The sequence below is a fragment of the Eretmochelys imbricata genome, chromosome 1 (genome assembly GCF_965152235.1).
Source record: "Eretmochelys imbricata isolate rEreImb1 chromosome 1, rEreImb1.hap1, whole genome shotgun sequence".
NCBI classification, from domain to species: Eukaryota; Metazoa; Chordata; order Testudines; family Cheloniidae; genus Eretmochelys; species Eretmochelys imbricata.
Genome location: NC_135572.1, coordinates 206,693,872 through 206,838,050, shown reverse-complemented (window position 1 = coordinate 206,838,050; position 144,179 = coordinate 206,693,872). Strand labels below are relative to the sequence as shown.

The window sequence follows — 144,179 nt, the reverse complement described above, 5'->3', positions numbered from 1 at the left end:
CTATGTAGATTCAGCTTGTAAAATATTGTCGTCAGTTCATTGGTCCCAATAGAGTCATATCTATGATGCACTAGCAGAACAACATGGAAAGTCTGCATAATCATGCAGCTGATGTAGAACAGATGATTTCATAGAAGACTACACCTCTTTTATTTAGTGTAAGCTTGCAGTATTCTGAAAGAAGGGTCATTTGTACATGAAACTGAAGTTTTTTACTTAGACAAGCAAGCATAATGTTTCAACAGGAGAATTGCAAGCATATTTTTAACAGCTTCATTCACATGCAGCCCTTTTCAAAGTACCACAGTTGTCACTTAGGGATAGTCTACTGTACACATTGTGTTAGAACATGTGTTAACAGGGTTAAACCCTCAGTGGAGACAGAGACTCTGATATTAACATCATGTCTGGCTTAACCAGGCCCAGATGACAAGATACTAAGTGCCATGTCCTTGTCTACACTGAGTGATAAGTTGTATTTAACATCATGGTAGTTACCATGTGTTCTAACATGATATAATTTTCCAGTGTCCCCATATGGGACATCCTCAATTTAAAAAAAAAAATCACACTTCTGCCTAGACATTTGCATGTGCTCTATGAGTAATACCTGAGATTCCTGTCATTGAAAGATTAGAGCGAAAACACTGGTCTCTATTTTTTGTTGTTGTTGGGTGGGTTTTTTTGTCTGCTTGTTGTATATGTTGGTTTTTCATATAGCCCCAGGGGAGAGAGAAGCATCATAAGAAATAGGAGAATGTGATTGCAAACCCACAGAAATTGGTCAGGGGGACTCAGAGGCAAGCACACCATCTTCAATCAGTCTTATTTCATTATTTGAAAATTGGCTGGACTCCAAATTGACGGTGCCCCCTTAGACCATGACAATTGATTAGGGCTGCAGCCAATTCTAGATCTTCAGAAATTAAACCAGTATCTCAGAAAAATAAAGTGCCCTATGGTTTCTCTGGTGTGCAGCAGCATCACTTCTGAGATGTTCGGGATTGGTTCAGAACCTTCAGAATACCTCCTTCCACATCTCAGTATTGCATGGGAGCTAGTCAAGGAGGAACTGCAATTACACTTTTAGGGCCAAATTCTGACTGTGGATGTGTGCACAGAGGTTTCATTCATTGACATCAGTGGGAGTTATTCTTGTGCATCCAAGAGCAGCATTTGGCCCTTATCATTTATTCTGGATGGCAGTATAAGGGAGGCTTTTTAAAATGTCATTATTTTGTAATCTTGTCCAAATAAGTGATGGAGGTGTAGACGGCAGTATTATGACTGCTTCCTGCTGCCACTGTCTCTCTGCAGAAGTAGGGTGATATTTGGGAGATCTGGGCTGAAGGCACAGCTCTTCTGTAAACTCCTTACATGATCTTTGGCAAATCACTCAATCTCTCTGCCTCAGATATCCACCAGCAAAATGGAGATGATAATACTAACCTGCCTCCTGGGGTGCTAGAAGGATAGATCCATTAATGCTGTGAGGCTCTCACTTATTATGGCAATGAGATCCTATATAAATACATTGATAGATGGCCTGCGCTACAGTGGATGGGTTGTGTCAGCCCCCCTAGGGCTGTTGGCACCTGTGTACCATTGTGTACTCAATTGTGCTCTGAACAAGTCAAAGTGAACTTTGTCAGTGATATTAGTCAATCCAATGGTTTAGCTCATCACCTCATAGCATGCTCCAAAGAGAATGGTGTGAGTGAGACAAGTAAGGAAAGGAGGAAGAAGGGAAAGACCCAGAAAAAGAGGTAGAAAGGAGAGAGAATGAAGGGGACAGGGATACTGCTGCCATCTGTAACAGAAAAGGAAGGTATTATTTTTTTCCTTCACCAGACTGTAACAGCTAAAAAGAAAGAGAGAATGGAGAGGGGTGAATGAGACCATCTGGCCAAATGGTCACCTCAGCACAGACATGTTTGTTCCTTTCTACATGAAAATAAAGAAATGGACCAATTTTTTTTAGGGCTTTTAAAAAAGTTTTTAAAAAATACTCTTTAAAAAAAAGAAGAGAATATCTGAATGCAAATGCCTGGTCCTAGCTGCATCTGGACAGGGCTGGGCTGGGAGGCTGGGTGTTAAAACATTGGCTTCCCATGCTAAGCTTTCCAACTCCGAAGCCTGACAGCCAAATCTGGATGAGATCACCAGTGACATGAGTTGGGTGGTCTCTACAGATATTAGCACACTGTCTCTATTACACAATTTGGCATAAGTTGCCTCTTTCTGTTCAGGAGGGGCCCAAGGACTAGAAAGGTCAGGAATGAAGTGCATTAACAGAGCCTGGTGAGTGAAGCCTGCATAGTGTCTGCCAACACCGTACCTATGTTCCATATCAGCCTTCTCACTTTCCTGAGAACTACAGTTGATTAACATCACAAATTAATGGCTTTTTTCTTAATCCATTTTTCCTGTACAGTTTCTCCAGTTTTTGATGAGTAGATAAAATTTGAAGCAAAATCTTTTCCTAGTACAATTTCCTATTATTTTAAAGGTGCCATCCTGCTTTCAGTCTTATAGATTCCCTTTGGTTTGCATAGTACAAAACTTGATTTTTTTGCCTAAAAGCAGAAACAACTCAGAGAAATAGATGTGATTTTTCAACTAAAACTTGGAAATTGCCTAACAAATTGTTATGCTGTAGCACATAAAACAATCACTGAAATGAACATCAGGCTTCCTGTAGACTTGATGTGATCATTGTGCAGTGATATTTATGATGTCTTCTGCATGTTCAGCATTCCTGGCCCACATGCAAACTGAGAACTATATGTCTAGATTCCAGGAAAATTAGCTTTCTTGTCTCTTAATTTTTTTCTTGCAATATATTTATCTTCATTGTTGTTCTCTTTTCCCTAGCCTGAGCTCCTTTTAAGGGCCACATTTTACCTTTGGATGAGCTCCCGTTGAACTCAGACGGAGTCCCTACACTAATTCAAGGGCACACAGAATTTGGACAATCATTTTAACCGTGGGTCCAGTGTAGGTTGTGCCAGTGCTTTGGTTTAGCAGAGCATTGTGACGCTGATGTCCTTTCACATCTGGAAAAAGAGAATATTCACCAGGTGTACTGTTGCTGGCAAAGGCATAGGACTATCTATTCTGATTCAATGAGTGTTGCTGTAAGAAGCTATAAAACAACATTTAATTACCAGATACACCGGCACTTATAGGTGCTTCAGTGAAACTAAGGGAATGTCTACATTTGGAGCTGGGGGTGTGATTCCCAGCTGGAGACGACATACTTGTGCTAGCTCTCATTAAGCAAGTATGCTAAAAATAGTGTATCCATAGTAGCACCGGCAGCAGCAAGTGGTGCATGGGCTGGCCACCCTGGGTTCAAACCTGCCTGGATCCCATGGGTACGCACGTGGGCCAACGAGGCTGTGCTGCCGCTGCCCAGGCTACTGCAGCCACACTACTACTTTTAACTCACTAGTTCAATGACAGCTAGTGCAAGTATGTCTAGGTGAGCTGGGAACCACATCCCTAGCTCCAAGTGTAGGCGTAGCCCTAGATGACCAATTAGTCAGCTTGCGGCAGCTAGTGGATTCTTGCAAGTTCCACCTATTCTGATAGTTCCAAGCTGACAACTTTGATCACGGTGTTTGGAAGATTTTTTTTTTTTTATTGCTTCCCATTCAGCATTACAAGCACCCAGAACTCATCCAAAGCATAACAAGTGAGCTTCTGCATGGCTTAGACGGAGGTGAGTTTCTGTGGATGACATTTTAGCACACAAGTAGTTTGAGGAAAAACATAAAGTTACAGGAAGTCTGGCTACTGTGCTAAAATTGAAGAGAGAAAATGTATTGTTATTGTTTTTAGGGCTTGTGATTGTAAAGAGTGAGGGAGGTCAGTGTGAGAACCTCGGAGCTACAGTTGAAATGCCACCACCTGAAAACATATTAGAACTGATACAATTTCTGGGTATGACACGATTTTGGAGCAAATTCAAACATAACCTGCCCTCAGAAGGCCAAACTCTTTATGAACTGTTTAAAACAGCCTCTGGGCCTGACCCCACCTTTTATTGAAGTCACAGCTCTCTACCATATTGACCACAACCTCACTACTGGTATTTTACATGTTTCCAAGTCTGTGGCTATTTCAGAAGACACCAGTAGCTGTGGGGTCAGTAGGGTACAGTTCCTGGTACCTGGCGACAACTGGAAGTTTATCGTAGCATACTGATCCAGACAGCTTTCAGAAACTGAGACTAGGTTCCTCCTAACAGAGAAATAATATCTGGCAAGTTTATGGCATGTAACAGGTTCACAAAATATGTAAAGGTCTTGATAATTTCAGCTAGTGCCAGGCCTCAGAGCACTCGTATCCTTAATAAACAGTAAACCTAGACAAAGGTGCTCCCGAGATGCCAAAGATTGGGTATGCATGTGATGAGATTTAAACCTTTTTCAGAATATACCCGAGGAAATGAGGAGCCATATTGGCCACCCAGATATCTTCGGAGGCTCCGTGTGATATAAGAAGGCACATCGGTAGCCTGCCAGTACTCAGCACAGAAATCAGAACTTTAAATCTGTGGAGGATGCCAAGGCAGGAGAGGTCTGGGACAGGCTCTAAGCAGAAGTGCCACAGTGAGGCAGACATAGCTGTGTTAGGGACAGTGCTGTTTTCTTTATTCTAAGTTCCTTGTTCGGTGTTTAAGGAAATTCTTTCAGGAATTCTTTACTTTGACACCTGACGGATGTTTCACTCCGCTGGAGGGCACATTACAGCCTCTAGTGCGCATTAACATCAGCTCCTTTTTTGCTGCTGGCAGCTGCATCTGATCCCACAGATCAGCTAAAAGCTGATGCAACTTGATTCTTTCCTGAGGGTTTCACCTAATTAATTTATCTGTCTCTATTTCTGTCAATTTAATAAAACAACAGAAGGCAGTGATTTTGGGCTGCATGCAGAAGTGGGTGCCTCTGTCACTCTCCATCCCTTTCCCTTTCCTGACAATTTGCTGGCTCTCCTGTTCTCCTGCTACTGGTTTTTGGTTTGGGGGTTCATTGATTGCAGAGTTGCCTTTTGAGGTTTGATCCAGTTCCACCTCCCCTTGGCTGAGCTCTCTGTGGTGAATCCAGCTGGCATGCTCCCCCAGCTGTCTGCTCGGGATCAAAGGATTATTATCCCTCTGAAGGTGTGTGTCTGGCACCCTCCTTCAAGGCAGCAAACCCAATAGGAGATGCCAGCCTTGGGCCTTGATGCTGTCACCAGCTGTATCTCCCCTCCAGCTGCTGTTCTTTACTCCTTCCCTGCTTGCCCTGGGGTTTCCTGACTCTCCCACCATAGCTCTGCCTCTCTCTACCCCATTCTAGAGACTCTGAGCAAGGAGTCAGCACCATTGAAGGGGAAATCCCCACTAAGGACCGGCACAGAGAAGGGGTCCATCATGTCATGGTGCCCCTTGAGGCAGCCTGGGTGCTGGTACCAGGAAATGGGGGAGAGAGGTGGAATTGCTATGCCTTAATGACATCTAGACCTACCCCATCCCGGGCTTCCTAGCATCTGGCATGAGTTCAGCAGCCTCACCTAGCTGGCCTTGCCTAAAGGGGGCTCAGGAGCTCATTAGTCTGTATCAGGATTCAGCTACTTCACAGGGCTCTGTGCCACCTGCATCCGGGTGAGGTGGCCTTACGTCCTCAGAGAAGCCTGGCACCTCCTGATGGACTATGGCCTTAAATTAAACCTAACTCTGCCATGATGCCTACAAATCACTAGCTTCAGGCCCTGGTTGGACAACGGGGGTGCTGTGACTTTTGCTTTTATGCTCAACTCTATTCATCCTGTTACCTCATCCTCCCAACCCAGCCATACCCGTGTGTGTGTTTTGTCCACTTGTGTGACACCTAGCTCTTGAGCACAGAGGATCTTCTCTGTACAGTGCCCAGCACAATATGTGCCCCCAATTTTTGAGTTTTGGCACTGGCAAAATATAAATAATCATAATGGGTAAGATTGCTTTACTTCTGACTTTCATGAGCTCTGCTGCCTCAAAGGCTCTCTGCCACCTACAACTGGTATCTGCCTCTTGCTTCACCGATGGCAGTTTGGTGGTCTCAGCTCTACCTCTGCTACAAGAAACATCCACCTCGAAACAGATCCTCTCACCACCTTGGTACAGCTCTGTGGGCTGTAGCAGATCTGCACCATCTACAGCAGATCTCAGTAGCCTCAAGCTGCTCTGTGCCGTGAGGATCAGATATAGTGTCTTCTGCAGTAAATCCAGATGCCTCATCTAAATCAGGCTGAGTGTGTTCCATAAAGCTTAGTGTCACATGAGATGCACATTCTGCCCAGTACCTCGTCAGATACTTGGAAAGTTTTTCTTTACTGACTTTACAAGTCATAGCTTAAGACTTCTTCTATGAGTCCAGTTTTCCCTTGTAGGATTTTCAGTACATAGCCTGGATTGAGAGACCCTAACTCTCCTGTCTCTCCTTCTCACATACCATATGTCTTCGGGGTTGTGGGACGTCTGTAGGCTTAGCCATGTTTTGGCTATGATACTTGCTCCTGTGTTGCAGTTGGGTCATTGGTGCACATTCACTCATTGCTTCTTGAAACCTTCCCTAGATGATTCATCCGATGACATCTGACTCATGCTCGCTCTTCTACAGAGAAATCCCTGGAGCCTTTTAGTCTCCAAGGGGGGAAAAGATCCATTAAGGGAGAGAGATCGATTACAACTGGTGCCTTTTAACAAGATATAATCGTGTACCTCTTGTGCTCTGGAAGTGTAATAGAGCCAAAGGAGCCCACGCAAGTATCTTCTCCATAGAGGGCAGGTGTCAAGTATCAGGGCTTGCAGCAGAGCCAGTCTCAGGGCAACCTAACAAAGACAACTGGTCTGTAGGAGGCTGCCTGATTGGCTACACCACCTGATTGGTGGAGAGAGTCAGAAGACCAGCTATAAAGCCCAGCAACAGCAGCATTTTGGCAGCAGCTCAAAGTATTTGCTCATGGCTGTGTTAAGCTCCTGCTGGTTTCCAGCCTTGCTCCAGGCCTGTTCCTGCCTCAGATCGAGCCTAGCCCTTTGCCTTGCCTCAGTCCATGTAAACAGGCTCTGACCTTCGCTCTGATTCCTGACTTCAGTTTTGGCTCTTGGCTCTGGCTCTGGCCTCTGACCCTGGGCTCCTATTGCTGGCTACCAATTGCTGCTCCAGCTAGTAGGCCTGACTCTGGATCCCACCACTAATCTGACCAATCACATCCTGGTCTCTGACATTTTGAGCAGCTCTAAAAATACAAACAATGAGGGCACTAGAACTGATACAGTGAGCATGGATGATACAAAGGCCAATATGTCTTTGACAGAGATAGTGGGAGTCCTACAGACCTTGTGGGCCAAGGTTGCCACCCTGCAGGTGCAAAATGCAGCCCTGCAAGCTCAAACTGTGCCATCTTCAGTTCCGACCTCCACTCCCTGCAAGCCCTCCCCCCCATCCCTCAGCTTCCCTTGCCTGACAAATGGCAATCACGACAAACATCATGGGTTCCTAAATCAGTGTTGGCTCCTATTTCTGCTACCTCTGCAGTTGTACCCACTGACCAAGCTAGAGTGGGACTAATTATGAGCCTGCTTACTGGGGAGACCCTGGCTTGGGCATTTCTGCTCCTGGAAAAATCAAGCCTGCTTCTGGGATTTGAGAACTTCATTCGAGCTATGATCCAAGCCGTGAGCATGTGGCTGAAGCCATGGTTCAGGTGTCGAAGCAAGGACACTGGCCAGTTGCTATATATACAGTGGAGCTGTGACACGTTATAACAGACACTGAGTGGAATGAGGCTCCCCAGCATTCTGGCTGAGCCTAAACAATGATATTAAAGATGAACTGGCACAGGTGGAATCCCCATCCAGCCTGGATGCGTTAGTCGACTTATGCGTTAAGATGGATGACCGTCTGACCGAATGCTACCATGAAAAAAAATTCGTGCTCCCAGCTCCCGCCAGCTGCAGCTCTGATAACAGGGCCTGGGCTGGGTTGGTGTCCTTCCCCTCCCCCAGCAGTGGCCAGTCAGTGTCCAACACATCACCATCTCCCTCTCTGGCTCCGGAACCCTGTGTTGCCCAACACCAGCCTAGAGGCGCAGGTGGACTTGGGTGCCTCACGCAATTTCATTGATCTGCAGTTTGCCTGAGCACACAAGATCCTGACCCAGTTGAAAGGCTCCCCCAAGTGAGTGGAGTCCATAGACAGGTCACTCATTTCATCCGGATTGGTCACCCACCAGACTGCTCCCTTGGAGGTAACACCCAGACTTACCTATAAGTTCCCCGAGCACTGTGGATTTAGCCTCCCACCTACACAGAGTGCACCAGGAGCTCAAGGAACACTTGCATTCTGCCAAAGAAGTCTATAAACACCATGTGGACCAAGTCCATGAGGCTGCCCCCGATCAGGCCATAGGGGACAAAGTGTGGCTTTCTGCCCACACCCTTAGATTGATTCATCAGTCTGCCAAACTAGACTCCAACACTTGGGCCCCTTTAAGATTATAGGATGGTGAACCCAGTTGCCTTCTGGTTACAGCTGCCCGAACTCTTGAAGATCCACCCCATCTTTCACATCTCATTTTCAGAGCCCTACATGGAGAACCCATATCCAAACCACTCCAACCCTCCACCCATAGCTGGGATTTGTGGACAGGAGGAGTACTTGGTCAACCAAATCCTCAACCCTCTGCAACTTAGGGGAAGGCTCCAGTACCTGGTGGACTGGGAAGACTGCAGTTCAGATGATCGGTCTTGGGAATGAGTAGAGAACATCCATGCCCCAGACCTGTTATGAGAGTTCCATCAGAAGTACCCCCAAGAAACCAGGCCCCAAGATTCGCCCTCAGTGAGGGAGGAAGCGGGAGACCTTTAGGAATCGGCCCCTGCGACAGAGCCAGGTTCCAGGCACCCTAACAAGCACAGCTGGACTGTAGCAGGCTGCCTGCTTGACTACACTGCCTGATGGGTGGGAAGAGGCCAGCAGCAGCAGCAGTTCAGCAGCTGCTCAAAGCATTTGCCCATGGTTGTGTTAGCTCCTGGGCCTGATTGTTCCCAGCCTTGCTCCTGCCCTGTTCCTGCTTCAGACCTAGCCTTGCCTTGCTTCACTCCAGGTAAACCAGCTCTGACCCTCAACTCCAATTCCTGACTTCAGCTATGTCCCTTGGCTCTGGCATCTGGCCTCTGACTCTGGTTCTGACCCTTGGCTCCTATTCCTAGCTATTGACTCCTGCTCTAATCACTAGGCCCAACCACTCCCATCCCAATTGTCGGACAGCAGATGATTTTCTCATTTGAATGCATAAGTCATTCCCACCAGACTGTGATCATCTCTGGTACCTAAACTTATTCACAGTGTCTCTCTAGCTCCTGTGCATGAAGGAGCAACTCCAGGGACGCCGCACTAAGCCCAAATAGCAGAAGCCAGGCATTGGAATTCCAGCTCAAAGAAACTAATTGGAAGAGAATTCCTGCTTGACCTGGGGGGTAGAACATCCCTAAACCCACTCCACAGAAGCTAATTCAGACCAAAGTCTGGAAAAGTTTCTAAGGCCCAAATATATCTCTGCAGTGGAGGATCCATGCACCAGAGCATCCTCTGTCCCTCCGTGGCCTGCTACTGCCCCATCACCAAATTCCCTATATACTTTGTCTGGGGACCTGAAGACTTCTACGTAACGTTCACCCCTGCATTATCAGGGGACGTACAACTCCTGAATAGCTTCCCCATATCCAGCTCCACTCCCTCAGACAGTGGACAGTTCCATTGCCAGGGGACCTCTGCAGCTGTGGAAGTGGGAGCTGTCTGTGCATTGATCATTATGATCCTTATCTGTCTGGTTGTTCATCAGAAAAGTCTCTCCTACTGAATAAATTTGGTCATGCCAGAAACCACTGGAAAGTTCCTGGCCCAAATACTATTCAGCATCCTTGGTAATACTCCACAATAATGATACTGAATTTGATAGAGTTGCCCCAGATTTACACAGGTTTAAATGAGAACAGAATTGGCCCATGACTTACAAATGACTAAAGTGACTGTTTTCAAATCAGTCATCTGGAGACCAACAGGCACAAAGGGGAGGTCTTGTGGCTTTCTCACTGGGATGACTCTGTTAACATTGAGCAATTCATCTGAACTCCAGTTACATTGGCAAAACAATAGATAACAGCTCAGGGGGGAGGGCAGGCATTAGCAATTTCTGGTGATTCTCTCATTCCAGTTCCTTCTTTGCTGGCAGCAGATAAAATGTTACCTCCTTGCACTTACTGTAAGAAGAGAAAAACAGCTCCTTAAATCAGCACAGCTGAGACAGAAAGGTAGCATGTGCCTCAGGTATCTACTTCTGCATGAGTGCAACTTTCATTAATTTCATGGTGTATCTGGGAGCAGGATATGACCACATGAATGTAGAAATATGACCTGAAAGACAGAATAATATCAACTATCATGTGATTGAATGGTGAGGCCCTGCAGTATTAAGGGCCCTCAGCCAGTTATAACTCAAGTGAAACTCTGTGAGCACAAAACAGTAATACCCAGCCCTGAAAAAATGAGTGTTGTCTCCATGCATTTGCATGATACATATTCCTTTGTTGCAATGACGTAACTAGCTGTACATTGCTATATGAGATCATTTCTTAGTAAATAAAGTTGGATAATCTATGTAATCCCTCAGCAGAGTAAAAGCAGAACAGAATGGCAATGAGAACCTGAGTTTAGCATAGCCTAAAATCACACCCACTTGTCTGCTTATTGCAGATGTACAAATCTCAGCTCCCTACAAGTGTAGAAGGAAAAAAGCTGTGCTTGAAAACTGCTCTTCTGGCTGAGATGTTTGTTCCAGTACTGAGCAGTACTGATGGCTTCCAATAATAAAACTTTAATTTCATATCAAACCTTTCTTGTTTTTTGGGGGGTTAAATATAACTTTAAAGGAAGGTGATATATTTTTCTCCCTTCCCTTTGCGTTGTCCTTTGAAATATTTAGGAAAAATTACTGTGGTTCTGTCTACTCTGGACTATTCTGAACTGACTTTGTAAGTAGTTAGAGATAGCTCTGGTAAGGTAGGATATCCCACCGTACATTGCCCCAGGCACTGCTCGTTCCACACTATGTGCATGTTCTCTGGACTCTGTCCCTGGCGAAGCACTATGGGAAAGCTGTGCAGGTGTTCCCAATAGGAAGTGGCTACAAACGTGAATAGGCAGCGTAGTCGGGGTGGACGCACAAACCTGGTAACTCCTGGTTATGTTAGGAAAAAGCTACTGTGTGGGTACAAGTTAACCACGTTTGTTGCAACCAGGTCAGCTGTGGGGTGTGTCACAGACTGGCTATCAAACCAGGGTTGTACTTGTAGCGTGGATGGAGTCTTAGACAATCAGGAGCTGCCCTCTCTGCAGCCTTTAGATGTGGTTAAAATGGACTTTCTGGCATTTAGTCACAGGCTATTTTTAGTTTGCCTTTGTTAGACACAGGGTTTGTACCTTCCATATGGATAACATGAAATGTGCAAAACCCAGACTGCACATTTCAATTAACTCAGTGTTTGCACCAGGCAGAATTACAATGTTGCACTTGATTGAAAATTCACGGAATCCTTGACGGGTGTTAGTTCCTGACCTGCAAGTCCTAGTATTTAACGTGAGCCAGGAAAAAGACCTTTTTGGCAAGAAAACTGCTGCTGCTCAGACTGTTAATGCATCTTAATCCTCCACAGAAAATGAAATCACGTTGGACTTCTGCCAAACAATACAATGACTTTTCTCTGACTTCAGGGAGGAGTTCTTCTTAAGCAGCCTTTCTAACATGAAGTAAGATTTAAATAGCTAGGGCTTGATTCCGCTCTCACTTTACATCAGTTTTATACTGGTGTGACTTCAGTGGATTTACTCCAGATTTACAGAGGGAAGGGAGAGCTGAGTCACTGTTATTTAGTGTCTATGTTATGGTTCAGGCCCCACATTCTTTGTTGCTGACCCTGGGCTTTATGTTTGCAGATCAAAAGGACATTTTTCTCCCCTCCTATTTGAGCTTTTTAACTTAATTACTTCTAATCTGCATCACTTGCTGGTCCATTGATAGCGCTGCTTGCAGGAAAAAATGTCTAAGCATCTAATTGCAAGCAGGGGTGCTGGAACAATTTGTATAGTGGGGGGCGCTGAGAGCCATTGATCCAAACTGTAAAGTTTGAGTATGATCAAAGCCACTTCAAGCCCGGGGGTGCGGCAGGACCCCCAGCACCCTAGTTCCAGCACCTATGTGTGCAAGGCAGAAGGCCTGCTGCAGTTGGTAAGGCACTAAAACCAGTCAGAGACATGCGGCTCATCACCATTACTTTGCTTGATTATTAGTAAAGTGAGCCTGATCCAGTCAAACACTCACTTCAGAAAGCACAACAGAAAGTATATGTTGGTCTGTGTTGTGGTTTTTAAGAAACAGCCTGTATTGGAGTGAGGAGAGGGGGAACTTGCCAGTGGTCTTTACAGCCTGGGACTTCCCTAAGGCTTTCTGGAGGACTCAGTGGGTATGTCTACACAGCAATTAGACACCCATGGCTGGTCTGTGCCAGCTGACTCAGGCTCATGGGGGCTCGGGCTAAGGGGCTGTTTAATTGTGGTGTAGACATTCAGGCTTGGGCTGGAGCCCGGTCTCTAGAACCCTGTGAGGTGATAGGGTCCCAGAGCCCAGGCTGCAGCCTAAGCCTGCACATCTACACTGCAATTAAACAGTCCTTTAGCCTGAGCCCCATGAGCCCAAATCAGCTGGCACGGGCCAACCGCAAGTGTCTGAATGCAGTGTAGACATACCTAGTGGGACTGCAAACGCTAAACCCATTTACAGGGTGTAGCTATATGCTCTCTCCAGTTCTACTTCCAATCCACAGACTGGTGCTGAATTTGGAGAGTCCAATGACTGCCACTCAAGGAACACAAAGACTGGGATTGTGGCAGTCCCCTCTGTGGTGTGGGAGGTGTGTGGAAAGCTCCTTGTGCCCTCTCCCCCTTGCCACAATCGGGCACTTGGTGGTTGTTCAGTGGGCTCCTAGTCTGGGGGAGCCAGGTGTATGTTTTATGACCTTCTGGCAAAAATGCCAACTGTTTAGTTCAACCAAAAAGTCAACATTAACGTCACAGGCTGGAAACACCAAGCAGGGGGGAAATCTGTTTAGAGAAGGGATTACCCCTTAGGGAACTAGAGAATCTGCCGGTGGGTGTCAGACTGCCTAATAGCCTATGGGGTTGGACTCCACACGGGGCACTATACGAGGGAGAAAGCATTGATCTTTTAGGGCTATTTTTAGAGCCCTGAGTTTTTCGTAAAAGCAAAATAACACAAGATAAAACAATTCAACAGATAAAACAAAATGCCAATTGCAGGTGGACAGGCCAAACTTCACGACTGGTGTTTCAAGCCCATACACAAAGGTCACAGCGTCACTCAGGTTTGGCCAGGGGTGGGGCAGGTGACAACGAGTGGAATTTCACAGGGCTCTAGCTATTTTCTTCTGGAAGTTTCATTCTCACATGCTGTAGAGGAGAGGAAAGTGATCAGGAACAGTCAGCATGGATTCACCAAGGGCAAGTCATGCCTGACTAACCTAATTGCCTTCTATGATGAGATAACTGGCTCTATGGGTGAGGGAAAAGCAGTGGATGTGTTATTCCTTGACTTTAGCAAAGCTTTTGACACGGTCTCCCACAGTATTCTTGCCAGCAAGTTAAAAAAGTATGAGCTGGATGAATGGACTATAAGGTGGATAGAAAGCTGGCTAGATTGTTGGGTTCAATGGGTAGTGATCAATGGCTCCATGTCTAGTTGGCAGCCGGTATCAAGCAGAGTGCCCTAAGGGTCAATCCTGGGGCTAGTTTTGTTCAATATCTTTATTAATGATCTGGAGGGTGGCGTGGATTACACCCTCAGCAAGTTTGCAGATGACACTAAACTGGCAGGAGTGGTAGATACACTGGAGGGTAGGGATAGGATACAGAGGGACTTAGACAAATTGGAGGATTGGGCCAAAAGAAATCTGATGAGGTTCAACAAGGACAAGTGCAGAGTCCTGCACTTAGGATGGAAGAATCCCATGCACCGCTACAGACTAGGGGCCGAATGGCTAGGCAGCAGTTCTGCAGAAAAGGACCTAGGGGTTACAGTGGACGAGAAGCTGGATATGAGTCAACAGTGTGCCCTTGTTGCCAAGAAGGCTAACGGCATTTTGGGATGTATATGTAGGGGCATTGCCAGCAGATCGAGGGACATGATCATTCCCCTCTATTCGACATTGGTGAGGCCTCATCTGGAGCACTGTGTCCAGTTTTGGGCCCCACACTACAAGAAGGGTGTGGAAAAATTGGGAAAGAGTCCAGCGGAGGGCAGCAAAAATGATTAGGGGTCTGGAACACATGACTTATGAGGAGAGGCTGAGGGAACTGGGATTATTTAGTCTGCAGAAGAGAAGAATGAGGGGGGATTTGATAGCTGCTTTCAACTATCTGAAATGGGGTTCCAAAGAGGATGGATCTAGACTATTCTCAGTGGCAGCAGATGACAGAACAAGGAGTAATGGTCTCAAGTTGCAATGGGGGAGGTCTAGGTTGGATATTAGGAAACACTATTTCACTAGGAGGGTAGTGAAGCACTGGAATGGGTTACCTAGGGAGGTGGTGGAGTCTCCATCCTTAGAGGTTTTTAAGGTCAGGCTTGACAAAGCCCTGGCTGGGATGATGTAGTTGATGATTGGTCCTGCTTTGAGCAGGGGGTTGGACTCGATGGCCTCCTGAGGTCCCTGATATTCTATGCTTCTGTGCGTCTCTTCTCCCCTCCACCAACCAGCCTGAAGGCGTTGAAAAGGACGTGACCTAGAGTTGCCTCATCTGTACAGAGGGAAGGGGAGCTCTCCAAATTCTATACTTGTTGATTGGCTTTGGAGGAAAGGCACAAAAGGTGGGGTTTTCACTCTTTCCCTCAATACTACTTTGTACATTTCTGACCCATCCACTTTCACTGAGGTACTTCAGGTACTATATAGCTGGCATCTACTCATGAGAGAAAGAATGATTCACAAATGATTAGGGCACCTCTCTCCTAGAACTTGGGAAACCAGCATTCACTCCCTGCTCTGTCATTGATTTCCTGAGTGACCTTGGGCAAATTGCTTAGTCTCAGTGTCTCAGCTCCATTTCTTAGTTCTGTGTTACCTGCTCCTCTGCCCAATTTCTGGTCTCTGAGCACATCCCCCCAGGTGTTTGGGCCTCTTGCTTTCACCTCTCATGAAGTGGAATCCCGCCATTCTCCCATTCTCTTTGGCAGGGCCCAGGATTGCAGTACCCAGTGTACTAACCATGGTTATTCAGCAGATCTGACTGAGTTTGGCCACCAGCAACACTCCCCTTCAGCAGCTGTGACCAGTGGTAAACAAAACGACCCCATGCCTTTTTAAAACAAAGTATTGTTTAATCTTAATGGTAGGAACAAAGCATAATGAGAGGTTTTAATATGAAAGGTCTACACGCGTATATGTCTCACTTAAATGCTTAGGCCTTGCTGATTCCAGAGACCCCCACCTCTGGAGTCTGGGATTCAGTCTCCTCTCCTCCCCAACTGTTTCTTCCTCTCTCCCTTCTTAACTTCAGGGGCCATGCTTTTACTCACCACAAATTTCTTTGTTCTAGTTTCCCACCTGGATTCCACCTGTGCCCTTCCAGTCAAAGTCAGACCCAGCAGGATTGCAGGTAAAACTTCAGAACAAAAGACACCTGCACTGTACCTTTAAATACTTTTAAATTGACCTATCTGAAGCTAGGGTCCTGCATAAATGCCATCAGCTCCTGCTGGAATGAACCCCTTGTGATCATATAGCAAACACAGTAATCATCATGCAAACAGACAGAATACATGTACTACCGGCACCCCTCGACTTTACAACATTTGTGTTGTGACAAATGGCACTTACGACATTTGTAAATTGACATCCTGTTTCCACTTTATGATGTTGGTTTCGACTTTATGGTGCTTGATTCAGCATTGTTCCTACGGGAAAATCAAGTTACGATGTTTCGACTTAAGACGCGTTTTTCAGGAACCAATTGTGTCGTAAGTCTGAGGACTGCCTGTATTTGTAAATAAAATTACAGACAGCTAGCATGTAATCTACACACTCCGTCTTTACAGTGGAGATAACAGCACTTCCCTGCCTCCCAGGGGTATTGTGAGGGTAAATTATATTAAAGATTGTGAGGCACTCAGCTACTATGGTAATGGTGACCATATAAATACCTACGGTATCGTTTCTGAGCCATTTCAAACATGTCCTGTGCACTATGCAAACACACTTCATTAGTGTCTCCACTCAGAGCATAATTTTCAGTTCCACTCTTCCAATGGGGACTGAAAGTAGGGACAAGGCTACAGAGACATGCTGCAGCCAAGTGGGCAGACACAGGGGACTGTAGTGGATTCCAGCCAGGAAGAGTGGTCAGCATCATCCAGACTGCTGTGGAGGTCCCGGAAGAGCACTTGGTAGTTGAAGGGTGTGACAAAATTCCTCCTCTGCCTTGATGGGTCCTGCGCTTACTGGCGGATTTGCTTGCCTCAGAGATTCACGGCAGCCCTGAGTTTGGCCACTTTTGCTAGTGGCTCAAACCTGCCGTTCGCTCAGCTAACCTCATCACTGGCCAGCCTGGGAAAAAGGAAGGAGAACAATCCCCGCAGTCTCTGCTGATCCACCATGTGGGTCAGGAAACAACCTAGAGACCTTCCTCTCTGGTGGAACCCACAGTCCAGGTCAACTCCTCCTGTGTCTGATCAGGAGTTGGGAGGTTTGGGGGGAACCTGGGCCTGCCCTCTACTCCGGGTTCCAGCCCAGGGCCCTGTGGACTGCAGCTGTCTAGAGCAGTGCTACTCAAAGTGGTGGTCCATGGACCGGTGCCGGTCCGCGAGCCATTGGCTGCCGGTCCGCGGCAAGTTTCCGGAAAGATAGAAAGAAATAATAGTATAATTTAAAAATCACACTGGAATTCCACCAAGAATAATTATCAGTCAATAAAGTCAACAATATTAAATAATATTATGTTTTCAGAAGCACATATTATAATATTGATAATTATGCCATAGTGCTACAGCATGTTTTGCATGAGATGCGCGAGCGCACACTTATCCCACTCCTTCGCATATAAAGACCCTGACCCACTGGCAGTTACCGTCGAGAAGTTGAATAAAGAGCATCATACGGATCTCTGCACATTTGTCATTTGGGACCCCGTCCGAACCCACCGATCTGAGAATGTAAGTACTAATAATATTATAAAATTTTAATAATGATTTTCTATCCTATTCTGCTGTATCCCTTACGAGGTAGATAGAGATGATTGAGCACCACACACCTATAGCCAAATAGACAGTCCTTGCTTCCTCCATATCCATATATTGTTTCATACATGCTCTCATTGTTCTTACTCACAGCCTTCCCCTCTTCTAGAATCAAATCTATGTGTTTCTGCCAGGAAGTTCTCGAAATTCCTTGCTTTCTCACTTCATATCTTTCAGACAGGTAAATCTTATTTTTGATGTTCATTATCCATTCTTTCCATATGTTCAAACCATCTTAACTTTCCAATTATTATCCTGTTTGCAATTTAATTTTAAAATGTATATCATCTTCTTATCCTAACATTACTTACCCTATTAATCAATGTTCTCCCGCACATATTTCTCAATAAAAGCATTCCCACTGCATTTATTCGGCTTTCATCCTAATATCATAAATTAAGTATATACCCAGGGTAATGGAATTTATCTTCATTATTTTTATGCCTAATTTACAGATGGAGAAGTGAGGCCCAATCAATATATTTATCAAGCAGAGACATCCGGTTGCTGAACACGCAAGTAATTCTGAATCAGATGATGGCAATGTAAATGAATGCGAAGTATTGTCAGCAAAAAGAATTTGTACTAGCTTTACTCAGAAATATTACTCCTCATACATTCAGTTCAGTTTTGTAGCCATGAATGATGGTGGAGTGCCAAAACCGCAGTGCGTTATTTGTGACAATGTGTTGGCTAATGACGCAATGAAGACTTCAAAGCTCAAGAGGCATTTGAATACAAAACATAATTAAATTAGTTCAAAGCCGAAAGAGTTTTTTGAAAGAAAGCATGTTGATTTAAAAGGCTGTCAGAAACAGATCTCTGAAGTGTCACACATAAATACTTGTGCTTTGCGAGCTTCTTATAAAGTAGCGCTTCGCGTTGCTAAGGCTAAAAAGCCATACACAATCGGTGAAACGCTAGTGATAGCCTGTTTCAAAGATGTCTGCATGGAAATGCTGGGTGAGCCGGCAGCAAAGAAAGTGGTTCAGGTGCAACTTTCAGATGACACTATAGCTCAATGAATTCACAATCTGGCTCACTATATGGAAGATCAGCTCATAGGACAGATTAAATTAGCAAAGTACTTTTCTTTGCAGCTTGATGAATGTACAGAGGGACCGGGGGAGGATTCAAACAGACAGCTAGCAATTACTTTCTTTTAAAGGCATGCTTCTTCTTCGAAAAAGGGATGAGGGTCAGAGTCTTAGCAAGCACGAGTGCACATGTCTGCACATAATGCTCTGTTTGTAACTGTGTCATGCCAGAACACTTTTTGAGTTTCATTGCTGCTCGCATTTCCCAAGCTGTCAGGTTTATAAATCCCAATGGCTGGGGTGGGCAAACAGAGCTCCTTGCGGGCAGCTACAGTTGGTTTCCTGGGCCTCTGTCGGGTTGTGGCATGCTGTCCAGGATATCTGTGCTGTCCAGGGTGTGGGGAGGGAGGGAGCGGGGTTGGTTCCACAGCTGCTAAGAGTTTGCATCCTAGTTCAGCATCTTATGAATATTTGCCCAAATTTTCACCTACTCCTGGCTGGTGATGCTTGAAAATTTTTCAAGCAATAAAAATTCTAGATGGTGGGTCAGATTCCAGGGCAGAGTTGACTTATAACAGCCTCTTCTAGTTCACTAGCCCCTTTCATTCACTGATATGCTGTTCAGTCACCAGATACTGAAAAAGTTCCTTTTCATAGAGATGGTATTCCTCAGCTGGCCTGGGACAGGAGTCCCTCCTTCCAGTCTGGCATCTCTAGAAGATTTGTCTTCTGAAGCTTGTCCTGACTGCAATAACATGAAAACCAAACTAGTAACAATTTTTAAAATGTAATTCTTACCGTAATGTGTTTGGGCTGGCAATGTGACTGGCCAGAGCTTCTTAGCAGGCCAGTGAATAAAGAATGAATTAAAAAACCCCAAGATGATAAATATCAACCTATACCCTTACCATGATGCTGAATGTAAAAGGGGGGGTCTTTCTTTCTTCCTTCCTTTTCTTTCCTCAGTGTGCTCTTTCATTGCCTTAGGCCCTTCCACCTCAGATGGACTGAGGAATCCACCCAGGACGTTTGGGGAGTGTGTGCTCCCCATTGTATGAGAAGGAACAAGCTCAGGGACTAAATGCTACAGGACATTGTGGCCAAGGTAGATCAGCCGCAGTACCAGAGAAGGATGGAGGAGTAGAAGGCTCAGAGTGGGACAGCCCTACTGAAGGAGAGAATGGTGGCATGGTTCCTTGACCATGACTGGAGATTGAAGGAGGAGGACAGAAGACACACCTGTTCAAGAGGCTGCTCAGATTCATGCCATCAGGCTGCAGGACCCAATCAATTTCACTCATAATTTTCTTCATCTTTGGGAAATTAGCCCTTTTGGAGCACAAAATATATGCATCAGCGGTTGGGACTATCCTCTGCCTACACTGAATGTAATCAGGTCACGCTAACTGGTTCCTAGCCAACCACCAACTTCCAGTCCAGTGATCAATTCAATTATGTCACTGAAGTCCAGGCTTCGTGTCAAGATATTCTCTGGACATTAAGGCAAGGGCTTTCATTGTGGACTGCCCCATCGTTGAGCGGTCATAGCTCTTAATTCTGCTCATTCTGGAGAACGACAGTTATGCTTCAGTATTTGTAAACAGTAATGGGAGGTAAATGCAAAGCGCGATGTCTAGGTCTGGAAGAGTTGATTCCAGGTGAAGAGTCTTCTGCTGTTTTAAAAGGCAATTTACAATTTTCATTTGTTGTGAAAGAACAAAACTGTTCAAACTCAAGTTGCTTCAAGATCTCAAGGATATTTTGCAACCCAAGTGCAGAATGAATCTCAGAGTGGGGTACCGTGCTGAAATTGGTTAGGAAGCCCAAATCATTTATATAAACAAATATAAGCTTCCAGGTAATTTTGCAGGGACATTTGCAAATGATCACATATGAAATTAAAAGTTTCTACTCTAAACGTTTCTGCCCATCGCAGCTCCACATTTGGTGTATTGGATTCACATGCCTGCTGTTTATGTTTTGGGACTTGATGAGTTTCACTGTAGTAGGTTTGAGATACAATCGGTGTCTTTGACTTTGCAGGTGCTTCCATGTCATCAATCTGATCCCTCAGGTGCAATAAAACCAAAACCAAAAATCAGCCAGTGACTGCAGGAGTTGAACAGCAGAACCAGGCTTTGCTTTTTAAAGTGTGGAACTTATTGACTGAAATTGCTAGAGGATATGATTCCATAGCACTGCATAAATGCAGTTTCAAGACAGTCCATCTTGTCTCACAAGAACTGAGCTTCTGTTTGTGTAGCCCCATATTCAGCAATGTCTTTGCTGATTTTATCCAGAGCTTCTCGTATATTTAAACAATTGTGGCATCGGGCTTTTGTGGATTCAGGGGGCAGGTCCAACAGGTGCTAGACAGAGATTTCAGAAACAAAAGACAATTATTTTCATTTCCTTTAAGCCTCTCTGTAAGGATTGCCCAGCAATGAGGCATGGAGTTGCTGGAGGAAGCTAAAAAAAAGGTACGGCTTGCAGGTAGCACGTTAGTAACTACGGTGTCCAGAGGTTCAGAGAATGTGTAGCACAAGGAACATTAATCGGCCTAATCTGTGTCTGAAACCCGGCATACTTTCTTGACCTGTTGACAGCATTGTCATAGCTTATTTTAGAGTACACAGCACATTCTCCGCAAGACTTTCACCGGAATGACAGTAAATGGGCACAAATTTCAGAAAACATTGGATGCGATTTCTGCTTTTGTTAACAAAATGAACAGCGCATGCCAGCTGATGAACATGAGAAACAGTGGGAATACTGTCAACTGAACAGTAATACTTGGCTGTATTGCTGATAGAACTTTCTTCCCCCTCAGTTGCAAAAACTCATTGCAGATAGTGGAGGAAATATATGATGGTTTTCCATGCGCAGCAATACTGAACTTCTCAACATGATTTGTGAGGAAGTTATCAGATTTGAAAATTAGCTATAAAACTCCCCAAATATTTCCATTATGAACAGATCCATTTTTTCCATCGTCCTCACAACGCAAGAACCTTCTTTCAGCAAGAAATATGATTACCTTCACAATTCACTTTAGCACCTCTCACCAGTACTGTGTCTCGTTTTGAAACTGATTAACTTGATAGCTCAGTATCAATACACTAAAAGAAAAGGAATACTTGTGGCACCTTAGAGACTAACCAATTTATTTGAGCATAAGCTTTCGTGAACTACAGCTTACTTCATCGGATGCATACTGTGGAAAGTGTAGAAGATCTTTTTATACACACAAAGCATGAAAAAATACCTCCTCCCACCCCACTCTCCTGCTGGTAATAGCTTATCTAAAGTGATCACTCTCCTTACAATGTGTATGATAATCAAGGTGGGCCATTTCCAGCACAAATCCAGGGTTTAACAAGAATGTCTGTGGGGGGGAGGGTAGGAAAAAACAAGGGGAAATAGGTTACCTTGCATAATTACTTAGCCACTTCCAGTCTCTATTCAAGCCTAAGTTAATTGTATCCAATTTGCAAATGAATTCCAATTCAGCAGTCTCTCGCTGGAGTCTGGATTTGAAGTTTTTCTGTCGTAATATCGCAACTTTCATGTCTGTAATCGCATGACCAGAGAGATTGAAGTGTTCTCCAACTGGTTTTTGAATGTTATAATTCTTGATATCTGATGGAGAGTGGGTTTATGTGTGTGTGGGGGGGGGGTGAGAAAACCTGGATTTGTGCTGGAAATGGCCCAACTTGATTATCATACACATTGTAAGGAGAGTGATCACTTTAGATAAGCTATTACCAGCAGGAGAGTGGGGTGGGAGGAGGTATTGTTTCATGCTTTGTGTGTATATAAAAAGATCTACACTTTCCACAGTATGCATCCGATGAAGTGAGCTGTAGCTCATGAAAGCTTATGCTCAAATAAATTGGTTAGTATCTGAGGTGCCACAAGTACTCCTTTTCTTTTTGCAAATACAGACTAACACGGCTGTTACTCTGAAACCTATCAATACACTGATTAACTTATCACACATTAACAAAAGTGATCAGTGCTACTCTTATACTTTTTAATTCAAATAGTAATCTCATCACTAAATCCACCACATACGTCGTGTTTGTCTGAAAAAGCTTGCCCCTGAAACAGAACACAGCACCAGTTGAAGTTGAGTACAGCAACCATTCCCAGAAAAGTGACTGTTTCTCTGTCGACTGACTTCTGAGTGAAAATAACTTTGAAAATAACCACGCATGTGTTTGTACTGCCATTCAGATGTTTTGAAATCTGCACTGTGACTTTGGCAAAGGGAAGGGCCCCGATCAATCCTGTACTTTTAGACATTATAATCAATTACCTGCCATTCAGATAGATGTAACAATAAAGATGATAAAGGTGATTGTGAAACAATATCTTATATGATGAGCTTACTAATATCCATCACAGTCTCGGATATCTGTAGCTGGAGGGGCAAGGGGGCTTTCAACTGGTTTTGCTTCAGACCGTACTGGGCCTTCTACAGCAGCACGGGCTGAACGTGGCATTCCCTCAACTGCAGCATCCATGTGAGTTACCACTTGATTTACAAAATTGTTCCGTTTCGGTACTTTGCGAAAGTAACTCGTTATCCCGCAGTTCCTTTTTTAAATTAATTTTCATTTAGAGGAGCTGCTCGTGTATTTCCAACTAGCCTTTTCTTACATAAAATTAATCAATCAACTTAACTATAGTGTGCATGTATTTGTGCGTGTGTGTGTGTGTTCGCTATATGGAGTCACGTACATTAAGATTAAACAAACCATAGCAGCTTCCAAGAGACAAAGCTTAAGGGGCTTGAAAGCTTTGTGACAAAATGAATATAGCAGAAGGTCCTAGGTTATGATTTTTATTAAAATGCAAGTAAACACGATGTGTGCGTATTGGTGATTTGAGTTTGCAGAGGTAAGTTTTGGTTTTGGGTGTGGTTTTTTTTTTTCCTGGTGGGGTCAGGAGCCCCCCTAAGGAAAGGAGCTTTGTGGAAGTGCATATTGGTTAATCTGGGCCTATGGATGGGGAGACTGGAAGTGGCAGGACCCTCACCTGTGATTAACAATCCAAAGGCCTTGGATTTGGTCTCCTCAGTCAGCTGCTTCGTCTTAATCAGAAAGCACAGGACAGAGATATTGGGAATGAGCATGGCCACATTCTGCTCCTCACAGGTGAAGGGCATCTAGAAAGCTGATGCAGGTTCTGGGTGGCTGTGCCAAGAATATTGCCTGTGGAAGGGGAGAGACAAAGTGTGAGTGCTGCTCAGAGCCTACACCAGATGTAAATATCACAGCTCCATTGAAGTCAATGGTATCTAGACAACACCAGTGTTCAAAGGCTCTGAGACTTGTGGTGGCCAGGAATCCCAGGCTGAAGGGGCCTTTTCATGGAAGCAGAGTTATGTGGATACTTCTCCTTCATATAAGGAACATGTGAGCAAGACGTGCTGCTTTGTGGAGACACTCTGTCCCAGCCATTCAAGACTTTGTGAACACACCACCTTCCCAATGAGACACTTGATGTCTTGAGGTGTCAGAACCTTCTTTTGCCCCTTGTGACAGGGTCAGGCCAGATGGCTACAGGAGAGTGTTAGAAGGCAGATATATTAGTCCCAGATTAAGCAGGTCCATTTTCCCTGGGTAAGGTAACGGGGCAGTTCCAGAACAAGAAGGAACTTGCTGGAATAAATTCAGGCAAGCAGGCTAATTAGGACACCTGGAGCCAATTAAGAAGCTGCTAGAATCAATTAGGGCAGGCTGGCTAATCAGGGCACCTGAGTTTAAAAAGGACCTCACTTCAGTTTGTGGCGTGCATGCGAGGAGCTGGGAGCAAGAGGCACTAGGAGCTGAGAGTGAGAAGGCGTACTACTGGAGGACTGAGGAGTACAAGCATTATCAGGCACCAGGAGGAAGATCCTGTGGTGAGGATAAAGAAGGTGTTGGGAGGAGGCCATGGGGAAGTAGCCCAGGGAGTTGTAGCTGTCACACAGCTGTTCCAGGAGGCACTCTAGACCAGTGCTTCTCAAACTATCTAATGTGGTGGACCAGCAATTTTTTTCCAATGTGCCAGGGACCAGTACTATATTTGTGCCATATTATTATCGTATTCGCATAGGCACGTAGCACATCAGATCAGAAAAACTAACATTCTTCATTGTATTAATTGGAATGGGAGTGAGCATACAAAGTGTAGCGCACTCGTGGAGATGTTCCCATTTAAATATATTGAAGACTGACTGAAAGGCTGTGCATCTGTGCAGATAGTATAAAATGACTATTATTCATTTACGATCCAAGAAAATATTATTTGAACATTCGTAGTAATATTAATTTATATCGGAAACAATATAATGAATATAATAAAAGTTGGCAGACATTTTTATTTTATGTTTATTTTGTAAACAAATAATACATTACAATATAAATTAAAAAAATTAAAAAATCAAACCAGCAAAGTCTCCTAACAAAGATATTATTAAAATAATTATATATAAGTAATAAAATCAAAAATTCTAATGAATAAAGCAAAGGTTAAAAAAAATTTAAAAAATAAGATTGAAAGGAATAGGTAACATTAAATTGAAGACATAATAATTTTGAAAATGTGTCATAAACCTTAACCTTTACTAATGTGAAAGGTGAGCCTGCTTCTTCTTTGTCAGCTTATCCAGTCGTGGTTCAAATGAGGACAGTGCCACGCACAATGGAGAATGAATATCCATACTATTCCTGTACTTTGTCTTAATGACACTCATGGTTGAGAAGCCAGTCTCGCAGAAGTATGTTGAAGGAAATGGGAGAAGAGTTTTCAGAGCAATTTCAGTAAGCTCAGGATATTCTGCTTTCACTTTTATCCAAAAGGAAGCAAGTGATGTTGTAGTTTCGAAACTCATCTTCAATCCTTCGTCAGCAGCCAGCTCCAACAATTTATCCTCCATAGTGACAGTTAAGTCATCTTTCAATGGAATAAACGGATTTCGGATCCATCCAGTCCCTTTCTGTGGATCTTCTTCTGCTGGAAAGTAAAATTCAAAACGTTCTGCCAAATTCGTCAGGTGTTCACTGGTGACCTTTCGTAGAGATGTAACATTAACGTCTTCGCCTGCATTGGCGATGATTGGCGCTAATTTGTGAAACATGTCATAACAATCTCTTGACACTCGACTCTTCCATGCTTCTAGCTTTTGTTTTTGTCCGTCGATCTTGTCTATCATTGTAAGACACAAAGCCATCCTCCCCTGCATGGAGGTGTTGAGATCATTAAAGATGGCAAAGATATCTGCCAAATAAGTCAGCTTGGCTATCCAATCCGCATCTCGGAACAATTGTGACCAATTTGGTTTTTTTGTCCTGAAGAAACTCGGCAAGCTCGTTTCAGAGCTCAAATACTCTTGACAGGATTTTTCCCCTCGATAACCAACGTACATCGGCATGCAATAATCAGTTTATAATCAGCTCCCATATCATCACATAATGCAGCGAATAGTCTTGAATTTAAAGCTTTCGCCTTTACACAGTTCACAATTTTTATGACCTCACTGAGCACACTGTTTAGTTCTGTTGACATTTTTTTTGTTGCAAGACTTTCTCGGTGAAGGAAGCAGTGCATTGACTTGCACTCGGCTGCAAGCACCTTAATCTGGGTAACCACTCCAGAATGCCGTCCTGTCATTGCAGCAGCACCATCAGAACATATGCCTACACAAAACTTGAAATCCAACCCACATTTGTTAACGATGTAGACGCTCACAGTCTTGAACACCTCAGAACTAGTTGTTTTTGTTGGTAGTGAAGCAGAAAACAAAAACTCTTCCTTCAAATCACCCTCATGTTCAAAGCGCACATACACCATCAGAATTGCCGTAATCTTGGACCCCAAGTGGCATGGGGCCGGGAAGTGGCTTGGCTTCAGCCCTTAACAGAAGCGAAATACAGCCTCCTGCATGTAATTTCTTTCCAAACAATAATTGCATTGGTCAGAGCCCAGCAAATCCTCCCATTAATGCTGCGATTCCAAAAACTACATATAGCAGATGCCACTTATCAGGATCTGGATCCTGCTGCCTGCTGCATTGCCACATCCTCACCAGCCCCATCCTTAAACAGGTCTTCTGAATGTGGGTCCCCAGCCAATCTGCCCACATGGCCTGAGGTCCACTCCTGAACCTCCAGCCCCTTTGCCACTGGGTTCTCCTCCGGTGGTGTCCCAGTCCTCTCTGCCTCTGCTCTGAAAAAACATACTGTCCCAGCTCAGGAGATGGTCACTCCTGACTGTGGGCTCTATGCTGGGGGCAGTCGCCAGCACCTGGTTGAATTCCTCATAGTAGGGCAGGTAGCTGGGAAGTTCCCAGACTTATCATTCCCATTCTTTGCCCTGGGGTAGGTGGAACTGAGGTGTTTAATCCTCTCTCTGCACCACCCAACAGTTTTGTTGATCTCCAACACTGCAGCTCTTGGAGATTGTCATGGAAATGCAGGTTTCTGCTGATTCTGCTAAATGTCATGGGCCTTGCACACTTCACCCCACAGATTGCCCAGAACCTTGTTTCCATCCTCTGGCCAACTAGCAGCACATTGGCTGATGTGCATCTTTCCTCTGCTTCAACCAGTTAGACATAGCTATGCTGAAAGTTGAGCAGACCACAAGCAAAAAAGGGTTAAATGCCAAGTAGCTGTATTTGAACCAGGAGGTTGCTTCCAGTGCATGGGAGGCAAGTGGGAAGTTGGAAGGGATAGAACACACAGGCCCTGGGAATTGTGGGAGAGCATTGCAGGACTATCCAGACACAAGCCCAGCTACATGTGCTTTAGCTAAATCTTCACTGCAAGTGGGAAAGCAGAGACATTCGCAACAGCAGGACATGAGTCTATACCGATGTTACTGAAATAACAGGTGAAGAAAATAAGGTATATATCCTTGCTCTTAGTTCGCCCCCTTAATTCAGCATCTATCATCTGTAGGTAAATTTCCCAGCTCTCCCACCCTAAACAGACCCACCTCAGACCTTCAGATCCCTGCTTTAAGCAATGATCCTATCACAGCAGTAAGATCAAAACAGGAAACATTTATTAACAACAGTACTTATATTACAACATCATACATGGTACACTCTATGATATAGTCTATGCTCAGATTAACTTCACAAGGCCTGAAGTCTGGACCCAGATTACCTCACCAGGGGTCGCAACACTTAACAATAATAAAGGATTTCTTCCACCTTATTTCTGCACAGGATACCAGGAACAGCATCCAGACAATAGGAATCAGGACTGGAACTGAATCCTCAGGAATCAGGAACAACTGACAGCAGCCAGCGAAGATCTTCTGGAACAGGTAAGTCTTCTTCTGTGTCTTGATCCAACGAGCGGCAATGGTGCACAGGCACTGGCTGGCACTATGACAGACAACACAGAGCAACATGTGCTGAATCCGTATATGCACTTTCTATTACCAGGCAGATTACACACTCAGGTCACATGATGTTTCCCCCTCTTGGGTTGCCTGGCAGACTACAACTGTCACTGAGCATTTTTCAAAAGCTTTTAGCCAATTAAACATTAGCACCAAAAAGGGCGCCAACCATGGCAACAACAAGAAAGCCCAAGATGGAGGATGAACTGACTGCAGCCTAAACAAAATGGCTAAACCAGGCTACAGATCCCCTCCTTGGTGGCCAAGAGGTTACAAGTTCTTGAGCCACCACATCATTTTAAACACTAGTTGTTAGGATGTACTGGGCATTAACCTATAATTGGTTTTCTTAACACTTTTAATTTGCCTTATTACACAGAACACTAGTAAAATTGTGATACAATTATCACAAATTGAATGAGTGGAACCACTACAACTGGGTGTAACAAGATATTCCAAACCTTGGATTTGTGCACAGACCAATCAAACAACACTTCCCACCAATGACTAAAGGCGGATTCCTTAGATACCAGTTTAAGAATCTTTTCAATTTGTTTAGTGGAGTGATGGATTGTTAACATCACTTCTAAACCATCCTTTTTCAACTGTTCAGGATGCTTCTTGAGGTCAGGATGGTGCATTATTTGGTTGAGCAAGGAAATATTAATACTTAAATGAATTGGCTTTACAGAGTCATACAAAGCCTAATGTACATTTATAGTCTGCACAGATATGTCAGCTAAAATCTCCATCACACCCCTTTATTGCAACTACAGAACATAAACACAAATTTACATGGAGATCACGTGATACCTTGTAGAAATGGTATACCAAGAATTCAGTACACCAACTGCGCAAGCAAACACATTTGGTATCTGCAAAAACAATGACAGAATGGTTTACATTACTGGGTTTTAAACTGTAATGGCATTTACTTTCAGAAGGGTTCAAACACAGATGCGACATTTCAATGACTCCAGAACCACGTGTATAGCTTATCCCATTCTCCTCAACACAAGAATTTAGGTTGACATTACTATATATGCCATCTTTTTTGTGTACCCATTTATTCAAGTCTGGGGGATTAAAACAGACTGATTCACATTTAGCCCCAATGGAATTAAGGGATAGACCCACTCGTCCTGTGCCTTCACTATGGTTAACACAAAGGCAGTAATGGTGGGTTGATAATTGAAAATGAAAAATTTACCAGCCTCCACCAATCCTGATGTCTTTGCTCAAAGGGAGCAGTGGAATTTTCCCAGAGAGCTTTTCTTATCTCTACAGGAAGGACTCCATTTAAACGTTCTCTAATAACGTTTTTTAGCTACTCCTAGGACGCAGTACTGTGCCTGGATACATGAAAGGGCCCTGGACACATTTGACTGCAACACATTAAGAGCATGAATGATATGAAGGTGGTCTACCCTTTCGTTGCACCTGTAACCAGCCACGTAATACATTTGCTATCTTGTATTCCATAATGCGAAGCTGATTGAAAGAGGTAATTAAGGGATGCAATGAGGCTACATCTTGACTTATCGCCCCAATTTTACTTGCTAGAACTTGCTCTTTATCTATGGTGTTTAGGGTGCTCGATCCTGTGCCCATCCGTCCTAGAATGATAGCTACTGAATTCCTCTTCTGATATTTGGGCTGCACTGGAAGTACACTATCTAGCCAAGCATACTACCCAACATGTAATGTGAAGACATAAGGTGCACATTTGGGCTGCACTCATGACAAATCTAACTGCAGAGGCATAATAACCTTTTTCAAGGCATACATGGGATTTACCATTAACAACTTTTTCACATCCCTTTTTACCATTACAGGCCCAATAACACTTTTCTGTGGTTCAGGAACCACTACAATTTCTTTGATCACTGTAGTCCCATATGGACTGGTAACTGTCCAGTTACCAGTGTCATTAACATTAACAGTGATTTTAACATTTCCAGTACACTTTACATGAAATGTTACATTTCTTCTGTCACAAAACTGGTTTAACCCTTGATATTTATCTAAACAAGTTTCATTATGCATTACACATTGCAACTCACTTTCATAGCTCTTAGTGGGGGTGACCAAATTAATTTCAATAGATTCCAAGTAATACTGCAGGCCCATTACTACACTGATATTTCTGGCTTCTACCCGAATCCATTGACCAACCTGGAGCTCAACGTATCAACATTTGGAGGAGTTTGCAGTCATTGCCACATTAGTACAATTATTCATAAAATTGTCATTGAGGAAACAAATACATTTAACATCAGATTTTTGGATAAAGGGGAATACCTCTCCATTACCCTCAACATGGTTACATTTTGTTCCCCTGCCTTCTCTGTAAACGAAAGGTTTCAGAGTAACAGCCGTGTTAGTCTGTATTCGCAAAAAGAAAAGGAGTACTTGTGGCACCTTAGAGACTAACCAATTTATTTGAGCATGAGCTTTCGTGAGCTACAGCTCACTTCATCGGATGCATACCGTGGAAACTGCAGCAGACTTTATATACACACAGAGAATATGAAACAATACCTCCTCCCACCCCACTGTCCTGCTGGTAATAGCTTATCTAAAGTGATCATCAGGTTGGGCCATTTCCAGCACAAATCCAGTTTTCTCACCCTCCACCCCCCCACACAAATTCACTCTCCTGCTGGTGATAGCCCATCCAAAGTGACAACTCTCTACACAATGTAGAGATTTGTGTAAATTGTGTAGAGAGTTGTCACTTTGGATGGGCTATCACCAGCAGGAGAGTGAATTTGTGTGGGGGGGTGGAGGGTGAGAAAACCTGGATTTGTGCTGGAAATGGCCCAACTTGATGATCACTTTAGATAAGCTATTACCAGCAGGACAGTGGGGTGGGAGGAGGTATTGTTTCATATTCTCTGTGTGTATATAAAGTCTGCTGCAGTTTCCACGGTATGCATCCGATGAAGTGAGCTGTAGCTCACGAAAGCTCATGCTCAAATAAATTGGTTAGTCTCTAAGGTGCCACAAGTACTCCTTTTCTTTTTGTAAAGGAAAGGACACTTTCCCCAGTGGCTTTTTCCTCCCACACTGTATAACAGGCTGTGAATTGTTCATACGAGTACACCCATACCTTTCTTTTAAACCGGAGAGGCATCCAGTCTGATACATAACTTTCATTAGCCATACAAGTGAGATGGTCTCCATTTCTAACAACTACAGAGTCTGACATATATAACAATACCCAAGAACATATCCAGGTATGCATTCTGTAGTCATTCCTAAAAGAAAAAGGAAAGAAAAGAACAAATACCATACTGTTCACTACACTTAAGTTACAAAGCCTTTCCAGGTCTTTAACTGGCTCAAATGGAACCATTTCAGCACTCTTTTTCTTTCCTTTAATTTCCACTTTATACACAGTGGGACTTGCTTTATTAGTTATAACTACAGGTCCCAACCACTATGGGCTCAAAACATGGTTCTTCTCTGAAAAGAACCTGTACAACACCTTGTCACCTATATTCAATTCTTTAGGACTTAGGACATTTCCTAATATTTGGTCCATATGCTTTACATTACTTTTAAAATTGATTACCACTTGCGTTTGGATAGTGATCTTTGTTTGGTACCCCCCACCCCATCCCCTTCTAAAATACTAATCAGATAAAATTAATAACCACACGCCCCCTGGGCATGCTTTTGAGACATGTGACTCCTTTGAGGAAAAAGAGTATAAGAATCAAGCAAAGTAAATTACTGTTAGAGAGAGTTGGGGGATTCCTTAATTGATGCTTGAAGAAGCTACTAGACAGAATAGCCAAAACTCTGCTCCGTGGGCTCGAGTAGGACTGTGACCAGGGGGGTTTCCAGGCAGCCATGGCCTTGCCTCGAGGGAATCCAAGACAGACCAGAGTGTCTGCAACACTGAGGTAGAATAACTTCCTGAGATTGAGGTGGGCGCCTGTATCTGTGGAGGATTGGGGAGCTGGGAGGGCTGGGAGCAGCAAAGGGAAGGGGCCGGAGAACCTGTTAAACACAATTCTCTGACACAATATAGTTTTTCTATAGTTTTTCTGCCTCTCCATCATAATAACTTGGGGGTATTCATGCATCAAACAACACCGACTCAGCAGGAATAGTAACTTCCTTAATAAACATCACTATAGGTGGAGCTGACAACCCCTACATTGAAGTTGCTGGGCACTCCCTATTATAATCCCATTTTCAATTCCTTCTAACTGCCAAACTTGATGTGGCTGTCCCTCAATCTGTCCTGTTGAAGCTGTTCCACTTTGTGTAAATAGAGTTACTGGAGCAGGGGAGACTGGACTGAGGGCACCCAGCTGGGAGTTGGGAAACATTGGGTATATCTACGCTGCAGCTGGGATCATGCCTTCCAGCCCAGGTAGACAGACTCATGTTAGCTCACTAAACATAGCGGTATGGATGTTGTGGCACAGGCAGAGGTTCAAACTAGTCCCCTGAGCTCAGACCTAGGGGGTCAAGTGGATCTGAACTCAGGTGCACAAGTCCATTCACCCAGGCTGGGAGGCATGCTCCGAGCTGCAGTGTAGACATACCCAATGTCTCCCAGCTCCGAGGTGGGTGCCCTAAACACCAGGCTATAGGTTCATTCTCTTACTCTGTGCCCCAGTGACTATTTAAATAGTTATAAAAAGTGGGACAGCTTCAAAAGGAGAGTTTGCGGGAGTTCCACACCAGAATATCCCATAGTTCAGTGGCAAAAGCACTCTCCTGAGAGGTGGGAGAACCCTGTTCACATCCTCTCTCCCCATCAGGCAAAGAGAGGAATTTAATGTAGGTCTTCTACATCCTTGGTGAGCATGCTAACCACTGGGCTAATTGTTATAAAGGAAACACCTCCCCCAGCTGGATTTTGAATGGGACCCAATCTGATAGGCTTGCTCAGAGCACAGCCACCAGATAGTGTCTTGCAGACAAGATAGGTTTTCCTCCACCTATCTTCCCCTGGTTTGCAGCTCGCACAATGAGATAGGCTTGCAGACGCCTAGAGTGAGGCAGCAGTGCGCATGCCCAAGGGCAGAAACGTAGGTACCCAGGGAACCTGTACTGGAAAAACTTAGGCACCCAGTGAGTTTAGATGCCTACAGGTTAGGCAGCAGCCAAACTGAGTTTTCGTGGATTACAGTGGTGCCTAAAACTGGGTTTAGGCACCTGAGTCCCTATGTGGATCTGTGACACCAGCTCTTAGAAACAACCTGTCAAATCTTTATGCTTAGGAATGATGTCCGAAAAGGGGGTAATTTCTGTGGATATAACCCACTGTTTTATGTACTGTGTATCTCCCACTAGTAGCTGGTCCACAGAGGATAACAGTCTACTGCTGTAGCCAGGTAATGGGATTAGCCCCTCAGAGGAAGTGTTAGAAATCTGTGTTGTAGTGAGGAAGGTCCTGTTCAAACCTGCTGATGAGTTATGTGGTGGGTTGTTACAGTTGCATGAGATAATTTGCATATTTTAATAACCTAGGAAAAGAGACAAAAACCAGTATTAACAGAACATTAAGTCTGCAAAAGACTAGCATTCAGAAGTTAGGTAATGCCAGAATGAATGTTGCCTGTGCAATTAATCCCATTTTTCCAACTGAAATGCTGACTCATAGTAACCAATCGCAAAGCAAGATTTTGTGAGAAATCACCTGAAATCACAAGGGATATTCAACTAATAAATTATGTTCCCTTTGTATTTTTGATTAATTGATGTATTTCCTGTGTCTTTCTTTCATAGATATCTTGCTACATTTACTGTTTTTCTGTAGCTTCCATAGTGCAAATTCATTCTAATGATTGTCTCCCTTCTCGTTTACATGTCTAATGATCAAGTTCAGCAGTTAAGGTCCTAGTGGTCAGATATACCAGTGATGTTTTCGTAGCATGATGAGGTGCACAGACCCAAGTCTGGGCTAGCAGGGAAACAGTTAACACATCTTTCTAGGGAAAGACCACAGCTGTCTTTCATTGCTCCAGGGACAGTCAGGAGGGGACAGAGACAAAAGGGATCAGATGTTAAATGGAAAGCATGTGGGTGGATGGAGTGAGAGTGGGTAGGTCTCTTTGTGAGGCTATCAGGAGGGACTGAAGCCTGAGCTGAAAGCCACACTGAGAGTCTGACGGCGGGCAGCAGCCTGCAGACTTGGACGGTTTACTTCTGAAATCTGGGCTGAAGTGAAACTCAATGTGCTGGGCCCTTTACGAACCCCTGTATTTTGATGAGCTGGCGTTAAAACCAATTCTCTTTGGACTGTGGATTACTGACAGAATGTATTGACTGTTGCGCGCTCCTCCCATATGATCCTTTTTTGGTGGCGTATGAACACAACTCAGTTGACGGTGATAGTTTCAAACTCCTCTATTTTTACAGGGGAGTTGGCAACCTAGTCGGTCACTGCCTAACACATTCTTTTATTTAAAAATTCTTATGACTTTTTTTGTTGTTTAAAAAAACAACCCCCAAACCTCTGAGACTTCCTGATTTGCAACAAGACTGAAATTTGACGGGGGGGTACCTTTTTGCTGGTCTCATAAAAATCTGTTCAGATTGGGCTGAACTACACAATGTCAAAAATCTCTACTTCCCATCTCTGCCTTGCAGAGTACAGGTTTCAGAGTAACAGCCGTGTTAGTCTATATTTGCAAAAAGAAAAGGAGTACTTGTGGCACCTTAGAGACTAATCAATTTATTTGAGCATAAGCTTTCGTGAGCTACAGCTCACTTCATCGGAGGCATACTGTGGAAAATACAGAAGACTTTTTTATACACACAAACCATGAAAAAATGGGTGGTTATCACTAAAAAAGGTTTTCTCTCCCCCCACCCCACTCTCCTGCTGGTAATAGCTTATGTAAAGTGATCACTCTCCTTACAATGTGTATGATAATCAAGGTGGGCCATTTCCAGCACAAATCCAGGTTTTCGCCCCCCCCCCCCCACAAACCCACTCTCCTGTTGGTAATAGCTTATCTAAAGTGATCACTCTCCTTACAATGTGTATGATAATCAAGGTGGGCCATTTCCAGCACAAATCCAGGGTTTAACAAGAACGTCTGAGGAAGGGGAGCGGGGGGGGGGAGGAAAAAACAAGGGGAAATGGGTTACCTTGCATAATGACTTAGCCACTCCCAGTCTCTATTCAAGCCTAAGTTAATTGTATCCAATTTGCAAATGAATTCCAATTCAGCAGTCTCTCGCTGGAGTCTGGATTTGAAGTTTTTCTGTTGTAATATCGCAACTTTCATGTCTGTAATCGCATGACCAGAGAGATTGAAGTGTTCTCCGACTGGTTTATGAATGTTATAATTCTTGACATCTGATTTGTGTCCATTTATTCTTTTACGTAGAGACTGTCCAGTTTGACCAATGTACATGGCAGAGGGGCATTGCTGGCACATGATGGCATATATCACATTGGTAGATGTGCAGGTGAACGAGCCTCTGATAGTGTGGCTGATGTTATTAGGCCCTGTGATGGTGTCCCTGAATAGATATGTGGGCACAGTTGGCAACGGGCTTTGTTGCAAGGATAGGTTCCTGGGTTAGTGGTTCTATTGTGTGATATGTGGTTGCTGGTGAGTATTCACTTCAGGTTGGAGGGCTGTCTGTAAGCAAGGACTGGCCTGTCTCCCAAGATTTGTGAGAGTGATGGGTCATCCTTCAGGATAGGTTGTAGATCCTTGATAATGCGTTGGAGGGGTTTTAGTTGGGGGCTGAAGGTGACAGCTAGTGGCGTTCTATTATTTTCTTTGTTAGGCCTGTCCTGTAGTAGGTGACTTCTGGGACCTCTTCTGGCTCTATCAATCTGTTTCTTCACTTCTGCAGGTGGGTATTGTAGTTGTAAGAATGCTTGATAGAGATCTTGTAGGTGTTTGTCTCTGTCTGAGGGGTTAGAGCAAATGCAGTTGTATTGCAGAGCTTGGCTGTAGACAATGGATCATGTGGCGTGGTCAGGGTGAAAGCTGGAGGCATGTAGGTAGGAATAGCGGTCAGTAAGTTTCCGGTATAGGGTGGTGTTTATGTGACCATCGCTTATTAGCACCGTAGTGTTCAGGAAGTGGATCTCTTGTGTGGACTGGACCAGGCTGAGGTTGATGGTGGGATGGAAATTGTTGAAATCATGGTGGAATTCCTCAAGGGCTTCTTTTCCATGGGTCCAGATGATGAAGATGTAAACACCACCCTATACCGAAAACCTACTGACCACTATTCCTACCTACATGCCTCCAGCTTTCACCCTGACCACACCACACGATCCATGTCTTGGCAGCATGCCACTACATCTTTACACTTCAATAGTATTATGCATGTACTGCCCTTGTGGCTCGCTCTAGCACTTCCCATGGAGCTTAACTCCAAATGGAACACAGTAAGACTTGCTGATGTGCTACATGGTGGGCTCTTTGCCCAGGGCCAGCTCTTGGTTTTTTGCCACCCCAAGCTCTGAGAACGCAACTGCCCAAGCAACAAAAAAGAAAAAAAAAAAAGGATGGCTGGAATGCCACCCCTGGGCTTGTGCCACCCCAAGCACATGCTTGCTTTGCTGGTGCCTAGAGCTGGTCCTGTCTTTGCCCATCTACCCCATTCCCCTCAAATATATATTCAGAACAATTTTTTTGGACAACTGGAACATGCACAGCACTGGGAACCAGGAGGCCAGGACATCTTGACTATCTCTATTGACTAATGTTTCATATCTTCCTAGACTTCTCCTTAAGCCCAGCTATCTCTGTATTGAGCCCTGTAACTTGTGCTTGACTAAAGCATCGTCCAGAAAGGCATTCAGTCTTGATCTGAAGACAGCAAGGGATGGAGAATTCACCACTGGCTGACTACCCCATTGTGTAAGATCACCAGCTTGTTGCGAGTGGACCCAACTGCTGGGTCCCACATGCGTCCAGGCCAAGGGTGTCCATGTAGAGTCTAGTCACTGTTTCTAGCTCTGGGACTCTAGGTGTTCTCAGGCTCAGATTTCTTGTCTGACACCCTTCCTTGGGACATGAGTTGCTGTTGTCCAGCCACCCTACATGCCAAAACTAGTGTCTCAGACCTCCCAAGTCCCCCATGCTTACTCATGATCCCCTAGAGTTCCACCTAGGCTGTTGGCACCTGGGCTTCTAGTTTAAGCCCTTTGAGGACAATGTGGCAGGAAAGCAGAGAACACAGGCTTTGCAAACAAGTTTCTTAAACACATTGACTTTGCTCTCAGGGTATGTCTACAGTGCGGGTCTGACCAGGGCCGGATTTACACCTTATGCACAGCATCTTCAGTGCCACCTCTGCCTACAGCTGACCTTCAATGTTTTCTGTAAAAAAATGAAATGAAAAGAAATATAAACACAGCCTCCCCGGGAAGGCACAAGACCCTTCACTGCGCATGGCACTCCCACCCAGAGGTGAGGCGCAGCCCACCCGCCATAGATGAGGTGCAAAGTGGGGACTGTACCTCTCCCCACACGAGCTGTCCCCGGGTGTCTTCCATTCCTCCTGCAGCCTGGCGTGGCAGCCGCGCTCTGGCTCTGCCCAAGCAAGTTAATGGGGTACCAGCCATGCTCCTCCCTCTTCCTTCCCAGCATGGGGCAGAGGCAGGGAGATGGCAGAGATTGGGAAGGGGCAGGGATGCTCCAAGTACCTTCAGCTGCCACCCCACCTAGCTGCGGCTTACAACGCCCCCAGGCAGGCTGATTCAGATGCTCACCCTGCTCCAGCCCCACATGCTGGGTGGCCACCAACTTGTGCCAGGAGCCCAGCCACCTGCAAGCTAGCTGTACGTTTTAACTTTTAACCCACATTTAATTTTTAGGCACCCCAAGGCACATACCTACTGTGCCTAATTGGAAATCCAGCCCTAGGTCTGACAAGTTTAGGCTCCAGTCTCCACCCCTTAGCCCCCATGCTCTTCCATCCATACTTACAGTCCTCAAACACATGTCTGTATGTCCTTAGAACATGTGCTTCCTGGCTCATCCATGGGATAGGTGTAGCCTGGTTTAGCAATTTTGTTTAGGCTGCAGTCAGTTCATCCTCCATCTTGGGCTTCCTTCTTGTTACCATGGTTGGCGCCCTTTTTGTTGGTGAAAAGCTTTTGAAAATGCTCAGTGAGAGTTGTAGTCTGCCAGGCAACCCAAGAGGGGGAACATCATGTGACCTGAGTGTGTAATCTGCCTGATAACAGAAAGTGCATATAAGGTCTCAGCACTTTGCTCTGTGCTGTCCGTCATAGTGACAGGCAGTGCCTGTGCACCATCGACACTCATCAGATCAAGACACAGACGAAGACTTACCTGTTCCAGAAGATCTTTGGTCCTGTTGGCAACTTCTTGGTTGGTGGCTCCTGTCCGTGGTTCCTGTGTTCCTAATTCCTGAGGGTTTGGTTCCAGTCCTGGTTCCTGTTGTATGGCTATTGTTCCTGGTATCCCGCGCAGAAATAAGTTGGAAGAAATCCTTGTTATTGTTAAGGTTTGTGGCCCTTGGTGGGGTAATTTGGGTCCAGACTTCAGGCCTTGTGAAGTTAACCTGAGCATGGAATATAGCATAGAGTGTACTGTGTATGAAGTTGTAATATAAGTACCGTTGTTAATAAATGTTTCCTGTTTTGATCTTACTGCTGTGACAGGATTATTGCTTAAAGCAGGGATCTGAGGCACAGTTGCCAACTTTCACAAACGTGGTAAATAAGCACCCCGACTTTCACAATAAACCAAAAATCAAGCTAATCCCATTTCAAAACAAGCCAATCCCTAAGAACCCCAAAACTCTATATGAATATATCCCCCTTGCGTGCAGTCTGGGACTATGGTGGGCCCCGTGTGCACCCCTGACTCTCTCCCCACCTTGCTCCTGCTTGCTGGGAGCCGATCAAAAAAAAAAAAAAAGCCAGCAAGCTACAAACCAAACAAGCAACAAGCAAAAACTAGCCAACAAGCAACTCTCAAGCCAATTAAGGCAAAAGCAAGCCCAATTTCTGCATTTTTTTCATGGGTTTGGCATATCTGATCTGATGGTCTGAGGTGGGAAATTTACCTAGAGATGATAGATGTTGAATTAAGGAGATGAACTAAGAGCAAGGATATTTAAGTTATCTTGCTCACCTGTTATTTTGTTAACAGTTTTGGCACCACAAAGGGACCCTTAAAGGTAAATCCCTTAAAAAGGAATCCCCTAAAAGTAAAGCTTCTAGAGACAAGATCCTAATAGTACTGTAGTACTGTTTATTGTCTATTTGCTCAGAAAGTTAACTAGGTCCACAGACCCTGTGAGTGGGAGTCGCTGGCGTGGCCAGTGATATTCTATCTGGGATCCAAAAGCGTGCAGTGTGAGTGCTGCAGTGTTTTAGCAGATAGCGTGTTTTAGCGGTAGCCATGTTAGTCTGTATCAGCAAAAACAATGAGGAGTTCTTGTGGCACCTTAGAGACTAACAAATTTATTTGGGCATAAGCTTTCGTGGGCTAAAACCCACCTTACCAGATGCACTGAGTGAAAAACACAGCAAGCAGAATATATATTCTAGCACATGAAAAGATGGGAGCTGCCTTCCCTGTTTGCCAAGCAGGAACTGTGTGAGGCTAGCACAGGGCCTGTTTGTGTATGTTTGTGAAAGAGAGGCTCGGTAAGAGGAATGTATAGTTCTTAATGTCTAACACAGGAATTATGTGCTTAATGTAACCCTTTACTGCTTGTGTAACTCCTTCTCAAATACACTGCTGTGTATGCAAGATAATTACTGTGGACCTTTTTCACTAGAGATGAAAGCATCTCCTGTCGACATAGTACCAGTGTGGACAGTGTGAAACTTGCGTCGCTCAGGGGAGGGAGAGGTTCACACTCCTGAGCATCGTAAGTTAGTGTAGACCTGCCCTCAGCGTCCAGTGCATTAGCAAACGTAATAAATATTCTACATGTGAGAACATGTCCCCTTTCACCCCTCCCACTCCCCTATGGTCTGACATCAATTACAGGTAAGGAATCCTGTAGGGTGGGTCAATTACATAGTAAGGATTAGAACTAGAAACAGTTTGAAAATAAAAAGAATGATCTAATTTTTCTTCTTTCTTCCTTCCGTCACAAAAAAAGGACTTTTATGTGAACGAGAAAAGCAAACAGAGAACATACAGCTGTGTGTATTGACTTAGTGGAAGTTATCAGTGTCCTGTGAATTAGGGAACAATCCTCCGTTTTGCCATTTTAAAAGAAAGCTGGCAACTTTTTTTATTGAGAAACTCGAGTGTCCTCGTGATTTGGAATATGAGCTGTAAAATTGGCAGTGAGATGGCTTTTATATCAGGGATGTGTTATTTGCCAAGTTTTAAGCCTGTATCTTATAACTTGGATATTAGAAAAAACTGTTTCACTAGAAGGGTGGTGAAGCACTGGAAAGGGTTACTTAGGAAGGTGGTGGAATCTCCTTCCTTAGAGGTTTTTAAGGCCCAGTTTGACAAAGCCCTGGCTGGGATGATGTAGTTGGGGTTGGTCCTGCTTTGAGCAGGGGGTTGGACGAGATGACCTCCTGAGGTCTCTTCCAACCGTTATCTTCTATGATTGTGGAAAAATTGGAAAGCGTCCAGTAGAGGGCAACAAAAATGATTTGGGGACTGGAACACATGAGTTAGGAGGAGAGGCTGAGGGAACTGGGATTGTTTAGTCTGCAGAAGAGAAGAATGAGGGGGGATTTGATAGCTGCTTTCAACTACTTGAAAGAGGGTTCCAAAGAGGATGGATCTAGACTGTTCTCAGTGGTAGCAGATGACAGAACAAGGAGCAATGGTCTCAAGTTGCAGTGCGGGAGGTTTAGATTGGATATTAGGACAAACTTTTTCAATAGGAGGGTGGTGAAGTACTGGAATGCGTTACCTAGGGAGGTGGTGGAATCTCCTTCCTTTGGGGTTTTTAAGGTCAGGCTTGACAAAACCCTGTCTGGGATGATTTAGTTGGGGATTGGTCCTGCTTTGAGCAGGGGCTTGGACTAGATGACCTCCTCGGGTCCTTTCCAACCCTGATATTCTATGAGTCTATGAATCTATCTCAGTTCACACTTGCTCAGTAGAGACTTCAGAGATTTTAGCTGCTGAACTCTAAGAAGATTTTATCTTCACTGAGCATGTTCCAACCCCTCATGGCTCCTACGTGTACCTGGATTGCTCATGCGCCATCCCCACAGAGTGTGTTCAAGTCACAGGCAACTGGGGCAAAGCAGGATTTTCCCTATAATGGCTGTGTGCAAGCTGCTCCTGGTCACAGTGAGGTTGGGCACTGGCTCTGAGAGCAAGTAGCCTGGCTCTCCTCTGCTCTTAATAACCCCCATGTTTGCTCCCAGGCAGCATGGAGGAGGAAGCTGTCTGATTTGAAGGGGACAAGAGCCAGACCTGGGGAGGGGGGAATGGAAAGAAGTAGATCTGGGCACAGAGTTAGGTGATGCTGGGACTGGAGGTGGGTAAAAAAAACACTGTGACTGGAAAAGTGGTGAGGGGAGAGACTAGGCAAGGAGACTGGGACTGGGAACCAGTGGGTTGGGGAATGGGGTGGTGGGTGGAAAAATACATCCAACAAGGAGCTGTAATGCAGAAGAACTGTTGCTGGCTGGACAAAGAGCCAGAGAAGGTGGGGGGGGGACGACTGAGATTGGATGAGGAGCCCATGGAAGGAGATTTGAACTAGGAGCCAATAAAGGGGGAGGAGGGGGGGAAACACGAGTAAGGAGGGGATGAGGGTCCGGGGGAAGGGAGAGTTAACTCAGACAAGTAGCCCGGAGTGGGGGTACTGGGACTGGCTGGGCAGAAAGAATAGGGACAAGGAGTCGAGGATGGGAAGAACTGGGACTGGTTGGGTTTGGAGACTAGGATTGGAGAGGGAGACTGGGACTTGGACAGGGAGCCTGGAGGGGCAGCCTAGGACTGGCTGAGCAAGGGGACTAAGATGAGACGCCTGAGGAGTAGAAACTGGACCTAGACAGAGAAGGCTAATGGGACGGGATGAGGAGCCAGCAGTGGGGAGGAGACAAGACTGGGACAGGGATAATTTGGAGGGGACAGGGCAGAAAAGGTCAAGTTTGTGAGGAAGAGGCAAAACATCTGTGGTCACCAAAGCACAATCCTCTCCCAAGCCTGGAATGGAAATCAAGATTCCTGAGTCTCATCATTCCTCTGCTGCCAGCAGATATTTGTGAAACCCACTGGCAGACAGTGTCTCATCTTGTGCTGTTCCACACAGAGGATGACAACCTACTATTGCTATCCCTTCCTTAGTTAGCTCAAGTGGCAGAGGTCTGTGTGGTGGAGCTAAAGGTTCCAACCCTCCTGATGACATATGTGGAAAATTACTCCAGGAGAAAATTACAATACTGTGTTGAAAGAACATTGTTGAAAGAACATTGTTGAAAGAACAAAGTCAAGCACTCAAAAGCTATGAAATGCCAGAATTAAGGTTGCCTGTGCAACTTCTATTCAGCCCCCTTGTGCCTATGTATTATGATACACGATCACATACTACGTTTTCCACAGGCACTCCAGATCAGATATTACTATTCCAGCTTTCCTTTCCCTTTCTTTGTCTTCTTCATGGGCTGATATTTGCCTTCTTTTAATCTACACACTCATCTTCCACGCTGTCGGGGGATTGTGTTTCCATATCGTGGACTAAATCACAAACTGTTACCAAGCCAACCTGTAACGCTTGTGATCACAGTGTGTGCCCTCTGCTTTCTTGTTAGTTGCTTAGTCCAGTGTTTGAGATTTATGAAAGCTTGAGAAAAGTGAAAGCAAATGTGACCCCCTTCCCTCCCACACAACCCCACCATGTGTGTTAAAGGCCTGCCCATCATAATGTATGCACTTTCCATGCTCCCCAGCAGGCTCTTCTTGCCCCCCTATTTTGAGAAATGCTGGTGCGTAGCTCTTCCTGATATGACACTTCCTCTTCTTCTTGACATGCTGTGATAAGCAGTGAAATAGTTAACATTTCCACTTCAAGCATCATTACTGGCACCCACTGAAATGAATGAGGCAGGTTCCACCTCCGCTGTTGTTTCAGACTCTGCAAATTCAGGCAGAGGTCTCCACATCAGTTATACTCCCTTAACATTCTGATTTTTCCATCTTTACTCACATGAGTAGTCCTGAATGAGTTCAATGGGGATTAACGGGACCACTCATGTAGATACTACCCAACATGAATGAGGGGGGCAGGATCAGGGCCTTGGTTTGTTTTTATATGGCCTAGTGGTTAAAATCAATTTTTAAAAAAGAAAATTGCAAAGAATAAAGCAGCACTTTGGGTAGATCATGTCTAATCTGCAACACACAGGCACTCATCTGTTAACTATGCTCTTGGTTCACTCAATATCACATGCCTGCTTGTGGACAGATAAAGCCATTTTCATCTTTCACTTCCCTCGACTTTTATTGTCGTTACCCATCTAGAACAGTCTTTGATATATTCCACTATATATGAATTGTTAGTTTATGTGCCTTAAGTCTGGCATGGTATTACTCAAACATCACGGTTTCTTCTTTTGTTTGTCCTCTGCTCTTGCTTTTTCTTTGTCACGATCTAAACTCTCTCCCTGGGCTTCCTATATCACTGTTTAAACTTGTTTGAACTGACACCTGATCCATTGCCTCCTTAGTGGAGTATCTCATCCATTCAAAAAAGACTTCAATCAATTGGCATTCTTAACAGCGAGGGAAAGGTCACTGTTACTTCGCGAAAACCACCTGATCTTCACTCTGACTTTGAACAATGCAGCTAAAATGTGTTTAATTTTATTTACTGTTGCAATGTCTTATTTGCAGGGGATGGATGAACCAGATATATCCCTGGAGAGGAAAGCAAATGAGCCAGGCGAAGCACTATAACATTATTCTTTAGATAAACAGTCACTTTTTCCTGTGTCTTCAACATACCAGTGCATGAAAAAGGACTGGGACCTGTAACCCTGTTTTCTTCATACCATGCTCATTGCATGAGGAAAACAATCAATGAGGACTTATGTGTTTGGGTGTGGTGGGCTACATCTTAATCCGCTATTAACGAGACAAAACACAGTGGAGGAATTTAAATAATAAAATTAATGCAGTTATTTATGTGTTTGGAGGAAACATTTTTGGTTACTTTGAGGCTGTTTAGACTGCAGAACACTTACAGTGTTAGGGCCTTAATGTGCAATTTTAGGATCAGTTGTAAATAAACAGAGCATACTTCCTTTTATGATGTGAGCCAGTAAGCTTTCCACTGACTGTCTTAAGGGAACATAATTGGTTTTGTTTACAGAAATTGACAAAATAGACCACATTTCATGAGCCCTTGAACTGACCTTTAGGGCCTGAAAATCCTGCATCCTTGACCTATACTGTATAGATCTGCAAGTGGAAAAGCTGATCTGCTCTTTCCCTGAAAAAGCGTTTCAAGCCCTTTTTGCCACAAAGGGTATGTCTACACTGCAAAAAACCAACCAAACAAAAAAACCCAGATGAACACAGCAGCAAGTCCCAGAGCGCAGATCTACAAACTCGGGTTCATGCTACGGCACTAAAAATAACAATATAGACATTCCCACTCAAGCTGGAGTTTGGATTTTGAGAACCACCCCTCTTGCCAGGTTTCACAGCCCAGGCTCCAGCCTGTGTGGGAATGGCTACAATTCTAGCGCTGCAGCTCAGGCCCCTCAAGCCTGAGTTTGTAGACCTGAGCTCTGAAACTCATTGCCATGGGTGTTTCTTTGCAGTGTGGACACACCTGTAGGGCCTTGAAAATATAACTCAGTTGCCAGCATGGAAGGTTTAACATTGTGATTTTTTTTGGGTAAAGCTTGAAAGTTACAGCCTCTTGCAGGTGCCCAGGACAGCCTTTTGAAGCTCATGAAATCCACAGCCACTGGACACTTGAATTTTGGGGGAACTGCAGACTAATTAGCAGATGAGGAGAATAGAATGATGCTACCTGGATTACCGCTCCAATGATGTCAATAGGCACTTGATCAGACCTCCATGCAAACGTCCGTCCTCAAAGTGATCCTGCCCAAGAGAATCAGATTAAAAAAGGAAGCTATGAATTGTTTTTATTTCCTTCTTATTGAATTGCATATTTGAAGCAGACTGCACCTAAACATAGCCTTAACTCCAGACATACAAATAAATCCCCTGAGTATGTTTTTACTTTCAATATTTAATATGCATGGAGATTCGTTAATGCATACAGTTCACTGATCATTAGTTTCAAGATTAAAAATACAGGCTTAAGTGGGTATAGTCAAGACATGAGTTTAAATTGTGGATGCCTGCCCTATCTTTTTCCTTTTCATCCAAGGGTCCCAGAGTGCTTTGCAAACATGAATTAAGGAATCACAAATTCCTTGTGAGGCAGTGTGATGGGGTGTGTCTACCCCACACTGGCCCCACAGGGGTTAACTGTGCATTGCCAGCTGAGGAAGCCACCACCCCTCTGTCCCTGCTGGGCATGCTTAGCCTGGAGACAGGGTATAAAGGGAAGCAGCCCAGCTCAGTTGGGCCGGACTGCCTAGGAGGACTGACTGTATTGTGAGCTCCCTCCACAGAGCTGCAGGAGCCCCAGTTCACAGAGGCCAGGCATGCCAAACCCCAGGTGGACATTTTTAGATGGCCAGCGGAGACCTGGGAAGGGACTGAGTCTCCTCAGACCTTGCCAGCAGATGACCCCAGAGACCCAGAGAACCCATGGATTGCTGCACTGGGAGACCAGGAAGGATCCTTTAATCTGCCACACACACATTCTATGGTTGTTCTGCACCTGCTGAGCCTGTTGTAGAAGCGCTCCTTGCTGCTGTCAAGGTTTCCGGTGTACGGCTTCATGAGCCACAGGAGTAAAGGGTAGGCTGGGTCTCCCAGGATCACTGTGAGCATTTCAAAGTCCCCCACTGGCATCTTTTGGTCTGGAAAGGAAGTCCCTGAATGCAGCTTTCTATACAGGCCAGTGTTCCTGAAGATGCGTACATCATGCACCTTCCCTAACCACCCCACACTGATGTCAGTGAAACAACATCAGCGATCCACCAGCACCTGCAGTACCACAGGGAAGAAGCCCTTTCTGTTGATGTACTCCGTCACAAGAGGATCTAGGGCCAAAATTGGGATATGCGTGCCATCTATCGCCCTGTTGCAGTTAGGGAATCCCATTGCTGCAAAACCATCCACTATTTCCCACGTTTCAGAGTAGCAGCCATGTTAGTCTGTATTCGCAAAAAGAAAAGGAGTACTTGTGGCACCTTAGAGACTAACCAATTTATTTGAGCATAAGCTTTCGTGAGCTACAGCCCACTTCATCGGATGCATACTGTGGAAAGTAGCTCACGAAAGCTTATGCTCAAATAACTTGGTTAGTCTCTCAGGTGCCACAAGTACTCCTTTTCTGTTTCCCACGTGTTGCCCAGAGGCACCATCCTTCTTAGCAGAAGATGGCCCTGCACACTTGCATCATCACAACCCCCACAGTGGCCTTCCCAACTCCAAACTGATTTGCAGCTGACCAGTAACAGGCTGGAGTTTCCAGCTTCCACACAGCGATCGCCACTCGCTTCTCCAGCCTTAGGGCAGCTCTCATTTTGGTGTCCTTGTGCTGCAGGGCGGGGGCAAGCTGCACATAGAGTACAAGGAAGGTGGCTTTGTGCATACGAAAGTTCTGCAGCAACTGCTTGTCATCCCATACCTGCATCATAATCGGATCCCACCACTCGGTGCTTGTTTCCTGAGGCCAATAGTGAAGGTCCACCATGTGCAGCTGCTCCTTGATCAGCCACCTTGTGTTCACAACGCTTATCACAGACTGTTGAGCATGCTCTGAGACAGAGATGGCAGGCGCAAAGTTTACAGAGGCAGTTGAAAAATGGCACGAAACACAGTCAGAAGCCCTTGGAATGATGGATGGAGAAAACTGCGTTATGGGATGGTGATTCCACCCGCACAATGCACTGCGATCCATTCCCAGAACTCATAGCAGGAGAAGATGGCGAGTAGCACTGTGGGATAGCTACCCACCATGCACTGCTCTCTCTGCTAGAGCATGAACTGTGCACACACCCCATTGACACAAGGAGCATTGTGTGAACATGCACGAGCGCTGTAATTACAGTGGGTTATTATCATCAGTGTAACTTAAGTCGACTTAACTCTGTAGAGTAGACGTGGCCTTAGTTTGTTTTTACATAAACTGATTCCTAATCAATTTAGGCTAAACTGACCTGGTTTAAACTGAAATGTCCTCACAGGGGCTTGCACTGCTTTAACTAAACCGATTTAAAATCACCCCTTTACTTAAATTGGTGCAACTTTCTCATGTGCCTAAATTTCCATGTGGAAACTGGGTGGGAGGTAATACAGCTGCTGCTGTGAAGTTGGGCCGGGGAGCAGCCAATGGCTGTGTGGCTTCCTTTGTAACCATGCTGCCAGTGGAAAGGGAAGGGAGCAGAGACAGCTGCTCTGTAGTTGTTTTCTGTTTCTAGCCCAAAGTCTTTAAGGAAGAGGCGTGGGAGGGGGAGCTCCAAAATCCATTGCACCCTGAGAAAATCCCTTCAGCAGCCAGCATGTTTCAAGGAAAACTCAGAGGGGAATCTTACAGAGTTGCCTTCCCCTCCTCAGGCCCTCTCCTGCAGGTTTTCCACAAGAGAGGGCAATCTGGTCCTAAAACACCAAGGAGTCATTTGATCTCACCAATTATAAATAAGTCTGATGAGAGCGGACAAGGGCTCTGTTGTGATAGATACATCAGTGCTAATTATCAGTCACAATTGTCCCCTATCACCCTAGTGTATTTTGTGCAGTATAATTATACCACTAAGCAGAGCTGATATGCAGTTTGAAAGAACTTACAATATATTCATGTGAGTGCCAGCTTCCCTCGAGTAACTTTTCCAACTGTTACCCTGGAAGAAGAACTCAGCAGTTTGGGTGGTCTTGCCTACATTCTGCAATACAAGCCTTGCGAGCAGCCTGGAAAATGGTCTCTCTAACCAGACCACTGGCTCCTTTTCTCGGCCTGTGGTCACAGAAGCCTCTGGAAAATGGATTGGAGGACAAGAGGCAGTCTTGTTAATGGGAAACATCTGAAGTATTTAAGTGCTGGCTTGCATTCCATAGACTAAATGTTGCCTCATTTAGAAAAAAAACAATAGAACTACAATTTTCATTCATTTGGTTAAATGAACATACACAATTTTCTTTGTGGCAGCAGAGCCAGGTTTGCCATGGGTTAGTGCTGTTGTTAGGGCTGGGTAGCCACAGCCTGTGGCATAAAGGGGTTAAAGGTACGTATATGCTATTTTAAGTTTGTCACTTCCAGCTGTTAATAAATGGTCTAGTTGATTGCTCAACCACACTTTGGTTCATTATGAAATATATTCCAGAGACCAAATAAACAATATCAGTCAGGTTTATTGCAATAAGCCAATAATAATATCGTACAGGGAAAAGGTTCTATATGGTACTAGTCTTCAGGAAGCCATCTTGTTCAGCAGTGTTACGTTCACCTTATGCAGAAGGTGAGCTCCCAAAGTTTCACAGTTCAGTTAGGACTAGTTATAAGATATTTTACAAGTTATAAAACTCTTTACACATCTCTGAAGCACAACCCATCTGTGCATCCCAGTTCCTTGACTTGTTGCTCTGTTCCTTTCCTTATCTTTGTTTTGGATACTAGCACTGCAAGCGTTGTCTGTGACGGTACCACCCTCACTTGTACGAAGACAGAAAAAAATGTATCTGTTTATGCCAAAAGCTGAGCTGTACTATTGCAGGGTATTGTGGGGTGTTGTTTAGCATGAGTGAACAGAACTCTAAGAAGAACGTAGGCCAGTTCTGCTCTTATAACTGCCAGACATTTGTATAATGCAGAGATCGGCAACCTTCAGCACGCGGCGGCCTGTCAGGGAAATCTGCTGACGGGCTGGGGCGGTTTCTTTACCTGCAGCGTTCAGCTGATTTTCGCTCCCACTGTCCGCAGTTTGCCGCTCCAGGCAATGGGGGCTGCAGAAAGCAGCGGCCAGCACATACCTCGGGCCATGCTGCTTCCTGCAGTCCCCATTGGCCTGGATCAGCCAGGGGGAGCTGCAATCAGCCGAACGCTGCAAGTAAACAAACCGTCCTGGCTTGCCAACGGATTTCCCTGATGGGCCGCATGCCAAATGTTGCTGGTATAATGTGTTATATGCTAATCTAACATATGTTTTAGGTAACAGGTCCCCACTTGTCACTCTATTGTTATATCAGGGCGACACCTTTGCTAAATTAATATATGACGCAGAGATAAGAACTTTTGTTTGGAACTTATACTCTTTTAGCAAAATGTGTAAGAGGCTGTATGTAATTAGTACAATTAAAACTAAATATTTTTTGTAACATAAGCAAAGCTTTAAATGCAACTTCTATCCTTGTGTGATAAATTATTTTGAATTTATTTTGAAAAAGTGGATTTAAGCATTATTATAGTCTGACCCATAATGCTACCTAAATGAGGAGTAAAACAGAAATTAGTGACATTACAAGCGAGGTAAATTTCTTGTAATTAGTTACTACACAGGTCCATCCATATTAGAAGTTACCTTTACTGCTGGTTGTCACTAGTAAGCTTTGCCAGGCAGGAGACAGGAGCAGCTAGCTTCTGTGTCTCATTGTACTAGTCTGAGTCATAGTGGCCACACACTGGAGTCTCTGTGTTATAAGTATCACATTGGCATACATATCAATATCCCTTAATGGAACATCAAACCATGTGTGGTATTCTTTAGGTTTGCATTACTGAGTGATACACCAGTAGTTGAGGTAGATCCCAACGTTCCTTGGAGATGCTGTCCATTTGGTAGCAATTAAACATTAGTTAAATATTTGAAAGCATGAATTTTAATAACCAATACGTCTTTTTTAAACATAGCACAAAGGAAAAGAGTATAAAGTTAAAGCAAAATGAAATTTAAATGTAGGTTTATGCAAACACTTTGAGGGTAATAAGCTTTCATGACATTTGCTTGTGCTTGTCAGTATTCTGGACAGCCTGTGTCCCCTGGTTGACAGTCCAAACTAATGATGGCTTCTCACCTTCTGGGAGTAGAGGACAATGGTGAATGCCAACAATAGTTAAAACCTAGACTTGGGGCTGTTATCAAGGCAGATGGTTCATCTTGTACAGCAACATATGACCATGGATCTGGCCAACTAAAGTTAGGTATGAGCTTGTGCAAGGTGCAAGACATCAGACATCTGGGTCTCGTCAGTGGGGAGACAGTTTATTCACAGCAGCAATTATGTCCTAATTTTTCTGGGCACTAAAGGGGCCTGTTACTACTAGCTAAAGGACCAGCAGCTGTTGCTGTAGCAGGAAATCATGGTACAGACCATGGAACAGTGTACTCATTGAAGGCGCATCCCCTCATAGCTGGGCATGGTGTAGTGGCTCTCCTCCTATTTGGCACCCTCTGCTGACTGATGCTCTGGCCCCACAGTGGACTGCCTCTTCCTGTGTCTTGGCCCTCAAGCCTAGTCACTTTGGGTATATCTACACAGCAAGTAGACACCTGTGGCTATCCTGAGGCAGCTGACTCAGGCTAAGGGGCTGTTTAATTGCAGTGTAGACTTCCAGGCCTGGGCTGGAGTCCAGGTTCCAGGATCCTGCAGGGTGGGAGGGTCCCAGAGTTCAGGCTTCAGCCACAGCCCAGAAATCCACACTGCAATGAAACAGCCCCACAGCTGGAGCCCCACGAGACTAAATCAGCTGCCCTGAGCCAGCCCTGGGGTTTTCTTTGCTGTGTAGACATATCCTTTTAGTCCAGCCTCTTCCAGGGAAACTTGAGTCCAACACACCACTGGCCTGGCAGCACCACAGCAGGGTTTGGTCCAGCCTCAGGCTTTTGGGCCTGCCAGCCACTTGCTTTAGGGTCTTCACACCCCAGTCCTAACTGGGCCAGTAGGGGAACCCAGATCTGCCCTCTACACTGAGTTCCAGCCCAGGGACCCTGTATGAAGCAGAAGAGAAGTTTGTTTAGACCCTCTGCTGGATCCTTGGGCTGCTTCCTACTGTGGCTGGCAGCTAGGACTTCCTCACAGTCTCTTCCCCAACTGACTCTTCTGCTAATCCCAAAACAAAGAGGATCCAGACTAGTTATGAGAAACAACAGAACGGCTGCACCAGGCCTACCTGTCCCAAGGAGGCTCTGACCCTTAGGAGTCTCTAGTTAGGCCCTGCCCCAGCTGATCCTTCCAGGCAGCTTCAAGCAGTCTCTGGTTAGACTCTGGCCCCAGCGAGGCCTTCCTTCACAGGGCTCTCTCACAAGGTCTCTCTCTCCCAATCAGTCACCATTGACCTGGGTTTTCCTCTTTTATCTCCTCCCCCCAGGCTTGACACTTTACACATGTGTAATGGCGTGGGGCTGACTAAGCTTACAGGCTCTCATTAACCCCTTCTTGGTCAGTGTGTGGTCCGTATACCCCATCTCCAGACATTTCAGTAAAGGCAGAGACTCAAGTTCAATGAACCCTGTGTTCACTTTCTGCACTATGGGGCTAGAACCTGTGGGTTCAGATGAAGTCCTACTGTTGGATCTAGAAACGGGAGCACTGCACTTCTACTGCAAATAGTTGCCCTACCTCAGCCTTCCAGCAACTGTTAGGCCCCATCCCAAAGTTACCTCCGTAACCTGTCTGCCCTCCTTTCCAGTTCTCCTCTTGTGAGGGCGCTTTCATTATTGCCTTTTACTCCTGTTTTTCTTCCCTCCTCTGTTCCAATCTGGTTGGCTGTCAGAAACGTTACCTCTCATCTCCCCCATCCAGTCATCATACATAGCCCATTAGTGCTTCCTGGAGCATTGTGCTGACCCTGCACTGTGAGCATCATATTAGAACTCCGTTTCCTGCAATGCCTGTTCGCTGATGGCAACTTGTCCAAAGTTTGGAATTGCAGCTCCTCATCTGTATTACATCCTGTCACCAGTGTCTCCAATCCAAGATGCTGGCTGCAGCCTCTTCATTTTCCTCCACAGTTGGCAGACCGGTTTTTCTTTTACAAATACTTGCTCTGCTCTTGGGTTTAAAGGCTCAAAAAAATCTGTGACCATCCAGTCTAATTGAGCAGTCTGGCTTTAATAAACAAAGGCCAACATTTTCAAATGGGGCTGTCTAAAGTTAGACTCTTCATCCATTCTTAGCCCCCTAAATAAGTGGCCTGATTTCCAGATGTGCTAAGCGCCTACAGTTCCCAGTCACTTTAGTGGGAATTGAGGGGGGTCAGCATCCCACAGGATGAGACCCTAAATAACCTTTCTGACAGCACCAAAGACATTCCTTCAGGGATCTTAAGTTTGCAGCTGTCCCACTCTATGGAAAAAAAGGGAGATATATAAACCTTTGGCTCTCACTGAGCTACATGGTGTTGGAAGGAAACATTATGCTCTCCTAGAACTGCTAAACAATGACACATACTTGTCTCTTGGGTGAGCTGAGTTCACGCACACATTTGCCTGATTAGCAGTGGCCAGTTACTTGAACATTATATAACTGTTAATGTGCTAATAAACACAGTCCTAGACTGAATCGGTTTAGACCAGTCGATGGCTAAACCCGCTTTCATTTAGCTGACCTCATTGTAGCCTGCAAAAGGCTTTGAGTTGCCTCAAAGCCTGATGTCCCAACAAACACCCTAAGCAGCACTGAGGGCTAGAGTACTGTCTAGGTGTGTCTGAACATGTCTCCAGCTAGTGGCTGGCCCACACAGAGGCTTAAAGCCTGCTAATGGCTTTTAGCTCATGTAGAGGAGCCCTGGGGTTTTTCAGTGCTAATGGTTTTGGGTTCTGCTGATAATCCATGGGAGGGCTGGGGACAGTTATCATAGGTGCACAGTTAAACAACAGGCAGTGGGGAGCCTTGAGTAACAGTCACAGAAGCTCACTCTGACAGTACTGGTAGGTATAACAGTAGCTGTGACTTGTTACAAATGTTTGATCTTTGTGTAGTTTCTTTTTTGCTTTGTTTTTCATCATTATACACAGTTCCTTCATGCAGTCAATTTGAGGAAGTTAACTTCCCTTGGCCAAACTATCACCATTAGACCATGGCCCCACCCCTCCTCTCCACCTGTGCTCCACTCCAAGGTCCCACCCCCAGCCCTCCATGCAGCCTCTTTCCCCCAAGGCCCTGACCACTGCTCACTCCTTTCTGCCCCCTCCCCGCCTTGCCTCCCCGCCCCGTTCTCCCACCTGCTGCTTGCATCTCTTTGCCTCCTGCCCCTTGGGGGGGCAGAGCACAGGTGAAGTCGGGATGGGGCCTCAGGGCAGAGCAGGGGGTGGGGCCATGGTCCAGGCGCCGGGGCCCACAAAAGGTTACTTGAGCCCTGCCACTAGCATGAGTCTCAACATGTCGTTGAAGCAATAACCTCAGGAGGGTTTCTTTGCAGCTTTGCAGCAGCAACACTGGCTGAGCACCTCCTCCCCGGAGCATTCAGGGTATGTCTGTGCTGCAATGTAAGCCCAGGGTTAGTAGAATTTGAGTTAGCAGACATGGGGTTTGTTCACCTAGAGCTCAAACATCTCTACTCATTTGTAACCCCAGGTTAGGAGTTGTTGACCCCTGGATCTCAACCTGGGGCTCCAGTGTCTACACTGCATTTTGCAAGCTGGAGTCAAACCAGCCATATCCCAGGCTTCCTAGCGCTCTTCCAAAATGTAGCTGCTCTAGCCCTTTTTTTGTGGGGCAGTGTGGGAAAACCTGACTGTCTCCCAAACCTGACTGTCCTGAGGACAAATAAAATTGGCCTGTGGAATACTTCTGGCAGAGTCCCAGAGCATAAGTCCAGTGGGACTGCATCTACACTGCAAAGCAATAGGGCTTGAGCCCTGGGGTCCTCGCATGACAAAGGCTCAGCCCCTCCACACCCGCAGGATGCTGGGACATTAAATCCAAGTCCTGGGTTAGTGCAGTTTGCATGTAGATGAGAAGGGGGTTTAGGCTTGAACCTGAGTTCAAACCTGTGCTTATGTTGCAGTGTAGACATACCCTTAAATAGCACTTCAGCTGTGGCTGCAAGCTGCATTGAAGTGGCACAAAAGGAGAAGTGATGCCACAGGAGGGAAAGGTGGCCAGATTATTGGGGAGGGAGATTCAAATCATTTTCTCAGCTCCAGTGGGAGTGGAAGAAAATTAGACCATTTCGGAGGTGGCAACTCATGGCGAGTGAGAACAGCATCACATAGCATAATCACAACAGCTTTGGCTTTTCCTTTCAGAGATGGACTACACTAGACCTTGGGGTGGCTGAAGTCTTTGGCAAAGCAGCTTTGCTCAATGCACAATCTTGTGTTAGTTGCCGGCAGAGCCATTTTTCTTTTGTTACTGTGTTCACCAGGCTCTTGCATTCTATAAAAGGACAAATGTACAAGCCCACACTTCACCCAACTAGCTCTCTGACACAGCATCTAAGAGCCACAAGCACCAATAGCAGAGCCATTAGCAAAAACCTTTGTCTGGTTAAGGGGGTTATTTTTTCCCCTTGTACCTGTAACCCTTCTGCCCATCAGAGTTGGCAGCAACAAGGGCCGGCCGGGTTCAATATCTAGGGGATCCATTCCAAAAACACAATGCAAACTAGCTCGAGCCCCCACCCAGTGACCTGGGACAAATATATACCACCCCTGCTGGGCGCCTCCAGGAGGCAATACTTCCCCTCTCGCAAGCACATAGTCTGAGTGTAGCAAAAAGCCTTTTAATAACAGAGAGAAACAATGTGGCATTATGTTGGGGAAACACCACCAACAGGATTCATAACACAACCCATGAGCAAAAAACCCACCCCAAGCAAATTGGGGCATGCCCTTTCCCTTTTGTTCTTGAGTCCAGCAACCCCAAATCACCCAAAGTCCCAAAAGTCCAATGACCCAAAAGTCTCTGTCCTTGGTCAGGGCAGCCCCAGAGTTCAAAAGTTTATCTGCAGAGCTTTACCTCCCAACCTGGGTGGAGATGGGGGTGGAGGTAAGAGGCACCTTACATGATCTGAAGCTGACCGTCCCACAGCTCCATAGGCCTTCGCTCCACTCCGCCAGCCACCCCACAAACTGCTTCGCTCAGCTCCGCAGCCCACACACAGCTCCCACCGTCCCACGAACTGCTCCGCGTCCCACCAGCAGCTCCCACTGTCCTATGAACTGCTCCACCAGCCTGTCCACAAGGCACTCCAGCCATCCCGCAAACTGCTCCACAATATATCTTCAGGCTCCCCCACTACTTAACACAACGCTCAGTGATTTCAGCTCTTAATCAGTTCAGCTCTTTGGTGAATTCAGCTTGTAGTAGGGGAGCCTCAGTACTGGTGCACCATTAGCCCAAAGTGAGCTCAGCAGCCTGTAACTAGACTTCTAATGAAATCAAAATTAGCTCTGATATTCCACAGTGGAGAGAGGAGGAAGTGCAATTAGCATGTAAGGCCCTCACCAAGGGGCCCATGCCACCAAGCATTAATACTTGTCCCCAGCCTCTCTCAATTCACAGAGTTTTGGAACCCATGACCCTTGCCTAGTGAGTACTACTTAGTTGATGGTGAGTCCCTCCAGCATAACAAAAGGCCAAGTACAGTTCCAAGCACAGTTCCCATAATCAGGATAATAACAATTTATTCTTCCTGCCCCAATAACAGAGACACTGGGGATCTCACAGCAGCCAAAGTGACCATTTGGGCAGCTATGGCCTCATTCTAGGCGGGGTGGGTGTGCCTATGCAAATGAGATTGGCCCCTGAAGTTCTTTTCCACAACTTGCCACACCTCACCACCAGATGTCAGGGTGGAGCTCATCCTGACACTGCTTACATATCAAAACAGGAGGTCAGGCTTTAGCATCCTGATGGGAGATGCCCGACTATTCTGCTGACCATACCTTTCAAATGGCAAATGTGACAACAGCAGCTGGCAGTGTGATACATGGTGGATATGTGGAACATTAGTATTTTGTTGCAGATCGCACCACAACTGACAGATTATAGTAGATTTAAAATCTGTTTTAAAAGATGTTTTCTTGTTGTATGAATTAAATAAATCAGTTGTTTTAAAAGAACACTGGACAAACCAGAAATGTTATGATATGCAATCATAAGGATGGCTGTATGGATTCACAGCAGGGTTTGAACCCCTCACCCCTCATCACAGACCCCTTCTGCTTGTGCCAAAGGAGGAATTTTTACCATATATGAGAACTACAATTTGTCCATGTGTTATACAATTATTTGCTAGTCAGCAACACAATGTTGGGAATAAGGATTTCTGCGATCTACTCCTGCCCCTGGAAGGGGAATGTGGTCTAGTGGTTAAAACAGTCCTTACATACAGGCGAGCTAAGTAAATTATTTTAGCAGACTTACTCTGAGAGGCTGAGGGGGGTCAAACTTGGGCCTGTCCTAATAGAATCTTGGAATCTAATCTACTAGAAGTGACCTTATGCAACCTCTCAACTAACTTATTTGTAAAATGAGCGGGTGTGGGAAATGATCCTGATCGTCTACCTAAGGCACGGGTATAAAGTCATGTTTAATAAAAAGTGCTATGAAGCACACAAAAATATAAACAGCAATGTGTAGAAGAAGTGATCTTAGAGCTTCTCACTGCCAGCGTAGAAAGCCTTTTGATAACCTACTGAGTGTGAGAAAGGGGAACAAATGAATACACACCCACCCCTGAAACACGGAATGTTCCACAAAATCTGGAACAGTTGAGTGGTTTGCTGCTGACTTGCTGTAGCAACCAGAGCAGGTAGATCTCATTAGCTCTAGCCAGGGGCTGGGAGGTGTATGGGCCCGTGGTGCCCGGGATCCAGGAATATTCAGGGCTGGGGGCCCTGCTCCACCAATGTTTGGAGCTGGGTCTCTCCCCTGGCCCTGCCTGGAGCATTCCCCCCCAGAGCATCCCCCCTGAGCACCCCCACCTGCTGGCGCTGGCTGCTGCTGCTGCTGCCTCAGGCTGTAGCACAGCACAAGAGCAGCGCTGGCGGCGGGCGGAAGCAGCTGGCGGCTGCTGCACCTCAGGAGGGGGAGGAGGAGGGGGAGGCACACACATGCTCCCCTCCCCCGGCATCCACCAGGAGGAGACCTCGAGGGGGCTTCCTGCGGGAGACGTCTGGAGTGGACCTCACTCACCTGAGCAGCTGCTGGGGCTTCAGTGAGTGTTTGACCCTGTGATCCCCGCCCCGCAGCCACCACTCCTGCCCAACCCTGGGCAAGGGGCAGCCCCATCCCCTACCCCCAGTGAGGCTATGGTGAGGGGCAGCAGGGGAGGAAGGAAGCCACGTGTGATGGCAGTCCCCTCCCCGTGAGCGCCACACACCCCTGCCCCCTTCCAGAGCCTGCACCCCCCGCCCCCTCCCAGAGCCTGCGCCCCCACCCCACCCCCCTCCAATCCCCAAACTCCCTCCCAGAGCCTGCACCCCTCACCCCCTCCTGCATCCCCTGCCCCAGCCCAGAGCCTGCACCCAGCACCCAAACTCCGTCCCACAGCCTGTACCCCCACCCCCTTCCCACACACCCCTCCTGCACCCAAACTCCCTCCTACACCCCCACCCCTTGCCCCAGCCCAGAGCCTACACCCAAACTCTGTTCCAGAGCCTACACCCCCTCCCTCCGCACCGCCTCTCATCCCCAAACTCCCTCCCAGAGCCTGCACCCCCCCCCCAGCCTGCACTCAAACACTGTCCCAGAGCCTGCACCCCTGATCCCCTCGTGCACACCCACCCCCTGCCCTAGCCTGGAGGATGCATCCAGCACCCAAACTCCATCCCAGAGCCTGCATCCCCACCCCCTTCCTACACACCCTCTCCTGCCCCCAAACTCCCTCCCAGAGCCTGCACCCCTCACCCCCTGCCCCAGCCTGCACCCAGCACCCAAATTCCATCCCAGAGCCTGCACCCCAGACCATAGGCACCGACTCCGTGGGTGCTCTGGGGCTGGAGCATCCACGGGAAAAATTGGTGGGTGCTCTGCACCCACCGGCAGCTCCCCGCCCCTCCCCTCCGCCCTAGCTCACCTCCGCCTTCGCTCCGCCTCTGCCCCGAGCGTGCCGCTGAATCCTGCTTCTCCCCCGTCACTCCCAGTGCTGGTGCTGCGAAACAGCTGTTTCGCTCAGCAAGCCTGGGAGGGAGGGGGGAGGAGGGGGAACACGGCACGCTTGAGGGAGGAGGCGGGGCTGGGGTGGGGATTCGGGGAGGGGTCCAATGGGGCAGGGAGGGGCAGAGTTAGGGCGGGGACTTTGGGGTGGGGGCAGTGCGCGAGCACCCACCGGCGCAGAAAAATGTTGGTGCCTCTGCCCCAGAGTCCATCCCAGAGCCCAACCTCTCGACCATCCTACACCCCAATCTCCTGCCCCAGCCCAGGGCCTGCAGGTCAGACCTTCTCCCCCGACCCAAACTCCCTCGCAGAGCCTTAGGCAGGTGCGGGGCAGAGTTCGGGGGGAGGGGAGGGGGCAGGCTCTGGGCATTCTGGGCACCACCAAAATTTCTACAAACCTGCCACCCCTGGCTCCAGCTAAGGCATATAAAAGGCTGGGAGTCTTTCAGAGGCTAAAAGAATAAACTCTAAGAACAGTCAGCTCAGGAGAGAGGCTGGAGATAAAGTGCCAGATTTTTAGAGGCATTAGGTGCCTAAAGATACAGCAAGGTGCCTAGTGGGAGTTTTGAAAGTATCAGTGAGTCAATCAAATATATCAACCACTAATGAATGCATTTTACATGGACCACATTACTTGCAGTGCCAGACTGATAATAAAAGGGCAGACAATGCCCCCAATAAAACCTGTTAAAATGAAGACATCTGCTGTGCACAGAAAAACAATCACTCAATCTTGTTGAAAAGAATAGATTGCGCATGCCCTGAAATACAGCATTAGAATCATAGAATCATAGAATATCAGGGTTGGAAGGGACCTCAAGAGGTCATCTAGTCCAACCCCCGGCTCAAAGCAGGACCAATCCCCAATTAAATCATCCCAGGCAGGGCTTTGTCAAGCCTGACCTTAAAAACTTCTAAGGAAGGAGATTCTACCATCTCACTAGGTAACACATTCCAGTGTTTCACCACCCTCCTAGTGAAAAAGTTTTTCCTAATATCCAACCTAAACCTCCCCCACTGCAACTTGAGACCATTACTCCTTGTCCTGTCCTCTTCTACCACTGAGAATAGTCTAGAACCATCCTCTCTGGAACCACCTCTCAGGTAGTTGAAAGCAGCTATCAAATCCCCCCTCATTCTTCTCTTCTGCAGACTAAACAATCCCAGTTCCCTCAGCCTCTCCTCATAAGTCATGTGTTCCAGACCCCTAATCATTTTTGTTGCCCTTCGCTGGACTCTTTCCAATTTTTCCACATCCTTCTTGTAGCGTGGGGCCCAAAACTGGACATAGTACTCCAGATGAGGCCTCACCAATGTCGAACAGAGGGGGACGATCACGTCCCTCGATCTGCTCGCTATGCCCCTATTTATACATCCCAAAATGCCATTGGCCTTCTTGGAAACAAGGGCACACTGCTGACTCATATCCAGCTTCTCGTCCACTGTCACCCCTAGGTCCTTTTCCGCAGAACTGCTACCTAGCCATTCGGTCCCTAGTCTGTAGCTGTGCATTGGGTTCTTCCGTCCTAAGTGCAGGACCCTGCACTTATCCTCGTTGAACCTCATCAGATTTCTTTTGGACCAATCCTCCAATTTGTCTAGGTCCCTCTGTATCCTATCCCTGCCCTCCAGCGTATCTACCACTCCTCCCAGTTTAGTATCATCCGCAAATTTGCTGAGAGTGCAATCCACACCATCCTCCAGATCATTTATGAAGATATTGAACAAAACCGGCCCCAGGACCGACCCCTGGGGCACTCCACTTGACACCAGCTGCCAACTAGACATGGAGCCATTGATCACTACCCGTTAAGCCCGACAATCTAGCCAACTTTCTACCCACCTTATAGTGCATTCATCCAGCCCATACTTCTTTAACTTGCTGACAAGAGTACTGTGGGAGACCGTGTCAAAAGCTTTGCTAAAGTCAAGAAACAATACATCCACTGCTTTCCCTTCATCCACAGAACCAGTAATCTCATCATAGAAGGCGATTAGATTAGTCAGGCATGACCTTCCCTTGGTGAATCCATGCTGACTGTTCCTGATCACTTTCCTCTCATGTAAGTGCTTCAGGATTGATTCTTTGAGGACCTGCTCCATGATTTTTCCGGGGACTGAGGTGAGGCTGACTGGCCTGTAGTTCCCAGGATCCTCCTTCTTCCCTTTTTTAAAGATTGGCACTACATTAGCCTTTTTCCAGTCATCCGGGACTTCCCCCGTTCGCCACGAGCTTTCAAAGATAATGGCCAATGGCTCTGCAATCACAGCCGCCAATTCCTTTAGCGCTCTCGGATGCAACTCGTCTGGCCCCATGGACTTGTGCACGTCCAGCTTTTCTAAATAGTCCCTAGCCACCTCTTTCTCCACAGAGGGCTGGCCATCTATTCCCCACGTTGTGATGCCCAGCGCAGCAGTCTGGGAGCTGACCTTGTTAGTGAAGACAGAGGCAAAAAAAGCATTGAGTACATTAGCTTTTTCCACATCCTCTGTCACTAGGTTGCCTCCCTCATTCATTAAGGGGCCCACACTTTCCTTGAATTTCTTCTTGTTGCCAACATACCTGAAGAAACCCTTCTTGTTACTCTTAACATCCCTCGCTAGCTGCAACTCCAGGTGTGATTTGGCCCTCCTGATTTCATTCCTACATGCCCGAGCAATATTTTTATACTCTTCCCTGGTCATATGTCCAACCTTCCACTTCTTGTAAGCTTCTTTTTTATGTTTAAGATCCGCTAGGATTTCACCATTAAGCCAAGCTGGTCGCCTGCCATATTTACTATTCTTTTGACACATCGGGATGGTTTGTCCCTGTAACCTCCACAGGGATTCCTTGAAATACAGCCAGCTCTCCTGGGCTCCTTTCCCCTTCATGGGGACATCAAGATCAGTACAGCTGCTATAGCTGGGGAAGGAGAAGGATCTGGAGAAGACACAGTGTGTGTGTGTGTGTGTGGGGGGGAATTAAAAGAGGCTGGAAATTAAGCAAAAAATTAAACTGAAAAAGGAAAAAATTGTTACATTACAATATTTAACTACAGAAAGCAGAGAACCACATATTGAAAGATGACCTAACTTCAGGGAAGTGATATCAGTGACAGAAAGAAATACACTATAAAAGGGGGGTGTAAATAGTCTAGACTCCATGGTATGTCTTCATTGCAGAGTTAACCCAGGCTCTGATCTGGTTTTACCCCTAAGTCCCCTACCAGTCACACAAAACCCTCTGCCCTGGGTTTGGAAATGCTTTAAACCCAGAGTTGCTGGGGATATACATTAACACCCAGATTCCACTTAAACTCTAACACCCATTTTGCAGAGTGGATGCAGGCTATATTTAACTCAGGGCCTGATCGTCATCCAATGACTTCCCACAATTCCCTTGGGGCCCTATTTTCCTGCCCTTCTACCTACTTCCTTCTGCACCAGCAGTCACCTACCAGTTTATGTATCAGTGTTTCAACCCTACATTTCATGCATCTTGCTACAGTTCTACACAGTACTTGAACAGAGATGCCATTTGGGAAATCATCCTCCCAGCATGCCAGCTCACCAGAAGCTGACATGAAGGCTCCGGTGAACCTCTCGGGTGAGGTGAGTAAGAAGCCTCATTTGGAGAGATCATCACATCTAAGCTGGCAGAGGAGGGGATTCAGGGATAGCAAGTCACTGCAGGGAAAGAATCAAAAACCTAAAGAGCATATACCACAAGGCCAAAGACTCTAATGGACAGTCCAACAACTATCAACCTGCCCCTACCACAAGCAGTTTGACCAGGTACTTTGTGCTGCTCTGGAGCTCCATGCTGTGCTGGACAGGCTTTTGAAAGCAGTTGGTGATATTACTGGACTAGGGGCTTGTGAATGAGAGGAGCCAGAAGAAACCCTGAGGGAAGATAATCCAGAGGAGATGGGATAGATCCATGGGACGGATGAACTAGAGGAGATGGGACAGATACTTACTGCTTTGGGGCCCAGCCATTATGAACTCAGCCCAGAGTCCCAGGAACTTTTTGGGATGGAGGCAGAGGACTAGCCAGGAGAGGAAGCAGCAAAGGAAGCAGCATCACAATAGCTGGGTAAGATGCAACTGCCATCATTGTTATGGGAAAGATGGGCACTACATTAGCCTTTTTCCAGTCATCTGGGACCTCCCCTGATCGCCATGAGTTTTCAGAGATAATGCCCAATGGCTCTGCAATCACATCCGCCAACTCCTTTAGCACTCTCGGATGCAGCACATCCGGCCCCATGGACTTGTGCTCGTCCAGCTTTTCTAAATAGTCCCAAACCACTTCTTTCTCCACAGAGGGCTGGTCACCTCCTCCCCATGCTGTGCTGCCCAGTGCAGTAGTCTGGGAGCTGATCTTGTTCATGAAGGCAGGCAAAAAAAGCATTGAGTACATTAATTTTTTCAGCCCTAGCTATCAGAGGGATGCTTGCTGGTTGCCTGTACTGGGCATGTAAACCAGCACTGTATTTGACTCTTTCCTGGCACAAGCTTTCCCTCTTCTCCTCACACATGTTCAGCAGTGAATGACAGGCCCACATAACATGAATGGCATTGGACACACTGGCATCCAAACAGGGGAAAAAGCAGCACCATCTCACATTCAGTCGGCCAAATGCAGACTCCATCCCTGGCCTGCAACTGTTCAGGGTGGAATTAAGGCACCTTCTGCTGTGTACTCTTAAACGGGGTGTCAAGGTTCCTCCCCCACTCTGAACTCTAGGGTACAGATGTGGGGACCTGCATGAAAAACCTCCTAAGCTTATCTTTACCAGCTTAGGTCAAAACTTCCCCAAGGTACAAAGTATTCCACCCGTGGTCCTTGGAATGGCCGCTACCACCACCAAACTAATACTGGTTACTGGGGAAGAGCTGTTTGGACGCGTCTTTCCCCCCAAAATACTTCCCAAAACCCTGCACCCCACTTCCTGGACAAGGTTTGGTAAAAAGCCTCACCAATTTGCCTAGGTGACTACAGACCCAGACCCTTGGATCTTAAGAACAATGAACAATCCTCCCAACACTTGCACCCCCCCCTTTCCTGGGAAATGTTGGATAAAAAGCCTCACCAATTTGCATAGGTGACCACAGACCCAAACCCTTGGATCTGAGAACAATGAAAAAACATTCAGTTTTTTACAAGAAGACTTTTAATAGAAAATAGAAGTAAATAGAAATGAGGAAATCCCCCCTGTAAAATCAGGATGGTAGATATCTTACAGGGTAATTAGATTCAAAAACATAGAGAACCCCTCTAGGCAAAACCTTAAGTTACAAAAAAGATACACAGACAGAAATAGTTATTCTATTCAGCACAATTCTTTTCTCAGCCATTTAAAGAAATCATAATCTAACACATACCTAGCTAGATTACTTACTAAAAGTTCTAAGACTCCATTCCTGGTCTATCCCTGGCCAAGCACAGCATACAGACAGACACAGACCCTTTGTTTCTCTCCCTCCTCCCAGCTTTTGAAAGTATCTTGTCCCCTCATTGGTCATTTTGGTCAGGTGCCAGCGAGGTTACCTTTAGCTTCTTAACCCTTTACAGGTGAGAGGAGCTTTCCCCTGGCCAGGAGGGATTTCAAAGGGGTTTACCCTTCCCTTTATATTTATGACACGGGGTAAGGTGTCATGAGCCAGGATAGTAGAGAACAGCTGTGGGCACACACACATGACTGTGGGCACAAACACATCCCATGGATATTCATATTACTGTGAGGAAATAAAGTCCCTTCTTGTCCAATTTTGAAGATGCCAGCTCTCCAGAGTACCCTAGAGTCATGCATCCTCCCCGTGCATCGGGCATTGGTGTTTATGAACTTCCCTCAGTGGTCGACCAAGGCCTGCATAATGAGGGAGTTGTAGCCTTTCTGGTTGACGTACCATGTGCAGCTTGAGGGGGCAAGGGCAGACAGGGGGCACACGTGTGCCATCAGTGGCCCCCGCACAGTTCAGAAATCCATTAAGTCAAAGCCAGCTACTAGCAATCTTCACCACCTGTAGGGTAAATCACATCACTAATTGTCTTGCAAACCTCCATCACCACAGCAGTGACAGTTGCCTTGTCAACATCACACTTACTAGTCATGGACCGGTAGCGATCTGGGGTAGCCAGTGCCAGTTTGTAGATGGCTATAGCAACCTGCTTCTGTATTAGTACCGCCTCCCTCATTTGCATATTCTGGCTCTGCGGGATTGGGGAAAGCTCCTCACACAGTTCCATGAAGGTCTGCTTTCTCATGTGGCACTTCTGGAGCCGCTGCTGGTCATCCCAGGTCTACATGATGATGTAATTCCACCACTTTGGCTTTGTGATCCTGTTCCAGAACTGCCGGCCAGCAAAGGGGGAATCCATAGCTATTAAAACCTGCATAAGCTGTCCCCACTACACTATATCTGCATGCAGCTTGTGTGATCTCAACAGGGCCTGCCATTGCCTTCTCAGGGAGGCAAACCACCTCCAAAATACCCTCCACCATCTTTCATGCCCTTCATTTTCCTGCTGTTGCCAAAATGAGAGTTGCATTAGTGCCAACACCTAGAAGAGGCCATTGTTCTGAGCTGGCTCCATGCCTTAGCACCAGTTGGAACGAAAGCTGCAGACAGGAATCTAGAGTGTGGGAAGCCGGAAGTGCTGCACTTTACTGAGTTGTCAGGCTAAGAACACTTCCACCTTGCTGCCTAGGAAGGACAGTCAAGTTCTCTCATAGTACACTGTGAAACAATCCATAGAGCAGCACAGTTTAGTGCAATATTAAGACCCATAGAATATGCCCCTACAGGTCCTAGTGCCTCACCTGGGCTATTGCAGCACCAGTGTGGATGTGGCTACACAGGTATCATTCAAGTGTGATGTAACAGGGTGGATGATCACACCCAGGCTATGCTAACACAGGTGCCGAGACCTGGGTACCCAATCCTGAAACACTCTGGAGTGAAGGCATACTCCATGAGACACAGAGAGCCTCATTTACATGTCTCAGAGTTCCAGTCTGGTTCCTGTCCTGGGGAAGCATAGCTATATGCTGTCCCTTCCTCAGGATGGCTTGTAGGGTTATAATCCAACCCCTAAAAAGTTCATTTGCTAATTCAGGATAACACAAATACCTCCACTTGCGCACAAAATGTGCCCCCTAACTACAACCATAAACATCAGCTATGGAAAAAACAATCCACAACACCATATTTCCTCATTACATCATCTAAACAACACTGTTTCAAATTTCAGAGTAACAGCCGTGTTAGTCTGTCTTTGCAAAAAGAAAAGGAGTACTTGTGGCACCTTAGGGACTAACCAATTTATTTGAGCATGAGCTTTCGTGCTGTAGCTGTAGCTCACGAAAGTTCATGCTCAAATAAATTGGTTAGTCTCTAAGGTGCCACAAGTACTCCTTTTCTTTTTACTATTTCAAATGTTATAAACAGTAACTTCCCAACATGACAAACTATTTCCACTTAAAAAACAAAGAATTCCTTTAATTACCAATCATCCAATTAACCATCAGCCAAAAATGTGCCCCATACACACTAACCATCAGCTTCTGCACAACAGCACCCCTATGCTCCAGACAATTAGAAATCACCCATTTCTAACCACTGCACAAAGCCATGGTTAATGGGTGCACATTTTGTATGGGGGTAGAAGGCAGAGGCATATGTGTGGTGGATCTGACTGAGGTAACGTGGAGAAGGTGATATCATGGTTATAGGCTACAAGGGTTTGGGTGAGGACTTAACTTGTGATTTCCTGACTCTTTTATAGTTGTCTTGGTAACATATGCCCTGGCCTTGAGCAATATCAACTGGCTTTTAACAATGTTAGTGCTTGGGGAAATATATACATAATTTGTGGTCCTTTGTGACTCAGATACTATAGCTGTAAGAAGGAGTTTGGATTAATAGCAACAGTGATTGGAAATACTGATGTATTTAATTTTATTTCTGTAGAGGCAATATCTTTCCTTTCTCTAGTGCTTCTGATCCAAACTCTTTGTTATATATACAATACATAAACCACAAGGATTCCTGACTGATTATGTTCTTGAGTACAGTATTTAGCTGTTATGTGCCCCTCACCCATGGTTTGCATTGTTAAATGTTAAGTTTTGAATTTTCAGCTATAGAAGTGAAAAGTATATCAGCGTGCTGTAGTCAGTTATGTGATTGTTATGAGTTTGTTTTCTGTGTGCAGCAGTTTTAAATTTTTAAGGACTATGCTGTCTGTGGAGGCCATCAGCCATTTTCTGTACATTCTATGCAGACTGTGACAGAGAGGTGCACACTGTACTCTCAGTGAGTTTACTTTTGTTCTTTTTTGTTTGTTCTCTTAATCTAAAGCAAATATCATTTAGACTGAATATATATGGCTGGTCTTTGTGTATAGAAAAACATAATAGTACCATTATTTATTCCTGAAACATTATTGAGAGCCACAGTAGAGTGTTGAGGGTCTTTGCATTTTTCATACACACCCCTACACCTCCAGACACTCAAGGCCCATATCACAGACACCATCTTTCCACTGTGTTATCTCTGTTAAGCCAAAATGTAAAGGAATCAGAGAGAAGGAGGCCATGGCTGGCACTTACTGCACCCCAAGGGTGTAGGCACAGGTGGGTCTGGGTAGTCCACATTCTTCCCCCAATTACCACCAAAGCTAAGCCTGTGAGTCTGCACCACTGCCGCCATCGAAACTACTGATTCCTCCCTGGAGGAGTCACCACCTCCACTGGAAGAACCCAGCTCCCATCGGTTCCTGTGGGCACACAGCATAAGGGAGAAGGGGGCTTGAGGGCAGCCAGGGGCTGATGCCGGGTTTGTGCCCCAGAAGCTCGAGGCACCTGTACCAGAGCAGCCCTGGTCCCGCTATGTGTGATGTGTGGGCTGAGCCACGCCAGCCATGGGGCCTGAGAGCCACCAGCACCACTTCCTTCCTGGAGAGGCCCTGAGCAGCCATGCTGAATCCAGTCCCTCCTCGACACATGCAGCTAAGGCGTGTGATGCTACCTGAGCCTGGCTGCTGCTGTAACGTGGAGACCTGAGCCCAGGTGTGAGCAGTGCCAGCAGGCCAGTCGTGGCCTTTGCCTGGGGTGGGGCATTGTAGCCGTTTGCAGCAGTGGAATCTGTGAAGCTGTTTTGCTGCAGGTCAGAAAGCCCGCGAGCATGTGGCGCCGGGCTGGGAGGTGGGAGGGCACTGATCATATTTCTGGAGGTTTCATCACATGACATAATTCTTACTAACATTCCTGGAGACTCCAGGATAAACCCTGGAGGGTTGGCAACCCTACTTGGAGCCCCCACCGCAAGACATCTGGCATCTCTGGGCCTGGCCCCACAGGGCCTCTTACTTGCAGGGCGGGTGTGACTGCCCCTCTGCCCACCAGGGAGCCAGCAGGAGCCTCCGTGCCCCTGGGGCGCCTCACACAGTGGGTCCAGCTAGCGTGACTGCCCATCTACCAGAAGTTGGGTCTCCCCCACCCCCCCAAATTCAACTCCTAGCTATGTCATTGCTACACCCCTCTCCCTTTGTGCAGCTCCCACCCACCCAGATTGGAGCAGCCTCGCTTCATTGCTGGGGGAGACACAGGCGAGGACTCATCCCCTGCACCCCGCTTTCTTCCCCCTTCCAGCTGCTCGGCAATTCCCCCCTCACCCCTCCCCGGACCGGAGAGCACCTTCCTCTCCTTGTAGGGTTGCCAGGTGTGGTTGAACATGTTCCTGGAGGTCTCATCCCATGACAGCATCTTTAATTAAAGATTCATCTTTAATTCCTGGAGACTCCGGGCCAACCCTGGAGGGGGTTGGCAACGCTGACTCCGTGGCACAGCCTGAAGCCCCCCAGGAGGGGCTGGCAGGCTCGGGAGGGCCTGTGCCTGCACGTTGTAGGGATGCATGGAAAGCCTCCCTCAGCCCCATGGCTCCTAGCCCCATAGCAGCGCTGTGTGCCTCCCACCGAGGGAGCCGGAGCCGGAGCGGGAGGAGTCAGCTGCGGCTCACACACGCGCCGCGGGCCCCGGGTTAGCAGCCGCCGGGACGCACATGGGGGGGGACGGAGGGGCGGGGCGGGGGGAGGAGCGGGTGAAGGGGGCCCGGGGGGGGGGGCTGACCGGGAGGGGCGGAGCTGGAGGCAGATGCGGGGAGCAGAGCGCTTCCCTCCCAGCGCCCTGATCAAATTTCCAGAAGAAGAAGAAGGAAAAAGCAGCAAAGGTCCCTTCTCCGCTTCTCGCCCAGCCCGCCCCACTCGCGCCCCTCTGCCCGAGCCTCGAGCAACATGGTGAGCGGGGCGGCGGCTGGGGAGGGAGAGGCTGGTGGTAGGAGGGGTGGGGAAGGGGTCCTCAGAAGAGGGGATCCTGGGGAAGTTTTCTGGGGCGCCTCTTTCTTTCCCAGCCCCCCCTTCCCCCCTCACACGCATCTCTCTCTCTCTCTCTCTTTTGCAGATTTGGAAAAGTCTCTCGCTTTTTGCCCTTGTGGCCGTCGCCCGGCTGCACGCTGAGGTATGTGCGGGGCTCCGGGCTCCCCTGGGCGCTTTTTACGAGGACTAGATTGCCAGCTCGCGCACGAACACGACATGTTGTTAAGTGTAGCTGCAAACACAGACGAGAGCCCAGGGATAGTTGGGGGTGGCTCGTGTTCGTGGTCCACCGACTTGTGAGCTGTTTCGATCCGCTGCAAAGTTGGGAGCAGAAATCTAGGCAGCGGATGCGCGTGAAAGCAAATGTTTGCCTTTACCAGGGGAGACAAAGCATCCAGCGCAGGGGGATTTGGGGAAAGAATAGATGGCGGGGATGGGTATTTGGAGGAAGTAATGGATCTGGGGGGTTCAGAAAAGCGCCCTGGATGATTTACACTTTCCTTCGAGCAATTTAAACAATTAACAGTTTCTCCCTCCAAAGCTTTTCAAGCAGTTTCATTTGGTGAAAAATACACCCACAGTTGGGAAAAGTAATTTTTTTTTCTTTGGGGTGAAAGTTTCAGCATATAAGTGTGAATGGAAATCCTTGTTATGTATTCCTTTGGGAGCTAAAGTTACATCTGTCTGGTTTACTGTTAGTGCGTTTTCATATTTTAAAAAGCTTAACAGAATTTTGTTCCCATGAGGTATATTAGATCTGAAATCTAACTAGATCTCTGCCAAAACCTAAGTCCTGTCGTGTGATCAGCTTGTGTTTATATTACTGCATTTTCATGCTTTCAAGTTTTAAAGTGAGACTGTACTTTTTCTGAACATTTCCTTTTTTACTGCATTGACCTTCTTCAGGAATTAAAAGCCATTAACTCCAAACTCATAAACCCAAAAGTCTGGTGATAGAAAATAAGCGGTATCTGAATTCCCAGTGCTACAGCCTTTGTGAAAGTGAGGTCTGAAACCAACTATTTTATAATTACAGCAGGAAAATGTGGAAGTGATTTAAAGAAAATGAACTCAAGCTGCACTAGGGAGAGAAACAGAATGTGTGTTTATGAAGAAAAGAGATCCCTGGGGGGGAATTTTCTTTCCACTTGCATTTTATCCCCCTTCACATTTGTTACAGATGGCTAGCCGCACCCTGAAGCATCACAATTTGGCTCTGCCTAAAAATGTATAAACACATCTGATTTCCAACAAAACAGCTGATTTTTTTGCCTCCCATTCATTGTCCTCTCTACCATGGTTATGGCAGAGACAGGATTTAGAATAATACAAAAGATTTTTAAAAACCCAGAAACTAAAGCTCTCCAGTAAACTCCCCCACATATCAGCATCTTGCTGAGGAGATGAAAAATTCAGAGTACTGTGGCATGCCAGGAATGGAGGCGATATGGAAAGGTGATGGGGTCACAGCTAACACTGCCAAACCAGCCTTAGTGCAGCGTCCATGAAAACTGAGAGGGAGTGGATTTGAGCTATAGCATGTATTAACATTTCACATGTGTATGTGCATAATAATACAGTAATACTAGCCTTCTCTTAGTGCCGGACATACTTACACAGTCACTATTTCCATACATCAAGAAGCTGGAATTCAAACAGGAAGCAGTTTTGTTCATCTTCTTAGGCACGTCTACACTTGGAGCTGGGGGTGTGATTCCCTGCTCATGTAACCATACTTGCAATAGCTCTCATCAAGTTAGTGTGCTGAAAAGAGTAATGTAGCTGTGGCAGCACGAGTTGTGGCAATCAGCGGCATAGACTATTTGCCTTGAGTACAAACCTCCCCGGATCCTGCAGGTACATACTCGGGGAAGCTAACGCACGCTGCTACTGCGGCTGCCCGTGCTACTGCAGCTACGCTATTGTTTTTAATGCACTAACTTGATGAGAGCTGGCACAAGTATGTCTCTGTGAGCTGGGAATCACGCCCCTAGCTCCCAGTGAAGATGTAGCCACAGGGTAGGTCAACACTAAGGCTATGTCTACACTACCGTGGTAAGTTGACCTACGCTACGCAACTCTAGCTACGTACCTTAGGTCGAGTTACTGCAGGGTCTACACCGCGGGGGGTTGTTGGGAGAAACCCTTCCGTCGACTGCCCGTACTCTACCCCCGACGAGAAGAGTAAGGTGTCGACTGGAGAGCGATCTGCTGTTGATTTGGCGGGTCTTCACTAGACCCGCTAAATTGACCGACGGTGGATCTGTCTCAGAGCATCAATCCCAGCTATAGTGTAGACATAGCCTTAGAGTGGCGTGTAGAGTACAGATAATACATGCCCAGATAGCATGGGTATAAATAGCAAGGTAGATGGTGAGGCACTGCTTGGGTGAGTAGCATAGAGTGCCATACATGCATGACCCCCAGGGTATATATTCTACATGGTTCTCTAGATTCTAAACACCCAAGCAGTGCTTCCCAAGTCTACACTGCCTTTTTTAGCAGTGTAGTGTCCCGCTGTCGGAGCCTTTCCTCACTGCCTCCAGGCCGGAGCCTTCCACGTGTAGGTACACACTGCAGTGAATGTGGACTCAGCCTGCCTACGTCACTATGATGTATAGCTACATGTACCCTACACACCGCCACAAGGGTAAACAAGTGTGGACAAGGCCTAAATAATAGTAAACAAACTGTAATTAATTCTGGTCAATGTATAAGTCAAAATCTCTTTGTAAGACGGTGTGCATTGGTACAACTGCAACATAGATGTTAAATAATAACCATGATAGTGGTCTGTGCACAAGAGTAGGAGCTAGTGGATTTGGATCAGGGATGAATTTGGACCCTGATGCCAGCTGTGCTACTAGTATTCTGGGTAGCCCAGGGGTTCTCAGACTGGGGGATCAGAAACCCTCAGAGAGTCGCAAAGTTATTATGTGGGGGGTCATGAGCTGTCAGCCTCTTCTCCAAACCCCGCTTTGCCACCAACATTTATAATGGTGTTAAATATATTAAAACATTTTTAATTTATAAGGGGGGGGTCACACTCAGAGGCTTGCTAATGTGAAAGGATTTGTAGGTGCCTTAATTTTTTTGATGCCCAAATTTAGGCACCGTAATATCTCTGTGCCTTAATCTTCCCATATATAAAATTGGGATAATAAAAACTTAATGGCCAAAATTTTCAAAACCAGGTTTAAAGTTAGGCTGTTCAGTGGGATTTAGGTATCTGAATAGATGGTTTGATTTTCAAAAGTGCCAGGCACCTTGCATTTCCACTTCAGTCTATGGAAGCTGGTGAGTGCTTAGCTCTTTTGAAAATCAAACCCTTTAGATACCTATATATGACTGGCACACACTATGGGAAATCTTGGCCTACCTGTCTTATGAAGAGCTGGTTGTGTTTGAAGACTAACTAGTTAGTGTTTAGAAGACACTATGAAGTTAAAACCCCTTATCTAAGTGCTATGTATTATTATTATGTCTGTGACATGCAATAATATTGTATAAATATAAGTATGTTTTGTTCTGCAGTTAAGTACACATCATAGAAACATATTGTGTGCCTCTTTTAGATTTCAGATATGATCACTTCTCTAGCTGTTGTCTGCTTTTGGTGGATTCTGTGTTCAGTGCCATTCAGTGTATTCATAAATTAACACTGGGCATTAAAACCTGTAGTCCCTATGTAGGCAAAATTGCTACTAAGCTCCACTGGAGTATAGGTCTCCCTACCTGTCTAGATTTTTATCCTCCGCTCACCCCAGTGCTATTGTTAGGCCCATTAGTAATCTTCCGTGAGAAGAAATTGCTTCGAAAAAGGTTCCTGGGATTCTTTTGTGAAGACTGGAAAATTGTAGGCTTGCCAAACCGTGGGAGATTTTCTTGGCCAAGCTCAGTAACGATCACAAGAGCAATAGATCCTGAGCCCTACCACCCAGATGGAATCCAGCTATCAAGCTCATGTAGTTCTATTTATCTTTCTCTTCTGGGGTCAGCATCTGGAATCCCCCTCCTGCCCCTGGTCGTGTTGGATGATTCAGTTGGAGGGATCAGGATCTCAGTGCAAGATTTGTATGCTAGTGTCACAGGGGCTGCCATGAAGATAGGCCAGCTATGAACCCAAGCAGTCCCTTTTCTGGGTACAGGGGATGGTTCTGGGAAGCAGAGTTTATAGTGAGGTGACTGGATGGGATAAAAGAGAGGAGAGAGAGAGAGACTCAAAATATCTTTTTCCTTCTCCATATCCTCTCCCATGGGAAAGAAAATGAGTGTATTAAAAGTTAATCCTTAAGCCTCTAAGTCTCCTATATGATGCACATCTCATCCCTGGGTGCTGAAGGAATAGTATGTAAATACCCAGTTAACAAGAAATAAATCCAGACACTCTGTTCGGTTGTCTTTACGGGGTCAGAGGACTTGTATATATCGGAAAGTTTTACCAGGTTTTAACATACAGTATAACTATGACATGTTAAAACCCTATTGTAGACAGGACAATTTGTATTTGAACATGTGTTAGCTGGCAGGGGTCAACCCTAGTAGTTTACCTTCACCAGCTAATGTGTGTCAGAACTACAGCAGCCTTTGTCTACTGGTATAGACATGGCTTCAAGCTAATTGGAATGTTGCCATTGACTTCCCGGGAAGCAATATCAGACTCAACATTTATCTGAATTTTGTCCTGTCTGATATTTGTGCTCTGACACCATCCACTGCCTTGGAATCCTACCTTTGCATTTCTGCTTGGCAGGTAGTTGGACCTACATGTCCATGGTGATGAGCACATTATAAATGCATTAGACAGAAAGAGAGAAGTGACTTAGCAAGTGCCACACAGCAAGTGCTCAGGCCTGCAGGGTGTTGAATCCTTTGGCTCAATCCAGCAAAACACTTAAGCATGTGCTTAACTTTAAGTGCTGTGCTGTATTAGGCCAGAGATCTGAGCACCTTGCAGGACTGAGGTCTAAATCGGCAGGTGAGTCAGCACTAGAACCTCGGAGCTCTGTCCCAAGAACCCAGTGCCATGCTCTAACCCCTACACCATACTACCTACATGTAGGGATGTTACCAAGCATGAATTCAGCAGCCTAAATTCATGGAAGGGTTGATATTGCAAGCTTCAGAATATGACAAATGTAAGGTGTGTAATGCATGAGTGTATGTGACTCTGTGGCATCTCTCTGCAAACAAAGCTGCTGTTTACTGACAAGTCTGGGCTGTGCAAATTCACCAGCATGCAGTGAGGGCCTTCATCTGCCAGAGCACAAATTCTTTGCTTGTAATTAACAGGGAGCTGCTGGTGAGAGGCAGCGTAGTGTGCAGATCCCCTCCCCACACAAGACAAGGGGAGTGATTGAAACTCTTAGTGTTGCCTACTGCTTGGGCTCCAGCTGCTGTTATTGGAGCAGCTGCTTCCCCATCAGGAGGGACTGGGGCACCTTTGATCTTTCTTGTGTGGTGTTACATGTTGAGGAACATTTTTCTTTGAACAGATGAAAGTTTGTGACAAAACTCTGCCAGATGCATCCTTCCAAAGTAATGTGACTCCTGTTAACCAGACTTTGTTTTCACATCCCATCCCATGAGCCAGATGAGATTCCCAGAAGTGCCTCGTTCAGCCAGATTGTGTCTGTCTCCACAGGGGCCTCTGTTATAGACGTTTCTGCCATATTCCAGAGTCTGAGCTGATCTAAGAATAAAGTGAACATTCTTTGTAAAGGTTTATCCCTCAGGCTGGTGTCTTTAGTGTTATCAAAAGAAAAGACTAAAACTGTTAATACTCTGCTTTATTTTAGAGACGGGTCTGAACAGCAGAGTTGTATCTAGATCTAAACTTTTGCAGAGTTTGTGGGTGCTCTGAGCTGTGGATATGGGTTCTTATGTATTCTATGTCATCCTGTGTGTCCTATCAGTTATGAGTTCTCTGGAGCTGGAACTGTCCTCTTTGTACATATCTGTACATAGCCCAGCACAGTGGGACCCTGATCCTTGATTGCAGTTCCTAGGCGCTACTACCATAGTATAAATAACTAGCAACTGAAAACCCTGGCTGTCACAGGGGTGTAAGTCATAAAGTCATGTGTTTAAAAAAAAAAAGGGCCAAAATGGTTGAGAACTTAAAAATTGGATGGTAACGGACCGCAAATCCCAGTGACAATTGAACCTGGTGATATTCTGAACAGAGAGAGTGTTCAGCCATGCGTGTGGCTGTTTCCATCACTTCACACTGATTGAGCAGACGTAACAGTGACACACAGACCGACAATCCTGGAATCTTTTTATGTAGATAATGAATAAGGTGCTGGATTACCAGGCCTAGAGGCTTATGTCCTGTGTTTAAGCACAGACAAAACACAGTATGGGCTGTGGCGGTGCAAGCTTTTCCCACCTGTCACTCCATCAGTGTGCCTCAATCCTGACCTTCTTTAGTGGTCATAGGGGAGTTCCAGCCTGTGACCCATTCAGTCCTTCATCTCTCTGCTGGAACTGCCAGTTCAGATTCCAAGGTGCTTTAAACGCATGGTGATGGGCACCATAGAAGACATATAAGATAATCATTGTCATTTGTGCTGGCACTGATAGCAATATGAGCTCCTAACAACTCTGAATTGGGCTGAGACCAGGCTACTGAGCAGACATCAGATAGTAATAATTGATTATTATTTGCTTGGTCTGCAACTCAAACCAGCTACTTAGAGGTCAATGTCTGCAGAGCCTATTCCCAATCCCCTGAGCCCTGTGAAGTATGATTTCCTATTCCACTCCTTAGTTCCCTAACTCCAGCAGTAAATACTTGGAGGCCAAGATTGTTGTTGCTGATTATTATTAGTTACTGTACAGTTAAATTAAAGAATAGCCTTTGTGACCAGTCAGTCACAGCAAAGGTATTGGGACTCACTGGGCTAGGACTCACGCTGAAGGCTCCTTTGTGACAAGCTGGCTAGGAAAGGGTAAGGGGTCAGGTGGATTTGCAGGGAAGGGGATCTCATGTCTCCTTAGCTCAGCTGTATCTGGATCCCTCAATCCCACTCTCAAGCATCTGAGCAAATGTGGTGGTGAAGCAAACTAAAGGCTGGTTTGAAAGCAGGAGCTGGCTTAATGGCTTTCATATCACTGGGGAGTAAACTACTCCTCCCTTGCTCCCTGAAACACACCCAGAATGCAACCAGACAGCCAAGAGATAGGAGTTACAGATGGAAAAGATCTGTTAGGTCCCATCCAGTCCATCTCCTGCTGAGTACCACAGGGTGGTTCCCCATAGTGTGTGCTCCGGGGCTCTACCCAGTCCACTTTTGTCCCAAATGGTATGACTCCAACCATTCCCTTGAAACACTATTATACTGTCTAATGTTCTCATAGGTAGCAGGCTTTTCCTGCTGGTCAGCCTAAATTTTCCTTTGCTTATTTCATCCCATTACTCCGAGTAATACCACCCTAAAACTGTAAACTCTCTGGCGTGGAGATTATCTTTTGGTTATGTGTGTATACAGTACCTAACCCAGTGAGGCCTTGATCCCTGACCTGGATCTCTAGGTAGGTGCTCCTGCAATTCTAATAGATAGGGGGCGATCAGTGCAGACAGAGGATTTGAAAGACTAGGTAACATGACAAGAGAAAGGGGAAGGTTTCAGAGTAGGAATGCAGGGTGACTGTGCACGCCTCGTGCTCCACCATAGCTGTCCCAAGCTAGGCTAGGGCAGGGTTTGGAGCAGGCCAGAGGAGGGACTGAGGTGTGACCAGGGAGTCCATGAACTTTGAAGCATGGGCACCTAATCTTCATCCATCGACAGGAGATCATCAGTCACCATCACCAGTGCAGTGTCTGCACAGCTCCCAGACCAGAACCCCAACTAAATAGGTCAGAGACATTTGGACTCTAGATACTGCTGGAGTTATCTTGTTCTTGATGATTTTCCCCAGAAATTGGCTTTCAAGATATGCTGATGGCTGGAAAGATTATCTGCAGCCAAAGGTGGTTTCTTCGTAATTTTACACTCTAGGTCACGCAGAATCTGTGACAGAGCTAAGACTAGAAGCCAAAATTCTTGATGAGGTAGCCAGTAGGTCACACTCACTCCCTGCAGATTGCCTGTAAATTTGTGTGAGTATTTCTTTAACTGGCCTTCACTGATAAATATTGGTGAGAACTCAAAACCATAAGCCTTCATCACAAAGCTCCATTCACTGTTGATTTCATAGTTAAGTCTTCTCAGGTGCCTGTCCTGCCAAGTAGGAAAGTCCGTGGAGATTCAGAATGTCAGTTGGAGTGGGAGGTAGAGTAGCTTGATGGGAGACTGAAGCCTGGAGAGATATGTGCCGGTCTAAGAAATCTGTCCATCCTCAGGACACAGTATGGGACAATAAATATCCATCTATAGCAGTGGTCCAACAAACTGCAACCTCAGGGCCAAATCTGGCTCTCAGGATCCTGTAATACAGCCCTTGGCTCGTTCCTCCTTGTAACTTCTGCACAAGGATAAAGCTGATCAGCTCCTAAGACTTCAGGTGAAAAACGAGGAGTTTCTACGCGTACATCAGGACAGATACAAATGAGGCAGAGCCCTCAAGTTGCTGGCACATTGCCAGCATGGCCCTTGGTGGTGCACAGTTTGGGTGTTGCTCCAGGTGTACAGTCTGGGGCTGTTTACTAGATGATTAATCAGTCTGGAAAGCAATTCCTAGAGGCCTTTCTGTGCCACTGGGACCCCTGCCATTTGAGCACAGGTAATTGTAGCCCGAAGCCAACTGCTTTCCTGCTGCATGATGTAACTCTTCACAGCTGTGCCAAGCTACCTTTGGGCTTTCTTCTTCTGCCTTGTCTTTGGCTGCTCTTTTCCTTTGTGGTTGAGGAAAGGGCGCTGTATATGAAGAACTGGTTTCCAGCCTTCAAAGCTCAGGGGTCATGTTGGCCACATCTGGAGTGTTGTCTGTGCTTGGGAGAAGGAACATCCTGCAGAGACAGTGGGAATGGATGATTTGAAAGGATTGTAATCCAGTTCCAAAGGGGGTAGACCCATGTTGGAGAACAGTTCATTGAATCCAGGAATCTGGACAGCTTAGTAGTGAAACTGGACCATTCATCTTAGGTCACTGGTCTGAATTTGGCCTGTAACAGCAGAAACTGTAATATCTTACTGACGGGCAGACCAGTGTCAAGATAAAACCTTTTATTATGAACAGGGACTACGTACAGGAATGAGGTAACAAACTTCCTACTACCCTATATACTGTAGCTTGTGACTGCCCTGCCCTGGACTGCTTTGTTTCTGACCCAGCAGGAAGTATGTCCCAGGAAACCCAAAGACTGCATGAGAGTGTACAGGAACACTTGTAAGTGCATTACTACACTTCCTGGAGGACGTAGGCCTTGTCTACATTGCGGGGACTCCAGTTGTATAGCTAGGTCGGTGTAGCTATGCTGGCATAACTCTGTAAACATAGTCTACGGTGATGGAAGGGGTGTTCCCATCGCTGTAGGAACATCACTTCCTCGAGCGACAGTAGGTAGGTTGACAGAAGCATTCTTCCGTCACCCTGGCTGTGTCAACACCAGCGGTTAGGTTGGCTTAACTATGGCACCCGGGCGGTGGATTTGTCACGTGAGTGCTGCAGCCTCACCAACCTAAGTTTTACAGGTGGACCAGGCCTGACACTGTAGGAGAGAAACTGCAAGTTACTCTCCTCTGATGGCTGTTTGGTTGCTGCATGTGATGTGAGCTGGTGAGCTCGTTCCTATCCCTAGAGGTGGTGGTAGGAGGCATAATAAAATAACCTTCCATATAGGGTACTCATGGGGGCCGTCTCAGCAGAGAGGCCAAGCACTGAATTGCCACAGAGACTCCATTTCCCTTTTGCCCCTGCAGGTGAGGCTCCAGGTGGGGCTAAGTCATGTCACATCAGAAGCTTGCTCTGACACTGTCCAGGCTGCACCTATTCTGTGGCCAAAGAAGGGACTTCAGTGTTCAGGGTTGTCAGCTACAGCACTATATCCACCCAGATAAAACCAGCTTCGCCTGGGAAGAGATCTGATTATTGTTACCTTGTGAAAACAACACTGTGGGCCGCTACCACTGTGAGTGTCCCAGCTCACCAGGAGCGTGTGTGTGTGTGTGTGTGTGTGTGTGTGTGTGTGTGGTCTTGCTGCCAGCCCCTTGCTAGTCCAGTAACAGTTAATAGACATTCATCTCAAAAATGGTCACCTGGACTTTTAACTCCATGTAGCAGAGTGTGGCAGGGCCCCCTTGGCTTCTGCCTCTGCTAGGTTCATAAAGTCACTCTGAGACCCTGGGTTTAGTAACTACTGGTGCACATTATTTCAGGCTTGTTCCCACCACTGTTTCACCATGTACAGGTAACCCTTCACTGTCTGCAGGGAGGGGAGAGCTACCTCTCTGCTTCCATTCCATGCCTTTTCCCTTTCCTCCTGCTCTCCCCGGGCTTCCTTCCCCTGAGGCTTTGATGCAGCCCCAGGGTAATTAGCAGCTGTCTCTGCCTCCCCAATTAGGGTCAGGTTACCTCCAGCTGCTCTAGTTTGTTCCCCTAATGAGGAATAGGGGTGACAGAGGGCTGAATATGCAACCCTCTGCCCAGCACCCTGTCACACTCCACAACAGAGAAAGTTTGTCACACATTGTAATTGAAGGTGCAGTCAGATTGTCAAGCCATGACTTGGGGCTGGGTTTTCTGAGTTAGGCCCAGTGAGCTTCTCTGCTGCCCCAGCACCACCTCTTAGGAGAAGCGGGCAAACTTTTTTATGTCACCTAAGGAGTCTGGATTGCTAATGCCTGATGGAAGTGCTTGGAGACCTAAGTTCACTGCCCTTCTTTCCCAGGTGACACAGTTCTTTGGACAGGTGTGTCAGGGTGGGGGCACCTCCAGCAGGGGGCAGAGAAGAGGTATCGTACTCCTCGTCATGCTGTTACACATCCCCGACTCACTCGCACTGTCTGTATTGTGCTCTTGAAAGAATCCTTGTGCAGGTCTCTGTGGTCGCTATGTTGAAGAGTCAGGACTCTAATAAGGGTGTGCAGATGGCTGGGTTTGTTGTGTTTTCTCAGTCCTGTTACCTACAGAGCAGCCAAGTTAATTATAGGGCAGCCTGACAATCTGGTGGTGCAGGGCTGGCTCTGATTAGCCGAGAGGGCCTGTTTGGAGTATAATAAACATGGCCTCATGCTTTAGAGGCAGGATGGCCTAATGTTTTCAGTCACCCAAGAAGTGTGTGTAGACAGGATAAGCACACTCTCTCTCATACAGCATTGTTCCCTACAGTGCACTTATTAAGCCACACTTTTCAAATGTGGCTACTGCCCAACCTGAGACTCTTTAAAGGGGCCTGAGTTTCAGAATTTGCCAAGCACCCACCTGCTGAAAAACTGACCCTTTCACAGTGTCTCAAGTTGGTGCCAAGAACCAGTAGTCACTTTTGCAAATCCTGGTCATTAGTGTCTTGTCCAGTCTAGCTTTCTGTGTCCCATTTTATGCTGCCTCCTTCCTATTCTTTGCAGAGACAATGCCACAACCTAATATCTCTCCAAAGTTTTTTTCTTCTTCTCAAATAAATAAATAAGGTAAATAAATAATCCCTTTCCTTATTTCATCCCATTAGTCTTCGTTATAGCCCTAGGTTCATGAATACATACCGTAATTCCCCTCCCTCCCTCTCTCTTATCTCCACCCTTCAGATATTACAGACCTATGTTGCCTCCACTGCTCCAACCTGTACATGTTTAGCTCTTTAATGTCCTCATAGCACAATCCCTGCCAAAGAATGGTCACTCTTTCAAGTGTCTCCAATTTGGCCATATCTTTTTGGTAATGTGGTGCCCAGAACTGAACAAAACTGTCCAAGTGCATATAATGGTCTCTCCAAACACTGTGGAGGAAAGTGATTGGAGGTGCAGTTAGTCATGGGGCAGTGGGGGATGACATGTCAACCAGATGACTGCATGGCAATGAAGTAAAGTGGGTTCCTCCCCCCTAGCTCTGTTATCCAATGTTTTGCCATTGACTGAAAAATCTCAGATGCTCTAACAGCCTAGGAGTGTATGAGACACCAGCATAGAGTCCTTGGAGAGGTGAATTAGCTGGGGTCATCCTGATTTTTATCAGGACAGGTTTACATTCCGTCCACAGTATTACATTGTATGGGGCCCCTCTGCTGAAGCCTCTAGCCAGGACTTGCCAGAATCACAAATGCATTACCGTTAGTGAAGCTCTTTGAGACCCTTGGATGGAAGGTGCAGTAGACATGCAAAGGACTATTATTACTTGTTTTATATTATCTGTTGTTATATTAATAACATTTTCCCAGCCCAACTGTGGGCTAAATTATTGACAAATGAACAGATGCACATGGGGAGTAACAATGAAATCAAGTTCTAAAATGGGGACGCCCCTCATTTGTGGATGGGATGGGGTATACTTGAATGCTGTCGACTGACCCAGAGATAGAGACAGACATCCATGGAGGGAGAGCTGAGGTAGTGTATGGGGGGGAGATGCGTTTTCAAAGCTTGCTTCCTCTCTGAGGGGAGCAGGAAGCAGCTCTCATGGCTTATCACTTATTCATGGCTTTTGTTAGTAGCACAGAGATAACAAATGGAGACATGCTGTAGGGATGGCACTTGACATTATGATAATGTAGATTCTCCATTAATTTAATGTTGTAGTTAGGCAGCAGCTCTATGCAGAATTGCTCACTTTCCTTGACAGGTCTATCTAAGGTTGACAGGAGAAGAAGATGGGTTAGCGATTCCCATTAGTTGCTATGGCAACCAACGGAAATTACTTTCCTTCCTCCACTTTTTTCCTCCCCCTCTCCCCCAGCAGTGAAGATGTTGTTAAAACAACACGGTAACATTTTTTAAATATTTCAGCTGCTGTCTTCTGATTTTAAAAAGTGTGTTCGTATTTTTATAGCAAAATCTTTGTGTATAGGAAAGTAGAGGCTATAGACTAATGATTAGAGCAAACAGCTACTTTTCAGAGACTCTGTTCCATGCCTGGCTCTGCTACCGATTCACTGTATAACCTTATGCAAGTCACTTATATCCAAATTTTTCAACTTGGAGGCCTAAAAGAAGGCATGAAAAGCCATGCTTAGGCACCCAAGTAAAAATGGTCTGATTTTTTAAAGGCGCTGCAGATCATAGAAGATTAGGGTTGGACAAGACCTCAGGAGGTCAGCTAGTCCAACCCCCTGCTCAAAGCAGGACCAATCCCCAACTAAATTATCCCAGCCAGATGATTAGTACTTTGAAAATATTTCCACGCGTAAGAAAGGAGAATACTCATACTTGCCTACTGCACAGTAGATTCTGAGGATTAATAAATTAGTGATTGTAAAATGCTTTGAGAAATTCAGATAAAAACACTAGCAAAATACAAAGTGTTGTTATTACTGTTTTATGTAAATAAATATATAATCCTACCTCTAAAAACAGAAGTAATGCTGTGCAGAAAAGTGACTGTGAAAGTACTACTTTTATATTTGTACACTGCTACTATCTATGCTCTATGAGATTCCAGAAGTAATCTGCTAAATTTAATATAATTAAATGCAAAAATCCTCTGTTAATGTAATACTGAGCCCATATACATAAACACTCAAAACTCAAGAAATACAAATGCTGACATTTTCCTAATAATGTGAACTCACCCATCTTGCACATATATACTATTTTCGTATTAATTAGGATCTGCAAATCATAGCACAGTATGTGTGACTTTAAGCACATGTGTTTTCCCATTAAAGACAATAGGAATAGTCACATGCTTAAAGTTAAACAGATCTGTAATTGTTTGTAAGGGTCCTTAAAGCTGTTAAAAACTACCTTTACTAATGTTAGTGAGCCCTTATTCACACAAGCAGTTAAAGCACAGTCTAGCCCAAGATGAACATCTAAATATATTGTTGCCCTTCTGACCTTAGTATCCCATTTGTTACACCATGTTGCCCCTCTGCTGACTGGTAGCAGAGTTTTGGGGCCATACAGGTTGGCTTCCCAGGACCATGGAGTCTGGGTATATTCTAAGTGTAACTTGTTTTATTTATACACATGCACCAGTCCTCCTGGAATAGAGGTGGTCACAAACAGCATGCAGACAGTCTCCTCTCACAGAAATCTCAGTGGAACACCAATGACAGGTTCCTACCAAGCTGCGCTGGCTCCCAGATTGACTCTAATTAGCAAGATTAAGGTAGAGAGCAAGTTCTCGTGCTGCTCCCCAATGCTCTCAGAGGATTCTTATATAACCAAACTAACAACAATACAAGCATTTCTTCTAAGACTGAAAACTTGCTTGTATGCTGAGACAAAGAACTTGGAAGGCTATGTACGACCGTGCCACTTGGGGACACCTAGCAGAACAATATACAATATTTGCAATGTGAGTAAATGAATAATTTCTTCAGCGCGCAGATCTTATCTTCAGATGTGTTTGTGCAGTGCCTAGCGCAATGGGACCCTGTCTAGACTGAGGCCTCTGGGCACTATTATCATGTGTGTATATATATGATACAGATACTAACGTCATTAGGACAACCTTTGTTTTTGCCTTCCCTGACTTTGTGTTTAAGTCTATAACTTTAATACTGTATCATTTTAGGGTTTGGCATTCAATTACCTTGTTTTTCCTTTTAAAGAAAGCAAAGGTAGAAAAGAGAAATTGCCCGTGCATGTTAGCATTTAAATGGACCCTGTCGGGCTCTCTGAGGGGAATAGGGAGGCATGACTGTACATTCCCCCCCATTTTTGCTGCTTTTGTTTGGTTGGCAGCATCTTTCTGCAAGGCTAGGTTAACAGGACAGCACTATGAGTCAAGGGGCAGATCACAAGTAACATAAGGCGATGCCATTTTTACGTTTTTCTTACTAGTGGTGGCATGAATTTTTTGAACTGGGAAGCCTCTCATTTCTGGTTATGAAGCAACATTTTCAATATGTGCTCAGGATGTGAGCACCTAATGCTTATCTGGCAGGAAGGGCGAAGGCCTGGTTTCTCAGAGAGACTTATGAATGCCATGCTGAGCATCAGGGTGCCTAACTTTTAGGCACCTAGAAAATCACAGGAACAACACTGTGATCCATAAAGCCTGCATTAGACACCTAGGCTCCTATACAATGCATGGGGAGAGATAGGCGCCTTAGCTTCGAATGCGATCTACAAAAGCCAGCACACTAAGCAGGGAGACACCTAAACTACCCAATGAGAGATGCCGATGACAGAGGTGTGTCCTTAGCCCTGCCCTTTTCGTGGAGTTCAACCCCTTTGTCCAAACTGCAGGGAGGAACCTAGCTCTGCTAGCAATCCACAATCAGGAACCCCTCTCCTGGAACCAGGCGACTTAGGTGTCCAAATTGTTTCTTGTGAGAATGAGTGAGTCACCTGCCTCGCTCCACACAAAACAGCTGGAGAAGAAGGAAGTAGTCATGCTGGTAACTTTTAGCCCAGTGGTTAGAGCGCTACCTGGGATCCAGGTTCAATTTGCCCCTCTGCCTGAGGGGGAGAGAGGATTTGAACAGGGGGGTCTGGCCCCTCTCAAAGGGTGCTCTAACCATGGAACAATGAGTTAGTTTGGTGTTAGGCTCCCTCTGTCTCTCTTGTTGAAGCTGTTCAACTGTGGATTAAATATTTAGAGTCATTGGACCAGAGAGAGAGAGAATGACTCTCCAGTCCAGTGGTTAGGGCACCCATGTGAGAGGTTGGAGACCCAGGGTTCAGTTCCCCTTCTCCAATGACTGTTTAAGTATTTATCCACAGAGAAACAACTTCAGCAGGACAGCCTGAGGGAATCCCCCCCAGACTAGCCCATTGCTCACTGGTTAGAGCACACTCCTCGGAGCAGGGGGGAAGCAACTCCCTTGTTCAAATCCTTTCTCTCCTCAGGCAGAGGGGAAAATTGAACCTGGGTCCCCCACATCCCAGGTGAGTGCTCTAACCACTTGGATAAAGCTTATTAGGTGAGTGGTGGACCACCACCACCACCTCCTTTAGCCAGCTTTTGAAAGTTTCCCAGTCTGCTGGTAGGTGGCCTCTGAGCACATCTACCGGGTCGGGCCCTGCCCGTGAGGTAGGCAGATAAATGCTTGATCTTCCCCTGGTTTGTGGATTTATGCAAGAGGTAGGCCCCCGGATGCCTAGTGGGGCAGCAATATGCATGCACCTAGGCGGCTTTTACTGCGAAAACTTAGGCACCAAGTGAATTTGGGTACTACAGGGTTCAACAGCAGCCAAGTGGGAGTTTTGTGGATTGCAGTGGAGCCTAAAACAGGGACTTAGGCACCGAAGTACCTTTGTGGATCTTGGCGGGGTCTGAAGTGCTGTGTTACTGTGACAGGCATTTCCAAACCGTGGGACCAAAGATTCTTCTCTGACTTATGGCCAAACAGAACTAGGACCCAGCACCGAGAGCGCTGATCCAAGCTCTGTCACTGACTGTCTGTATGACCCTGGGCAGATCACTTAACTGCTCTGTGCCTTGGTTTCTGCTTCTGTACGCTGGGGATAGTATCACTTTCCTACCTCACAGCACAGGTTGCACGACTAAATTACCTAATGTTTGTGTGGTGCTTTGAGATCCATGGAGGGAAGGTGCTTTCTCTCTGTCAGATCCAATTAATTGCGGTCTTTATCAGCTGCTATTTTCCTTCAGAATAGAGTTTGGATGTTGTCTGTACTGTTGTTCTTCTAATAAATGGTGCTTATAAGAAAATAAGAGCCCCAGTTCTTGTCACAGTGAACAGTCTGACTCCACAAAAGTGACCCTCCCTCTTTGTCCTCTGGCAGCTGAACCCCAGCATACAGGAAACTGTGTTTTAGAAATGAGCCCATTTACCTATAGAAATGACCTATTGGCGGGTGCTGAACATAGATTGAGATTCTTTTGCTGGCCCCTGCTACTCCTCCACCCTCTGTGTGTCTCAACGCTTCCCGGATTCCTTGGGGTGAGGTTAGTTAAAGTCTAGACAGTTTCTGCTGAGCTCTGCATTCCTTCCATGCAAACCGCTCAGTCCAGCCATCTGAACGCCCTTCCCTTTTCCCCCCATACAGTGAAACTGCAGGATAGGCATGGTTCTCCCAGAGAAGCTGGGATTGATCTCGGGTTTGCCTGTGATACTGAGGGGGGGTTAGTAGTAGCTCTGCTACTGGTAAAATGAGAGAATAATCTTCCCACACACACCCAGGTAAAAATAGAGCGAGCTTGGCCTCCACTGAGTTTACAAGAACCTCTGAGGGAAGCTGGCAGGCCTCATTTTCTCAGCAGGGGACGGCTGAGGTAATAATTGAAAAACCTGGAGATTGGAGGGGGCACATTGAACCTAGTGGCTTAGTCCAGCTCAAAGAGATGTAATAATCTGGTGATGGATGCTCAGCCCTCTCTGTAAGGGATGACATGTAGCTGTGCCCCCGAGGGAAAGTCCTGAGAGTTGTCACTTCCAAGACTCAGAAAAACCAGCCCCCCCTCTCAACCAACAAAAAGGGTCCTTGCGTCGACTCTAGCTAATTATTCCTAAAATGTTTTAGAGAATCATTTGACACAAAAAATAACACAACCTGTGTATTTTTATGTTGGTCTATCATTTTTCTTCTCTTATCCTACCATGGCACTGCAATCTGGACTATTGGGATCTGTACTGTGGAGACCTCTGATCTGTCCCAGTGGGGGAAAAAGAAAGCCAGCATGTTAAATCTGTTCACCGGCAAGGCAGTACAGAAACCAGGCAGGCCAGTTAAAAATCGAAGTCCTGGGATTAAGCCCCAGTTGTGACTCAGGGGGTTGCTGCCCCACAGCACATCACTAGCCTATGCTCCTCATTTCCTGATGAGGTCACAGGGCAGCAGTGGTTTGCATCACCTTGGGATTTGCCGTCATGCTGTTTGTCACTGGCTTGCACTCCCCATCACCCCCCACACTGTGGAGGGTGCAGCTGCCCTGGCTACACAAGGGCAGGGCTACAACAATCCTTGAATTCTCACTAAGCTGCCTGAACTAGTGAGAGTGCAACCAGGTGGGCTTTTCCCAGACCCTTTCCAACAGTGCTCATCCTGATCCCCATTCCATTAGCATAGGATGTCACCAGAACGACACCACCAGGCTCTTGGGAAAGGGCTATAAGGGTTTCAGCAGCTTTAGCTGCCCTGCGAGCGTCCTCCCTCCCTAAGCCCGGCAAGCAGATGCTGAGTTTAATTAGGGGAGATGAGAAGCGTATCCAGAATAGTCTCAGGCTTTGCAGCAGCACGTCCTGGCATTGATCCAAAGAACATTCACTCACCCCCGGAGCAATTCGATCAGCACAGTGCAACATTTTGAGAACCCCCTAGTGCAGGGCTTGGAAGGGGCCATGAGAAGGTCCTTTCTGAAGAATGAAACAGCAGGGAAGCCAGGGATTTCCTTCCTTCCCCTTTAACCTTTTTCTGTTTCCTTCCTCTTACCATGATGTGCAAAGAATCCAGATGCATAAATAAGCCTAGAGGTGGGGCCAATCCCTCTGCACTGCACTGCCTGCAGCAAACTTATTCATCCCACACACAAACTCCACATTGTGTATTCCCAGTATAGGTGACTTATTCCATATTCAGGAAAACCACAAACAAAGGAAGAACAAAAATAAAGGGCCTGATTCTCCAGTGCTTTGCACTTTGTCTCATCAGTTATACCTGTGAAAAATGAGTGTACAATGTTATCAGTGATGCACGTGTGAGAGGAAGGATGGTCCAGTAGTTTGGGCTGTAGCCTGGGACTTGTGAGGCCTAGGATTTATTCCCTGATCCATTACAGGCTTCCTGTATGACAAGTCACTTAACCTCTTTGTGCCTCAGTTCTCCATCTGTAAAATGGGATAATAGCACTTCCCTATCCTACAGGGGTGTTGTGAGGATAAATACATTACAGCTTGTGTGGTGCTCAGATATTATGGTAATAGGGACCATATATGTATCTAAAATCAAATTCTGATGGGGTAATACTTTATTCAAGTGTAAAGAAAAGGCATAAAACAAAAGAGTCAGGCCCTATGTCTCTAGCTGCCATGCTCCTATTCCAGATACGGACTTGTTACACACGTGGGCGGCAGGTATAATAGGCCAGGTCTCCCCTGGCCAGCTGCCGCTGACCCTGCCACCAGATGCCTGTGCTTTGGTGGCCCCTTCCTACTGGGAATGGGTTTCTGGCAGAAGTTTTTGCTTATTTATTATGCACCATGCAGGTTCCCAGGAGGCTGAGGAGGCGGTATCTGCTACTCAGCTTCGTGGGTCCCTTGGACTCCCAGGGAGATTACTAATGAACCTGGGAAGCTGAGCAGCAGATAGCGCCTGCTCAGCTGCCAGGAAACCTGTATGAAGCATATAAAAGCTCAGCGTTCTCCACCCGCCGCTGCCTGGCTGCTCCTCTCCAGCACTTCACCCAGCTCTGCAGAGGTCCCCGCCGCCGCTTGACAGTTACTCCTCTCCTTCCCGCTTGGCCCTCTCACCATGTGCGTCCCTCCTCTCCTTTCCCCTGCTCAGGCCCCCCCCCCCATTGCCACTCGAGCAGGGAGGCGGGGGGGAAGAGAGGAAGACAAATGAATCCGGGCGGGGAGGAGAGGAGGGATGTGAGCAGGGAGGGCAGGGGAGGAGAAGAGGGACACACACTGAGCGGTGGGGGGGCAGAGTGAGGAGGAAGGAGGAGGGATGCACATAGTGAGTGGGGAGGGGGCTGAGCGAGGCTTGGAGCAGAGCAGAGGTTGAGTGTGGGCAGAAGAGGCGGGATTGGGAGCTAGCCTCTCCGAGGGGAAGCTTCACTTGCCGCCCATGATTACACAGAGCTTGTTTATAACACCAGATGTATTTATCAACATCCTTTAATGCTCTGCCAGGTACCTTTAAGTAAGGTATTTTACACACAGTGTCACCCAATACAGTTTAGCATTCCATTACGTCTCTCCCTTTAAGTTCTACTTTCCTACCATTTACAGTACTTACACTGTCATGCTGATTTGAAGTTCAGTACATATCAATCTGTTAAGTGTCTCTGAATTGTACTGGTTTTCTAATTACGTGACCCGAATACGTAACACTTGGTCATCTGGCTGTCCATTAGTTGCAACGACTGACTCTGGTATCTTTTTTGTCTGATTTAGCTACTCTCTTCATGTCTGGCCACAATGGAAATAAGTTCTTTTCCGTAGTTGGAACAGTAGTTCTGAGTTGTCTTCCCATCAGGAGTTGTGTTGGACTATATCCAATAGCCACTCTTGTTGTTGATCTGTAACTCAAAAGTGCAAGGAATGGATGTAGGATTTTCTTGGCTACATCTCTCTCAGCCTCTCCATTCACTTGTGGGTAATGTGGGTTGCTAATAATATGACCAAAATCATATTTTGTTTGGAATGACTTAAATTCTGCTGCAGTGAATTGTGGTCCGTTGTCAGTCACTAGATGTTCTGGAATACTGAAGTGATCAAAAGTTCACTTCAGTTTCTCAATAACACTGCGATATGTTATGTTTTTCAAGTTCATTATTTCTATATACCTGTAAAAATAGTCCACTATGACCAGCTAATGATGTCTTCTGAATTCACATACATCTGCAGCTAGTCTATTCCAAGGCCTTTCTGGTAGGGGTGTTTTTACGTTGTATGGTTCAGCATTGTCTCTTAAGTTGATTTGTACTGGATCTCATTTCAAAAGTCCAACGTCATCAAATTCTCCATCAAGTTCTTCCACCTTTCTCATTAAGCCCATCATGGCTGCAACGTTGCAGCAGGGAACGCTGTTGGTCTGTGATCCTTTGATCACATACGCTCTGAATGCATAGCTTTTGTCTTTGTAAGTTATTTCTGTGGTGAACTGCCCATGCAGTTCAGAATACCTCCAGCTAGTCAGAGCTGTGTCAGGTGATTTCAGCTCAGGTAGTGGTTCAAGGTGACTGCAAGTCTCTTCTGAGATGACTGTGACATCAGCTCCTGGGTCAGTTTTAAAGTCAGTAGTCTTGCCATGAATATTCAATTTCACTCTCCAGGCAGACTCTGTCTTCATAAGTGATAGATTCCAAAAACAATGGCTCTTGATTGTAATATGAGCCAACTCCATGACTGCTTTGGTGCAGCAAACAACTGCAAAATGTCTGCATTTTATGCCTGTATTACACTGTGTGCCTCTGGCTAGACATGCATCATCTCTTGGGATATTACTTTTTCCACACCTTGGGCATGTAGGCTGGCATTTGTCCCTCTTGGGGCTTATCATAGAATCATAGAATATCAGGGTTGGAAGGGACCTCAGGAGGTCATCTAGTCCAACCCCCTGCTCAAAAGCAGGACCAATCCCCAATTAAATCATCCCAGCCAGGGCTTTGTCAAGCCTGACCTTAAAAACTTCTAAGGAAGGAGATTCCACCACCTCCCTAGGCAACGCATTCCAGTGTTTCACCACCCTCCTAGTGAAAAAGTTTTTCCTAATATCCAACCTAAACCTCCCCCACTGCAACTTGAGACCATTACTCCTTGTCCTGTCCTCTTCTACCACTGAGCATAGTCTAGAACCTTGTCTACACTTACAGTGCTATGCTGCTGTAACGCTTAGTGAAGACACTACTTACACCGATGGGAGAGCTTCTCCCATTGGTGTAGGTACTCCACCTCCCTGAAAGCCTGTAGCTATGTTGACAGGAGAAGACCTCCCATCACCATAGAGCTGTCTATAGTGGAAGTTATGTCAGTATAAATGCATTGCTCAGAGGTGTGGATTTTCCACACCTCTGAGTGATGTCGTTGTATCAACATAAATTTGTCCAGGCTTAGCCTGGGAGTTCTCTCTCCTTTCCTCAGGGGTTTTATGATGATGACACGGCTGCTACTCTGAAACACTCGTGTGTCTGTCTGTTTATAGCTTCTAAGCTGGTTTCAGGTTTTTCAATTGCTCCTGCCTTTTGTTTTGTTGTTTGATTAATTCCGACTGTTTTGCTATCTGTACAGCTGTGGTTGGGGTTAAATCTCTCTTCAATCATAACTGTTATGAAAGGTTTTTATCTTTTATCAATAACTAGCCCCTGTCTGTGATGTTTTCATATTTTGTATTCCCAAAATCAGTTTCCAGTCAATATATGCAGGGCTCTTATAAAATATTCAGCATTTTCCCCTGGTTCTTGAATTCTCTGGTGAAAACGTGTTCTTTCATAATCCACATTTCTCTGAGATATAACGTATGCATTAAACATAGCCAGAATCTTTACATAGTCATCTTTGTGACTGTCTTCAATAAAGACAAAGGAGTTAAAGATATACTCTGCCTGTTTCCCCATAGCATACATTAAAAACGATACCTGTATATCTCCAGTTTCTTTGTGCAGCTTGGTAGCAATGTGAAATCTTCCAAAATATTGTGTCCAATCTGTCCATTCTGAATACTGAAGTTCTCTGGGGCATTGAAGAGCGGCCTGTTGATGAGATCCTGCCATGTTTGTTGCTGTTCCTTCTGTCTGCAAACTTTGTTGCTTTGTTCTTTCTATTTTTGTTCTTGTTTACTCCTGACACCATGTCATGTAGCAGAAATGGACTGGTTACACAGAGCTTGCTTATACACATCAGATGTGTTCATTGTGAGATCCTTTAATGCTCTCTCAGGCATAATGCGGCTGAGGGTCATTTAAAAAAGGTGCAAAAAGAAAAGGAGGACTTGTGGCACCTTAGAGACTAACCAATTTATTTGAGCATGAGCTTTCGTGAGCTACAGCTTTGAGCTGTAGCTCACGAAAGCTCATGCTCAAATAAATTGGTTAGTCTCTAAGGTGCCACAAGTCCTCCTTTTCTTTTTGCGAATACAGACTAACACGGCTGTTACTCTGAAACCTTAAAAAAGGTGTTTTACACACACTGCCACCTAGTGGCTGAACTGTATAGTGCAGTTTAACATTCCATTACACCTGGAGTACTTGTGGCACCTTAGAGACTAACCAATTTATTTGAGCATGAGCTTTCGTGAGCTACAGCTCACTTCATCTGATGCATACCGTGGAAACTGCAGGTGAGCTGTAGCTCACGAAAGCTCATGCTCAAATAAATTGGTTAGTCTCTAAGGTGCCACAAGTACTCCTTTTCTTTTTGTGAATACAGACTAACACGGCTGTTACTCTGAAACCTGTCATTACACCTGGGGTTCTCAAACTTCATTGTACCGTGACCTCCTTCTGACAACAAAAATTATTTCACAACCCCAAGATGCGGGATTGAAGCCTGAGCCTCCCAAGCCCAAGCCCCACCGCTCTGGGCAGCGGGAGCCAAAGCTGAAGCCCTGGGCAGTGGGGCTTGGGCTTCAGCTCCGAGCCCCATAAAGTCTAAGCCAGCCCTGGTGACCCCATTCAAAGTGGGTCACGACCCACTTTGGGGTCCCGGCACACAGGCTGAGAACCGCTGCGTTACGCTATCCCAGAGAGAGTGAGCACACTGTCTCTGTGCTATTCTGCTTTGGAACTGCAACACAAAATGACATCACAGCTGCCACTTCGGCATACAGTGACACTTCTCTACATTTAAAGGAGTGGTACACAGAAAATAGAAAGACATTTCCTTTCAGTTACATAGCTACAGTGAAACTATAGCTCCACCTTAATTTTGTTTTATTGGTGGGTTTTCCTTTTGTCTCACTTGAAGGGTTTTGTACCTCTGTCTTTTAGATGAAATATAACATCAAGATCTTCAGACATTTTTTGCAGTGCTAATGTAGTCCTTGTCACGTTACAGCTCAGTTAATTCCATGCAGTCTCCCTAAATTCCTCCTCACTTCCTGCCCTAAACTTTTGTACAGTTTTGGGCAGAATGGGAGAACTTTCCACCCCAGAGATGGTTGCATATCAGTGGTGGGTGAAATGATCCTTGTGTATTTGATTTATTGAGAACTTTGGGATTTCTGGAGGAGAGGGCCTCTCCATATGCCAGTCGTCATTATTCATGGTGTTGAGCACCCCATATGCTGCTGGCTGCCTTCCCAGTGTTAGTGTAGCCTGATCCTTCTGCACTGTAGTGTTTCAAGAAAATGACAATGAGTTGGCTCAAGTGGAGGTAGAAGACTAGGAAAAAGGCAGAGAAATATAGAAAATTCCAGCACTGAAGTGTGTAGGAGATTAGTGTTTGTTTTTTGGAGTGTTGCTTAGTACATTTGCTGAGGGATTAGAAGAGCAGAGAGGGGTCCAACTAGCTGCTTACACTTCTGTGCATTGAAAGAGCCTGCGTTCTGTGGCAGAACTGCACTGATACTTTGGTTTGTCAGAGCATGTTAGGCATTTAAAGCTTGGTGGATTTGTGCTCGACTGAGCACTCATCTTATCCTGCAAACGCTTACTGCTGAGAGTAGCCTTTACTCATGTAGCAATCCCATAGCGTCAAAGGGACTACTTGCATGAATAAGAAATGTTTGTTGACCAAGGGTTAGGCAGATTGTGTGCTAAATTAATATCATAGCCAACATACCAAAATGAAAGTTTTCAGCGTATCCAAATAGATTCTCTGTGCTTTTCTACTGTAAAAGATATAGGATTTGCAGTAAGGAGCTTCTTTTCTCTCTTTTTATTATTATTATTTATTAAAGAAATAGCTCAAATTATTTTAAATCACCCAGAGTTAAGGATGACTGGGCTCAAGAGGCCAAAATTAAGTTAAGCTAGATTCTGGAGACTCTGATTTGAGTGAGCTGGACTTGAGAAGCCTGCTCAAGGGTAGCTAGGTTTGGAAGGTTTGAAATCAAATCACCCCAGAATGATAAAACTTACATCCTTTATAAGGGATTGTCTTTGTCTTTGTTTTCTTGTGAAAAACAAGCAAACAAGGATATTGCTAGCAAAAAAGGCTATGTTACTGCCCATTCGAAAGTCAGGCAAAAGCTACAGCTACAGCTGTCCACACAACCACCGCTCCGCCCCATTAGGGGTATGCATTGTGGTTCCATCTGTAAGTACGGTAATTATACTATTTCTCAAATCACATTAAGTGTACCAGATCTATTTCCCTGCAAACTTACATACATGTGTAGCAATCTGCATTACTCCCATGTGTACAACCATGTGTATGTAGCACAGAGTATGAAAATGATTGCTGTGAAGAATGTGGTTAAGCAGTGTCAAATCCTCAGTATTCAAAGGGTTACCACCTAATATCCTAGCTCTGATTCACAGCCAGCTCCAGAAATATATTTTAATAGATGCTTTGTGTGTGTGAATTTCCGTGTTTGTTTTTTTAAATGTTTGTGGGGGGGGAAATCCTCTTGTACCTCCTGAGTTTCCTGGCTCAGATTCTTTAAAACTGCCTGAGTACACTAAAAACTCTCCCTCGGCCAAGAAAGCTTGACATGATGGAGTAGAGGATGTACTGAGCTAGATTTTGAAAAACACTGTTTATCTGTTCAGTTGATCACAGAGTGTCTGAAGCCGAGTGCCAGAAATTAGAGGGCACTTTTGAAAATACAGGCCTTGTGGCCAAATTCTCCTCTTCGGTTTGTGCACTTGCACTGGAGTCCATGGAAGATGCTCATTCACAACCAAGGGCAAAAGTTGGGCCCTCAGTTTATAATTAAAACTTATAACTACAAAGCGCTTTTCATTCTAAGATCCCAAAGTGCTTTACAAACAGGGGACCCTTGTCACAGTTATTGGGCTAACAGCCTCTGACCCTTCCTGGTCTCTTCAGGTGGATCCCCTCAGGCATTGAGCTGTCACCTCTCTTAGTGTGGAATCATGCAGTTCTCCCACTCTCAGTCCAGGCCCCCTAGGCTTTACTCCATGTGTTCAATTGTGATTACCTCAGCGGTTCAGTTCCCTCAGGGACAATGACAGTGATACCCAGTGACCAAACAGCCTACTTAAAGCAAAGTATTATTTATTTAGAACAAAAGCATTCAAGAGAAAACAGATCTTACAACAATAAACAGACTGCATGCATGTCTAGCTTACCAGGTGTCTGTCCATCTTCCACGGGGCATTCCTGGTAGGTCTAAGCTTGCTATAGAACTCCCAAGACAGCGAGGGTCTGGGTGATATAATCTGTTCCCTTAACTCATAAGCCAGTTCTCTTGCCAGTGTTGAGAGAATGTCTTTTAAAAGCTGCTTAGTGCTTTTTATCAGCCCAGTGTATTTCAAGTGTATGCCAAGATGTTCTTATCTGGGTATCCATTGTGTGATCCTCCTATTTGTTCTGCCAACAGCCCTCATTGAGTTAAAGAGATAAAAGTCTGTAATAAATGTTCTGCCCCCCACCCCCTCTATATATGTTATACAGTCTATCTCAGTAACTAGGGTACATATCAATATGCTTAGATTATTACATAGCAGATCCATGCCTGTCAGAGTCCAATTCTCCTGTCGAACACTATAGCAAAACTCCCATTGGCTTCAGTGGATGCAAAATTGGATCTTATCTTCTCACAGGAATTCCTTCACCTGCCACTGAAATGTAGCTACTTCTGTGAAGGAACACAGCAGCTTTTAACAGTGTGTAGTAACACTGCACACAGTTTAGCACAGGGAGTAGAGTATCCTGATTTAGCTGAAACTGCAGGAGAGATTTAGGAAGGTAGATGTAATTATCAGAGGTGGAATGTGACCAGATCATGCTAACACCGCACAAAAAAGCCAGATATTTTGTTAATGGCCACAAGTGGTCAGGGCCTTAGTTTTAGGTCTCATCCCACAGTACTGTAGAAGGTATGCCATAGGCACGTGGGGCCTTGGCATATTGCTGCCATGTGTCACAGCATTGATGCCATATTGCAAAAATAGAGCGGACTCTTTTCATAGTTATTTGTCTTGGTCATTTAATGGGATGTTTTCTCTTCTCTGTCAAATATCAAAGTTTACACTACATTAAACACTAAGAACTTGCCAAATATTTTACGCTTGTTAACTTAAAATATGTCCAGACTTTTTTCTTAACTCTTCGATTGATCTCAGCATGAACTATGTAAATGCTAAGTTTCAGCCTAGAGCAAATGTTTCCATGGCAGTTATAAAACTCCACAAACAGGGGATTGGAACAGAAATATTAACTAAGCCATTACTATAACCTGCTTAGGCTTTATGGAACTGAGTGCTCTGAAATTTAGGGGGAATTATCCAATTTTAGGTTGCCACAGATGGCCTGATTTGCAGAGATGATTGATACCCACATCTCCTATTGACGTCAGTGGGAATTATAGGTGCTCAGCATCTCTGAAAATCAGGTTATTTAAGGGCAAATCCTGACCTAGCAGCAGAACCAGTATGGCTCCACTGAGTAAGGAGAGACATGATTTGTGGGGGTCTTGCAAGAATGTATACAGGGGGGCTAGAAGTGAGAGGGCAAAGGACTGCCACACTGTCAATCCTCCAGTCTGTAACATGGCTACTTAAGGGGAATGGAAGGCTATTTCAGCCAATAAGCAAGGCTAAATCAGGTGTGGGGAAGAATGGTACATGGTAGCTATGTTAACTATGTTGTGGCCACAAACCATGGCCCTAACTGGTTATAATCTTTGTTTAAAGGAGCCTAAGACAGCTCCCATTCATTGCTTCCTACACTAGGAAATTGAAAAGCCCCCACTGCCACCTTTTTCCTCCCTGTCACTAGGGAAAGTAAATTGACCTGGAATAAATAATTTAAAAAAACAGAACATGAAAGTAATATCTCCTGTAGTGTAAGTGAAGCTGGGTAGAGGTCAAGCTCAGTAATTCAAGAGCTGTTGTCTTTGCAGGAGCCAACTCTGTTCAAAGTGCCATTGAAAGTCCTATGATTTCAATCCCCTGTAAGCCAGAGGCAGTGGCCGGTATGGCCACCCATTCACTCTGACCGCTTGGACAATGTGAACTGCTGAGTAAATGTTGTAAACGCCCATGTGAGCCAAGGATTTGTCACCATCTTTCTCCATCTCCCCCACCCTGCCTAGGATGCCGCTTGTGGCACAATGGCATACTCCAGAGTTCCAGGACAGACATGAGCTGCAGCTGCTTTTTCATGAAAAATGCATTTCTTCTGGGAGTTGTACACAGCTGAGGCATGGCTTGTTTGGTGGTTGCTGTTTATGCGGCTGGGGCACAGGAGTGAATTGCTTCCAACTGACAAAGCCTGACTGCCTAGATGGACCCTGAGCCGTAGAGACAGCAGTGCAGAACTGTGGACCAGGGGATACTGTCATCTTACAAAGGCAGAGGTGAATGGACCATCAGGAGGGCAAAGATCCCAGAGAAGAGACTCAGGGATGCTGCAATACAGTAGTTTGTATAGCATTCTTCATAGACATGCCATCCCAAAATGCTTTAAGTGACACAATAACAGAGGCAAACAGTTGTGATTATACTTTGCCTTCCAGAGCACCTTCCACCTCAGTGTCTCAAAGTACTTCGCAAACTAACTAATTAAGCCTCATCCCAACCTCTATGAGGTAAGTCAGCCTTAAACCCTTTTTAGCACTGAGGAACACGAGGGACAAATAAGTGAAGTGGCCTTTCCAAGGTCACAAAGTAGGTTTGGTAGAAAGCTGGAATGAGAACCCAGGATTCCTGATTCTTAGTCTCTGCTCCGACTACGAAACCGCACTTCTCTTCTAGAGATGTCAACAGAACCCTACAGTCCTGGCTCCCAGTCTCCCCTTTTCTAACCCTGAAATAACATTTTCTTTCAAAAAAATACATAGAGAACAATAGCAGAGGGGGGGAGAGTAGCATCACAGTTACTTTGGCAGAGAGAATTGCTGAGCCAGAGATGCTGTAAAAATTCCTAAGACATCCCCTCTTCGTTCAGTACACAGGATAGATGGGGCTTACTGCATGAGAAACTAGTTTGCTTTTTCCTCATTGTTCAAGGTGCGGCCCCAGGCCTCCCTTAGTGTACACTATTCAAACCCTGCTCTGAAGATAGAATTATTTATTTCTTCGTGGATTTTTCTATAGCACTCATTGCTTTTTATGAGTATTTGAATGCTTCGTGAACATTAATTAGTTTATCTTCACCACATTCCTGAGCGGTGCGGGGTTGCATTATCCCCATTTTACAAATAGGAAACAGATACAAAGAAATTTAAGGTCAAAAGTGTCCTCACCTAATCTGGGGTGCCCAATTTGAAAAATCAGGCTTTAGATATCTGAGTATTTAGCATTCTATAGTACTTTACATGTTCAAAGCACAACTCCCATTGACTTAATTGCTGTGAGCACTCAGCACATCTGCAAATCAGACCCCAGAGTCATGAGTTGAGCATCCAGAAAATGAAGAACATGCAGTTAGTGACCACCTGTGGAAAGTTTGGTTTAGTCTGTGCTTTTTTAAAAGCACACTGAAAAACATAAATTCACATGACATCATATTGACATCCACAAGAATCATCAGCAGGGTTTGGACCTTTAGATCCACAGCACAGATTTCTGCTACTTGAGCTGTCAGAGAGTTACTGATAGCAGTAATAAGTTGTCCTCCTCTATGTGGACCTCTATGTCCTCCTCTATGTGGGATACTCTGCTGGTGGGTTGCACAGCTATTTGCTGACAGCAGAGGAATGAGGAGACTCAGGAATCTTGGATTCCATTCCAGACTGTGGAGGGGAGTGAGCTAGGGCTACAAGCCTTATCTCTTCCGCCCTGTCCCCTCCAGCTTTCCATTGTCTCTGTCCAGTCTCTTCCATCCCCCTCCAACCTTGACTCCTCATCCCAATCCCAATCTCCCTGACTGGCCAATCCCATCTTTCCATCCTAGTTCCCTGTCAGAGATCCAGTCTCCCTGCACCCCTCCTGCTCCTTATCCAGTCTCCCTCCCCTAAGTAGCTCCCAGTCCCCTACGGCCTCTGTTCCTCTCCCTACCACAAGTTCCTGGCCTGGCCAGCTCTATTCTCTCCTGCCACTCCCAGCTCCCCATTCAATTCCAGTCTCTCCTGTGATCCCTGATTCCAGCCCCCACCTTTGGCTCCCTGTCCTAGTGTTCTTGCCCAGCTGGTGCCAGTCTCCCCTGCCCCTCCAGCTCCCAGTCCCACTTTCCACTTCACCACCCTGCCTGCCTTAGAACTGGACTCATCTCCTGAAGCCATGAGGATGTCTCATAATTCGTTAGTCTCTAAGGTGCCACAAGTACTCCTTTTCTTTTTGTGGATACAGACTAACATGGCTGCTACTCTGAAACCTGTCATAAATGTTGAATACTAAGAAAAGAATGATTTGGATTTGACTTTATGGTTTTCTCTTTTGTGAGCTTTATCAGAATTAACTCTCTCTTTTGGCAAACATGATGATTATTGGAAAATGTTAACAAAATAATTGCAGAAAAATACTTAAATACTTATTTAAAAATATACTCTGAATATATATTCTTTGTTACATTAAGACATGATGAGATTGTAAGTGTATGGATGTGTTTGCATTCCATTCCTCTTACTTCTGCTTATTGTCCAGGCTTGGTTTCCTGGCCTGTATTTCATGGTAAAAGTGTGTAGCGTTCTCAGGAAAGGTGTACAGCTAGAAAGTGCTGGACACTGCAGTACAACCTTCCCCTGCACCACTCCAGTCCGTATCCCTCTGGAGGCACCACTTTTACGGCTCAAAGGGAGATTCAGTCTCCACAGCCCATTCAAATTTTGGCTTCTCTTCTATGGTTGCCAGCCAAGGGGGTCAGATGGTGCCAATGAGTTCAATGCCATGAATCAGCCCTCAGATGGATATGACTTCTGGTTTCCAGTGACCTGGGCCACATTTGAAAACTGTGACCTAAAGGGTAAAGGATGCATAACTCAATCCATTGTGACAACTACCTTTTCCATGTCCTTCACCTTTTTCTGTGTATTTCTAAACACTGCAGATCTATGTGTAGGAGCACATCTCCTGTTAGAGTTCATCTTGTCCTTCTGTCTGTTCATGCAAAATACTCAAACGCTCACTGTGTCAAGGACAACGTTGCCTAGCTCAGAGATTTAATATTATAGGATTTGCCCTGGGAAATCCATATAATTTATTTTAAAAACAAAGCCATTATGTTGTCAAAAGTTTCTGTTTCTGTGTGTTATCCAGCAGCCAGCAGTGATGGCTAGGGAAGGAAAGTGATTAGTTTTAAATTTTTCCCTAGCAAGAAAAATGGGATGAAAAGAAAATGAATCTATGATGAAATGGATTTATTAGCAGGTTGGATTGATGGAGGTTTTCTGGTTGCTGCTGCTGGTTTTTGTTGTTTTTGTTTTTTTTTAAACTTAGTGAATTTAGTGCCAGATTGGACGTTAGTCTCCAGGGCGGCCATTATTTCCCCAAAGAACAGACACAGAACAGGCATCAGTAATGCAAGCTTCCCCAACGCTGTTCCCAAAACATTCCTCAACTCCTGGTCTGGAGGGGTCATCTCAACTGGGGAAAGGGAAATTCAGATTCCATGGTCCATTCACCCTCTCTGCTAAGGATGCCAACAAGAGCAAGTGATTTGCCCAAGGTCACACAGCAAGTCAGTGACAGAGCTGGGAATGGAACCCAAATCTTCTGACTCCCAATCCCAGGACTATAATGCCCCTCTAGATAGCAGCATTTTGTGGGGAGGGGCAGGACTTGGATCCATTTTCACTTGACCAATTTTCTCAGTATTACCTGGGAAGATGTTAGGGTTGAGGTCACCACGGCTGTTGTGGGAATGTAGAGAAGAATGACTATATGTCTATACTGATTTCATATGAAGAGGGTTTGTGAGAAACCGCAAGTAAAAAACGTTTCCTTTCTGTGGGAGTTAGGGCTAGGGAAGCAAAGTGTGAAAGCCAGATGTGAATTGGTCTGTGGCAGCTTGTACCCCTCCCTCCCTTCCCTCTCTTTCTAAGGAGTGGTTCTGGAGTCTTGAACGCATTCCATTGGTCTGGGCCTGTGAGCTTAAATATGTGAAGAAATCCCAGGCCGCAACAGCAATTACCGCATGCAGAATGGTGATTTGAATTGCAGGCTGTGTAGCTCTGGTCATTAGGGAGGGGGGAACAATGTTGGTAAATGCTGCTTTTCTTCTTTGGGTACTGGCTGAGATCGTGGGGTAATTAACAGTGCATGCCCACTTGCAAAAAGAAGGGTAATGTATTGTGGTGGACTGCTAGACCTTCACAGTTTATGGCTGAAGCTTGCTTCCCAATATAAGCCCTGTTTCTAATCACTCCCATAATAATGTCCTCAAAACCAAACCAATCCCCCTGAAATTTTACATGCTGCTTCTTGTTTCAGGGTAGAGGTTTTCTCTTGGAAAATTTGGGCCAAATCAGAAATTTGGGGGATATGGTTGATTTATTCTTCACTTTTGAAATTTTGGTTAAACTTTTTTTGTTGATGTTGCTTGTTGTAGGTCTAAAATGGCTTAATCTGAAAACTTCAAACCTGATTTATATTATGGTCCCTTACTAATAGCCATGCCTTTGACTGATATGGAGGGGTTTTGGATAACAATTATTTCTATACTTAAAGGTGTTACCAGGTAAAAAGCAAAACAAAGATGATCCTGAAACATAAGAACAGCCATATTGGGTCAGATCAATGGTCCATCTAACCCAGTATCCTGTTCTCCAACTCTGACCAATGCCAGATGCTTCAGAGGGAATGCACAGAACAGGGTAATTATCGAGTGATCCATCTCCTGTTGTCCAGTCTCAGCATCTGGTAGCCAAAGGCCTAGGGATACCCAGAGCATGGTGTTGCATCCCTGACAATCTTATCTAATTCTTTTTTTAATCCAGTTATAGGTTTGGCCTTCACAACATCCTCTGGCAATGAGTTCCACAGATTGACTGTGTGTTGTGTGAAGAATTACTTCCTTATGTTTGTTTTAAACCTGCTGCCTATTAATTTCATTAGGTGACCCCTGGTTCTTGCATTATGTAAAGGGATAAATAACACTTCCTTATTTGCTTTCTCTTCATCATTCATGATTTTATAGACATCTATCATATCCCCTCTTAGTCATCTCCTTTCCAAGCTGAATTGTCCCAGTCTTCTTAATTTCTCCTTGTATGGAAGCAATTCCATACCCTTAATCACTTTTATTGCCCTTCTCTGTACCTTTTCCATTTCTAATATATCTTTTTTGAGCTGGGGTGAACAGAACTGCATGAAGTATTCAATGTGTAGGTGTACTATGGCTTTGTATAGTGGCATTATGATATTTAGTGTCTTACTATCTATCCCTTTCCTAACAGATCTGAACATTCTGTTCGCTTTTTTGACTGTCGCTGCACATTGTGTGGATATTTTCAAAGAACTATCCACAATGACTTCAAGATCTCTTTCTTGAGTGGTAGCAACTAATTAAGACCCCATCACTTTGTATTTATAGTTGGGATTATGTTTTCAAATGTGCATTAGTTTGCATTTATCAATACTGAACTTTGCATTTATCAATATTGCCATAATCTATACATATTAGTCAGTTTGCAAACCCCACAGGGAAATTTCTAGGCATAAAAAGTTGATTAAACTGGAATTCAGGTTAAAAGAACCTATCACTTAATCCAAAATACCCTTGAGAGAACACTGCAGCTTTCTCAAAATCACAAGCATTAGGAAGTGCAGGAAATATAAGTTAAGGTTCCATTTTTTACCAGCAAGACCAAAATTCAAGCCATAAACTCCCAAATATTCAAATATATACAAAGACCAGATCACCCATTCAATCTTAATGCTCCACCTTGAAAACAGCCAGTAATTGCAGAATAATGTATCTAACTGCCATGCCAAAAACAGCAGGGCAAGAAAAACATCAGAGTAAACCAAACTCTCCAAACTGGATGTAACCCAGCACCACACACATCACAAAAAGGAGTTTATTTTCATTTGGGGCACAACTGGGGCCCCGTAATACTAGTCCAGTGGCATAAAGGGACTGCAACAGGGGTAGTGTAAGCTGTTTTATGCAGCTCTGCTCTTCTTCAAAGCCTCCAGCACAGGAGAGTCCTGAAGGCAGGAAAAGGAGTGGCCAGAGTGCTCTGTATTCCAGGAATATCAGGCTGTAAAGCAGCTCACAGGCAGCCTGGACAAGGCCGCTGTAAGCAGAAGTGATTCTCAGCCTTTCCAGACTACTCTACCCCTCTTGGGAGTCTGATTTGTCTTGTGTACCCCAAGTTTCACCTCACTTAAAAACGACTTGCTTATAAAATCAGACCTAAAAATACAACTGTCTCTCAGTGCACTATTACGGAAAAATTGCTTCCTTTTTCATTTTGTCTGTATGAAATTTTAGTTTGTACTCACTTCGCTAGTGCTTTTTATGTAGCCTGTTGTAAAACTAGGCAAATACCTAGATGAGTTGATGTACCCCCTGGAAGACCTCTGTGTACCCCCCTGGGGTACACATACCCCTGATTGAGAACCACTGAGTTACAGCAGTGTCTAGAGCTGTTCTGATTTGTGCCAGGGGATGGGACAGCCACTGGACCAGCCCAGAATTTGGGACGTACAAAGGTGGCATAAAATGACTCCACTCCCCACTGCACTATGATTTTTGTACTGCACCCCTCATAGGTATACCACAGAATCTGGCCCTTTGACTCCTTAACACACCCTAACATTACTCTAACCAAGTGCTGTAGCTGGCACAGGGAAACTGTGGAGTTGCATAAGCGGGGGGAAGGAATCTTGATCTTAAGGAGTGGTCCAGAAAGAGCCACTGCATGACCGGATCTGAAAAAGCTTCCCTGTGCAGGGAGCCTGTTATAGTGACCTGAGCGTGTGGTGTACAGCCTGTATAGAAACACAGATTTTAGTGTGTGAAGCTTCACAAAGAGAATACACAATGAGCCAAATGCTCCCCTCTGCCCAGCTGACTTCAGTGGAGTTCCACTCGTGGACCTTAAGGGAGAACTTGGCTTTATCACTATTGTTTTACACACAAAATATAGTGTTACTTTACAGCACATCACACAAAATGGGAACCGTGCTTCTCCCGGGAGAGACTGACCCCTTGCACAGAAAAAAATTCAGGCTGGAAATAAGGCACAAATTTTTAACAGCAAGAGTATTTAACCATTGGAACAGCTTACCAAGGGTTGTGGTGGGTTCTCCATCACTGACCATTTGTAAATCAAGATTGGCTGTTTTTCTAAAAGATCTGCATGAGGAATTATTTCGGGGATGTTCTATGGCCTGTGTTATGCAGGAGGTCAGACTATGAAATCAGCAGCTGGGACGGAGTGGCCAGGAAACTCTGTATTCCCTTGGCAGTTTCTAAGGCTATGTCTACACTAGAGACCTTACAGCAGTGCAGCTGTACCGCTGTAAGATTTCTTGAGTAGCCACTTTGTGGTAACGGGAGAGAGCTCTCCCATCAGCATAATTAAACCACCTCTAACGAGTGGCGGTAGCTATGTCGGCAGGAGAAGCTCTCTTGCCAACATTGCGTTGTGCACACTACCACTTATGCCCACGAAGCTTATGTTGTTTGGGGGTGGTATTTTCACACCCTTGACTGACATAAAGTTTTGCCAACATAAGTGGTAATGTAGCCATGGCCTAAGTAATCATACCTCCAAGTGAGAGAAGCTTACAGGTGTGAAGCAATAAGAAGGCATGTCCCTGCTATTCCCGGCCCCTGCGGTTCCTGGGTGAAGTCTTGTCCCTACTGAAGTAAATGAGAGTTTTGCCTTTAGACTCATAGACTTTAAGACCAGAAGGGAACATTGTGGTCATTTAGTCTGACTTCCTCTTTCATTTCAGTGGGGCCTGGGTATCACCCCGTGGGTCCAGTTGATGCAGAGTGTCCTCACCCCTGGACTGCTCTGCATGCTGTTTTTTCTAGCGTGTTAGTAATCTCCTGTCTTCATTTGTGGGGGGGAAGGCTGTTGTAAACGAATGGGTTCGGCACCATGATCTGAAGTCAGCCAGGTTTTGGTTCACTTTTATCTCTGCCAGAAACTTGTTCCACAGACAGGGGCGTTCCTCAAGAACAGTCTCTGACTCTCCTGAACTTGATCCTAAACTGTGTTAACTGCATTCTGCCAGAGGAGCAGAGCTGTTTCAGAGGTCATGGAAGGTCTCTGATGTAGAGGTGGTCATGGAGGTCCATTCCACTGATGACTTTGAAAGTTAAGACCAAGACCTTAAAATGGCATTGGAGACTGTCCATAAATTACATATGACATTTTTTGGTGATTTTTTTCAAGCTCCACTAACTCCTTCTAACACTTTGTAACAATGAAACAAGCATGCAAAATTAAGTCCCGTCCCGTGTCGTCGTCCCCCCCCCCCCCGCCCCAATGCATTATGGAATTTATGGACAGCCCCTTGGAAGTGAACTGGGAACCAGGGAAGGGTGGGCACATTGCTGTGAAATCCTGCAGAATGCTTCAGAAATTCCCCTTTGTCTGTAGAGATGGGCTTGAACTACAAAATTTGGAACCAGAATGAGATCTGGATCTGAATTTCCTGGAAGCGTTCGGATTCAGGGTTCTGATTTGGCCTATTACAAAGCTGGGCCCAGGATTTGAAGTATGGACTAGTAATTGAATTTGAGCTTCCCTAGTGTTCAGGGGTGTTCATTCCCAAAGTTCTAGTGTAATTCAAGGTCTCAAATCTCTGTTTGGGGCTCATCCATAATTTTCATATGCAGAAGGAAAAGCTTCAAGGACTTTTGGGAGTGCCAATATTTACAATGCTGGGTTAGTGGAGGTGGTTGGGCAGACACCTACCACAATTCATCCCAAAGGCTGCATTTCATTAGTAGGCAAATGATACATACATACATAGTCTGTGAAGTGCTTTGGGAACCTTGGGGACAAAAGAAATAGAAATGTAACTGACTGTTAGGTAAGATTGCTTGCAACGAGCACCATGCCTTGTACATTTCTGTACACGGTCTCTTTAAGGCCATTCCAGTCCTCAGACAAAGTAGAGAGCAATGTTTTCTGCTCCATTAGTTCAGCCAGCAGGTCCCAGGGGGTCGCTGCAGTTTTAAAGCAGAACTTTCAACTCCAGCCTTGTAGTTTCTGGCATACTCTGATTGGTCAACCTCTCGGAGATGCTGAAGTCTGATTGGGCTGCCTGGTTTCTTTTCCTCCTCCAGCTGTGCATTTGCAGCAGCTTCAGGGAAAGTATGTGAGCGAAGAATGTGTAAGGAGGATGGAATCTGCATGAGGCCTTTTATCTTTGAAACAGCGTCTGGCCAGGCCCTGGGGCAGAAAGTAAAACAGGGCAGGAAAAGTTTAAGAAACATTTGTGAATACTTTGTGCGTTTGGGCCTTACTGAAACATTTGTCAGGTGATTTCCTTGCATAGAATGAGGGGATCATGAGCTCCAGGAGAAGTTAGGTGGCTTGGGGCATTGGTAATGGGACTCCAAGCCTTTTTTCTGTAGGACACTGCCTCAAATCCAGTGCCAGTTAATAGAGTAAAAATCGTTAGTGTCTGATGGCCATTCTGTGGCCAGTATGAAAAAAGAGAGGTTGGTGATCTCTTCTTGGGCAAGTATCCACATCGCAACAATAAACATTGCAGCTAGCACTAGCTGGTTCCCTGGCTTGTCAGTCTCAGCAGAGATGTCGAGGTTTGAATGGGCCATGGAGGTGCTGAGCCTATTTCTCTGGTTGACTGACTTCAGTGGGAACTGCTGGGTATCATACAATATCAGGATTGGAAGGGACCTCAGGAGGTCATCTAGCCTACCCCCCGCTCAAAGCAGATTCAATCCCCAATTTTTGCCCCAAATCCCTAAATGGCTCCCTCAAGGATTGAACTCACAACCCTGGGTTTAGCAGGCCAAGGCTCAAACCACTGAGCTATCTCTCCCTTCCCACCCTGCATCTTTGCAATTCAAGCCACCTATAAAGGTGCTCATATATGGATTTAAGAGTCAAATTTTAGGCAAGATAGAAAATTCTGATCTGAGTGGATCACTGAAGGTCGCACAACAGAGAATGAAAAAGCTGGGAATAGAACCCAGGAGTCCTGACTCTTTCTCCTGATCTAACTTCTAGACATACTGTCTCTTAACATACAAACTTAATGTCATCCGAAATAAATGGGAGTGTGAATTGTTGCAGGACAATGCCAAATAAAACAATTTCTCCCTTTTTTTCTCAAAGCTACTAGCACAGACTTCTAAGGAAACTGGGCATGGGAGAAGGGGAGGGGGAGGGAATGAATGTTTGGGAGGGGGTTGTGATGGAGCAGAAGATGGGGGGCCTTGCAGCCCAGACAGAATTTTGACAGAGTTGCCTGGTTATAACAGCGCTTGTACACTTAACTCAGTGGGTCTCAAACTTTTTTACTGGTGACCCCTTTCACACAGCAAGACTCTGAGTGCAACCCCCCTAATAGATTAAACATACTTTTTAATATATTTAACACCATGATAAATGCTGGATGCAAGAGGGTTTGGAGTGGAGGTTGACAGCCCGTGACCCCCAGTTTGAGAACTCCTGACTTAACTGGAGTGAGTCAGAGGAGAGCTGCTCCCACTGCAGCACAATTGAGTTTGTTTTTTAAAGAGAACCATGGAAATGTGCATCAAAATTATTTTAAGTGGCTAATAGACATTCCAAAGCCCGTGATGAGAGAGGGAGATGCTGGAGTCCTAGATGAGTTATTATTAGTTACACACCCACTATGGTGGAAAGGCCCAGATTCTTGCAGGGGCAGAAGGAATGGGGAAAGAATATCTCCACTTTAAACACAAAGTGGTGATGTTTTAGGAGTTATTAGAGGTCAGTATACCCTAGGTTTATTCCTTAAACAATCACAAAACTCCTGCTCTTGAGCCCCCAGGCCTACCCAGTCTCATGCTTCATGTTCTCAGTGGCACATAATCCACATAGGATGGTTCTACGTACTTTAGAGCAGGGAACTAGAGGCTATTCCCAGTCCTGTGAGGGATTGTGACTGAGAGGAGAGAGCAGGCGGCTGGGAATCAGGAATCCTGGGGTTTACTGCAAAAGAAACCCCCCAAACAATCCCTCTTTCTAATTAACACTGAGAACAATGTAGCTGGCATCCTTTGGGCATGTTTCTGCTCCCGCTTACATTTTCAGGTGTAAATCAGGAGTAACTCCTGGGAAAGCAATAGAGATACACCAGGGTAAATCAGGGCAGAATCCAGCTCTTCAGGTTTCCCTTGAGCTCATTGTTTAAAATCCCCTACCCTCCAATAGGCTTTATTTTTTAAAATTAGCTTGATTCTGCAGGTCTTAAGAGCTGGGTCCTGAAGTTGTCATGCAAGCTCTGTTCCCATGAGGCTAAATCCTCTGTTCCTTTCTCTGTTGCTGCTCAGTCCTCACACAAAAGTGTGTCCTTTGGGGAGTGCTTGTGCATTGGTGGTCAATTTAGTGGGTCTAATGAATACCCACTAAATCGACCGCAGATGGCTCTTTTGTCGACTTCTGTACTCCCCCGGATCGAGAAGAGTAGGGGGGGTCGATGGGAGAGTGTCTCCCGTCGCGTAGTGTGGACCCTGGGGTGAGTAGGTCTATGCTACGTCAATTTGAGTTACACTATTCACATAACTGAAATTGCATAGCTTAGATCGGATTTCCCCTGTCGTGTAGACAGAGCAGTTTGCCTGAGTCAGGCCCTCAGGATTTAGCCCAATGTTCAGCTTGAGAGAGTCCTATCTGGTGCAGTCTGTGGCTGCAGAGATCAGAGTACAAGGCGAAGGGGATCCTGGGTGCCAATGTGTGGTTCGTGACCCCACCCCACTCCTATATCCATAGGCATTTTCTGGGAAGACTAGAACCTTTTCCTCTGACCAGCAGTTGCCAAAGTTACAGAGTGCAGGAGCACATTTCATTCCGTCTGCCTTCTTCCATTGGACATCCCCCTCCCCCGCAGTCACCACAGACTCTGTGCAGGCCCCTGTCGCCCACTGTGTGTGCACTAACTCTGAAGTACAGATCACTGGGAGGTCTGGGCACTTTGCATTGCAAGAATGAGAAGAGCTTACAGTCAGTCACTGAAAGGATTTCTAGAGGATTATGAGTATTAACTCATTCAGCTCTGCCATTTCCAGTCCTGGGCTCCCCACTCAGTTCTGCCAATGCCCCTTGCTCCTGACCTGCAGCCCCTTCCTACTATCCCAGACCTGGGCCTCATCTGAGCTGAGGCTGACGGTAGTTCTAAATTCTATAGTGCTTTATACTAGAGCTGTCAAGCGATTAAAAAAATTAATCACAATTAATTGCACGATTAAACAAATTAATCACAATTAATCACACTGTTAATAATAGAATACCATTTGTTTAAATATTTTTGGATGTTTTCTACATTTTCAAATATATTGATTTCAGTTACAACACAGAATACAAAGTGTACAGTGCTCAATTTATACTTATTTTTATTACAAATATTCGCACTGTAAAAAAAACAGAAGGAATAGTATTTTTCAATTCACCTCATACATGTACTGTAGTGCAATCTCTTTATCATGAAAGTTTAACTTACAAATGTAGAATTTTGTACAAAATATAACTGCACTCAAAAATAAAACAATGTAAAATTGTAGAGGCTGCAAGTCCACTCAGTCCTACTTCTTGTTCAGCCAATCGCTCAGACAAACAAGTTTGTTTACATTTGCAGGAAATAATGCTGCCAGCTTCTTATTGACAATGTCACCTGAAAATGAGAACAGGCGTTCGCATGGCATGGTTGTAGCCAGCATTACAAGATATTTATGTTCCAGATGCTCAAAAGATTTATATGTTTCTTCATGCTTCGACAACCATTCCAGAGGACATGTGTCCATGCTGATGACAGGTTCTGCTCAATAACAATCTAAAACAGAGTGGACCGATGCATGTTCATTTTCATCATCTGAGTCAGATGCCACCAGCAGAAGGTTGATTTTCTTTTTTGGTGGGTCGGGTTCTGTAGTTTCTGCATCGGAGTGTTGCCCTTTTAAAACTTCTGAAAGCATGCTCCACACCTCATCCCTCTCAGATTTTGGAAGGTACTTCAGATTCTTAAACCTTGGGTCAAGCGCTGTAACTATCTCTAGAAATCTCACACTGGTACCTTCTTTGCGTTTTGCTAAATCTGCAGCAAAAGTGTTCTTAAAACGAATGAGGGAGATTATATGGCAAAGCTTTACAGCACTGGCATTCCTGCCTGAAACCCCATATATCTGCAGACCTTTTCCCCTGCACTCCCCTTCTTGGCAAGCCCCACCTCTCAGCAGAGCCCTGTCCTTCCCCAGATCCTTGATCTTGGGCAGCCTCCTCACCAGTGCCCTAACAGATGCTGTGTGTCCATAGCAGAGCTACACTCACCCCCAGACTCCCACACTTTGGCAGATTCCTCTTACTCCATCCCTTTTCAGAACCTTCCCATTGGCTGTTCACACACCCCAGCCTCCAGCCTGGGCACCCACACCCCTTAAAGTGAGTGCCACCCATCGGAGACTGAAGTTGTAGAAGAGTTAAGACTAAATACCCCCAACTCTTGGTGTTATTTCCCATATGTTTTCTTTCCTTCTGAAGGAAATATCAGAGGGGGAAGACGGGAGCAGCTAAGAGAGTTCCTTGGGTCCCTTAAAGCTAGTCTGGGGGCTATTCTTTAGGCTATCATTGACTCACTGTGTGACCTTAGGCAAGTTATTTCACCTCTTTGTACTTTAGTTTCCACCTTGTAAGATGGAGATAGTGTTCTGGATTCTCCGTCCTGCCCTGACCCGACCCCTCTGCTGTGCCCCAGACAATTGGGGCAGGAGTGGACTCTCACAAGTAGTCCTAGTGGAAGGGGACTGCCTGGGTGGCAAAGAGTTGCCAGAATGTTTTTTTTGGTGGCCCACTGGCAGAAGGAACATTTCAAAGAAGGGTGGGGACAAGGCAGGCAGGAGGGAGCCACTGCTGCTTCAGCTCCCTGTCCTTTCCCACCAAACCCAGAGAAATTACAGCCTTGTGGACTACCGTGTCCGTGAATGAACTAGCCCTAAGGGGAGAGTTCCTACCTCTCTCATATGCAGCCAAGGGCTCGGTCTGGCAGCAATTAAGATTGTCATTTAAGCTCTTGCCAGCTCAGGCACCCACCCATGTGCAAAATTCCCAAGTGTCATAAATCATGGGTATTTTTTTAAAAAGCAAACAAAAAGGACGTGAAAATCATAGATTCCATAACCCCAGGCATGACAACATGGGACCTTCCTCAATTGATCTGGGAACTAGAATTGCCACCCACTAAGAATAGGGAAACATGTCAGATTATTGTCCTTTGGATATGAAAGGGGCTTACACAGCCCATCCACCATCTGGTCTTGTCGCTGGTTCAGGGCACTGAATATTTTTGTTCTGTTCCCAGCTCTGCCTAGTCACTGTGTGACATTGGGCAAGTCATGTCACCTCTGTGCCTCTGTTTCCCTATCTGTAACAGGGGTATAATGGCTTAATAAAAACAGGGACTGTGAGGCTAAATTCATTAATGCCTGTAAAGTGCTTTCAGATCCTCAGATTGAAGTGCCGGATGTTTTTGATTAAGTGCAATACAAAATAAAACATGCTATGTGTCCCTCCCCACAGTATTCAAGCACATGATTATGGCCAGCAGAGTGACTCTGCAGCAGTGGTATCTTGCTGTCTCATAGCTCTTCCCTTCTGTGACAGGTTGGATCACAGAAGCCCCCTTGGGACTGCCAGCTGATGTGCTGGGACTACCTCTAAGCCCCATTTTCCCTCTGGCAGCTTGGGACTTCAGAACCCTGCCTGGTTGAGCCAGACATGCTAGCCTGCTACAAACACAGACCTGGGTCTGAACCATGTCCCCCAGCAGCTGCAGGCTTAACTGAAAACCGCTCAAGAAGTACTTGTGGCACCTTAGAGACTAACCAATATATTTGAGCATAAACTCACGAAAGCTTATGCTCAAATAAATTGGTTAGTCTCTAAGGTGCCACAAGTCCTCCTTTTCTTTTTGTGAATACAGACTAACACGGCTGCTACTCTGAAACCAGCTTAAGAAGTGTTTCTGTTTCTAACACTTAGATGCTCAGCTCCCAATGGGGTTCAAACCCAAATAAATCCGTTTTACCCTGTATAAAGCTTATACAGAATAAACTCATAAATTGTTCACCCTCTATAACACTGATAGAGAGAGATGCACAGCTGTTCCCCCCCCCCCAAGTTATTAATACATACTCTGGGTTAATTAATAAGTAAAAAGTGATTTTATTAAATACAAAAAGTAGGATTTAAGTGGTTCCAAGTAGTAACAGACAGAACAAAGTGAATTACCAACAAAATAAAATAAAACGGGCAAGTCTATGCCTAATACAGTAAGAAAGGGATTATAGATGAAATCTCACCCTCAGAGATGTTCCAGTAAGCTTCTTTTAAAGACTAGCCTCCTTGTAGTCTGGGTCCAGCAATCACTCACTCACGGGTGGGTTTTTGGAGGGGGGTGAGGGAGTGAGAGAACCTGGATTTGTGCAGGAAATGGCCCAACTTGATTATTATGCACATTGTGTAAAGAGTTGTCACTTTGGATGGGCTATCACCAGCAGGAGAGTGAATTTGTGTGGGGGGGTGGAGGGTGAGAAAACCTGGATTTGTGCTGGAAATGGCCTAACCTGATGATCACTTTAGATAAGCTATTACCAGCAGGACAGTGGGGTAGGAGGAGGTATTGTTTCATATTCTCTGTGTATATATAAAGTCTGCTGCAGTTTCCACGGTATGCATCCGATGAAGTGAGCTGTAGCTCACGAAAGCTCATGCTCAAATAAATTGGTTAGTCTCTAAGGTGTCACAAGTACTCCTTTTCTTTTTTCACTCACTCCTGTGGTTACTGTACAGTCTCTTTCAGGTAACCTTTGGGGGTGGAGAGGCTATCTCTTGAGCCAGCTGAAGACAAAGTGGAAGGGTTTCCAGGGGCTTAAATAGACTTTCTCTTGAGGGTGGTCTCCCTCCTCTCTCCTATCCAGAATTCAGCTCCAAGATGGAGTTTTGGAGTCACATGGGCAAGTCACATGTCCATGCATGACTGAGTTCCTTACCAGCCAGGCCACATTCCTGGGAAAGCTCAGATGTGGATTGGCATCTCCAAGTTCATTGTTGGCTTAAGTGTTTCTTGACTGGGCACTTAGTGAGACTAGTCTTTTCTCAGGAAGCTGACCAACTGCTTCACTGCGGCTACTTAAAATTAAACAAGTACATAGCCAATATTCATAACTTTGAATGCAAAAATGATACATGCATACAAATAGGATGAATATATTCAGTAGATCATAACCTTTACAGAGATATGTTACATGGCATATGTAGCATAAAACATATTTCAGTTATGTCATATGTACATTCATAAGCATATTCCCATAAAGCATTATGGGGTGCAACGTCACACCTTCCTTTGGGATCAAATCTGCTACCTCAACAGCTGAGACTGCAAGCTCAGCTTGGTGCCTGCAAATCAGTTTTTGCTCTTGCTGTCCGATGCCTTGTCCCTAACCAGCACTGACAAGGAAGTTCTTGCAGTGAGAGTTGGCTGGCAGTTTTGTTGCATGGAGTGGCACAGTGCAGTCCAGCTCCCTGCTCTATAGATGCTGCAGTGCCAGCTGGAGGAAAGGAAAAAGGCACTGTGGTTTTGGCCATTAAACTGCAGTTACTATGGTTCAAAGAGGCTCCCAGGAGAGAGATGAGCAGAGCCAGGGGTAGGAGGAAGAGTGGTGCAGACAGAATCATTCTCTTCCTCCTATCAGTCACTTTCCAGATCAGTTTTTTTTCGCCTAGGAATGGCCTCCTGCTCAAGAATCTCTTGTGTCCTTGTCCCATCTTCAGGGCATCACAGAATGTTCCTTTGGGATTTTAGATTTAAAATAGGAGTTCCCAAAGCTCATGAGGCATTGGTCAGATATTCCTGCTAGCTTAAAAGAAAAGCCAGAATCTTGTTACCATGGAGCCTCTGATAGTGACATCCTTCTCTACAAAAATAATTCTCTAGAAGCAGAATTTCACTATAAAGGAGAAGGTCTGCCTGGCAAAAGATTCTCTCCTCTTCACTAGAGGGTTGGGGCCTGGGCTCCGTTCACCTCTGCAGTTGGAAATGGATGCCATATCTTTATGGATGCCAGTGGGAGCTGTAACCAGACCAGCTCCTCCTCACTCCCCACTGGGAGCACATGCAACAAGACTAGGTGTGGGTGTATGCTTGTCAGAATTACTGTGTCTTGTAATGCACCTGTGACATGTCTAAGGATTCTCTCTGCTGTGAGGCCCTCCATTTTGGAGATCAGTTTCATTTCAAGAGAGCAGCTGTTACAGAGTGAGTCACACGGACTGGGCCAGATTACATGTTCAATGGGGGCTGCACAGGAATGCAACATAGAGCTATGTGGATCAGCCCTACTCTGCTCCTGCTCTGGGGGAATTCTCCCAGGGAGCACTGTGGCCTCTTTGCATTGCTGTGAGCATTACATGTTAGTTAACATGTTTTCTAACAGGATACATTTCTGCAGTGTGGACATGGCCTATGTCTTATCTCCTACTAGAAATACAGTGGAGTCGCATCTTATGCGGGGGTTAGGTTCTAAAGTCCGCGCATAAGGCGAAAATCATGTATAGTCAAAATTACCCTTGAAAATCCCTTAAATCGCCAATAAAGTACAGTATACTGTACGTGGTTTTGTGTATACAACCCTGTACAGTAATATGTATAATGTATACAGTAATGTACAGTATATAATAGAGTACATATGCAAAATATAATTTTACAGTACTCTATTTTTAATTACAGGGGGTAATTACAGGGGGGTAATTACAGGGTGTCGTCAGGGCTTGATGTCGATCCAGGAGACGGAGGTGACGGAGAGCGAGTCGTAGACAAAGTGGTTGGTCTGGTTCAGCTCGAGAAGTTGATTTGCGTAGGCTCGTCTGCTGCTGGTTGTTTTTCCTTGAAAAACATGGTGATCGGCAACTGTCGCTGTTGTCTCTTGAGCTGATCAAACATTTCTTGATATCGTCTCAAATCATCCATAATACTACATGTGATTTTGAGGCTTCATTCCATAGAGGGATCGTATTCAGAAATTAAATCATTCAAGTGTTTCGCTGCTTGGAACACTTCAGCAAATTTATGAAGATTCCAACTTGCTGGCTCTTCCTGTTTGTCGTCATCATCTTCGTCTTCTGTAGATTATTTTATCAGTTCCTCTAACTCTTCATTAGTCAGTGTTTCTCTATGGCTCTCAATTAATTCTTCAATTTCTTCCTCAAGGATGTTGACAAAGCCATCACCACCCACTTGCCTGGACACCTGAACAATGTGTTTCACGTCTTTGTTAACAGTCAGGAAACTCTTAAAATCATTCACACATTCTTTCCATAGATTTTGGCAACATGCATTGACTGTTTCAGGCTTGATTGCATCCATTGCCTGTTTAATATAAGTGATGCAATCAGCAACGTTGAAGGACTTCCAATGCTCCATCACATTAAGATTGGGATCAGCATCCATAGCGCTATGTATCCATGAGAACATAAGCCTTGTGTACGTGGCCTTGAAACAGCGAATCATGCCTTGGTCGAGAGGTTGGAGGATGGAGGTGGCATTGGGTGGGGAGAAAGACTACTTCACTGTCAATATGCGCAAACTGGAGTGCCGCAGGGTGGCCAGGAGCATTGTCTACAATCAACAACACTTTAGAGTAAAGTCCTTTCTCTTCAAGGTACCGCTTGACCTCCGGAATGAAACACTTGTGGAACCAATCCAGAAATAATGCTGCCGTCACCCAAGCCTTTTTATTTGATTCCCAGAACACAGGCAGGAGATTTTTGTTCTTGCCTTTTAGGGCACGGGGCTGTGCAGCCCTGTAGAGTAAGCCCAGCTTTATTAAATACCCAGCCGCAGAGTCACAAAGCAACACAGTCTTTCGCTGCTTTGAAGCCAGGGGCTTGTCTTTCTGATTTCGAAATGTAAGTGCGGTTGAGCATTTTTTTCCACAAGAGCCCAGTCTTGTCAGCATTAAAAACTTGTTCCAGAAGAGAGCCCTTTTCTTCTATGATTTTCTTTAATTGTTTGGGGTAGGCTTTTTCTGCCCCTTCATTGGCAGATGCAGCTTCACCAGTAGTCTGCACGTTTTTGAGGTTGAAGTGGTTCCTAAAACTGTTAAGCCAACCTTGGCTGGCTTTGAATTCCTTCTCATCAGAAGGCTGTCCCTCCGGGAGGTTTGAACAGCGCGTAGAGACTAAGGGCCTTTTCTCACAACGTGTTGCTATCCATAGGCACATGTTTACAGTTCATGTCTTCCAGCCATAAGTTTAATGCCTTTTCAGTCTTCTTTAAAGTCTTATCACGCACATGGCTCGTCAGCTTAGCAGTTATTGGAGCACTTGATGCCATGGCTTGACGAATTTCTCTCTCTCGAATCTTGATGGCACGGAATCTAGATTCGTTGCAGTCATATTTACACGCCAAGTTGGAGACAAACATACCGTCTCTCAATAAGTCCAGCACAGTCAGTTTTTCCTCCAGCAGTGGAACAGATTGCTGTTTCTTCGGTTGAGCACCAGATGAAGTAGTTGGCTTGCGTTTAGGGGCCATGTTGTACGAAAAATACGTATCTTTAAACACTAGAATCACAGTCAGTGCAGCGAGACACTCCCACTATGAGAGGCACACAGGAACTGAGATCGACTGAGGGAATAGCAGATTCACATCTCCCATCTCACGCTCACTCCGGGGCATACGCTCATTGAGTGGAATGGTGGGCGGAATCGCCTGCACTATTTACAGGTATCTTGTTATTTTTCCTTTTTTCTTGCCGAGCGCATATAGTTGAATTCGCATAAGTTAAATGCGCGTATGATGCGACTCACCTGTACTACCAGGGCAGCCTTTTTTGCAGTATTACAGCACTTCTACTCCCTGATGGAACAAAGAACTAAAGGCCAAAAATGGAGGGGCAGAAACAAGAAATATTCTCCTTTGAGTCCTAAGAATTTCAGGCCAGTTCTTTCCTGGCCCGTCTGCCTCTACTTTTAGGCTGGGAACATGATTTCCAGCATAGTTAGAAATGCCTCCCTTTGTCTTCCATTAGCAAAACCTAGCCTCAATTAAATATTCATATTTTAAGCATTAAAAATCTTCCAGGAGCTGCATTTTATTGTGTGTTTCATTTATAACAACTGAAACAATCCCCTGGTGTTAGCTGAGAACAGGAGCTGCAGGAAGTGATTAAGGTGGCTCACATGCATTGTTGCAGTTGGATTGATGGATTTGGGGCACAGGCTTCTCTGCAGTTGGGGCTTTCCCAAAGAAGGGCTTCCATTCCTGGCACCGTGGCATACTGGCTGTTAGCAGCCCCTCTGCATTGCCAAGCACCCATCCACTTCTGTTGGAACTTTGCTGATCAGTGAAGAATGAAACAAAATGTTTTGACGATGGAGGTGGTGTTAGAGGCAGATTAAGTAGGGCTGCCAACTTTCTAATCGCACAAAACCGAACACCCCCACTCCGCCTCTTCCCCGAGGCCCCATCCCTGCCCTGTCCCTTCTCCGAGGCCCCGCTCCCACTCATGCTATCCCCCCTCCCTACATCGCTTTACTCTCCCTACCCTCACTCACTTTCACCGGGCTGGGGCAGGGGTTTTGGGTGCAGGAGGGGGTGAGGGCTCTGGCTGCGGGTGCCGGCTCTGCGGTGGGGCCAGGGATGAAGGGTTTGGGGTGCGGGATCAGGCTCCAGGCTGGGACAGGGGGTTGGGGTGCAGTAGGGTATGGGCTCTGGGCTGGGGGTGTGGGCTCTGGGTGGGTCCAGAAATGAGGGGTTCAGGGTGTGGGAGATGGCTCCGGGCAGGGGGTTGGGGTGCGGGGGGAGGTGAGGACTCCAGCTGGGGGTGCAGGCTGTTGGGTGGGGGGTACAGGAGGGTGCTCCAGGCTGGGGCAGGTGGTTGTGGTGCAAGAGAGTGAGGGTTCTGGCTGGGGGGGTGGGCTCTGGGGTGGGACCGGGGATGAGGGGTTTGGGTTGCAGGAGGGGGATCAGGGCTGGGGCAGGGTGTCGGTGTGGGGTCGCGGACTCTGGGAGGGAGTTTGGGTGTGGGAGGGGACTCCTGGCTGGGGCAGGGAGTTGGGGTTCTGGGTCCCAACGGCGCTTACTGTAGGTCCCAAGAAGCATCAGCCAGGTCCCTACCACCCCTAGGCAGAGGTGCAGCCAGGCAGCTTTGTGCCGTGTGTGCTCTCCTCGCACCCACAGACGCCGCCTCCACAGCTTCCGTTTGTCGCGGTTCCTGGCCAATGGGAGCTGCAGTGGCAGCACTAGGGGCAGGGGCAACACGCGGCGCCTCCCTGGCTCCCGAGGGGCCGCAGGGACCTGGTGACCGCTTCCGGGAGCCACAGATTGTGAGCCTGCCTTAGCCCCCCGCTGCGCCACCTACTGGACTTTTAACAGCCCAGTCAGTGGTGCCGACCGGAGCCACCAGGGTCTCTTTTCAACTGGGCCTTCACAAGCTCCACAATGGGTAAGGCCCATGACTGAGAGTCAGGAGATCTGGATTCTTTTTCTGGATCTGTGCGTCTTTGATCCAGTGATTCCACCTCTAAGGATCTGTTTGCAGTGAGAGGAAACTGTTACAGAGGCATCCCTTGGAAGAAATGTTTAGTTCCCTCACATGTCCTTGAGATGGTTGAGCAACTTCACAGCACAGCTTACAAATGTGGATGTGCCAGTGCATCCTGGGACTCCTGATGCAGCTCACGGTGCTCATCACCACTAGCAGGAGAAGAGTCTTTTGAGTACTTTCCAAACACAGAGCATTGCTTTGTGAGAAGTGGGAGGAGGACTGGCTGAACCAACATAGCTGCAATGTTTATTTTCTCCTGTCTGTCTGGAGAGAGACTGTTGTAAATTGCACTGATTACACCTAAACTACAACTTTGTCCCAGGTGTTGCAACCGACTGATGCAACCACCTGTGGACTCAAGGGACTGCATAAACTTTGTAAATGCAGGGTGTTCCAACCAACATTTTGTTGCAACTTACTTTTGTCTGCAGGTTCGGCTGATCACAGCTCCCACTGGCTGCCCTTCCTGCAGCCCCCATTGGCCTGGGACAGCGAACCGCGGCCAGTGGGAGCTGCGATCGGCCAAACCTGCAGAAGCTGCAGGTAAACAAACCGTCCAGCCAGCCAGTGGATTTCCCTGGCAGGCCACGTGCCAAAGGTTGCTGATCCCTGGTCTAGTGTATGCAGGAGCGTCTGTGCCTCACTTTTCCCCTGTATAAAATGGGCATAATCTTGAACTGCTTCCCAGGAAGGCTTGATTCATTAACATCTGTAAAGCACAGTGACCTCCTTGGATTTTGAGCAGGACAGAAATGCAGTCTTGTTATTACAGTGAGCAGTACAGAGCCTTGTATAAGGGGGTCTGGGAATTTTACTAAATTCCAGAACTAATTTTGGCAGAGAGGAGAAAAAGAAAGAAAGCCCAAAGCTACCCGTTGATGTCAATTGCTGCAGGATTGGGTCCCAATTGAATAGCGTGAATTCCCTTCCCATTGTAGCCAGGAGTAGGTAAGGGGGTAAGGAGAACAGAGAAGATTTTACAGTGTATATATCTACACCAAATTATCTGAGTGGTTTGTTTTCTAGCTTGTTATTAAGGCCCCCCAACGTAATGTGTTGGTTTCCTTGCCAATTTCTCATAGCATGTGTGCCATTGGGAATACCTGCCTTACCACAGGACAGGTTTGCAGGGGAGCAAAGTGGACATAGGGTCACCTGCACTGTACTGCTTGTACCCACCATTCTCCCCTCCATACATCCGTTTTTGTGGTAGAACTGCTCACGTTTCTGCCTTCCCCAGATGTCACATTCATTGTGGGAAAGTCCCCACATCCAATTTGGAAGTTTGTAAAATGACAGTGGCTAATGTGGCCCAGCTCCTAGCACAGGTGTGAGCACCAGGCAAAGCAAGGAAAGGTGCAGTGCATACAGGCTTCCCGGAAGAACATGTTAGGCTAATACTGCCCGTATCTTGAGATAGTTGCCTGTCTTTAATATAAAAAGAAAAGGAGTACTTGTGGCACCTTTCTTGCATCCGATGAAGTGAGCTGTAGCTCACGAAAGCTCATGCTCAAATAAATTGGTTAGTCTCTAAGGTGCCACAAGTCCTCCTGTTCTTTTTGCGAATACAGACTAACACGGCTGCTGCTCTGCAACCTGTCTTTAATATACAACTATAGCTCCTCCTGCAGACTTAGGCTCACATCCACATGCACCTACAGTCACGGACACGCTCATGTACACACACATGTGCACCCTTCCATGCCATTCCTACACTGAGAGACACGCTTTTGCTAGCGCGCGCATGCAGGTATGGTGCCCCTCCCTCCGTACTTGGGAGAGAGGCCATGAAATGCTCCCATGGAAATCCTGTGCACTTCAGACACTTTCATCGCTTAGTTTGTGCTGAAGAAGAGAAGCCAAAAATATAAACCCAGCTGCCTAAGTTTAGAAATCCACCTTGAAGCCCGGCATTGTCTGTTGCCATGGTGATTCCTTGTAGCAGCACGTGACTGCTGAGCACCATTTGCCTACAGGTACCTGGTAGATGTCACTTCCCTGCCCACTCACTTTCTGCAGCTTGGGAAGCGGCTGCTGAGGAAGGAGGCATTTTATGTGTCTCGCTGCAGACCTTCCTCTGCAGTACCAGGCCCTGTGCACAGCACAGCACTGCCCTCCTGACTGAACCATTCTTAGACCCCCCTCCCCTTGCAAGAGTGCTTGCTAAATGCTCTTTAAATAGAGCTTGTTCCCATCCACACTGCCCAGCCTTCCTTGAAACCAGCTAGATAGGTAGGTTTCCTGGCCCAGTGTCGATAGTCTTCGATAATCTTGGCTGTGTGTGAAGCTGACCAGGACATGGCTGCTTTGGGTTTTGTCCCTTCCACTCCATATACACTGATGGTAGTAGCAAGCAGCCTTCCCCATGATCTCTGAAAAAATAGCTAGTGAGTTTATTGCCACTGCAGCACACAGGAAGAGACAGATAGTCCTGGGTCCCGCTTCCCAGAAACACTGGGGTCTGTACTCCGTGGAGAATGAGAATCTAGAAGGATTTCAGTCCCCATGCTGGGCTCCTCCCTGCTTCCTCCAGGCAGATGAAATGTGGTAATTTACTGACTGCTGCTGAGCTGTAACTAGGTGTCTTGGCTGCAGTGACTGAGGTGCCTGTCTGACCTGAGTCTGAAAAGGAAAACTGGCTTCTTATGGGTTTCCTTGTAAATGTCGCCACACAGCAGTTAATAACCCACTGCCCTTTGCTTTCTCTCTACCAAGCACTTTCTAGACGTTAATTAGTTAACCCTCATAAACCCACTGTGATAGATGAGGAAACTGATGCACAGAGAGGATGCAGTCTCACCAATCCCAAGTGTTCAGAAATCACCAGTCAGGCCTACAAATATGAGATTAGTTTAACTATCATAACATTCCAAAAATATACTCTGCGTTCTTTTTATTTGCCTTCTGGTGTTTGTGCCTTGACTGGTCATGTTTTCAAGCTTTTCTCTGCAACCATGAGGGCTAACTTTGTACTACTGAATGAAAGCTGGGATTCTCACTTATTCACATGACTCCAGGAGTTGGGGCTTTAAGACAAACACCAAATACCACCAGACTCAAGATACAATTATGAGAATTTATATCACTGGGAAAGTACTTACCCAGTGTCATCAGGAAGTCTGAGGCAGAGCCAGAGTAGAACCCAGAAGTCCTAATTCCCATGTCTAAGCTGTAACCACTAACCCATTATTTACGTTCCCCTGAGTTGCTCCTCAGACTCCACTTAGGGGATCCATGCAGATGATAGCCCAAAATGTAGTTGGGGGTGCAACTGGCTGAGTGGAAGCTGGAGGAAGAATACATCATAGTCATAGCTGGGCAGGCAAATTGGATTTTTTTCAGTCATTCAGTAATTTCTACAAAGAAACCATTCTGTTTTCATTTTCAGTGTCACGCCTGAGGGGCCCCTCAGTCAGTGCAGTAGGGATTTAAATGCTGCTCCTCAGCCTGCCACGAACTAGGGGTGTATGGACACAGGACTGGAAAGGACCTTTTGGGTCATGGAGTCTAGTCCCTAGCTATGAACAATACGGGTTAATTCAAAACATACACAAAATACCTCACTTCGATTGAAAATTAAAATCAGAGCAACTGGATTTTCTATTCTGGCAGCTCCATTTGAGAGGCAGGTTGTCCTTGGACAAGTTGCCTTAAAAGATCATTTCCTGCTGTGTCATCCTGCCAACATTCCTGTCCCACGCCTGGCGAGCAGCAGCCCTTCTTCTGGGGCACAAGGAAGGTGTTGCTGCCAAGGGTGGGATATTGCCAGCCCACAGCGGGGTGGTTTGAGGAAGTCTGAGAATTCCAGCTAGCTTGGCTGTGCCCCCTTCAGGCGCCTATAGCTTCATCTCCGGTTCTAAACCGCAGCTTAATGAGAACAGGAGACTGGTTTGAATTTCAGAAGAGGCACATACAGAGCACACATGCCGCAGCACACTGGAGAAGCAGCTAGGGAGAGGGAGGATACTGCCACCTGTTGCTAGACACTTGAATTGCAAATCTGGTGGATTTAATTTCAAAATAACATACAGCACAACTCTATTTCTTTTTGTTCTGGAATCTGGTCTTGTGTGCTCCTTAGTATGGTGCAGTGCTTGGCACTATATATAAAAACCTAAGATAGATTATTAAGGATCCTACAGCATATTTTCAAAGAGTAGATACCCTATCTAAATTCCAGCTTGGGTAGCTCCATTTTGCTCTCCTAACACCATTCCAGAGGACATGCGTCCATGCTATGACAGATTCTGCTCGATAACCATCCAAAGCAGTGCGGACTGACGTGTGTTCATTTTCATCATCTGAGTCAGAGGCCACCAGCCGAAGGTTGATTTTCTTTTTTGATGGTTCGGATTCTGCAGTTTCCGCATCAGAGTGTTGCTCTTTTAAGACTTCTGAAAGCATGCTCCACACATTGTCCCTCTCAGATTTTGGACAGCACTTCAGATTCTTAAATCTTGAGTCGAGTGCTATAGCTATCTTCAGAAATGTCACATTGGTATCTTGTTTGCATTTTGTCAAATCTTCAGTGAAAGTGTTCTTACAATGAACGACGTGTGCTGGGTCATCATCCGAGACTGCTATCACATGAAATATATGGCAGAATGCAGGTAAAACAGAACAGGAGACATACAATTCTCCCCCAAGGAGTTCAGTCACAAATTTAATTAGCGCATTATATTTTTAACGAGCATCAGCAGCATGGACGCATGTCCCCTGGAATGGCGGTTGAAGCATAAAGGGACATATGAATCTTTAGCACATCTGGAATGCAAATATCTTGCAACAGCGGCTACAACAGTGCCATGCAAACGCCTGTTCTCACTTTCAGGTGACATTGTAAACAAGGAGAGGGCAGCATTATCTCCTGCATATGTAAACAAACTTGTTTGTCTGAGCGATTGGCTGAACAAGATGTAGAACTGAATGGACTTGTAGGCTCTAAAGTTTTACATTGTTTTCTTTTTTGAGTGTAGTTATGTAATAAAAAAAATCTACATTTATAAGTTGCACTTTCACAATGAAGAGATTGCACTGCAGTACTTGTATTAGGTGAATTGAAAAATACCATTTCTTTTGTTTTATCATTTTTACAGTGCAAATATTTGTAATAAAAAAATAATATAAAGTGAGCACCTTACACTCTGTATTCTGTGTTGTAATTTAAATCAATATATTTGAAAATGTTGAAAAACATCCACAAATATTTAATAAATTTCAATTGTTTAATAGTGCGATTAATCACGATTCATTTTTTTGAGTTAATCGCATGAGTTAACTGTGATTAATCAACAGTCCTATTAAAAATATTGTTGTCAGCTCAATAAGAACATCAGCTATTTGTGCAGCTGTGGTTTAAAAACACAACAACAAAATGTTAGCGTGTATAAGCAATGGGATAGAAAATAGTACTGAACATATTAGAAGGCCACTATATACACATCAGTAGAACAGTCTCATCTGGAAAAGTGTGTTCAGTTGTGGTCAGCTCATCTCCAAAACATTTAGGGGCATGGAAAGACTTTCAGATAAGAGACTAACAAGATTAGAACTACATAGTTTAATAAGGAGAATAACAGACAGGATGTGATTTAGAGAAATAAAATAAAGAATGGACTAGATAGAGTAAATGGGAATGTCCAATTGATTTATTTTTAAGGTACTTGTATGGCCCCTATTACTATAGTACTAAGTGTCTGTGAAGGGGTCCACTCACTGCAAGTGCGCCTCCTTGAGGCTAGGTTTAGGAATTAGCTGTCACCTCATCTAGCACCCCCTGCTGTCAGTTGCTCGCACTGTGGCCTCTCTCTTTCTCCATGTCTCAGGGTGTTCCCTCTTCATGACTCAGCTCTCCAGCCAGGTCATGATATAGTCCTCTCCTTCTGGGGTATCAGACTCACTCTGGACAAGCTATTTTAGGCAGTCTTCCAGTTCAAGTCTAGGTCCAGTGTCACTTTCCCAGTGGCAGGTTGGGGATCCCAGGCCCACCCACCACTGCGGGCTCCAGTCCAGGGACCCTGTGACTAGCAACCTAGGTCTCTACTCACGATCAGATCCTGTTGCTGGTTCCCTAGGCTCCTTCCTATCCCACCTCTCTATCTCCTTGTCCATGTCTAGACTTCACCACCAGGGCTTCCTCCACTTCCCACGGCTACTTCGCCCCACTCAGCCTCTTGTCAAATTACCTACTTGAGGGCAGGACCCAGGGCTTATTCTCCCCCTGAATTTCCTCCTTGACCCCGGCCAATTCCCTTCCCTTTAGGGCAGGGTTCTCCAAAGTGTGGGGCACACCCCCCCTAGGGGGGCATGGAGGACCATCTAGCAGGCCAGCCTCCACGGGGGTGGGGAGGGAGCGCCACCCAGCCCATCCCCACCCCCAGCTCCCGTCTCCATCCCCAGCCTCAGCGCAGCTCTGCTCCCAGCCCTGCAGCAGCCTCAGCCACTGGCCATGGCTCCATTCCGGCCTGGGACCGAGGCTGGGGACAAGTCTGGGAGCAGAGTCACACCTGGCCATGGGCCTGGCTGCCAGCCCTCACCACAGCCTGGCTGCGGCTCCGCTTCCACCTCAACCTTGGCCCCTGGCTATGGCCCTGCTCCCAGACCCACCCTCAGCTGCGGTCCCAGCCTCAGACCCCTTACCCGGTCTGCGTCCACCCCCTCAGCTGTGGCCCCACTCCTGGGGGATGGAGGGGCACAGACAGGGGTAAGGGGGGGTGACCCTCAAAAGATTGGGGACCACTGCTTTAGGAAGTGACTGCAGACCTCATTCCTGCAGCCCATCTTTCCTGCTTTCAGTTCCTGGGTTATAATCCTATCCCAGCTCCTCCTCCTGCTGGGCTTTATCTGCCATTAAACCCTATCCAACCCTAGTTCCCCTCCAGGTGTAGCATATGGGGTGAATTGGTCCCTTCTGGCCCATGTTAACCCATTCAGGGCTTGTGTGAGGTGGACCAGTATTCAGGAACGTGGGCCTGGCTCCACCAATGTTTGGGTTTATATTTTTAGAGCCGTCCCGTCCATAGGATGGACCGGGGCAACCACCCCAGGCCCGGCACTTCAGGGGGACACGGGTTCCAGGGTGGCCTGGGGGGTTAGCAGGGTGGTTTGGTGCCAGCAGTGGCGACTGACCCAGCCCACCCCACTCCACTCCGCCCCTCCAGCTTCCAGCATCGCTTGGGGGAAGGGGTGGAATGGGGGTGGAGCAGGGGTGGGAAGAGGTGGGGCAGGACAGGGCGGCTGGGGCTGGGTTGCTCGCTGCTGCTGGCTCCAGGCCTCCCACTAATCCCCTAGGCTGCCCTGGACCCCACATCCTCCTGAAGCACAGGGCCCGGGACGGTTGCCCTGGTCCATCCTATGGACGGGATGGCTCTGCTTGGACCCGTTCTGGGCACCATGAAAAATTATACAAACCTGGTGCCCATGCACCCCATCACAGTGCCTGGTAACTAAGGCTACGATTTTGTCATGGATATTTTTAGTAAAAGTCAGGGACAGGTCATAGGCTTCTGTGATTTTTTGTTTCTTGCCCGTGACCTGTCCCTGACTTTTACTAAAACCATCCCTGACAAAATGGGGAGGGAGGATTTGGGGATGTAGGAGATAGTCATCTGAACATGAGCTCCCAGTGTGGACAAGAAAGCTAATGCAATCCTGGAATGCATAAACAGGGGAATCTAGAGTAGGAATAGAAAGATTATTTTACCTCTGTATTTGACGCTAGAAGACTGTGTACTGTTCTGGTGCCCACAATTCAAGAAGGATTGGAGAGAGTTCAGAGAAGAGCCACAAAAATGAGTAAAGGATTAGAAAACATGCCTTATAGTTAAGGTTAAGATTTTGTTACAAGTATTTTTAATGAAAGTCACGGACAGGTCACGGGCGAAAATTCATGGAAGCCCATGACCAGTCTGTGACTTTTACTAAAAATGCCTGGAAGGGGCAGAGAGGACTAACAGTGGGAGCCCCACCGAGGCTGACTGCCAGCCACTGCTCCAGCCCCGTTGCTGCTCCTGCACTGGAGGCTGACTGCTGGTTGCTGAGCCAGTCCTACTGCTGCTCAAGGCATGCCGCTGAAGCTGAAGAAATCACAGAGGTCTGTTAAAGTCACAGAATCTGAGACCTCTGTGACACAATCATATCCTTACTTATAGTGACAGACTCAAAGCGCTCAGTCTATTTAGCTTAACAAAGGGAAGGTTAACGGGTGACTTGATCTCAGTCTATAGGTATCTACGCAGGGAACAAATATTTAATAATGGGCTTTTCAGTTGAGCAGACAAAGGTATACCATGATCCAATGCCCAGAAGCTGAAGCTAGATGAATTCAGACTGGATAAAGGCATAGATTTTTAACAGCGACAGTAATTAACTACTGGAACAACTTACCAAGTGTTGTGGTGGATTCTCCATCACTGACTATTTTTAAGTCAGGATTGGATGTTTTTCTAAAACATCTGCTCTAGGAATTATTTTGGGGAACTTCTATGGCCTGTGTTCTACAGGAGGTCAGTCTAGGTGATCACAGCAGTCCCTTCTGGCCTTGGCATCTATGATCCCATTTTACAAATGGAGAACTGATGCACAGAGAAATTCAGTGACTTGCCCAAGGTCATTCAGGAAGTCTGGTAGAAAGGGAGCTGAACCTGGGACACCCAAGTTCCAAGCTAGTGTCCTAACCAAGGAACCATCCATCTTCCTCTCTCATAGTACAAGAACAAGGGGTCCTGCAATGAAATTAAAAGGCAGCAAACTAAAAACTGATAAAAGCAAATACACTTTTATAGAGTGCATCACAAACCAGTGGCAACCATTGCCTTTAGTTGTCATTGAGTTCAAGAGCTTAATAGTATACAGAAGAGGACTGGACACTTGTAATAGTAACAAGAATATTTGCAGTGACATTGGATAAGATAAAAATGTATTAGACAAATAAACCTCATGCTTCAGGTCATAGGACAACTAATAACTGTCTGGGGCTAGGAAGACATTTCCCCCATGGGAAAGTTATTGCATAGTTATCCATTATGGAATTTCTTCCTGTGACGCACCCTGACACTGAGCTACTAGTGGAGGCAGGATCCTGGGCTACATGTGCTGGTGTAGTGTTGCAGAGAGACACTGGGACAAGGAAGCCATTGGTCTTATCAGTGGTGATTTCTCTGTTACTGTTCAGGATTGAACTCTAGAGTGTATTCTCGCCAGGGCGTTGTCCAACTTACTTTTAAGGCTCCCACACAAGAAAGCTTCCACCCCTTCCCTTGGGAGATGATTTCACAGCCTAATAAGTCTCACTGCCAGGAATCTATTCCTGGTATTCAGACTAGATCTTCTGCTCAGATTCACCCCATTCCTCATTATATCCCCTTGCATCACTCTGAGCAGATCCTCCGTTCTTGGAATTTGCACCCTCTGGAGCAGTGTCAGGTTCTCACAAGCTCTCAGTCGCTGGCTGGCTGAGCTGCACAGATAGATTGGTCATTTCCTTCTCATTCGTCCATCTATGAGATGCCAGTTTGTGCAATTTGGTTCAGTCTAAAATGTGCATGAACTTTGCAAAAAGCTATGACCCACTGTGAGCTGAAGGTGGGACTGTTTTCAGTAACACTGTCTCTGTCTCTCACTTTGTATCCTGAAGGAAGAGCCAAAGAGCAAATCCAAAATCTGTGCCAACGTTTTCTGTGGAGCCGGGCGGGAGTGCGCAGTGACGGAGAAGGGGGAGCCCACCTGCCTCTGCATCGAGGTAGGACATAGAGCAGCTTCCAGATGACCGGAGGTAGAGAGGAGATGGGGAGAGGGGACTTCTTGAGGTCGAAGGGATCCAGATAAAATACACTAGGGCACTAGCCAATAGAGTTTCAATGGGAGTTGCTCTTGAGCAGCCCCAAACCAAGAGGAGCCCTTCAGTCTCCAGCCCCTTTCCTTCCCAGCCCTCCCCAGCCAATTCCTCCTCCCCAGTCACTCACACTATCTCTACCTCTGTCATCCACTCTGATACACTCCTCCGGCACACCCAGAACTGGCTCCTTTTTCTCCCCTCCTGAGCCCCCAGTGCCCTGCCACAATCTGGTGCTCTCGTCTGGTGCATTGCAGCACAGATGCCAACCCATGCCAGGAAGTGCCAGTGTGGCTGAGCTGCCTATACCCTCGCCACTTACCTCACAGCCCAGAGTGTCAAACTATGCAGGGGAGAGCTGGCTGGAGCACTCCTCATGTGGGGAAGGTGTGCCAGGGTGTCAGCACACAGTTGGACTGGTGTGGGGAGGTGCACATGCTCTCAGCAAGCCAGCTGTCAGCATAGCCAGTCTGCATGAGTTACAGAAACCAGCACTAAGCACTTTTTTAAAATAAAAAAATCTCTACAGGTATACTGAGATGGACTTTGAGAGAAGGGACAGTTTTAGGGACACGGAACCTGCCCATTTTGCTGTTCTCTTCCCCTTACAAAAAGCCATACATTCTTACACCAATGGAACACTGTTTTTTAAAGAACCCCTCCTGTCCCCCCGCCTCAGTGTTCGCAACCCGGATGCTGCCATCCTGGGAACTGGAAAGTGAAAGGAGCTGTAAGCAAACTGACTGGGTTGATTACCTTTACCCAAGCTAAGAGAAACACAAAAAGGAAACCCCCAGCCCAAACGTTGTCAACGCCAAATTCCTTCTCTTTGGATAATCTACTGTGTCCCTTCCAGACAAAGCCCCAGGTTCTCAGCTGCGAGCCTACCTTCAGTTCCCCAGCAGAAACCTTGAGATGGTGTCTGCAGCCCATGCAGACAGATCCACCCAAAGAAAGACTTACACATACACACACACACACACACACATACACACAAAGTCACTTAGAGACACACAGGTTTGTGCACACACACAAACTCACACACCCAGAAGCAGAGACAAACATAGTATAGATACTAGTGATTAACTTCTGTGTTCTTCAGTAAATCTGCTTTCATTAAGTCACCTGACTGGTGCGGGGGGCTGGGGAAACCGATGTTTCCAGGTGAGGGGGTCCCCATTTTACAGACCACTCGGCTCCTGCAAAAGATCTTATAGGTTCTGGGTAGTTAGTATCTCTCAGTCCCTACTTGCGCTGAGGAAGATGTGCACAGTGCCCATGAGCTGGGCTGATGCTGGGGCTTACACACTGCCTCCCTCCAGCCATCCTGGGATCCGTGGCGGTGGGTAAAGCTCTTCTCTTTCTGGCTCTTTTTCAGCAATGCAAACCTCATAAGAGGCCTGTGTGTGGCAGCAATGGCAAGACGTACCTGAACCACTGCGAGTTGCACCGTGATGCCTGCCTTACTGGCTCCAAAATCCAGGTGGACTATGATGGCCACTGTAAAGGTAAAGCCAGCCCTGAGGGCTTTGGGCCTACTGTCACTCAAACAAGACCCTGGGAGGAGGTGCAATGGAGGAGAAAACAACCTTGTGCCTTCTGTTCCCTGACAGAGATCACAAATGAGATCAAGGGGCCCCCATAACATGGCTTCTAGCTGCCTCTTCCTTCCAACAACCAACACAATCAACATGCCCTTTCCATCCACCTGTCAAGGAACGTCCGGGTCCACTAAATGATGTGAAGAATTGGACAGTTCCAAAAGCCCTTCCTGAATCCTTGCCCAGGCAGAACTCTCACTGACTCCAGGAGACAGAACTCACTTTATGTCTACACTACTGCAGTAAGTCAGCCTAAGTTACACAACTCCAGCTTCCTGAATAACATAGCTGGAGTCGATGTAGCTTAGGTCAACTTACTGAGGTGTCTTCACCATGCTGGGTTGATGGGAAACACTCTCCCGTCGACTTATCTTACTCTTCTCGTTCAGGGTGGAGTTCTGGGGTCGACTGGAGAGCCATCTGCAGTCGCTTCGGTGGGTCTTCACTGGACCCGTTAAATCGACCCCTAATGTATCAATCCCTGGAGCATCGATCCTGCTGTAGTGTAGATATAGCTTAGGGTTTTGCTTACTTGAGTGTTGCTCTTGGGCTCCTAGCCAGTTGTCCACATGGTCCTCTGTGTCACACCATGTGGGTGCCCTGAGCTACAAGAAATCTGTGCCCATGTCCCATGTTCTGACACCACCTGCACCAACGAGGGACAAGAGGAGTCCTGACCTTTCAAAGGACTCACACTCTCTATGGTAACACTGGTCTTTTAAAGGAGCAACTCCAAAGAGGAATATGAGGGAATGTGCTAGGGAACGCAATCCAGAACTACCTGATATCCTTCCTGCTGAGATAAGCCCCACCATCACCAAAGGTGCCCTGTTGCTAGGAAGTAACAGGGGCCTTCAGAGGCCGCAAACTCACAGAGCTGAATCCCTCCCCGCTCACCATTTGTTTCACGCGAGGGAGAGTCTCATGTCACTCTGATACACCATGTCAGGACGTAAATGAAACAGTGAAACCTTTTTTTTTCCTGCTCATTAACATCCGTTCCCATGTTTCCACTGACAGAGAAGAAGTCTGAGAATCCAGTCGCAAGCCCAGGTAAGAAACCATCTCCTCCCCCGCCACACCTGAGAGCTCTGAATTCCTCCCAGCGTATTTGCATGGTGGAAGAATGGGCAGTTTGACAGGGAACTGCACAGCTTTAAGGTGGAATGAATAGAAAAACACATCTGTTCCCAGAGTGGGGACAGAATTTACCTGCAGACTTTCACATGCTGATTCCCTATGTGGCCTTGATCAAGACACTTCACTTTCCTGTGCCTCAGCTTCTCTGTTTGTAAAATGGGGGTGATAATACTAATGGTGGTAAAGCACTTTGAGGATCGATAAACATACATAATTGCGAATAATAATAATAGATTGCTGTTTATTTTCAGATCAAAGATAGGTTAGAAAAATGACTAAGTAAAACTGGTCCCTCCTTACTCCCCAGATGGGCTACCTGGATGTAGCACAGTCCAAGCTGCTGAATCTACTGACTGAAATGTGATCTGACTGATTTTTACTCCTGTTAGCCATGCAGAGCTCTGTGTTGATGAGGATAATACCTTTTAATGGGATAACTTCTGCTGGTGAGAGAGACGAGCTTTTGAGCTTCCACACAGCTCTCCTTCAGATCTGAGAAAGGTACTCACAGGGTATGTCTACACAGCAAAGAAAGACCCATGGCTGGTGCATGCCAGCCAACTCAGGCTTGGGCTCGGGCTGCGGGGCTGTTTCATTGCAGTGTAGACTTCTGGGCTGTGGCTGGAGCCCGAACTCTGGGACCCTCCCATCCCACTTGGTCCTAGAGCCTGGACTCCAGCCCAAGCCCAGAAATCCACACAGCAAATGAAACAGTCCCTTAGCCCAAGCCCTGCAAGCCTGAGTCCACTAGCATGGGCCAGCTGCGGGTTTTTCTTTGCTGTGTAGACATACCCACGGTGTCACAACTACATACAAGGTGGAACCAATTGTTTAGCATAAGTAGTTAACACACATTTCAAAAAAGCTAGTGGTGAGGCTTTACCACCACCCCCAGCCTTTCCCCCTTACAACTGGAGAGGTGTTAACTGGCCACTTCACCTTGAATGGTCCTTTGAAATATGTGTTAACTACTTATGCTAAAGTTGGGGTTCTCAAACTTCATTACACCACAACCCCCTTCGGATAACAAAAATTACTACACGACCCCAGGACGGGGGACCGAAGTCCGAGCCCACCCAAGCCCTGCCGCCTCGGGACTGGGGAGCAAAGCTGAAGGGCTTCAGCCACAGACAGTGGGACTTGCACTTTGGCCCCGAGTGGTAGGGCTTGGGCTTTGGCCCAGTAAGTCTAATGCCAGCCCTGGCAACCCCATTGAAATGGGGTTGCGACCCACTTTGGGATCCCAACCCACAGTTTGAGAACTGTGCTAAACACTGTTTCACCTTGTATTTAGCTATGACTCTGAGTACATTTCCCAGATCTGAGGGCAAGTCTACACTACAAAATTAAGTCAACCTAAATTATGTTGACGTACAGCCACTGCGGTAACTGAATTGGTTTTACACGTCCACACTACACTTCTTGTGGCAGCAGTGCGCGGCCTCACCAGGAATGCTTGCACCGATTTAACTGTCAGCGTGGGGCATTGTGGGATGGCTTCTGAAAGGTAGCAACAATCGATGTAAGCAACGCGGTGTCTACACTGACACTGCATCGACCTAACTACATCGAACTAAGCACTACGTTTCTGGTGGAGGTGGAGTTATTAAGTCTGTGTAGTGGGAGAGGTACATTGTGGGAGCTGCCTTACGTCAACCTAACTGTAGTGTAGGCCAGGCCTGAGTGAAGAAGAGCTTTGTGTAAGCTCAAAAGCTTTTGTCATACCAACAGCAGTTCGTCCATTAAAAGCTATTACCTCACCCACCTCGTCACTTTAATATCCTGAGACCAACACGGCTACAACAGCACTGCATACAGAGCTCATACAGCTTTGGTAAAGGGAGTCAGATGCTCCTGAGGCTTGTGCAGAATTGTTAGCATCAGCAGAATTGTTAACAAAGTTCCCATTGCAGAATCTTTAGTGTGAGGGGTACGGAGGCAGACTGCTCAACTGCACTTTGATGGTCAGGGTTACTGGTGATGATGCACAAGATGAAAAGAACCCAGCTTGACTCTCAGAAACCGGGCTGAGTTGGTAGTGCTGATAGATAAAGCAGCCATCCTGTTCCCTGAGCACATTTGATGTAGAGTCAGATACACAGTAAAACATGTAGTCCCATGTCCCATTTTTATGCAGACGCTTTCCAAAGTATGCTTCAAGGATGGCTAGGTTATTATGCCATTGAAACAGGGCAGCACTGTTTTGTGAATAGGGCACTGGACTGAGTCAGGAGACCTGGGTTCTCTTCCACCAACCTGCTGTGTGATTTTAGGCAGGCCTTAACCTCCCTGCACCCCCCGTTTCCCCTCCCATTCTTTCTTTGTTTTGTCTGTCTATACTGTAAGCTCTTCAAAGCATGGACTATCTTTTACTATGTGTATGTACAGTGCTTAGTACAATGGGGTCTTGATGTCAGTGAAGGCCTCTAGGAGCTGTCATAATACAAATAATAAATAATAATAATCCTTATAAGACAAATCGATTCCTGAATGCAAACCTGAGGCAAAGGACCTTCTCGGGGCGTGACAATCACATCATAACGACCAAAGAATTCATAGCTGACCTTACAGAACCCCCAGCTACTCTCTCCCTGTCTGTCTGGTTATGGGAGGTTTTCTTTTCAGCCATAAGGACTAGCTCCTTAGGGCCAGATCCTCAGCTGGGGTAAACTGTCATAGCTCCATTGACTTTAATGGATATGTGACAATTTACACAAGTTGAGGGCCTGGCCCTAAATTTTTGGTTTTCTTAAATAAAAGATCAGATTCTGGCACATACGACTGCAGCCACCATGGGAGAGTAGTGGCTTAGCAAACAAACTCAGTTCGATCTCTGATGAGCACTTACTCTCTTCCTTTTTGTATGCAGTGGTGTCATAGCCATGACAGACATAGTGGAGAGGCTTGGAGACTGAAATCCCCTCCCCCTGAGAGATGGGCTTCTCAAGTTCAGTGCTGGGGGACACCGGCAGAGGGTGTAGTAAGGGAAGTTTGCTCAGCCCAGGCTATCCCAAGACTGTGGATGGAGATCTTTATTCTCTCCATGGCTGCCAATCTGGTGCCCTTCGCCAGTGCTAAATACATTTGCTCTCCCCACGGCACAAGAGACTGGGGGGACCAGGATGGTCAGCCTCCTTCCCTCCTCAGGCTGGGTGTTCTGTCAGCCCCCTGGAGGATAACATTGTATATGACCAGAGAGGAGTCGGCTCTGGATCCATCTTTGTCATCTTCCACCTGCCGCATGACAAGAGGGAGAGGAAATCACCAAAGCAAAGGGGATTGAGGGGATTAAGTCGTTACCATTCTCCTGCCTTTCCACTGGGTGTCACCCTCATCCCAAACATTGCTCACCACTCAGCACCTCCAGCTGGGTTTGGAGATTGCTGATCTCGGTTCACACCCCTTCTGCGATAAAGGGAAACTCTGTCACTTGTAACCTGGTGTTGGTTTTTCAATTGTTTCTTTATGTTCTCTCAGTTGCATTTCTCCTTCGCTCACCCTTTCTTTCGCTTCTTCCTGAGCAGTTGTCTGCTACCAGTCTGACAGGGATGAGCTCCGGCGCCGCATTATCCAATGGCTTGAGGCTGAGATCATTCCAGATGGCTGGTTCTCCAAGGGCAGTAACTACAGCGAAGTCCTGGACAAGTATTTCAAGGTAAAGAGGGCTGGGGCAGCCCTAGAGATGAGCCCTTGTTTCCTGCCCTACGCTGTTATGCAGTGCTGCTGGCACTTTTCAGTGACATGCCAGGTGGCTGTAGTAAGTGAAGCCCCTGCAGTGTGAGTAAGGCCAGAGGGTCTGGGGCGGTTCTTATGTAATACAAAGAGTGACCAAGTACAGGCCCGGAGCTGCCTGCAGCAGCACCTCCCGCCTCCCCCTTTCCCTCCCCCCGTGCCCACCCACACACAGGCAGCTGCCCCCCCTCTTCGTGTAGGTGGGGGTGGGGAACTGCAGAGGGAAAACTGAGGAAAAGGGAGAGGAAGATGTAAGTGCTGAGCCTTCAGAGACAAGAAACGCAGCAGGGAGGGGCAAGTGGAAGTGAGGCACAGGGAAGAGGTTGGGGGTGGTCCTAGCCCTTTGCCCCAGTTCAGATTGGGGTGGGAGGCATGTGGGGGCTTTTCCTTGGGAGCCCAATCTCAAAGGATAAAGCCCCTGATGCGGCAAGAGACTCGGCTCAAATCCCCAGCCAGGAAGAGAGAGAATAGCCTCTTACACTTCGCAGCCTTTTCATTCAGTGCCTTCCTTGGAGTCAGTAAACTCCCGTCCCTCCCTCCCTCCCTCCCCTTGTGTAACTGGCAGATCCCACACTCCCTGCTTGCTTCTGCCACCCTCAGCACATCCCCCCCTCCCCATCCTGCCGTGGCCCAGAGCCTGCGGGGAGCTGGGGACCAGATGGTTTAAATAAGGAGGTGTTGACAGTGAGAGATTAATGGCACCTGGCAGGAGTTAGCTCTGAAATTTGCCATGGCAATGGGACCCCCTGGTGGGACCCGAGAAGCCAGCCTCTTTGCTCCCTCCCTGCCCCAAGCTCTCAGCCTTTATAGCCATTAACACTGGTGCCTTTTATGGAAGCCCTCCAGTGATTCACTGCCTCAGGCTCACCCTTGGGCACCTGCCGTCGCCCCAAATGATGGGGTGACCTGCAGGGTAGAGCTACGCAATCCCTCCCCCCCACAAACACACCGCCCCCAGCTCCCTCCTCAAAGGGCCACCCTGTGCCACAGGCTGTGATGTATTATCCAGAGCCAGCCGTGTGCTCACTCCGCTGATGTCAGCACTCTGAGGAGCACTCCCCCTGCTATGAGCCCAATGAAAACCTGTGTCTGCAGCACAGAGGCAAACCAGCTCCTGCTCACTTGATTGAGCATCTCACAGTTTCCTCTTTCCTTTGTCCGCTGATTCCAGCCTCAGGCTGGGGAATGCTCCCGTGACAAAGCCATAGCCTTTCTCAGCAGGAAAGCAAAAGCTAACACCCCTTGCCCCCAGTTTATCCTGGGCATTTAATGGCATCCACCAGGTAACACCCATTCCCCAGGGGCTTTACAATATTTTGGGATGAAATTTAGTCCGTGTGAGAACTGGGGACTAACAGGGCTGATGTGAGTGAGGCATAATAAATGGTGGCGGAGATTGTGCAAATATTCCTACATAGCTTGACAAATACATCTCAACCCTGACCTGTAGGAATTCTGCTGTAGCCATGGGAACCTCACCCAGTATTGGCCCTCACTCCTGCCCTGCAGTCCCCCAGGCTATCCCAGTCCTGGGCTCCCCACACAGTTCTGCCAATGCCCCTTACTCCTGCCCTGCAGCCCCCCCACCCCCCAGGCTATCCCAGTCCTGGGCTCCCCACACAGCTCTGCCAATGCCCCTCACTCCTGCCCTGCAGCCCCCCCACCCCCCAGGATATCCCAGTCCTGGGCTCCCCACACAACTCTGCCAATGCCCCTCACTGCTGCTCTGCAGTTGTTCTTCCTCCCCACCCCCTGCTATCCCGTCCTGGGCTCTCCACACAGCTCTACCAATGCCCCTTACTGCTGCTCTGCAGTTGTTCTTCCTCCCCACCCCCTGCTATCACAGTCCTGGGTTCCCCACACTGCTCGGCCAGTGCACCTCAGTCCTGCCCTGCAGCACCACCTCTTCGTCCACTGTGGATACTGCAACTCATTTTTGCTGAATTCAGTAGCAGGGAGTGTCGGAGGCAACTCGTTTCCTCTTCTCTTTCAGTAGTGGTCAGCAGTTAGGGGGCTCAGCCATTTCCCTTATGAGACCCTGTCTTGTGAGATTCATTAGTGTGACTCAAGTATGGGACATGAGCCACCAAGGGCTAGACCTGCAAAGGGATTTGTGTCAAGTGCTATTAGGCCTCTTGATCCCATACAGGGACCTCAGGGCAGCAGGGGGACATGCAGTGCTGGACAAAGCAGACTTCACTGAACCTGATTCTGTGGAAACTGTGGCCCTCCTTGTAAACAATGTTGGGGGACATGTGATGTTCAGAGCCCATGGAGACACATTAGCAGGACCGTTATGCACTGGCTGCAGAGAGGATAATAATTTTCCCTGCCCTACCACTTTTCATCTGGGGGTCTCAAAGCAATCTACAGGCACTGATGAATGGAGCCTCAGGACACCAGAGGGAACTAAGACACAAGGAGTGGAAGTGTCTTGACCCAGCCACACAGCAAAATTTCTCCAGCACCCCTTATAGCATTCAGTAAACAGGATTCTTTTCTCCCACCTCTGCATTGCAACCGCCTGAGTTGGGAAGGGACACAGCAGCTGCTGAAAAGTGCACTGCAACACTATGCACCAGTTTAGGATAGGAAGTGAAAAGGAATCCTGAAACTGCAGAAGGAATTTATGAAGGTAGAGTGTAAGTACTCTCCTTGGAATTTAGCTAGGACACTGTGGCTAAACACTCCACTCTTAAGTGACATGGGATCTTCATGGCCAAATGTGGCTACTGTGAAAATATCTGTTCTTTTTCTTTAAATCAATAGCTGGAAGACAGGCACATGGGGGCCGAGGATGGTTCTAGGCAGAAGCTCTGCAGTGAAGCAGAGGGAGACAGAGCAGCTTGAGGGATAATCCTCGTTTCCTTATTCTAATGAAGTCTCTTGTTCAGAGTTAGCAGAAAGTGACTTTTCCTGTGATTCTTTGCCATTAGCACATGACAGTCAAGACCCTGGTTTTACACCTGTCTGAAAGTTTGCACCAACCCAGCACCGCTAAAACATAATTGGTCCATTTCATGCCAGAAAATGTATGGAAGCTAAGGGCCACCTGGAACAAAGGGAGGAAATGATGTGATCATGCTGCGGCTATAAAGCAAGCAGCCAGAGGTGAATGAGAATCAGTGTGGACCAGCGGCCAGTGCAGAGGAGTGGGAATCAGGACTCCTGCATTCTCATCCCAGCTCTAACACCAACTCTCTGGGTGGTATAGATAAGTCACTTCCTATCTACAAGCCTGGGTTTCCTTTTCTGCAGAATACGGGGGAATGATATCTGCCCCACAAAAAAGTTGGGATTTGAAGATGCAAAGTGCTACACAGCGCTAAGTATTCGCAAATAGAGCTGGGTGAAAGTTTTTGGACTTCTAGTTTATTTGATGAAAATTGTAGGTTGGGGTGACCAAAACTATTCAGAAATTTTACCCAAATAGTTTCAGCCATTGACAAAATGGCCAGAGGAAGAGGAAGAGATGGTGCTGCAGCTGCTGGCACTTCCGCTTTCTTTCCTTCTCTCCCTTTCCATCCCCTTCTTCCCCCCACCCTATAACCTTTAGCCCAGTGAGAAGGGCACTCACTTGGGATGTGGAAGACCCAGGTGTGAATCCCGGCTGTAGAGCAGACCCGAAAGGGCTTTGTCAATTCACCGGAAATTCCAAACCATTTCTGATTCAGTTCAGCCCACACCAAACTTTGTTTTTCCAATTTATTGGCATTGCCACTGAGCCAAAGAATCGGTCATTCACCTAGCTCCATTTGCAAGTGTGTGTGGAAAAGGGAAAGGAATGGGAATAGGACAATGCCTCAGCCCTCTTGTGTCCATCTTCTCACCCCTATAGAGCTTCGATGGTGGGGATTCTCGCCTGGACTCCAATGAGTTCCTGAAGTTTGTGGAACAGAATGAAACTGCTATTAACATCACCACCTATGTGGACCAAGAGACCAACAAGCTACTCAGGTAACCTGGGGCAGGGAGGTAAGCGGGAGGGGCAGCAGACGTGAAGGGAGAACTAGCTGCCAATCATTAGTCAAACAACCATTGGGAAGTAACACTCAAAATGGCAAGAGAATTCACACCAACCTCAAGTATCAGAGGGGTGGCCATGTTAGTCTGTATCCACAAAAACAACGACGAGTCTGGTGGCACCTTAAAGTCTAACAGATTTATTTGTGCATAAGCTTTTGTAGCTAAAAAACCCACTTCATCAGATGCATGGAGTGAAAATTACAGATACAGGCATAAATATACTGGCACATGAAGAGAAGGGAGTTACCTCACAAGTGGAGAACCAGTGTTGACTAGGCCAATTCAGTCAGGGTGGATGTGGTCCACTCCCAATAACTGATGAGGAGGTGTCAATACCAAGAGAGGGAAAATTGCTTCTGTAGTGAGCCAGCCACTCCCAGTCCCTATTCAACCCCAAATTGATGGTGATGGTGTTAAGTTCGCAAATGAATTGTAACTCTGCAGTTTCTCTTTAAAGTCTGTTTTTGAAGTTTTTTTTTGTTGAAGGATGGCTACTTTTAAATCTATTATTGAATGTCCAGGGAGATTGAAGTGTTCTCCTATTGGCTTCAACCTCAGTGTCTTGCAAATCCAGTCCTCCTTGCTTTCCAAACTGCCTGAAATAAAACAAAAATCATGTCAGGATTAAGCATTTAACCTGACTTGAAATTTTTTCAACTTTTCAATTCACCATAAATTGAGAAAAACATGTGTTTTCGGTTTGACTCAAAAGGAAACATTTTTTTGTTTTTTCAGAGTTGCCAGCAAAATGAAAAGTCCATTCCGGGCCCATCTCTACCTGGGGTGCTGATGGGCGGGAGGAGGGGAGGCAGAAGTTCACAGCAATGCCTTCGTTCTGCAGTGAAACTAACAATAAAATAGCATTGATAAGGCTGAGCTGGAGATTTGCTTCTGCTACTAGCTTGTTCAGAATAATCCCCCATTCCCTGCCTTCCCCAGCAAAGTAGCAATCGGAGCCTGTTTCTCCTTTCTATATGTGGTAGAGTCTGTTACAACAAGCGCTTACTGCCCTGCGCTTCCTTGTCCAGATCCCTGCACCGGGAAGAGCAGGGGCCATAGCAGAGGCAGTACCCTGAGCCCCATGCCCATTGTATCTGTTTCCTTTCAGGGGACTCTGTGTGGACGCCCTCATTGAGCTGTCTGATGAGAATGCCGACTGGAAACTCAGCTTCAATGAGTTCCTCAAGTGCCTCAACCCGTCCTTCAACCCACCAGAGAAAAGTATGATCTTCTCCCCTGCACCAGGGAACAAACTGGGGCTCCAGAAAGCGGGGAAAGAATAGAAGGGCTTAGAGCCAGACAGAGAAGGCAGGCACTCTACAGCACGTCCAATGCCCCTCAGTCCTGCCCTGCAGCCCCTCCTGCTATTCCAGCCCTGGGCTCCCCACACAGCTCTGCCAATGCCCCTCACTCCTGCCCTGCAGCCCCTCCTGCTATTCCAGCCCTGGGCTCCCCACACAGCTCTGCCAATGCCCCTCACTCCTGCCCTGCAGCCCCTCCTGCTATTCCAGCCCTGGGCTCCCCACACAGCTCTGCCAATGCCCCTCACTCCTGCCCTGCAGCCTCCCCGTGTATTAGGGTGTATGGGACGTGGGTTTCAGAAAGGCATGTCAAGTGGGGAATGTATGTTTGGGTGATCAAGTAAGGGGTTCAGCAGTGGGGAGATGGGTCATGTGAGGAGAAGTGTGTGTCTGAACAATTGAGGAGGCAGGGCACTGGGCAGGTCTCAGTCCAGAGAGAAGCCTTGCCTTGCTCTGGCTTTCAATTGCCAGATGCCCTCCCTGATCAACTTCCTGTAGCTCGCAAGCCATCTGAACCCAATGTAGATTTGCAACTTACATGGAAACGGCTCAGCGTTCTAAGGATTAAACATAATGTAGCAGCTGATCTAATTGTCTCACTAGGGAGTGTGCTCACCAGTAGGCCAGGAGGGTCTGGGTTCATAGAATCATAGACTTTAAGGTCAGAAGGGACCATTATAATCATCTAGTCTGACCTCCTGCACAATGCAGGTCACGGAATCTCACCCACCAACCAGGGCCGGCTCTAGGATTTTTGCCACCCCAAGCAAAAAAATTCCACCCCACCCCCCCGCGCTTTTTTTTCATGCTCTCTCCCCCAACCACTTCCCCAAATCCCCGGCCCTGCCTCCTCCCCCAGGCTTGCCGGATTCCCCCCCCATTGCTTCATGCGGCTCCCCACACACACACACAACCCCCCGCCCTAGGTCACTTCCGCTCCGCCTGCTCCCCTGAACACGCCGCCGCTCCGCTTCTCCCCCCTCCCTCTCAGGCGAGGGAGAGGCAGCGCGTTCAGGGGAGCAGACGGAGCGGAGGTGAGCGAGGGTGGGGGGAGCGCAGGAAGTAACGGGGGGAAGGGGAATAGGAACTGCTCCCCGCCCCAGCTCGCCTCTGCTCCACCCGAGCTGTTTCACGCGTGGCAAGCCTGGGAGGGAGCGGGGAGAAGCGGAGCGGCGGCGGCGTGCTCGGGAGCAGGCAGAGCGGAAGCGAGCGGGGGCACATTTCTAGGGGCGGGATGGCCGGTGCCGGAATGCCGCCCCTAGAAATGTGCCACCCCAAGCACCTGCTTGTTTTGCTGGTGCCTAGAGCCAGCCCTGCCACCAACTCCTGTAACAAACCCCTAACTTATGTCTGAGCTATTGAAGTCCTCAAATCGTGGTTTAAAGACTTCAAGTCCTACACCAAGGCTTAGTCTCAGTGGTGCTGATACAGTGCAGGCCATGGTGATACTGCTGGTAGAACAGTAAACTGAACTCCCTCTTGCCCCTTCCAGTGGAAAGTCAGACATCCCACAAGCACTCCCTGAAAATGCTGTCCATGGTGCTCTTCGACAGAAGATGGGGCTTCATGTCCCAGGGCGGGTGGAAGTGATGAATAGAGGCTGTGACGGCCCCTGCAGTCACTGTACTAACTCACAAGTGCTTTGGGGGAAACAAAGAACTCCCAGAATCCAATTGCCTGTATCTGCCCTGTACATCAAAGCCAATGCCCCTTGTTCTTGCTCCTTCTAGAATGTGCCCTTGAAGATGAAACCTATGAAGATGGAGCTGAGACCCAAGTGGAGTGCAACCGCTGTGTCTGTGCCTGTGGGAACTGGGTGTGCACTGCCATGACCTGTGAGGGTAGGTACAACCTGCAAAGGGCTGGGGCAAGTAGGAAGTTACAGAGGAAGTTTTGTCTTCTGGTTTATGCAAGGCACTGGGTTTCTGGGCCTGTGACTTCTATTCCCAGCTCTTCCTCGCAATCACTGTAAGACCTTGGGCAAGTCACTTGCCCTCTATGTGCCTCAGTCTCCCCAGCTTCTGTAAAATAGGGATTACGATGCTGTCCTACTCCAGAGAGAGGTTAGGAGACTTAATTTATGACTGTTAGAGAAGTGCCTTGAGAGCCTTCAAATAAAAGCTCTTACAGAAGGAAAAAGAATTATTATTTGTGTGAAGAGAAGTATCCTTTATAACGAAACTTGACTGATCATCCATCTCTTGTCCCTTGTGGTGTCTCCTCACATCAGTTTCAAGCTCTGAGAGCAGAGCTACAGATGGGGAAGCCCCAGTGGGTTTCTTAATTGGACGCCTTACGTCAGGAGGATCAACTCATCTCACAGAGTTCGTTGCGCATTGGAAGCCAGTTGGTCCCCCTGTGTAAGACTTTGGGAAATGCTTTATTCTCTTGATAAACAGCTGGGCTCTCCCTCACAGCGCTGCTCTGCATTCTTCTGGCCTCCCTGCTGCTTCTGAAGGGCCTTTGCATGGAAACAGCACCTCTGTTTCTTAAGAACACATTACCTCTTAAGACTGTCGGTAGCATGGTAGCTCCCACTGAGAGAGATGCCAGCACCATGAACAGATGTGGAGATAGTAAAACAGTAACAAGTGTTAACAGAATTACTTCAAAAATTAATTCAGTGCTACACAGTAGAGGCCTCTGAATTGATTCACCCCAATGAGCAGTTTCCTTTTGCCCCTAGTAACAAGAATTCCTGATTCAGAGAAGATGCTGTTTTAGTCCTGATGCTGTTGCTTAGGGAGTTGTGGATCCCATTGTGTTATGAGGCAGGCCCACACGGTTGGGTGGCTGGGAGAGAGACTGTACCTGCTGCCTGCCTAGTGCTAGCATCAGAGGTGGCTGCAAGACACCCAGCATGGCCACCTAGCATGGGTCGTTGAAGTGGAGGGAGAAAACAAGTAGCTTGCAATGGGCTAACAATTCTCACCCTTTCTGCCTGTGTCATAGCTGTGGTGGGACCAAAGGCTGCTGTCAGAGGAGTAAGCAGACCAAAGGGGCATGAGAGTCAGGCAGATCTGAATACCAATAAATGAGCAGAAAGCATGTCCATTAAGTGAAATTAAATATCATTGGGCTTCGCTACATTCCCTGAGAGAGGTCCTGAATAAGCAGATGTGCCAATTACATGGAGTGTGTCGTGTGTATTTCTATCTGCCCAAGATTTGTTTAGCCAGAGAAGGCGTCAGAACTAGCCACTGGCTTTCTTTTTCAATAATAAGCAGGGAGGGTAGAGCCTAGTTCATTTCTGATGTATTTATCTTTTACTCTTGGGGGAGTTGTATGGATGCACACCTCATGTACCCCAGGATGGGACAGACTCCTCCCTCTTTCCTGACAGCAAAGAAGAAGGGGTCAGAGCTCATCAGCTCTCACTTCTCCAGACGAAGCAAGCCCCAGTGAGCCTGAGATCTGTTATAGCATGACACAGGCTGAACCCACCCTGGCTTTCTCCTGGCCTCCCACCTCTGTATCACCATCTGAGAGCTGTCCTAACACCTGGGATGGCTCTAAACTTCACTTGTGTTTGCAGGGAAGAACCAGAAGGTGCCTGTAGGGGGGCAGCAACCCGAGGAGGAGCTGACTGAGGAAGAGCTGGCCAGATACGTTCAAGAACTGCAAAAGCATCAGGTTAGGATGGAATCTCTTTGTCCAGAATCTGTGTTGGAAATTTCTGCTTGCTAGAGACCTTCTTCCTCTGGATCTCAGATATTTCCTAGCAAAGACGGGGAGTGCACTGGCTCATGGTAAGGGGAACTCCCTATCTCCCTTTGGGATGGTCCCTCCACGGCAGGGGTGAGGCACATTTGATGGAGGTAGTTTGAGGGGTGAGCCTGCTGCTGCCCATGTTGTACTGTCCTATGGAGAAACAGAAGCCTTCAGTCTGCTGGCACCTCTCACCAGCATTAATGTGGAACCGCAGGGCCTCAATCTAATGCTCTCTCTCTCTGCAGGAGACGGCTGAGAAGACCAAGCGAATGAGCACCAAAGAGATGTAAGGGGCCTCCTCACTGGAGGAGCCCAAGGGACAGGCCAGATCCACTGCCCTGTCCTTCAGCGCCGAGCTCAGTATGCACAAGTGTCTGCTACAGTTGCCCAGTCACGGATATTTACGTTGTTTAGCGATGAGGTTTTTGTTTTGTTATTAAAAAAGGAAGCAGGAGAGGGGAGCACAGTCCACCTGGTCGGGGGAGTCACTGCTGGAGGCTGGTGAGGACAGGAGGGAATTACAGCAGCCTCCAGAATACCCCTCACAGAGGACGTCTTAAGGCAATGAGCAGGGAATTCTGTGCCAAAAGGAAAACCTGGGGAAGGGGGAGGTAAGTGCTGGGGGGGGGCGTTAACCTCCTGGGAATCTTCCAATTTCTAGGGTTTAGTGTGCACCCGCCTTGGCAGCAGGAACATGTAAGGGAAAGTTCTGTGGCTGAGCATGCATCCTGTGGGGAACAATCAGCCAGGGATGTGGCCTCAGGTCACCACCATCTTCTTGTCTTCCCTGTACCTTTCTGCCTTCTCCCAACCTCCTCCTCTCCTGTTCTCCTTTCTGTCCTTTCCCCATCCTCCCTGTCCACCTGGCACCGTCCTTCCCCTTCCAGCTTCCATGGGCCTCACCTCAGGCATCTCCCCTTGGGCTAATTGACTTTACTTGACTCCTGGAGTTCCTAGTGAGCTGCCCAGCATGCTCCTCCCTGCCTGCAGCCAGCCAATCCCTAGCAGCTCCTCCAACGCCTTGTGGGCTCCAAAGTCACACTATTCCCTTTGATGTCCTCCTAGCCCCCTATCTCTCCAGTCCTCTCA

The 144,179-nt window shown here is 46.4% G+C and overlaps 1 protein-coding gene across 1 annotated transcript; it reads left to right on the top strand.

Annotated features, from left to right (window-relative positions):
• The first annotated feature begins 61,441 nt into the window (after nucleotides 1–61,441).
• On the top strand, nucleotides 61,442–143,667 carry FSTL1 (follistatin like 1). The gene is made up of 11 exons (XM_077818525.1): nucleotides 61,442–61,522; nucleotides 68,377–68,433; nucleotides 127,382–127,486; nucleotides 128,958–129,087; nucleotides 130,201–130,233; nucleotides 133,845–133,975; nucleotides 137,891–138,009; nucleotides 139,187–139,299; nucleotides 141,110–141,220; nucleotides 142,915–143,012; nucleotides 143,336–143,667. The coding sequence occupies exons 1-11, from the start codon at nucleotides 61,442–61,444 to the stop codon at nucleotides 143,378–143,380; spliced, it is 1,023 nt and encodes a 340-aa protein (XP_077674651.1). The 3' UTR covers nucleotides 143,381–143,667.
• Nucleotides 143,668–144,179: the final 512 nt, after the last annotated feature.

What these genes read in the sequence shown, in the direction of transcription:
- FSTL1 (XM_077818525.1), top strand. Translation starts at nt 61,442, where the DNA reads ATGCCATTTGGGAAATCATCCTCCCAGCATGCCAGCTCACCAGAAGCT. An exon ending in CCACCTGCCTCTGCATCGAG is followed by an intron (nt 127,487 to 128,957) that starts GTAGGACATAGA and finishes GCTCTTTTTCAG; the next exon opens with CAATGCAAACCTCATAAGAG. An exon ending in GAGACCAACAAGCTACTCAG is followed by an intron (nt 138,010 to 139,186) that starts GTAACCTGGGGC and finishes GTTTCCTTTCAG; the next exon opens with GGGACTCTGTGTGGACGCCC.